Below are 144,179 nucleotides of genomic sequence, written 5' to 3' on the forward strand. Positions count from 1 at the left end.
ATATACTTAAAATTTTTTAAAAGATATTCCAGAGAAACAAGAAAAAAAGAAGGTAATTTGAGAAAAATTAGTAAAAGCGAATAGTTGTTTTGCTTCTCATATTCTCATGCAAAATATGTCCTTAGTGAACAACATTACTTCCCTTTGGAAAAATAGAATAAAGCATATTACCTCCAATGCCTTCCAATCTCTCCCTCCAAGTGATCACTGAAACTTATGTCTACGTATGTAGATGACGTGTTAAATGATCTCACTTTGAAAAACACTGATGTGGACCATCTAAAGGACCACTGGCCTCTAAAGATCCACCTAGACCATCATGAAATCAGACATTTCTCTGCTTGAGATTCATTCTCTGGAGATCTTTGCGGTGGGTAGGCAGGTTCCTTTTTGGTGTCTAATTTGGGGGGAAGCACTAAATATACCGAACTTTTATTATTCCATCATGTTGCCTCTAGAACTTAGAGTACAGTCATTGCCCAACCACGAAGTAAGGCACAAGCAGGAGGGAAAATCAGACTGGGGAGAGGAGAGGAGATGGCTTGTACCTGAGTAGGGCAGGCCTGGGAACCAGAGTGAGGCTTCCTCGACATTCATACTCCAGCTCATTGAATCACTGGGGTGGGGAGAGGGAAGGAAGGAATAGAGAATGGTAATCAATGCTCAAAGGAACAGGAAGATGGCAAAAATCAATTATGCCAGAGACAGATTATATATATGTTTTACAGATTGACGTTGATCAAGATATCAAATAAAAAGTACCTGAGACAGGCTGTAACTAGGGGTGGAGCAGAGAGGGGAGTGGGACAGATATGAGGGGAAAACATGAGACACAGGAAGACTTAAGAAACGATTTCATTAATACCCTTTTCAAGTTGTTTTCTTTTGTAAAATGACTTTTGCTTTCTGCATGCCCTCACATGAAAAGTCTCCCTGTCACCCCTTCCATTCGTTTTGCACATATCACCTCATACACAGCTCGAGATCTTGGTAAATGAAAGCAAATATTCCTATTACTTCTTTAGTTGGTCATGTCTCTTCTCCAGTGGTACTAAAGAAGAAAAAAAACATAATGAACCCACTTTCTTAAGCCGCAGACTACAAAAGAAGTACTCCTTTGAGGTTCCATTTAGGTTTGATGCATTTGAAGAGAGTCATACACAGTCTGAAGAAACAGACACAAGTGTATCACGGAGAAGACAGCGAAACGAAGAACAGCTCTCAGAACGAGCCTGTGATGCCAGCTCCCATCACGAGCTAAGTACCGCCACTGCGGGGCAGACGACAAACATCTAATTAATGCAAATACACAACTGCTAATTGAACAGGCAGCCAATTATGTCAAAGGGAAGAAATTAAACAGCAGTGACAATAGGAAGAAAACTACTCAGGAGATTATTTGAGAAATGTGATCATATTCATGAGCATCTTTCGCTTGAATGTACTTGGTTAAGGCATCCTCACAGAAAACAGCTCTCGTCCTGGGAGACAGTAAAAGGAAGTCCTTCCAGTGGGAGGAAAAGGATGGTATTCATCCAGAAGACCAGCTAATTAATGAGATCCCGGTCTGTCCATCATACTTGTCTTAAGTAGTGCTCTGACTCAATTAATCTGATCTGACTGTATGCTTGGATCAAAGTTAAAATAGAAAATAAATAAGTAACTGACCAGGACTTGCCCAATCTGCCTAACCTAATATGGCTCATAGAATCGTCAGCCAGTAAGCTAGAACTGGGTCCAGGAGTGATCAAATTTGAATTTCTTTTACTGACACCAGATTAAATTTTTGTCTGAGATGTTTTAAAGTGAAATCTCCATTTCACTTGAATCATTCTGAATAAAAATCCTATATGGAAAGCACATGGAGAAGATCATGCCCTGATTAGGACAGTCACTGCACTCAAAATGACTTCAGGGGCTGGCTCCTGCAGCAAAGGTGGTCTCTTCTCTCCTGCAATCTGTGCCCCTCTTTCTCCCTCACAATTCTTCTATTGGGAAGCTATCCACAGCTCATGCCATTTGGCCCCAAGTAAGTTATTCCAGAATTCCCTACACACAGTACGAAGCCCCCTGAATAGCCACAGGAGGTTTACACTTACTTATTTAGGCTGCACCTTTTCTTTGTCTTTTCTAGCATCACTTGGAAGTGGCCAGAGTCAATCCTGTTTTCTCTGGGAGCACTGCAACAAACCCTTCTGTACAGCCCTCCAGTGCCCTTTGGCTGCCTTCGTAAATGCTAATTTGTAGCTGTTAATGTTCAGAGGAAGAGGAAAAATGGAAAGCTAACATAAATCAATAGTTAGAAGCATAGATTACTAATTAGGAAAACTTTGGAAGGGACCTCAGAAGTCATAAGATCAGATCTCACATCCAGTAATTAATCCTCTTTAAAACATTTTTGGAGTTTTTTCAACTTCTGTTTTAAAATCATTCAGTGGCAGAAAGATCACTATCTCCCAAAGCAATCTGTTTTGCCATTTTCCAACCCTATTTAGAAAGTTCTTTCTTAAAGGAAGGTGAATGCTACCACCCTATAACGCCTACCCATGTGCAAGGTAATTGTCTTATTTATAAGTCAACCCTTCACATAGTTAAAGAGTGCTATTTCTTTCCATAACCTTCTTTTTTTCAAGCAAATCTTCCTCAGTTCTTCTCTATATATTTCGATACTTAGTCCAATCCACAAGGCCACTGAGAGCACTAGACGAGTGAAAGTCCAACCCCATACCTGGACGACAGTAAGCATCTGTGCAATGGTTCCAACAATGAAATCAGTAGTACGCAAAGCTCTCTGGGTTTTGTTTTCTCATCTATACTTCATGAAAAATTAGAAATTCTGTTTGGAAAACCATCTGACCTATATAAGTCAATACCCTACTTCAAACTTGTTGACAGAAATCAATATAGCCTCTTTCAGTAGGCTAGTGATCAGATCCAAAGTTTTGCAGTGTACTTCGTGGGGGCAGAGCCTGAGCACTCCAGTTTGTTTGTATATTTTCATGTGAAATAAATCACCCCATCATTTTGTTTGCCTTTTGAGCAGCAACAGCAAGTGGCTGGTTCATTTAAATGCCCTACATTGTTTTCACTTGAACTATTGTTAAACCAGGCCTTTTCTATAATTTTTTAAAAAATATCTTATTGACAATGCTTCAGTTATGAGCTATGGAAATATTTACTCCTGATTAAAATGTAGATTTCCTTTACCTTCTATTTCTGTCATTAAAAATAATAAAATATCATGTATTATAGCTCAAAGAGTTCTTTTTTATTCAGAAGAAAGTAAACCACTGAGAAATAAAATATATTCTGTACTAACAGGAAATGCTTTCGTGAAAATGATTCCTAGAGGAATAATATTGGTTAATGTTTCCATTTAAACCAAAAAGGTGCTTAGAAACACTTTAAACTCACGTTACAAAAGAGAACTGTTTCAGAGCAATTGTTATTTATCACACATATCAAAAACTATTTAAATACCAAAAATAAAAACAAATTTTCTCTAAAGAACTCCAATTACTGCTTGCCAGTGCCATATATGCAAGGCTCTTTCATCTCATGGGTTTGCATGTGTAACGATCTTCCAAAGAGTGTCACTCCATTTGCTAGTCATCAGCTTAATTTATTAAAATAATCAGCTTAATATATTTAAATATTCAAAATTTTTCTGTGTCAAGAAACGTGATTCTTTTTTTTTAAGTTTTTTTTAAGATTTTATTTATTTATTTTTAGCAAGTGAAGGGAGGGAGATAGAAAGAGAGAGAGAGAAACCTCAATGTGCAGTTGCTGGGGGTTATGGCCTGCAACCCAGGCATGTACCCTGACTGGGAATCAAACCTTTGACACTTTGGTTCGCAGCCCACCACGCTCAAGAAACGTGATTCTTTTAAAGCATTGAGTTAATTTTTTATTACATTTGGAAAAAACAATATACTATAAATGGGAAGAAGTTAAAATTTGGTGTTAACCTCAAGAGGGAATACTGCCCATGTAAGAATACTGACTATCAAGTGCACAGTTTGCCGTGGAACAGAGAACTCCACTCTTCAGAGACCTGAAATGTGACTAACAGGCCGGTAGGTTTGCCTAATATTTTCGTTGTGAGTTTTATTTACGACTGTCTGAGGCCTGTGGCTGTTTATATGCCAAACAGAATATATGGAAGAACAGATGGTCACATGTGATTATTAATTCCACTGTTTATAAGTTATCAGAGACTAAGCAAATTATTGAATTAATCAGAAAAAAAAAAAGAAAAATGCATTCCTGTACCTGTAAAGGCGTAGGTGCACAGGAAACTTACACTGGTGACTTGAACTCTAGCTCACCCTTGCTTAACCAAGACAATGCATCTATCAATCAAATCAACACACAGCCATGAAGACATTTGTCTGTGGGTTTGACCCACCCTCTGCTATTTGCATCTCTGAGGTGAAGGATGATATTAACATTCGTATCCAAAAGACAGAATTTTACCCTGAAATATATATATGCCATTTCATGACATTTCACCTTTTTGTGACCTTTACACAATAGTTTTCATAATGTCAGCCTCTAGATTGTGCAAAAGCTTCACCAAGGCAATATTTTGTATTTATGTATACCCCTCTTTCCCCAAAAAGAATTAAATGTGACATGTTATGATGGATAAAGCAGTATAGCAATATTAAAATAAAATTAAAAACACCTACAGAAGATGAGACCCTAGGGCATAATGAAAAGCAGACCAAGGAGTAAAGTTAGTTCAAGAAATTAGTGCTACATAATCTTAACTGTTCCTGAGAAGAGTAAAACAATTATTTATAAGCATCACAGTTGCATGAAGTATTTTTATTGCTCCGAAAAATAACTGCTGTGCTTAATTCCTTCGCCAGAAGGTAGTTGCTGCCCTGAGGTCGCTCACTGGGAGAACACGGAGCAGGGTGACACAAGGACTGGGGACTGACATTCTCAGTGTGCGGGGCAATGCAGTTAGTTCACCGGGCTGCTCCTGTCGGAAGGCCCTCAGGGTCAGCCTACGATGGCCAACCCAAGGGAGATTTAATCAGCGCAATTCTCAGAAAGAGACGGGGTTGAAAATGCCATGTAGCATTTTATAAGATCATGGCTTTCTGATGTTGACCTGTGATACTTGCTACAATTTGATATTATACCTATAAATTGTTAAAATGCCTAAAACAAAGGAAAAAAATGAAGAAAGCCTTTGATAGTACTTTCATTAAATAAATTACTCAACCATTAACTTACATGAAAAAAAATTTCTCATGAAGTGTTTTCTTCACATTCTCTTAGATTAAAATATACGTTAGATTGGAGCACAGGATCCAAAGAAATATTTGGCTTAAGTAATATCTGAGAATGTCAAGAACCTATATTGCTAAGCACCATTTATGACCCTACTTACAGATGCTATAGTGCTAGGTGCAATGTTAAAGTTCTTTCATTTGGGGGGTGGTCTTTTTTTACTGTTGTTCAACTACAGTTGTCCCCATTTCCCCACATAACTCTCCCCTGCCCTACTCACCCCCATTTCTCACGTTCAATCCCCTCCCCCATTGTCTTTGTCCCTGGGTCCTTCCAGTTCTTTCCTCCATTACCCCCCTTCCCCCACCCTTCTGGTCACTGTCAGCTTGTTCTTTATTCCCATGTCTCCAGTTATATTTTGCTCATTTGTTTTGTTGATTAGTTCTTTCATTTTTAAGGAGAAGTAATCATTGAAGTAAAAAATAAAGTCAAAAAATAAAAATAAAACAAACATCAGAAAATTTTTGAAATAAAAAAACCAAACAAATATAAAAAAGTCCAAATATATAAGCAATCACAATAAACAGAAATGGCTTAAGCCCCAGAAACATGTGAGGTGCTGGGTAGAACTATGCAGTATTTGAACACCATTCTGTAAAGTACGGGGGATGCTTAACTCGTTTGACCTCAGTGGGTACAAAGTCTTCACCATAATTTTCCAGAGCATGAATCCATCTATGGCTTTGTTTTTTCTTTATTTTAACGAGGTAAAAATAAAGATTTTTGAGAAAAAAAAACATACTCTACTTTCTTCATTATATCTAGGCAAACTAAATTCAAAAAAGTTTTTGCAAAGCAAAGGAAACCATCGACAAAACAAAAAGACAACCTACTAACTGGAAGAAGATAGTTGCCAATAATACATCTGATAAAGGGTTAATATCCAAAATTGATAAAGGACTCACACAACTCAACACCCCCAAAACCAACAATCCAATTAATAAATGAGCAGAGGACCTCAACAGACACTTCTTCAAAGAGGACATACAGATGGCCAAAAGACATATGAAAAGATGCTCAATGTCACCAATCATCTGAGAAATGCAAATTAAACCACAATGAGATATAACCTCACACCTGTCAGAATGGCTGTCATCAAAAATCATCTGAGAAATGCAAATGAAAATCACAATAACTTCACACCTGTCAGAATGGCTATCACCAATAAATCAACAAACCAGCAAGGATGTGGAGAAAAGGGAGCATTCATTCACTGTTGGTGGGAATGCAGACTGGTGCAGCCCTTATGGGAAACAGTACGGTGTTTCCTCAAAAAATTAAAAATGGAACTGGCTTATGACCCAGTGATTCCACTTCTGGGTGTAGAGCCAAAGAAATCCAAAATGCTAGTTCCAAAGAATATCTGTGCCCCTGTGTTCACTGCAGTGTCACTTACCACCGCCAAGATAAGGAAGCAGCCCAGGTGTCCATCAATAAACTAGCAGATAAAAAAGGGGTGGTACCCATGTACAATAAAATATTGCTGAGTCATAGAAAAGAATGAAATCTTAGTATTTGTGACAGTACTGATGGATGAAGAGGGTATTATGCTAAGTGAAATAAGTCAGTCAGAGAAAGACAAGTAGCATATGACTTCACGTACACGTGGAATCTAATGAACAACATCAGTGAACACACAAAACCGAAACAGTGTCAAAGGCACAGAGAACAGACTGATGGCTGCCAGAGGAGAAGAAGCTTTGTTGGGAGACTGGGTGAAAAGGTGAACGGATTAAGAAGTACGAATTGATACTTACAGAATAGTCATGGGGATATAAAGTACAGAATAGAGGATATAGTAAATATTATTGTAATGGCTAGGTATGGGGCCAGGTGGGTACTGAAAATATCAGGGGAGGAATACTCTGTAAATTATATAACTGTCTAACCACTATGCTGTAGACCTGAAACTAATACAAAGTAATACTGAATGTAAACTATAATTGAAAAATACAATTTAAAAGCTACATTATATTCAGTGAGTTCTGAGTTGTCTCTCACTAGGCATCGATGGAAGCCTTGCAGGTGTGACGATGGCAACTGGCTGTTTTGCACTGTTCTGGGTCCAGCTCTCTGTTCTTCACTGTCCAGCTTCTTCTGACTTTCTCCTTTGCAATCCGTGCTGTTCTGATGCTGTGCCAGATCATTTAATACTGATTGCTCTTAGCTCAGGTTTTAAATGACAGCGATCTTATTAGCTGAACACTAAGCAGAATTTCCTTTAGTTATATTGGAATAATAATGTCGGATGCAATTACAGTACAGGAATTCCTCCTGTCTTTTATTTGAGTGGTTCTACATTTTCTCTGTGTCTCAGACGATTCTTGCAGCTGTCTCTGGATTTTGCTCTTGGGTTTCTGTCTGTCTTTTGGGCCCAATGGTAACTTCCAGAATGTATCTGAGCCTAAAGCATTTCCCACATTGGACAGATGCTTGGATATCCAATCATATCCTCTAGCTATGGGAGCCCAGAGCTTACCTATCCAATGCCTTCCATAATGTGTGCTACCCACATGTTTCATGTCAGCACTAAATTAATACCAAGGAATCAAAGATAAACAAACAAAAACAATTAAAGGGATATCTTTAGAAGGTGATAAAAAGATGCTGAGTAGAAGGCAAATAATATATACATTTGTACCACATTCTAAATTATCTCACATGAGAGAAAATAGCTAATTTTAAACCAAAGCATGTCTTTAAATGTTTTGTGTTAGAGTTTTAAATGAAAGTTTTATTAAATTAAACACTTGGCCCAAGTATGTAAATATACAGCTAGAAACACTGAACACTGTCATATGAATCAGCTCTTAAAGTCTCTCCTTCAAATTTCTACTTGAGAATTCTACTTTTAAAATGTAAAATCCCAATTCACATATTTGGAGCCAAGGATTCCATTTGTGAGGAGTTCATTATTTTTACTGCTTCTTCTACTTCATGTACCCTTTTTATGTTTCTTGTCTTTAAAAAAATTAATAATACTCGGTATAATTCTGTCTAAAGGTAGGAAAAAGGGATGATAAACTTCAAATCAGCCCAGTCCATTCATTTTCACTAGCCACTTGGCTACGGATTAAGATTACCTGGCTCACATAAGGCATGGAGACTACCTGAATGTATAATTCTTTGAGGAGGTGTACATGTTTATTACCAAGAAAAATGGAAAGTTTGTAGTATGTCCGCTTCGGGTTGGCTTTCAGCTAAGTAGGTAAGAATCACTGCTCTAAGGCCGATGATCAGAAATCACAGCACAGCTGTCCTGAAGTCTAACAGATCCACCATGGGCTGCCTTCCCTGTCACACAATTTTAATCTGTAGATCATCACTCCAGAGCTCCCATCTTCCCGTTAGCACTGTCCTCCGAAGCCCAGCGGTACAGAAACTACTAATGACACTGTCCTAGGAGGAGCAAATACAAAAACATAAGTTCCTTAAATGACATAAGAATGTATTTTAATACCACAAATGATGACAAAATAAAGACTATTTTTTATTCCTAAAACTAGAACTTGTATAATTGGTAGTGTGCCAACTGCTTTGCTTCAACTGTAAGCAATCGGAAACGTGACTCTGATTGGCTTGAACACAAATAGGTCCTCATGCCCAACCGGAAGTCAAGAAATTGAGCAGAATTCAGGGCTAACTTATCTGCTAGCCACAACTTCAGTCCTCTTTTCTCTGTCATTTCGCGTGTGGGCTTTATTCTCAGGCTGGTAGGAAGATGGTCCCACTGGTCTGGATCCCGTATCCACACAGAACAGGAACCGAAGGAAGAAAGAGCATCACTTCCTGTCGTTCTTTATTCAGAGTGAATGGGGACAGACTCATAGACGGAGAGCAGGATGGCAGGTAGTCGGGGGAGGGGAGTTACAGGGTGGAAGGATGGAGCAAAAAGGAACAAGGACTCAGGGACATGGACAGCAGTGTGGTGATTGCTGGGGGAGGCGTGTATAAGGGCACTAAATGGTAATGAAAAAATAATACAACAAAGATTTTTTTAATTAAAAAAATAAAATCTGGATTCCCCAAAGGGGGGTAGCGGAAACACTACTCAGAAACCCCCAGAAACTCTTCGTGTATCCCAGGGGCCCACGTTATATCACATACTGTTTCCTAATTTCTGTCACCAGGGAAATGCTTGACTTTGCTCCACTCTGGGGTCCTGAACCAAGGATGAGAGTGTTTTCTGACAGCATTTTACCTGTCTCAGCCACACTATGAGTGCGGCCTGACATCAGGACAAATCTGTAAAAACAGCAAACTCAGCCCAGTCTAGTCCCTTCTTCCAAGCTTCCACTCCCCTCATATCTGCCTGCTTTTTTCACCTCCATAGTCTTCAGGTAGTTGTGTTTGGTGGTGGTATGATTCAAACTGTATCCCCCAAAATCTGTGTATTGAAATCCTAACTCCAGTACCTTCAAATGTGAGCTTATTTAGAAATAGGTCTTTGCATATGTAATTAGTTAAGATGAGGTCCTTCTGAAATAGGGTGGCCCATTAATCCAATGTGACTGTATCCTTATAAAAAGGGGAAATTTGGACCCCCACCCACACACACACACTCATGGGGAGAATGCCCTGTGAAGATGAGTGCGGAGGCCAGTGATGCTTCCACAGACCGAGGCATGCCAAAGGTTGCCAGCAAACCACCAGAAACCAGGCGAGAGGCCTGAGCAGCTTCCCCTTCCATCCTGCAGCAAACTAATAATGCGTGTGGTGTACCCAGAGTTGATACGGGGTGGCTCTTTAGAAGGTTACTCTACCAAACCAGGAGTGAAACTCTTCCCTGCCTTAAAATAAGTTCACATTTCTTTTATGTCTTTAGTTTTCTTACCTATAAAATAGGGATAGTAGTAATATCTACTTCTTACCCTTGTGGGGAAAATTAAATGATCTGACATATGCAAAGCCCTTAGAGAACAGCCCAGGGAACAGGTATGCTGTCAACAGTTATTAGCTATTCTTGACCTTCACTCATTGAACTATATGCCAGACCCCATAGCACTCTAGGTACATTATCAAACAAAATAGATACAAATGTTTACCTGTACGTAGTTCACATTGTAGTGACAGATGCAGACAATAAAACAAATAAGACAATTATGTAATATATTGGCCAGGATTAAGTCCCATGAAGGAAAATAAAGCAAAAAATGAGCAAAGGCAGGGCTGAGATTGAGTGTGGCGAATCTCGGTGGGTGGTCCAGGAAGGCATCGGTGCAGGAGGCACAGAGGGAGCCGTGTGCACACCTGGGAGAGAGCCCTCCAGGCAGACAACATGGCGGGGGGGCGGGGGGGGGCGGTGCCAGTGTCCTGACACAGGAGCCTGCCAGGAATCCTCGAGGCCCAAGAAGACCCGTGTGGCCGGGGCAGAGGGAGGCAGAGGGCAGTAGGAGATGAGGTCAGACACCAAGAGGGCCAGGTTGTGTAGGCCCTTGAAGGGCTTGGGCCTTCGCCCTGAGAGACATGGCACATCCCTGGAGGCTTTGAGCACAGGAGTGCCATAATCCATGTGTTTCCCCAGGATCCCCCCACTCTCAGAGCATGAGAGTGGACAGGAGAGAGGTAGGGGCGGGGGGTGGGGAGGGAAGGACAGAAATGGGGAGACCAGATAGGAGGCTCTTTCTGAAGTTCAGTCTAGAGATCACCAACCAGGCTCTAACCGGGCTTCCTCTATGGGGGAGATAAAACACGGACTGTAGATATTTTGACAGGAGAGGTGACAGATTTTCCAGATAGACTAAACACGATGTCTGAAAGGAAGAAAGGAGTTACTATAAGAATGACACTGACGTTTGGAACCTGAGCAACCAGAAGCACGAGTCCCTTACCTGAACTGGGAAAGGCTTTGGGAGAAATGGATTAAGGAAGGAAAGAATGAAGTCATTGTCATGGTTGTTCCTCCTCTTCCCCTTATTATCCTGCCGTTATTATCATTTTTTTAACATTACTCTATTTCTTTTTTTTTATTTTAATCATTATTCAAGTACAGTTTTCTCCCTTTTACTCCCATTCCAGCCCACCCACCCAACCCTCCCCACATTATTATCATTTTAATGAGAGGTAGCTTCATCAGTCCTTATTATTAGTTCCATCTCCTGTCAGGTTTCATTTTCTTTTTTTTCTTCCTAGCAGGTAATAAGCTAATGCACAGCACACCCTCCTGTTTGGACAGCACATCACGTCCAGCTGTCCTTTTCCCACTGCCGTGAGTGTTTAGCACGACCTCCTTCCTGTCCTGGGAACATAACCTTGACTCTCTCGCCCCTCCACTACTGCAGTCGCACCTCCCTTCTCAGCCCTTCCAACAGTATCTCCATAAAAGGAAACACCTCTGTCTTCTTTTGGAAATTTCATTTTTCTTTGATTGTCCTCATTTTAGCCATTTTTCTTCCACTTACTCCAATTTCCAATGACGCCTTCCACCAATTCTTTCCCATAATGACACTGTCTCCTCTCATGTCCATGGGCCCACAGGGCCTCCTCAACACCAAAACGCATCTCCCGGCCGATCCTTCCAGCGCGCCCCTCCCCTCCGACCTGCCGCTGAAACTCTGTGCCGCTCAGACTCATCTGCCGTCTCTGGGTCTGAGTCTGTTCCTGTGAAAAATAAAGGAATAAACTAGATGACAAATAAGAAAAGACAGTTTGCTGTTTTGAATTGCAAACAAAATTAATACTTTTAAAAAAAATTCTACGCACAAAGGTCATTTCAATTCTTTTATTGAGGAAAACTTACAGGTGACTCTGAAATAGACCAGACAATCCGATCACTGAAGACAAGGGAAGTTATTCCCAAACATTCTTTATTAGCCCTGAAACGATTTTGCCCATCAGAGGAAAAACAAAATTTTCATTCAAAAAGGATTTTCCCTTAGTGAAAATTACATAACTGGGCTTCATAGACATTAAGGAAATTCACACACAAATATACAATTAGTTAGAAATATTTCATTTTTCAAATTAAATTTTACACAACACATTACGGCTATAAAGGGGTGGCTTTAATACAACAGTTACCTCCGGTTCTTTTTATCAAGGGAGCTGGACTTCATATCAGTCCATCTTGGCTTACAAATCTAACTTTGTAGAACTGCAGGAGAAATGAGCCTTGTCTAGCCTTCCCTGCCGAGTCAAATGCCATCTCCCCCGAGGCCCGCAGTCATAAGGCACCTTTCCCTCCTCTGAACGCCAGCGGGTCTCGCCTTGCATCCTTCTTATTCCCATCCTTCCTAAAGGGTGGGATCTGTCCCAGACTCCCTCATAGCTATCAGTAAATATTTATGAAATATTTATTTCATAATAAGGATTGCATAATAAGCAAATAAGGATTGCAGTTTAATAAGAACAGCATGGGCTTTGACTCAGACAAACCTAGATGCGTAACTCATTTCCTCTACTTAGTCACCATGTTATCCTACCCAGTTGCTTTCACCTCTCTGGGCCTTAGTTGCCTCGTCTATACAATGGAGATAACAAGGCCTCTCTCTCTCACAGAGGGTACTGCGAAGATTAAAAGGAGTAAGATGGTAAAGCACCTAGCCCGTAAGAGGCACCCAGTAAAAGTCACTTCCCCCTCCCCTACCTAGCATGGCACCCACAGGTCAATCCTACGTGGCACTAAATGGAACACGGGGCTGTTCCTGGACTATGAGCTTTCGAAGGCAAAGTCTCATTCGTCTCTGAGTTTCCAGCAGGACCTAGGGAGAGGCAGTGGGCTGCACATTCTGGAGGCACAGCGTGAGTGCTGTGTATTGTTACTGCACTACACTGAGTTTGGACCAGGATGGCTGCCCAGCTGTGGAGCAACGACCTATGGATCTGGGCTCTGGGCGCGCCATCGGTAATACAGGGTGAGGCGCAATAGATTTACAGTTGTTCGTATGGAAAATAATACAATAATTCATAAATAGTAAAACAAGAATAAGCTTGTTCCACGTGCTCACACCATAAACCGACTTTCGCCCCACCTGTGTAGCTCCTCTTGTGAGCTATGGCTCAGGCCACTTTGGCCTTGAGACAGCCCACCAGGTTTTCAAGCAGGTCGTACAAAATACAAGTACTCTCCTAAATTCTTTGGCAGCTGATCAGAATGCTGTTCCATTTCTCATGGTAACAACCGCTGCAGAAACAGCAACCTTACTCTGCGATAGGGAAACCGAATTCACTAGAGTTCGCTGGCAGAACAAGCTGCGTTGAAGAAGCAGTGAATCCAAAAAACCTCCACCTCATCCTTGAGCAGCAAGGAACCCTTAAGCAAGCTATCTGTGTTCGCTGAACCTCCATTCAAACAAATAGAGAGGCGGTAACTCTACTTTGGATGTTACATGGGGTCGTGGGTGGGGGGGCTCAGGAAGGTGATGCCTTGGAACAGACTTTGAATCAGGATGCAAAATCGACGTCTAGAAAGCCACCGATTTTGGTCACATTGAGGTCTTAATTTGTCATAGCCCAGGCTTCTACCCATATGTCCTTCTTTGGCAATTGACCAGCTCTCGTTTTATTATTTCAGTGGAAAATTTGTGTGTGCGTGTGTTTGTGTGTGTGGGTGGGTGGGTGCGGGTCTGTGTGCATGCACACATACAAGTGATGAAATCTACATGACGCCCTATCTTTTTTCCTACGCACCTCTCGACAAGGCAGCAAGAAATTGCAGCAGTGAATTCGCAACACAAGGAATACGGCATCTGGAAAGCCAGGGGCGGGTCTGCTTGCCAGCGGCCAGGCCTGCATGCATTCCCTCTCTGTCTGATGCTACAACTACAGTGCATGGCCCAACTGCCTGTGGCTGTTTCTCCTGTGTCGGTCACAGCTTCCTTTGTAAAATACTTCAAAGACGAGACAGCTCAACCAAAGCATAGGAGAAAGTCGGCCCCAGACTAAAAGAGGCGGGTTGGGGGAAAAGCCAGCAGCCAGTCTCTTCAAGTGGAATCTCTGTTTCTAGGCTCTTGAACTCCCATCGCTCCGTGCTTCCACAGGAAATTGGGAGAGAGGGGAGGCAGACGGGCCACCTACACACTGCAAATGGAAGAATGCACCTTTCCAAATTTCTGAAAGAAGTCCTCTTGTGCCCGGGCCAAGGCGTCCTCATCAATGTACACGGCCGGCCTTTTGGCCATGACGAAGTACTGCACCTTCCTCAGCTTCCAGCCCATCACGTAGTGGAGCCAGCCGCACACGGCCGCCGTGGACCTGCCGACCCCCGCGTTGCAGTGGACGTACACGGTGTGTCCATTCTCGAGCAGCGCGTGCAGGAGGCAGACCGCCTGGGGCAGCATCTGTACCCGGCCTGGGACAGAGAAAGCACAGCACAGTCACATGAGTAGTGGAACCCCGATATCGCCACTAATTACCATCACTCCAGCACCCTGGGGAGTCACAGCGCCGAGTCGAGCAAGGCAGGGATGATATGACCGGTTCCAGTCCCCTGTCTCGAAGGGAGAGGCGAGACGATACCAACTCCTGCTAATGACAGAGTGGGAAGGGCCCTCAGAGGCAATGGGTCCGCTCTGAACTGCCGCTGATTTGGCTGCTCCTGTGAGGGACTTCTGTGCCCAGTTTCCCTTCAAAGAAAAGTTCGCTGTAGCCTGTCGTCAGATGATCCGTGCATACAGATTAGACAGAGGTTTAGAGGATTTCACAGGGAGCCCAACGGGTCCTGTCAGCTCCGTTTCCTGTCATCCAAAAGGACCTTCTAGGTAAATGTACAACAGAATTAGTGGGTCTTGATGAAAGAAGTCAGTCTCATCCATTCAACGCATGATGCCAGTTCTCCTTTGTCTAATGGAATGACTAACTTGTTAATTGATACACTGTTCATTTATTCCCTCATGAGGCAGTGGGTATTACAACTGATTCAGTTTCTCCTTTACTGGGCAGTCATGATTATAGTTATTGCAGCTTCATGATTAGTTTTTCAATTATGAGATGATTCAAGTATCCCCTTGTCACACAGAGAGAGGATACGCAGGCTCTGCTGAGGCCTGTTGTAAGAGACCCCGGTGTAAGAGATCCCCCCTAAAATCATCAAACTCCTGGATGCCTGCAGTTTCTGCTGCCTGTAGGTTCTCAGTCAAAGATGTTTAGTGGATTTGGGGGAGGGTTGGAGAACGGTCTGTGTAAATTACTTCAAAAAGGGATGAAACAGGGAAGCCACACAGAGTCCTGGACTAAAACCCTGTGCCTGTGATTTGACAATCTCGAGCCACTCCCTGTCCTCAACCACACAGATACAACGTGTAGTACCCCCAGCTGAGGCCCGTGGCCTTCGCGCTGCCGGCCCACTGGAGGACTGGAGAGTCCCTCCCTCGGATGATTTCACTGGGCCCAGAATCCTCCCAGGAGAACCACTCAGGCAAGTTTAGGCTTCCCTCTTCAGCTGTCCTCTTTCACGATGCAAGGGCCCCAAAGGGGCCAACATCACACACTGTGACCCGGAGTCAGCACCTGAGGACAGGAGTCACCACGGACCTGCTTGTGGCGGGAGCACCCTCTCAGTTCCCACTCCATCCTGCAGTACAAAGTCTACATGGAACCAGGACAATATTCTAATTTTGCTGCTGGTGCTCTGCTGATTGCTGTTACGACAGGGTCTCAAGAGCAGTGTAGAGACGTCTGTAACTGGGACTCCTTTAGGCAGGGCCCACTTCACAGTCCCTGGGGCCCCAGCTCTCTTAGTGCAGCCTGTCTGGCCCCCAAGGGCATCTGAATTGGAGACACATGAGCTGTAACTCGTTGGGTAATTTCTCCGAGTCCACACTGAGCCACAACTCTGACCGGCTGACACCTCTGTGCTTGGTTGGGAGGTGCTCCCAGGTTAGATCTGGGTGGGCCTGCCATACGGTCAGTCATTTCTGGCAGTCTCCCCGAGGCAGGCAGATGTCACTGGAGATGTAAGGAGGTGAGAACACTGTACATGCCAGAGAGATGTCTCACTGTGAGCCTCAGGAGAGGACGGTGTAGTTGATCCACTGTTTGAACTGGGTGACAAGGGGAAGCAGACATACCTCCAAGGTATGTCTGTGCAGCCTGCTGATAGGGTGAGGCTGGCTCAAGTTCAGGGCTTCTGTTGCACTGAAGGGGTGTTAGAGGTTTACCCCAAGCAATAGTGCAGGGAAAGGAACTCCCAGTGATGGGTCCAGGAGGCCTGGGTTCTCCCTGCCCCTCCCTAATGCACCACTTGACAAGGTCCCCATTTACAGCAACCTCTCAGCTACCATGCACACCGCCAGGAAATAGACATATGTTTAATGTGGGTTTTTATTAAAGGCCAAATATAGAAAGAGAGCATAGTGACTGCTAGCAGGAGGAGCTGCTGAAGCCGGATTCCCAGCCCCTGGTGCTCGGCCCCTGCACCATCAGGGTGGCTGGCCTGCCCGAGCCAGGGATGGCATGGACCTGTCAGGTCCCTGCCCGACAGTCTCTCTGGCTGGAGGTCCCCCGAGGAAGCGTCTGTGCCAAACAGCCAAACGATGCGATCTCGCCCCTTTTCCTTCGTATCTATGGAAGATTCTCCCAGATGCACACAAAGAGTCTAGAAGGTAAAACTGTTGACAATGGATATGTGTTACTTTGAGGTTCTATGATCTGAGACACGTGACCCTGGAGGTTGAAAGTCAGCGACTGCATGGGAGCTCCGTAAGGCTCCCAGTTTTAACACGGGTCTCACACACCAGTGGCCTTCTCCCCAAATCACTCAGCCATCCCACTTAAGCACTGTCAAGCAAATACTCAGATGGAATAAAGAAGAATTTGTTAGTAAATTCTTCTTAGTAAAGAAGAATTTAGTAAATTCTTAGTAAAAAAGAGCACCAGACAAGTAGTAGGTCCAGGATGCCCACCCATCTCGGCCTGGCCTCCCCCGGAGACCTCATTCATCGTGACCTCCAGGGACGGCACATCACCTGCTCGGATGACAGCTCCTTCTGCCTTTCACCAGCCACGTGCTGCTGTAAGCAGTGAGCACGCAGGAGCTCCTCTACGACCACCTCCTGCCAACAAGGAGCTCGGTTCTATTATTATCCCCCAGTATGCCTGAGGAAACTGAGGCTCAGAGGTTTTCCCAAGGTTATTATTCCCTCATGACCGCTCAAACCCAGCCAGCCAGATGCCACGGCCTCCGGTCTTAACCTCTGTGCTGCTGTCCTTCCCTCGCCTGCCTGATGAGTGGTGCTGGCCGGCCCCCCTGCCATCAACCTGATCTCTCCATCAGCCCCTGCTCCCTACGTGCCTGGTCATCTGCTGCTTTCAGCCCTGTGGGAGGGCCACATCCGGCCTGGGGCTACACGCCTCTGCCCCTGGCCTAGAGGGCCATGTATGCCCACCGAGCCCGCGTCCCTCTGCTTCCAGACCGCTCCGGAGAGCCTTGGCTGATCACATGTAACCCACCGAGGGATAGAAGGGTCCCCAGGGTATCCTCAGGGCTCGCACAGGAAAGCCAGCGTCTACCAGAGCCCCTGGTATTTGTTTTGTGCATTTTGGCTCCACATAGAATTTAATTTGGTAAAGAGTCTTTATGCTTAAAAACAATTATCCCGAAACGCAAGAGAGAAATGCATATTTTTAACGTATAACAGTCCAAATTTTAAATGTTGGCAACTAAGTTGAAAATCTGAAACCCTGTGCCGGCCAACAAAACACTCCACTGACTGTGATTCTTCCTTTGGAACTCACAGCAGGCCCTGGCCCTCAACAGATGCCCAAAGGCGTGAATTGAAACAATAGAAAATGAAGCCCAATAATGCCAATTTGCCCTGGGACACGACTAGACCCCTCCGATCTAACTTCCGGCCCCGCCTCCTCTAGGCTCCTCCAGCTCCGTGGTGACTGAGCGCCTCCTGGAAGCACGCGATGAACACGCAAAGGTGGCGAGAAGGGGCGTGAGGGGGAGCTGGGGCGGCCTGAGACAGGAGGGCCTGACACAAGTGGGGGGCCCTGAAGACACCCACGGTTTAGCTGGGGCTGGCCCCGAATGAAATCATTCCTGGCACAACGTTCAGCCTTTCCAGCACACACACACATATGCACACACATGTCTTTCCTTTCTTAATCCAGGGGCAGATCTTTGCCAAATATATTATTATTCTATCTCAGTATATCTTCTTCTTCACCTTTGCATTATAATGTAGATAAGGTTCCTATTAGCTATGACATCCTTTGGTAGAAACCTAAGGACTTGGGACTAATAACACAGTCCCAACTTTGTGATTTTCAAAGCACATTCACATCCATCATCTTTTTCCGCTGTTATAATCCTGAAAGGCAGAGATTATTATCCCCATTTTCCAAGTGCAGGAACTAGTCGGCCCAGTATCACACAGCCACACGGCAGTGACAAGGCTCACGCCTCCGTGCTGTGGCTCCGAGGTCAGTGTGCTTGCCTCACGGCAGAGCTGGATCCGGGGTGCTGAGTCAGAGAAAAGAACTCGGGCAGAGAAAACAAAGGGGGTGGCTGGGGACGGGGCGGCCCACCAGCTCCTCTGTCATCCCAGCACTGCCCTGATGGCACCAGAGCTCCATGAGGGTCCTTCCCACGTTCAGGACAACCAAATCTTGGTGAGCACATTGGTTTTTCTCAGGTGAATGTGATTTGGGAAGCTTTTCTTTCTTAGGTGAAAGACACAAACCAAAATATTTTTAAAAAAGGAAAAAAGAAAAACCTAACTAAGCCCTTAGCCTATGACAAAATGTACAAACTGATGATCAATGGCCCCAGGATCGAAACAGGTACGTGACAGCCCGTGGGGACCGTGGCTCCTCACCAGCTGTCTTCTTTCTCAGACATTCGCTGACAGCATTGTGCGGCTCAAAACTCTTGCAGATGGACTCTTCTCTAGCGTTCTAAAAATATCCGGCAGAATTAATCTATATGTTTACTGTGCTGATATTGTGAGCCGCAGGGATGGATGTGCTGGTCAAAAATTCCTCGGGGACTCCAGAATGGCCATTAACCCTTTGCCGAGCCCGCTGCGTGCAGGCTGAGCTAGAGAGACCCTCCGTGTACAGCTGGGGTTTGGTCTTTGCCAGTGGGAGCTTTCATTCTGCTGTCATTTCATGCAGTCGGGGGGGGGGGGGGGAAGGGGGCGGGGCTCCACTGTCGTGACCAGGACCCCCGTTATCAAGGAACGATCTTATTTGTCTCTGTTTTCCCAGCAGCGCCCATGTCAGAGCACAATTCTCTCTTCACAAAGACAGGACCCCTCTCCGCAAAAGGCTTTGACACGACTCCAGGGGGTGTTGGGAATGAGCAGGCAAATTCCCGGTTCGCCAGCACGGGCTGGAGTGGGACACATGCCAAGTGTGTCTCGGCGTCGCTGAGCCTCGTCTCACACCGTATCCCGAAGGGGCAACAGGGCTAATAACCCAGAATCGAGGAAGCAGAAATCCAGGCACCCTCTGGAAGCTACAGGCACTCTCCCTAACCAGTTCCTCTGTTTTGAAACCAGAGAAACTAGCTGGACAGGACAAATATGACCTAGATTCGACCAATGCTGTCCTGTGCCAATGAAGTTTTCTTTTTTTTTTTCCTCCCTTGGAAAACAGACAAAGCCTGTGTGGCTAAATCAAGCTCCTCTGGATCAGCGTTACCAAGGGAAGTACCCAAACTGCCCTTAAGGAACACAAGTGATACCTCATCCCCAGCAACAGTGCAGCTCCCACACAGACCCACCAAGGGGTCCAGCCCGGCCAGGAGGACCACCTGAGTTCATGAAGAGCCCATGTGGCCCAGGTCCAGGCACCTGTGCTTTCCCGGGCCTTCTGTCCCGCCCAATGCCTTGATTATATTGACTCCAGGGAGACCCAGCTACCTCCCTGGCAACTCACGACTTTGCCTAATTCCAGCAAGAGATGAAAATGACAGGTTGGGAGTGCAGCGGTCTGTAGAATGCACATGAGGAGTTCACGGGAACATGTGTCTTGGAGCTACGTTCTGAGTCAGCCCGTCTGCCGTGAAATCCAGGCGGGGTCTCTCTGGTTTACCCTGGCCAGGTTACTGAATTTTCTGTGCCTCAGCCTCCTCCGCGGCAAAACGGAGATGACAGCACCTGTCCAGACGCCTGTTGTGAGGATTAAGTAAGTTAATGCGTGCAACTGCTTAGAGCAGTGTCTGATAGATACATAATGTACTTTTGGGGGAAGAGGGGTGATGATAGAAACGTTTCCTCCCTAGGCATCACAGTCTTTCTTCTTGTCCCCAAAACAGTGTTGACCAAACTCCCTTAGGCTGTGCCATTTTCATAGCTCTCTGCTGCCCCCTGCTGACAACTAGTTCATATTACCAGTGTAACTTGGTTTTCTTGGCTCTAAACAGCTCCATTCCTTTTCTACAAGAACCCTCTTCTCCGATACAACCAGGCTGAAATATAGACCGTTCCTCTAACATCCCGTGCCTCTGAGCCTTGGCCTCTGCTTTGTTACACCTGGCAACGACCTGTCATGCCCACCTCAAATGCAAAGACATTCGTGCCGCTTGTCTGTTCTCCATACAAAGTGGTCCTCTCCGGCTGTAACTCTCCCAGAGCACGGATGCATCCTCCCCTCACGCTCTTTTCTGTACTGTAGGTAGTTCAGAACCTGTCCGTTTCCCCCTACCATTAGATCAAAACTATGGCCCATTTGTCTGTTTCCCGGGCAGCACCCCAGTCACACCCTAATTCTCCCCTCACGACGACAGGCTCAGCTGGTACATGGGCAATGAATGCAGCCGCACTGTCACCGCCCTTCCCTGCACTGCATTCTCCGCCTCACTGCCTCTCACTTGAATGTGGCACTACCCTCCTGACTGCATCCCCGGACCCACTCCGGGCCCACCCCAATTCATCCTCTGTCTAGAGGAGAAGAAAAGGGTTATTTTGGCATCTCTCAGCCCCCAGCTCTTCCCGCTGCGTCTCGTCACTTTAGGGTAAAGTCTGATGTCCTTATTGTGCCCGAGTCCCTGCTGCAGGACTCACTTCCCGATCCTCTGATCCGCAGCCACCAGGCCTGTTCTCAGTGCCTACGAGCCTCTGTGCTCTCCTGCCATAGGGATTCCTCGAAAGCTGCTCCCTCTGCCTGCACGCCTCACCACCGGCCCCACCTGGCTCTTCAGATCGTAGTCCAAACACCGCTTCCCCGGAACACATTCCCTGACCCCCTCCTGGATCTGTGGTCTGTGCACGCTCTCCCACTGATATCTATGCAACTTTCTCATGAAACCCTGCCCAGTGGGTAACTTCTATTTGTGGTCGTTTAATGTTTGTCGTGCCTATGGGACGATAAGCTCCGTGAGAATAGGAGTTGGCCTGCCTCTCTTCTCCACTGTGTTCCTGGCCACCAGCATAACGCCACATACACAGTAGGTGCACAATAAATACATGTTTCGTGAATCAATAAATCAAAGGACTCATGCTAAACAGAAACTTAGCTCAGTTGTCAAAAGGCATGTATTAGACCTAAACCCTTTTTTTAAAGTCCATTTCTATCACTCATGTTTAGGTCAATCAATTATAGACAGAAAAGCAGGCAGGCAGGAAGGCAGGTGAGGGCCCCTCTGAAACACCTCTCACAGGGAGCCAGAGGGAGTCTGGTGCTCACCTGTGGTGCTCATGTCCGGCGTGGGCATCCAGATGTAGGCCAAGCCTTCCTCCTTGTACAGCTTCATCATAGTGTCTGGAGACATGGGCTCCGGGTAGCGGTTACAGCCCGAGGAGTTCTGTACAATGTCCCACTCGGTCTGGAAGTTCATTACAGCGGTGACACCCAGCTCGTGCTTCAGCTTGATGGTCACGTGTTCCACTTGCCGAGGGCAGCTACCCAGCCAGAGGTTTGGTAGAATTCTAACGAGAACATATGGATTCAACTGTTACTAATGCCGTTATGACTTGAGATTGGAGGAGCTGCATAAAACCTAGTACTAAAATGCAAATAGGCTTTAAGTCTGGCAAAGGAACAGATATAAGAATATGAGAACCACTGCTGTGATTGAAAGAAATAAATACCGGTAATGTAGTTTTGGGGGAAACAAATAATTCGATTAGCTAGAATGCCAGAAAACAGGCATTAGCAAACCAAATCTAGTAATATACAGGGTCCAGCAGAAGTAAGGCCTGTTTGAGCGTGGTTGGTAGGGTAACAATATGGATGTAATAATTTATAGTTTTAATTTGAACGTTTCACCCACAATGTCACATACTGTGTTTGAGTGTGACACTAGTATGTTATAGAATTACATGCTTATGATTTTGTAATGAAAAAGGGGCATTATTTGTGCTGGACCCTCTATAAAAATAAGTCCACCGAATTTACTTACTCCTTGAATATGTACATGGTTCAACATCAGGAAACCCATCAATGTATTTCAAATACCAACGAATGAATGAAAGCCCAACTCCTATAATTAGACTAACAAATTCTGGAAACCACTGGCTAAAATTCAGCAATCATGCTTATTTAAAACTCTATATAAAATTTCAAATAGTATGAGACCATTTAAACATGCTGAATACCAGAAATAAACAACAATCTTCTTTTAAATAAAATCAAAGATTACTCCCATTAGTACCCAATATTGTTCTATATGTTTCATCTAATGCTACAAGGTAAGTAGAAGGAGTTAAAACTACCTTTAAAAAAGGGAAAACATTATCGTTAGTTTTTGAAGTATGGTTATCTAAATATCCTAATTCAGGGGGCAAATCTGGAGAACCAGTCCCTAAGAGATTCAAAAACTATGCAAAGTATTAAAAGTATTGACATTAAGATATCTGGATGAGGGAAAATATAGAAAAATCAAGCAGCTTTGGCTCTGTAGTAGCAATAGTCAGATAGAAATGAAGCAGGGTAGGGGGAGGTGGAGGGAATCTCACTCAAAAATAATAAACAATTAAAGAATATCCAGGAATACACTTAACCAGGAAGCACTACAAAATTCTATTGGAGGACATTAAACACACAATAACCAATAAATAGAAGGATACGTGTGACATTGTGATTTATAATACCAAGTATATATTTGGTCTTCTTCCCCTAAACACACAACACCTAAAACTCTAGAAATTTCCCTTTCCCAAGTGTTGAATTACAAAGGTATCTTTTGTTATATTAATGAGGTGACTTTTGGAGAGCACCTAAGGATGGGGGTTGATTGCCAGGAGACCCAACCACGTGATTAGGGGGTTGGAACTTTCAGTCCCGCCCCCTGACCTCCAGGAGGGGAGCAGGAATGAAGGTTGAATCAATCACCAGAGGCTAATGATTTAACCACTCCTGCCTGTGTAGCAAAGCCTCCATAGGAGCCTACAAGGAGGGCCTTCCGAGAGCCTGCGGGTTGGGGAACACATGAGACTGGGACGAGTGGCTGCCTGGGAAGGGCGTGGAAGCCCTGTGCCCTTTCCCCATACCTTGTCCCATGCGTCTCTTCTATCTCGTTGCTCCTGAGTTATAACATATCCTTTTATAATGAACTGGTGAGCTGCTAAGTAAATTGTTTCTCTGAGTTCGGAGAGCCACTCCGGAAAATGAATAGAACTCAAGGAAGGAGGGGGTCTTGGGAACCTCCAACCTGTAGCCAGTCAACCAGAAGCACCAGGGACAACCTGGGCCTGTGACTGGCATCTGAAGCTGAGCAGGAGGGAGGGGCGGTCTCATGGGGCCAAACCCCTGCCCTGTGGAACCTGCTGCTGTCTCCAGGTGGACAGTGCCAGACCTGAGTTGAACTGTGGGACACGAAGGGGTATCTGGAGAACTGCCTGGATGTATGAGGAAGCCCTTACCCCCCACCCATTGGACCTGGGTCCCAGAACCCAAAAGATATGCCAGCTCTTTATCTGGAAGACTTAAAATTATAAAATGCACGTATCGTAAAAATGTAAATATTTTCTAAAATATTACATAAATTTAATGTGCATTATTATAACCTATTGTATATGGGGCATATTGTCTTGTTCACTGAGTATTTTACATGTAGACATTCTCCCCAGACCTACAGGGTAAACTCTCTGTTCCAAGCTACTTGAATCATGTCACCCACAACTTACCAGGTTCATTACAGGACACGCAGACAATAGCTACCAGATGATGATGGGTGACAGCACTGATGCTCAGCAGTGTTCCCAGTATCTCCCTCCAAGCATGGAGGACTGACCTTCCTCCCCACCTTGATGTGAGACATGGCCATGTGACTTGCTTTTGTCAATAAAAGGGGAGCTGAAGTGACATGTGTCATACTGCCATAGGGACATATTTAAGGCCTTATACATGCTTCTCCACTGTCTGTCTTTCCCTGCGGCAATGACCATGAAAGCACATGTGGATGCTGAGCTGCTAGCCGACTAAAGGAACCTGAATGTTAAGCTCCCTCAGGCAGGACAGCTGCCCTGGAGACCTCACGCTTGATCTGCGGAGCCGACTTTGGCATTGTTTGTTACCACCGAGTAGCCTGACTTGTTCTGACTGATACAAACTCTAAATCATTCATTGTTTGAAGCTTATAAAATATGCAGGAAAGAAACTGAGCAGAGGGAGTCCACTTTTATTTAACTGCTTTCATTTTAAGTTTAATCATTCTCAACTGGGAACAGTTTGGCTTCCTAGAGGATATTTGGCAATGACTGTGGAGCTGGTTTTGATTGTCACACTGGATGGAGCTACTGGCCTCTGTTAGGCTGAGACCAGGGCTGCTGGTGAGCCTTCTACAATGTACAGGACAGGCTCCCACAACAGAGAATTATCCAGTCCAACATGTCAATAATGCCAAGGTTAGGAAGCTGTGCTTTAGGACAATAAAAGTGAAATCGAACTTCTTACTACGTGTAGCAAGAAAAGGAGCATGGAGCAGGAGTAAGCCCAACATGTCTGACATGGTCTGTGGTTCATTGGTTATGTGATTCTGAATATAGTATATGATCACATGTCATTTTAAAATACGAGTGTATGTATGTAAAAATGAGGAATCTAGAGAGTAAATGAAGCCATAATATTAGAGAGCTGACAAGCACAATAACATTTTTAGTGTGGCAAAATAGAAGGGGCACTAACCACAAGCCAGAAGAACGGGTTCAAATGGAAATTCTAACGCAGTGTTTTTAGAATCACTCAGTAATAACTGTCTGACATTAGGCCAGTTTATCATCTCTGAGCTTTTGGTTGGCTCATCTTTAAAACAGGTATAAAATAAAATAGACTTGTTGACAGTATCTTTGTAAGGAGTAAAAGAAAGTAAATAAGTTATCTGAATAGGACATTAGTGAGTGCACAATAAACATACATGGACTTTATGTCTAGTTATTGTAATGGACTTACTGTAATAATTTATTTTGTATAGTAATGGCCATTCCAATAATTTTGCATTGCTCAGTGTATCCTTTATTTAAATGTTGCAGAGAATAGAATATTCTATTCTATAGGATGAATAAAATATTCATCCTATATTTTACATAAAATCCAGCTTGTTGTTAACGTAACAAGCAAACTGACTGAACCTCAAATGTGGGCGTTGTCATTCCATCCTCAATGAATATCTTACTAGGTCAAGCATTGTCTTTCTAACGCTTGCATCCTCTTTACCCTCCAGGAGAAAATAAACCAATTTTTCATTGTTGCTTGGGTTCTCAATTTAATGGGTTGTTAGGAAACTCCTTGTGGATTATTGTGGGAAAATAAAGGAAACAGAATTTAAAATAACGAGGGAAGTGTGAAACCTAGGGAAGACTTAGTGGTACTACAAAGAGGGATGAAGGATCCAAAGGCTTTTTCACTTCAAATCCTGACCCTAAAAATTTCTCAGCTATCCCATTGGGCCCAGTGGATTGAGAGAAAGACCATTACCAGGGCCACTTTTCGGGTGCCCTAGAGCTGCACTTGACTAGGACATTGCTATCTGACAGAAACTTCATTCCCCCTGGGTCATTGCCTCTTCCCTCTGGCTGTTAACTGAGAATAGAAACCTACCTCTAACTATATGTTCCATCCTCCCTTAAAAAGTCCTCCTCCAAACACCCACTGGATGCCTAGTAACTAAGAGCGCTGGGCTGCCATACTTATGCTTCGGGGTTTAATTCAGCATATTAAAGCACACTCAGCTGGAAGAGGGATATGGACCCCTGAGGCGCACAACCAAGAACTGTAGCCTCTGGAATAACAATGGATTGTTGTTGGCAAAATCTTGAGGTGGACTGGTAAAATATTAAAACCAATATTCATGACAGGCAAGCTGAATTCCAAATGTTATCCAGAGTCCATTTGAATATTGTATCCTTCGGTGAGTAGCACTGAGTATTTAGCTAGTAAATAAATGCCAAAATAAAATGGCCAGCATGCAAGATTTGCCATAAAGACCAAAGAATAATTCACAGAGATATGCAAAGGGAAAAGTGGGGCATCTGAGCCTACAAGATAAGAAATCGGAATCTCAAACCAGAGTTAGTATATAACCACATTGTGTTGCTTAAAAAAAGAGGTATTATTCTATCATCTCAGTCATCCATGATCTTCAAATGTATTTAAACTCACTGGGAACTTGGGAAATTAAGAAAAAGCCAAAGATGAACGGAACCAAACTTGGTGCCTTAACATATATATTTCCCACATCTATTTTCTAATAGAAGTAAACCCTTGAAATACACACCCATATGCTCTCACACACATATAAACACCAGTTTCTGTATCATACTATTTCCAGCTTTTTGGTAACATAAAATCTTCCATAATCTTCCTAAGAACATTAATTCTTCCTCTAGAAATGCCAGAAGTCAGAGTCCATATTTAAGAAATGAGTATAAAACAATTCCTGATTTTTAAAGGAAGTTGTTCTGAACCTAGGAGATAGATAACTGAAGATAAGTTCTGAAAATGAGCACTATATTGAAAGATAGAGAATTAAAGTTATAAAATAAGTTTACTAGCCTTTGCTGGTGTAGCTCAGTGGATTGAGCATAGGCTAGGAACCAAAGGGTCACCAGTTCGATTCCCAGTCAGGGCACATGCCTGGGTTGCAGGCCAGGTCCCCAGAGGGGGCCAGGTGAGAGGCAACCACACAGTGATGTTTCTCTCCCTCTCTTTTTCCCTCCCTTCCCTTCTGTCTAAAAATAAATAAATAAAATCTTTAAAAATAAATAAATAAATAAATTTACCGAACCATTATATGGAACATAAAGACAAAACACTGGGCTTGTTAGAAACACACAAATCAATGTATTCTGCTTAATCAGACAGTTAAAGTGGCCTTTACACTCATGTATTTCAGTTTGTTGTCTCTCACAGCAGGTGATATATTTCTAGTTATAGAATGCACTAGAAGTAACAAGATGCATGATTTACTTTCCAAATAGTAATTAAACTCCTGCTTAACCATTCAAAAGAGAATAACTTGACATCATCAAAAATCAATTTTTACTCATTCCATCTTAGTTTAAATCTGCTTTTCGAGTTCATGATACTTTAAACAATTTTACAAATCAGATTTTTTAAAGGTGAAAAAGAAACTTGCTGAAATGTGGGATTTAGGGAATAAAAGTCTTCTGTAAAGATTTAATGTAAGTCACCCTGGCTGGTGTAGCTCAGTGGATTGAGTGCCAGCCTGCAAATCAGAGATCCGCTAGTTCGATTCCCAGTCAGGGCACATGCCTGGGTTTCAGGCCAGGTCCCCAGTGGGGGGCATGCAGGAGGCAACCACACATTGATGTTTTTCTTGCTTTCTTTCTCCCTCCTTTCCCCTCTGTCTATAAGTAAATAAAATCTTAAAAAAAAGTTTTTTAAAAGATTTAACGCAAGACATACAAAACATCTAAGATATCATAATGGAATAAAATATATAGCTTATATTGTCAATTACATTGTAAATCTTCCAGAGAATTATTTTTATAAATAACCCACTATCGATGTTGAGTTACATCAGAGCTTTCTGGCAACTTCACTACAGATTATTTGGAAAGTCAAAGAGAAACCACTGTACCAAATGGGCACTGACACCCGGCCAACCCAGAAGACGAGCTCCCAAACCCGGCTTTGCTTCAAGTCGCATCCAGCGCTTTTATAAAAACTTCCATTTCCAGGATCTATGCCACGGATACTCATAAAATGGCCCTGGAGTGAGGTGTGAGATGCTGTGAATTATTTTCCCTTAGAAATTAACCCGATTATGTGTACTACCAGCTTAGCAGAACCCAATAAACATGTAGGAGGAACTTAGTATACAGATCTTAATACCTCTTAGTAGGAGTAAAACATATGGGAACAAGAGGACGTGGACTTGCTCAGCCCCACACACGTACATCTAGAAGTCAGTCTTTACCTTTTTCCCAAAATAGCTCCAAGAGCGCAGATGATTCCTAGACAGAGTGAGGAATGGGAATTGTCTGCTACGAAAGAGCAGTTCTGAGAACGTGTGTCCATGTGTTTCATGTGTAGTTTCTTCTTAAAAAGTCCAAATTAAGCCCTGGCTGGTGTAGCTCAGTGGATTGAGCTCGGGCTGGGAACCAAAGTGTCCCAGGTTCGATTCCCAGCCAGGGTACATGCCTGGGTTGCAGGCCATAACCCCCAGCAACCCCACATTGATGTTTCTCTCTCTCTCTCCCCCTCCCTTCCTTCCCTCTCTAAAAATAAATAAATAAAATCTTTTAAAAAAAAGTCCAAATTAAACTTACTTCTGAGTCATGGCAAATATTTAATGTAGTTATAACCATTTATAATGTACTTTTATAGAAAAAAATTAACCTGGGTTTTGACTATTGCCACTCTGATTCAATAAGATTGGATTTAGATAAAAATCTGTCCTCATAATACTACAACGTAGCCAACAACCAGGAAAAAGAAATGCATGGCTGACGTCTCTGGAACCATACCGTCTTGGACTGCAAATCAAAATCGATTTCATTCATTGGAGCGAATCTGGGTTTGTGGTTCCAGGTAATCACATCACAATAGTACACCATTTGCTCCGCCTGTCAGGCCAGGCCAGGCCAGTGGTACAATGGCCACTGAGGCATATGAATCAGAGCCAGCTTGCTACACCTCGGTTATCAGTCAAAGGGGGCCTCACTGGCAATAACGAGTACGTCAGGCAGAATATGCACCCACACTCTACGGGGAGAAAAGGAAACACACAGGGTACTGGCAGGAGGAGGGGCATGAAGAAGACAAGAGATGTCAGGAAGTGAGACCCACAGCACAAGTTCTACCAGTCAGAGAAATGGCAGAATAACCTTTTCCTGAAGATGAAAATTAGCATTATTTGTTGACCACAGGGAAACCACAGTAATGATGAACATAGTTTTTTGTTTATTTCTATGTTCATACTGTATGAACACAGATTTTTGTGTATTTCTTACCAAACCAAGAAACTACAATTACTAAACTGCAGTGCACTCTTCCTGGCAACACAAACCCAGCGCCACTTTGAAGATGGAGAAAGTGGGCTGAGCAGAGGCTCCTCATCAAACCCAGCTAAGGAGTTAGGAGTAAAAAAGAAACAGCACACTTCCTAAGATGAATAATTGTGCTACATTTGCCTTATTTAATATTTTATGGACAATTTGATGTGAAATTAAAATGTGATCTGGCTTTTAAATAATGGGCAGAGAAAAAAAGTCTATCCATCTTATAATTTAGATCTCATTAGTGAAAAAGCAAGAGAAACATTAAAAGCTACCCCCAGAAACCTCCAAGCTTCATTAGCACATATAACTCCTTCTGCGGAAAATCTGTCCTCTGGCGTTAAGTTTTAGGTAATTAATGCCAAACTTCTAACCCAAAAGGGTGCTTGTTATATGCTCTAGCTAAGGCTGAATAACTTCTCAAAGACAAATGCCAATTTAGAGAGCGATACTAATTAACTTCTTTATTAAAAACATCATTTTATTACAGTTTGTTTATGGGTCATAGACTATTGCGTATATAGAGCACACACTAATTTCTATAAATACCGTCACTTTCTTAGATTTTTATAGATGTGCTATGTAACCATGTAAAGTGACTATTTTTGACATGTTCTGTATTACAAAATGCAATATAACTAAAATAATTATAAAGGTCTGTCATGAGTTGAATTGTGTTTGCTCAAAATCTCTATGTTGATTCCTAAGCCCTAGCACCTCAGAAGGTGACCTCCTTCAGAGAGGGGGTCTCTACAGAGGTCATCAAGTGAAGGTACAGCCATTAGGGTGGCCTCCAACCCAATACGACTTCGTCCGTGTCAGAAGGGGCAATCTGGGTGCAGGCGTGTAGGGAAGGAAGACGATGTGAAGAGGAAGGAAGACACCGACCATCTACAAAGCAAGAGAGAGGCCGGGGGCGGACCCTTCCCTCGCAGCCCTCAGAGTGAATCACCCCGACAGATAAATGGGTCTCCAACTTGAGCCTCTGGAACTATGACCCATCCCTTTCTGTTGTTTAGGCCACCTGGTCTGTGACACTTTGTCATGGCGATCCCAGGAGATGAATGCAAGGTCTAAACATTCAGATTTAAAATATATGCATCCAATCATCTAGACTCTTCAAATATCCACACAATCAGGTGTACTTAAAGGAGAGCATTTTAAAAGATTTTCACCTTTCATGCTGGTGTTTGGAATCCCACAAACAGGACTCACATTGGACTGTGGTGCCTAAATTGCTCTCTTACACTCAGTACTACCCCCCTCCTTCCTTCTCGCGTGTCCCTCAGTCCCTCACCTGAGCACCCCCTACGCTGTGGAGGAGACCATTGGGTCCCAGCCGGACTACCTGGCTTCCTTCAGTCTGATGACTCAGCTCCGCAGTGTTCTGAGATGTCTAGTTTTGGTAAATACAGCAGGATGTCGGGCCCCTTTGCTTGGTATTCACAGAAAGGACCTCAATGGAGGATTGCCTGGGATGTATGAGAGCACTGTCTCTCGGTCTCATTAATTTCTAAGATTCTTAGCTCCGGAGGATGTGGCCGTCTCGATTTTGTGTGCTTGTTGCCCTGAAATGCAGCTGTGCTGCCACACCGACAGATCACAGTGATAAGTAAGGCAGCCAGCACACTCCCCTCCTTCCAGTCAGTCACGGGAGCACAGAGACCCAGACGAACACCAGGACAGCAGCCCCACTGGTTTCCTCGACACGAGCTTCACCACAAAGCTCCAGTGAAATATCCTCTTGACGTGTCAGTTTTGTTTCCAATGCTGAGCACTCCTTGAAGGGATACAACGTCATGTCTAATATTTTCCTAATAAACTTAAAAGGGTTTGTTTAAAATTAAACCCTTGCATAATGAATTGGGAACTGTGAAGATCAAGGAGGAGATAAAAAATTAAAGATGTGAAATTTCTGTATTTGTTTTAAAGTCATTCTCTGTATTCGACAAATACATAGTGATGCCTGCTTCGTGCCAGGCACTCACTCAGCAGTCCATGGCGAGGGAGACAGCCAAGGTGTGCCTCCACCTCAACCTGCAGTCTGTGAGGGAGACAGGCAATAGGCAAATACAAAATGTGTAAAATGCATAAAATTTAACTGTAATGTGCTCCCAAGGACATAAACAGGGAGTTAAAATAGAGAACCACCGGTGAGCTAGACTGCAGATAAAACAATCAGGAAGGTCGTTTCCGAAAAGGTGACGTTAAAGCTGAAACCTGACTTAGGAACATGAGTGAGACATACCAGGTTTTTGGTGAGAAGGGCGAGTGAGACTTTAGAAGCTGAGAGAAACCCAGAGACGTGGGGTGAGGTGAGCAAGGAAGGGCTGTGGCGTAGACAGACTGAGAAGACCACGCGAGGCCTTACTGAGGCGCTGGGAAATCTGCGTAATGATATAAAACCGATGAAGGAGGGACATGGACTTACTCTAGCATTTTTTAAAGGCTGCCATGTTTAAATAGGTAAATCTCAAATGACCCTAATCATCATGAGATTGCATTCAGTTTATATGGTGCTCTTCTCTTACATGTAGCATATGATATATGCTCTTATAATCATGGGAAAGAGGGAAGACCTTGTGGATGCTGATGGCTTGGGATACAGTTACTGACGTGGACAGAAGCGGGCCAACCCAAATGTACCGTATTTTTCGGACTGTAAGACTCACTTTCCCCCCCACCCCAAATTTGGAAGGAATAACGGTTGTTAATGCTGCTGTTGAGTTCTGTTTACATTTACATTAGGGAAATGTTGTGTTATTTATGTTATTAAATATTTTATCACATTTTTTGCTTCAAAATTTTTTCCTATTTTTCTCTTAAAACCTAGGTGCGTCTTATGGGCTGAAAAATACAGTACTTTAGGGGTGGAGCCAATGGAAACCGCACATTAATTAAATGAAAGGGTTGAGGGAAAGACTGAAAAAATGACTACAAATTTACTAATACGATATTATAGTCTACAATTTCTTAACCAGGTCTGCCCCCAATGAAGCTTGTATCTCTAGGTTTCTTTGCTATACATTTTTACATTACAGATTAACTAACATTTTACGGTATTTGCTAGCCATCATACTAATGGCATCCATATGCTTAAAGTCTTGATGATATCAAACTATTCAAACTTCCTTTCACTTTCCATTCAAATCTCCATTTATATTATGCAAATATTAATAAGGCAGAGGTTTTTTTTATTAATTTAAGGACTTTGTACACAAGATATGTTGCCCATCATTTAGATATAAATCCTATCAGGGAAATATCTATTATAGACAAAGTAATACACAATGGAAGTAGTTTATTTATTTAGTCAACTCACTAAAGAGATTTTTTAAAATTTATTCTTTCAACTTGTGGGTCTATTTCAGCTCCAAAACAAAAATAAATTTAGAAAAAAAGACAGTTGGAAAGTGAAAAAATCATGATTTTTCTTCTATTTTATGTTAATTTTCTTCATCATTTCATTTACTAAAATACAAGCAATTTCTGGTGTGAAAGAGTATTTTATTAAATGCTTTTAGCCACAGTAGCTGTTTTCATTGCAATTTTATTGACAAAAAATCATTTTAGATAGGCCTGTGGTTGTTACACATTTAACGCAGTCCTTCTCAGATATCAATGTGCAGATAAATCATCCGCGGGTGGTGTGAAGATGCACATAGAGTCATTCAGGAGACCTGGACTGGGGCCTGAGATTCTGCATTTTCACAAGCTCCCCTCTAATACCAATGCTGCCAGCCCTCAGAATACACTTTAGTAGCAAGAAGTACTCTAGTAATGACATTTCATCTAAATATGATTATGGTATTATACATTATAATAGTTCCATACAATTCATAATGCTCTGGGGCAATGAGAAGTAAACAAGGTAAGATCTCCTGCTGGAGCAAAGAAAAAGGCAAGTGTTTGATCTCTATTTTTGATGCTAATATGAGAGGCCCAATGTTAACCATGCAGGGAGGCTAGCTATTTTTTTTAATTCTATGAATTACAAAAATCTTTAAAACCTCTTTAGCCCTCTTTCTTGATTTCCCATCTACAGAAAGCCAAATGGCGGTGTTTACAAAATGACCTTCCTTGGTTCTAAAACATTCCTCTTTTCCCCTTGTTTACAGTGCTCATTAGCCTCCTAATAGGAACCTGCATTTCCCTCTAGTGTTATATTTTAAAATATGCATTTGAGACTTTACATAGGAATGCTGAAAACTGGGAAAGACACACACAAGACTTGAAATATATGAGACACCAAGGAATGTAAACGGTTGAGAACTCTGATGCAATCCACCAGTGTTGCATTCAGGGGAGTCAAAAATTAAATGAGGTTCTAGAAAGACAGAAAATGAACACCTTCTCTCCCCTCTGAGATGTGAGTAGTTAGTGTGGTAGGGACAACAAGAGGTACATAACTGAAAATACTACAATATTGGGACCTACAAAATCCCTGCGAAGTTCTGCTTCTCTCATTTAACATGGAGTCAGGGCACATAGAGTGTATTTTATGTTGTCCAGAAAGAAGTCATGATTGCCAATAAACCCTCCTAAGGATGTGCTGCTCAAAGACGCCTCTGTTTTCTTCGGGTTACCACAGACCTGGAGACCCCACAGACATGGGAAAGCAGGACAGGTTCCGCGAAACGTGATCTACTTATGTTATTTCTAACTAGGAAAGGTCTTAAATAAATAGTCGGACATGCATTCAATACAATTCACAAAGAAAATTAAGTCCAATCATATCAAAACTATGACTGCCCTGTTTAAATACGCAAACCTCAAATAACCCTAATAATCATCATGAGACTGCATTCAGTTATATGGAGCTCGTATATGCAGTTAATTCATTCTGCCAAGACCTTGGCAATAGTTTTATTTAAGACCACCTATTCCACGGAGCATGCTTAGCTTCTATTCATTGAAATGTTTAACTGCTACAAACTGGTCTTAAATTTTTACAGCTATCGCTGGTCCTTCTGTGTTTCCTCGTCTGGGATGTTGTCATCTCCGTCTAGCACAGCACGAGACGCAAGCACTGCAAGCACTTGGGTATTTTCAAGATTTTTCAGGAAAGTTATTCTGCATTCATAACTGGTCTGAAGTGTGTAAAGAAATGTTCAGATGTCAAACTTCTGAAACTTAGCATATATCTAAACCATCTGTCCCTTAAATAACATCCATAGTCCCCTGTTAAGAAAATCCAGTCCAGTTGGACTTCCGGCAAGATGGAGGAATAGGTGGACGCACCGTACCTCCTCGTACAACCAAGATTAGAAAACCAATAATTTACAACAATAATTTACTATCAGAATAACACCCAGATCCGGCAGAGGATTTATCTGAATGGAAGTCGGGCAGCCAAGAAGTTGAAGTAGACGCGTTCATCCGGACTGGTAGGAGCAAATGAGCCGGTGGGCGCGGGGCTGGCTCGGTCGGCGGCGCGCGGAGGTCGGGGGAAGGTTTGGCTCGAAATCGGCACAAAAGCCATTGGGCGCACAAGAAGGCAGCGGTGATCCCTGAGTACGCAAGCTGCGGCTGGCAGACCCAGAGGGGCAGCGATTGTGGACCAGGGCAGAACTCACGGCCCAGAAGCCCAGACAAGGGTCTGAGTCCAGGGGAACGGAACTACCGCCATTGTTTTCTCCCGCCCCGCTCCCGCTCCCGCCCCACCCCCACATATAACGTCACAATCTAGCGACTGGGGTGCCCAGCCCCGGTGAGCACCTAAGGCTCCGCCCCCCACCGTAACAAGAGCAGCCAGACCGGAAAAAAAAAAAGGAGAGACAGGGGAAAAAAAAAAAAACCATGTTTTCAACAGAGCAGATCAGTCCCCCAGGACTCATCCTTTTGAGCGACCAAGAATTAGCCAATCTATCAGATGCGCAGTTCAAAACACTGGTGATCAGAAAGCTCACGGAACTGGTTGATTTTGGACGAAATTTAGATGAAAGAATGCAGATTACCATAAAACAGATGCAGGAAGACACGCGGAGGAGAGCCAATAGTGAAAGGAAAGATTATCAGTCTCAAAACAATACAGTGGACCAGAAGGAAGATAGAATCAACCAAGAAGGAAAGCATGATGAAATAAGAATTCAAAAAATTGAGGAAAAGATTAAGAGCATCCAAGACACCTTTAAACGTTCCAATATCCGAATTATAGGGGTACCAGAATCGGAAGGGGAAAAGCAACAGATTGAGCATGTATTTGAACAAATAATAAAGGAGAACTTCCCCAATCTGGCAAAGGGAACAGTCTTCCAAGAAATCCAAGAAGCTCAGAGAGCCCCAAAGAAGTTGGACCCAAGAAGAAACACACCAAGGCACATCATAATTACATTAGCCAAGGTAAAAACGAAGGAGAGAATCCTAGAAGCAGCAAGAGGTAAGGGGACAGTCACCTACAAAGGAGTTCCCATCAGACTGTCAGCTGATTTCTCCAAAGAGACCTTACAGGCAAGAAGGGGCTGGAAAGAAATATTCCAAGTCATGAAAGACAAGGACCTACATCCCAGATTGCTCTATCCAGCAAAGCTCTCATTTAGAATGGAAGGGCAGATAAAGTGCTTCTCAGATAAGGTCAAGTTAAAGGAGTTCATCATCACCAAGCCCTTATTTTATGAAATGCTAAAGGGACTTATCTAAGAAAAGAAGATAAAGAAAAGACATGTATAGTAAAAGGACAGCAAACTCACAATTATTAACAACCACACCTAAAGCAAAACCAAAAGAAACTAAGTAAACAATTAGAACAGGAACAGAACCACAGAAATGGAGGGCACATGGAGGGTTAGCAGCAGGGGGTGGGAGGAGGAGAGAGGGGGAAAAGGTATAGAGAATAAGTAGCATAGAATGTAGGTTGAAAATAGATAGGGGGAGGGCAAGAATAGTACGGGAAATGTAGAAACTAAAGAACTCATAAGTATGACACATGGACATGAACTAAAGGGGGAAATGTGGGTGGGAGGGGGGTACAGGGTGGAGGGGAGAGAAGGGGGAAAATGGGACAACTGTAATAACATAATCAATAAAATATATTTAAAAAAAAAACAAAAAAACAAAAAAAAAAGAAAATCCAGTCCAGCTGCCAAAGACCCAACACCTCTCAAGTCCCATCTGACACACTTACATTTTACAGAGACAGTTGGATGTACACTTTCTATCTGTTTCCCAAATTATATTACTAGGTGATAGTGTTATCCTACTGTTCACACTGGTCATTTCCATTGCCCTAATACTCCCAGTTTACTCTTCCTGTGCTTCTGTGTCTTCTACAAGCCTTTTTAGTGTGAGCATTTCTCAGAGTTCCAACCTGTGGTGTCTCTTGCATTTATATACTCTTAAGTTTCTCACTAATTAATATACATGGCCATCTATAACTGTCATCTACATGCTGGTAAGTTACAAATCTATTGCCTCCAGTGCAGGCCTCAATGTTCTACTGGAATTTTCCACTCAATGCCCTGCAAGCATCACCTGAACCCCTCTTCACCACCTTCCTCTTGGCTCCCTACCCACAAACCCGATTCTCCTCTATGGTTCTTGATCTCCATGAATTGTGCTACAAGCCACCTAGCCGCCTAAGCCAAGAAACTTGTCTTCGTTCTTTCCTCTTCTCCTTCCCTATAGTCATGAACCTAGTCACATAAATCAATCTCCTAAACACCTGTAGGATCTGTCCTCTTTCTCCTGTTATCATTGCTCTCCCTCAGATTCTCAACACTTGAGAACTGAATTACACCACCAGCCTAAGTGACCTTAGGCTATCTTTCCACCACGTAGCTAGAGTGATCTTTCTAAAACACAGACCTTATCATGGGGCTCCACCACCTAAAATATGGAGGTGACTACCCATCACTTTCATATGCAGCCTCAAGTTCTTTGCCTGACCCTTCAGAATCTGACCCCTACATATGTCTCTAACCCAACAACCCCATATGAACCCCACCCTCCAACTTAGGGGAGCTTTTTTTAAGTCTCCTGAAGCGCCATGCACTCTCCATTCCTGGACTCTTATCCTGCAGTTCTTCCTCTTGGAAAGCATTTTCACTGCTCATCTACCTGATCAAGCCCAGTCAATCTCCCCTGATGCCCCACGGCTCACTTAGCTCCTAAGTATGCATGTTCCTAGAGCGTGTACAGATGATCGCATACCTTTGTCTCACTCTGGCCTCTCTCGCTCTGAATGTTGGCTTTCCTGAGAGTTGCCTCCTCTCTACTCTGAGCTCCTTGAGGGGAAGAACGATGTCTTATTCAACATCATATTCCCAGAAACTGACATCACATCCAGCATATAGTTAGCACTTAAAAGCAAATAGGTGATTAAATGAATAAATGAATGAGTGAATGAACAACTACAGGCTGTGACTTTTGCAAAACTGCTGTGAAATTTTTTCAACTGTTATCCCAAGGATGTGTGTGTTAAATTACTGGCTGAAATGAATTCAAAATACCAATTTTCTCTGCCGACAAATATGAAAGCTGTTTTCAGCCATAATATAAATTATGTAATTCAACATGTTTCCTTTTTTGTCTTAACTGCCAGAAAGCTTAAAGATAAATTTGGTGTTCGGTAGTAGCAATTAGACCATCTCAAGTCCCTGGTCATTTCTATCACATTTGCTCTCACAGGTGGTCTATTTCTCTCCTAAATTCTTCTATGATACCTGATATTTTCCTAAATTATCCTATTATAAATGATTATAATATTTGTAAGTAGGTGGGGGATGGTGCCAAAACCTAGTCCTCCAGAATACTTGTTTCTTCCCCGCTAGGTCCCAGGCATGAACCAGCCACAACAAAGGTAGAGTCTGGGCTCTGTGTGAGCCACACAGACTTGCAGCAACCTATCCGAACCCCTGAGCATTTTGGTCAGTCTGGCTCTGCAGCTACACATGTCAATTTGATCGCCCCACTCACATAAAACTGATTGAATATTATAGCCGCTAGTACAATTCATCTGCAATAATAAAGTTCCACTCATGCTTGGAATATGGTCACATTTTTACTAATTATAAACCAGGGGCCATAGCCATAAGTTTCATTTCCTGACATGTAGTATTTTCAATGTTAGCTGTCACGGCAAGTGGACGTATTTAGCAGACAATAACAAATGTGATTCAAGAGCAGTGATTCGCAATCTTGGCTACACAGTAGAGTCTCCTGGAGGTATCTTTGGAAATACTTATGCCAGATCCTCAATCAAAACAGAATTCTGAGGCTGTGGGATGGGGCCCAGCATCATCTTTTCAAGCACCCCGAGTGATCTAACGTGCATGGAGGCCTGGAGGTCACTGATGTGGGGCCTGACAGAGGGGTCAGGGCTGGAGATTAAGATTTGTCATCTTTCTCTGGACAGGGAATTGCCTGATAATACTACCTCATAATAAAGTGAAAATAATTCTACCTTTTAAAAATCAAACTGTTTATTTATCCCCATTAAATGAAACTGGTTATAAAACTTGAATTAAAAGGGGGAAATTAGAAGTGATGACTCATTTTTAAAAGGATTGTCTGTCTTTATAAAGGATTCATTTAAGCATTTCTTCAAGTCCCAGGTAGTGATTTAATTGATTTGTAGACTTATCTCAGTTACTAATTACTCTTGTGACCTTTGCAAAGTCACCCGAATCTCTCTAGACTTCACTTCTCATGTGTAAACGGAGAGAACTGGATTAAAGAAGCACTTTCTCAACTCACACTGTTTCACAGAGGCGACCCAGTGTTGTGACCTCAGGTGGATGGATGGGTGCCCGAGGGCACAGTCTCTGGAGCTGGGCTGCCTGGGTTTGAGGCCTGGATCCACGCGTCACCTTACCTTGGGCAGGTTAAATAACCTGACTGTAACGTGGCATTAACAACACTGTATACCACACAGCGTTGTGAGATTAAGTGAAGTTATATAAAAGTAACTAGAATATTTCCAAGCACATAATAAAAACTATTATACTAGCATTAGTTATTATTCCTATTACTAATACCATACTCTTGAAAAAAGTCAGGACCTTGAGTGTGCTAATGCGCTGGTGAACCTCTCAGAAGGGGCCACATCAGGTGGCATTTCAAAAATATACTGACCCAGTTAACCCATGGCTGCAGGAGAGCACGCACTGGGGACAACCAAACAACATGACCGCCATGTCCCTTTAAGCTCTAGTATGGTACAGGTCATCTCAATGTCTTAGAGACTCAGACAACTATGTGCACGGGCCAAATCCAGCTTACCACCTGCTTTTGCAAATAAAGTCTTCATGAGAGACTGCCATGCTCATTTGGTTACGTGTGGTCCATATCTGCTTCCACATTACAGCAAAAGGGTGACGAGCTACAACTGGGAAAGCATGTGGCCCACAAAGCCTAAAACACACACTTTCCAACCCCTCATAGAACAAGCCTGCCCATCCCTGCTTTAGATGTGTGATGTACGAGGAAGCCTAGTACAGAGCTCTTCCCCAGAGTAACTTGATCATCAAAGACAAATTTTGTTTCATGAGTGGGCATTTCTATTCCAACAACCCAGATGGCTGGAGGGACACAGGAAATCGTCATCAGTGTGGGCTGCAAAGAGAGACTGGCTGTGGGGACGGGAGGTTTTCAATAACATGGGCTGAAAGGATGAACGGTGAGCATCGCAGGGGGAGAGCCGTTGACGGGAAAAACAGAAAGCAAATGGGAAAACAAAGTGACCTGAAAGCCTTGACCCTCGTTCAAGACGCTGATGTGGAATGGACGCTCTCTCCAATCACCTCCTGAAAAGCCTACTTGCCCTCCCAAAAATGTGAGGTCCCCTTTACAATTACTACTATTAATCAAATATAACACTTGAAATTTTGTTTTGTTATGACATTTGATTCTCACAGGATAGGTATTATTATCCTAATTTCATAGATGAATTAACCAAGGCATGCGGAGTTTAACCAACTTCCCCATAATCAATGGTTGACTGAGCTTGTAGACAAGCCTAGTTTTATCCATCTCAGATTTTCCATTATGCCTTTATGGCAGTTTTGCAGTTCCAGAACTTCTCCTAAATGCAGAGAAATGCTACATGAAATTTGGAGCAGGATTTCTTATGCACTGTGCAAGGTAACTGTTTATCGTTGGGCAAAGCTTTACTATTTCTACCCAACTAATCATCTAGCGCTGTCTACAAGTTTAGCTCTTGGGTGGCGGAGGGGGGTAGACAGGCGAGGTGATGTGAGAAATCCGCCTGTGTCCTGCACAGATAGCAACACTGATGGAATTTATCTCACCGAGAGAGATAAAGAAGGAAATTCATTCAATATGAATAGAAACACAGGAAGCTACTGAAGAACAGACAAAAATGCACTATTTGAAATGGCAGCTGCAAACCTTATCTCTTATATTCCATTGCGACAAAGACTAGTCTAATCAGCTTTTCTTAGCCAAATGTGAATTGGAAGAAACATAATTTAGTGTTTAGAAAATATGCCTAATTTACCACCAAAGCTACACACTTTGTCTTTGAAGTAAGGAATCCTACGTCAGCTTTTTAAAATGATGGTGATTAAGTAGACTACAATATACATCCAATGTTCTTTTCCTTTCATTATTCGTGGCACCCTGATGAGACGTAATTACGCTTTGGCGAGTTTTCCCGTTAGATGTGATTGGGAGCACTTATCTGAGACTCTCAGCAGGGAGCTGACTTGACAACTCAAAGAGAACACCTGTCTCTGTCCATGTGAAGGAGGCTTCCCTTTGCCTCTGCTGAGCAATGTGCAGCGTCTCTGCACCAGAACTATTGAGGGATGCATTAATGGACTGCCTTCTCCACTCAGCCAACAGAATTAGGCATCAAATGGTGCACCTTTATATTCAAATAAGGTCATGAATATTAAAAAACACAAAAGAGAAGAAGGGCAGCAGGAGTGCTTAGCTACACTGACGGCCACTCGTGCCAACACACCTGCAATAAGGATGTCCCTCAGCTGCTCAGGTGCTTTAAAAAAAATCTCATAATTTGGGGATTCTGTTATCTTTTTTGAATAGGTCAAAGGGAATCTCCAGAAAATAGTGGGTATGTTTGATTGTTTCCCGCACACACTGTGTGTGTGAAAATTCTATCCACCTGCTTCTCACTGATATTAAAAGTAGGCGGCTGGCATGACACTTAGGACTCACAAAAGGATGGTCCTGTGGCTTTATTGAAACACTAAATAATTTCATTTTCTGCCTTTAGGATCTAGGAAGCTTCAAATATGCTTGCCAGGGGCTTTATTTATTCCTTTTATACTGCTATTACTTTGGCTTTCCACCATGTTTTAACAAACATCAAAAAGCACTTTCACAAATACAGCCATTTGGGCTCATTGCATTCTCGAGATGAACATCAACAAGGAAAATCAGTACAGTGCCAGAGATCTAAAATGCGATTTAGGTGGAGCTATTGAAAATCAGTTGGTGGACTTCAAAGAAATTTGTCTTTCTTTGTCTATCCTTTACCATCCCTCTTTGTTTGATTTTACTAATTTTCTGGTAGGCTCTGTTCAAGGGAAATGCTGTAACAGGTTACTTTGGTCGTTTATCTTTGTAACACATTATAATTTTTGTGCCCTATCAACTTTTAAAAGTATTTGCGAGGCATGAACTTTTAAAATCTTTCTACTAAAACATAATATACATTAAAAATACAATAAATGTGCTCATCCGTGAATATTTTACAAGCTGGACACATCCATATAGCCGGAAACCAAATATCCAGAAACAGAACTTCTCCCCCTCCTCCTTTCTCGTCATTGCAAGGACAACCACTATCTGGACTTACGACACACAGGTTCATTCTGCCTGTTTCGGAGGTCCCCGAATTTCTGTTATCCTGCTTAATCTACAAGCAGAAACAGAGGCATGGATACATGGTGCGATTTGTATAATGCCATGTAAGTCTTGAAGAACAAAGTCTAGACATTTCAACTAATATGATTCCCACAGCATTGCCTGTTATCTCTGAAAGTCTTCCTAATAACCAGTGAAAAGAGAAATCCATAAGATAAGCCTGCGTTTTTTTGCATATTAAAGTAATTTCTGACAGCTTTAATCCTAAGAATTAAAGGATGCTCCCCCTGAAAGTCTTTGTTCAAACTATGCCTTTGATAACTGTTTCCGCTGATCTCTCAGAGCTCCTCGTCTAGGGAGGAGATTAAATTCAGGAAGAGGCAGTAAGAGATACAGGACAATCTTCCAGCTGGTTTCTTTCCACTCAAGCCATAGCACTCAACTGTAGCTGATACTGTATTAGTCAGCATTCTCCGTAAAAACAGAACTAATAGGATGTGTATATAGATTTTTTAAAAAGACTTACTTTATAGTGGCTCATGGAATGATGGAGGCTGGCAAATCCAAACTCCTCAGGGTAGGCTGGCAGGCTAAAGATCCACAGGGGAGCCAATATGCAGTTCAAGTCCAAAGGCCAGCTACTGGCAAAATTTCATCTTCCTCAAGGGGGTTCAGTCTTTCTCTGTTGAGGCCTTCAAGTGATTGGATGAGGCCCACCCATGTTATCGAGGTAATATCCTTTACCAAAGACTACCGATCTAAATACAAATCTCATCTTAAAAAAATACCTTCGCAGAAACACCTAGAATAATGACTGGTCAAACACAGGTTGACACATGAGATTGACAATCACGGATATGTATCACACGCTGCCTCTAGAGGCCCTCCTACTCTTATCTTGTTTAATTTATATATTACTAATAAAATGTGCAGGTATTAATGCCCCATCATTCCAAATGGACAGTAAGCTTCAGGGGGTCAGGGAGGTTTTCCTGAACTTCTTTAGTCCTCTACTGTCCTGAACTCAGAACTAACTATATTTGCAGATCAAGCAGTGGATTTTTAAAGTGTCGATTTTACCATTTTCTGCATAGGCCATGCAATTCTAATAGTGTATAAAAGCACAGACGGCTGAAAATTATTTCAGGACCACAAAGCAGAAACTAAAATAATAATAATTTAACTTTCTATGCTACTGAAACTCTTCTTGATTGCATGAAATACAAAACAGGTTTTGATTTGCCATACTTGAAGTCCAACAGCAATTCGAAGATTCCTTCAGAGTTTTACAAAGTCTGCCAAGTTTATTACAATGTGACCTAGATTCTAACTTCTTTGTTTCCCCAGCAACTGAAGGTAGAAGTCTCTTACTGCCCATAATTGCATGACTTCACTTCCTGGTTAAAGTTTAAGAACAAAGCAAAGCGAAATATTTGGCTTATAGTTTGATAACTGCCTACTGAGTTGCAGATATTAAAACCAACTTCTGCTTAGTTCGAATCCTGTAAGCCAACAGGATTTTTTTAAGGTTCCTGAAGTCTGGGACACTTTTCCTGTTTCCAGAATCCCTTACTCTGCTTGTATAAGAGTTTCTTGGCACTATCCAAGGTTATACAGATTGTTTGGTTTATTCAGTTTGGTTGTGTGCATGTGTGTGTGTGTACATGTGCATACATACAAGCAAAAACACACCTACACACTGTGTGGACACTGGAGCCAATCTAGAATTTTGAAAATTCCAGGAACCTGGTAATCCCAGCAGCAATATTTTACTGTGAAAGGAAAGCAGGATTGGCCTCCACCGATAGGTGTTTCAGGGCCTGAACGTGTATTATTATACCGCATACACACTGTCCAAAGTAGCTAGAAGAGTGCAAAATGGCCATTAAGTCTGTAAAAGCTACTCATGTATAGCTTCTGTGATGAAGGAAAAGCCAACCAAAAGGCCTCTTCAGTAATTCTGGACTATGTGCTCAGCACCCCGGGAATTCAATTAGGTTGTAAGGGTACGAAAGGTAAATAAAATGAGCTTCCTAAAAATCAAAAACTCACAAAACAGGGACAATAATGCTCAAATAATATTTGAGAGGTTAAAGTCACAATTTATTTTCAAATTGACAAAACAGAATGACTTCAATAATAATAATAATTTAAGATCTAAGGACCTAAATTCAAAAGAAATATGGAACTTGATGAGGATGTTTCTTGTTAGGCTCTAGATCCCCCTAAAGCAGATCATTAGGGGGTTGACATGGGTAAACCTCTTTGGGCTGGTATTTCTATTGAAATATTTTTTTATGGCTGATATTTATTTTTTTCCCTTTTTTAAATTTTTGTATTGTTGTTCAATTACAGTTGTCCCCATTTTCCCCCTACTACTCTCCCCTGCCCCACCCACCTCCCACATTCAATCCCCCACATTGTCTTTGTCCATGGGTCCTTTACACATGTTCCTGACTTGACTCTTCTGATAAAGCTAAAAAACAAAAAAAAAACTACTAAAAAAAAGTGAAGAGAAAAAAACTGGGCATTCACTAATTCGAAAATTATTTTTAAGTTACAAATACATAAATTTATGACATTAAAATTAACTACAATGTCATAAAACAGGAATGAGCTTAGTCCTTAGTGTTTTTAAGAGTTTCTATCACTGGATATTTTTAGGTTTTTGACCCCAAAATGCCATATGAGGGTTCAACTAAGATCTATTTTTTCTGCAATATTGGGAAAGGAAATGTTCAGAGCAAATACAGAAATCTACTAACATCAAAAAGGTAGGAAAGTTATCAGTTAAAGGGTTAAATTTCAAAAGTCTATGTTGATAAAAAATGGATACACAGAAAATTCAGTAAATTCTGCTGCAGAAATCTCAGAAAGTGTGACTAACTTGGTCATGTTCATGTGGCCAAGTGTACTTCCAAAGAAGCATATACAGTAAATGTAGGGGTCCTCTTCCCCACCCCCTAATTTTTATTTTTAATAATTAGTATTTATTTCATTATTTTTTTACAATGAAACAACTTAATACTTGGACAACAACCCTCAACCTCAGTCCTGCATTTAAATCCCAGTTCTGCAGCCCACTGGGACACTGGCCTGGTTAATGGATTTGACTTGTCTGCAGCTTACTTTCAGATCGTAAAAAGGGGCCATTAACACCTGTACTGCAGTGTTGGAAGAATAATGTGAATTAGTGCAAGTAGTGACCAAGGAGCTAGTAGACGCCCAACAAAATTTTATTCACTTTCTTACAAGTTGGCATTTTCTACAGTTTTCAAGCTACTTGTGGCCTAAGAAAAATACATAAGCAATAGAAAAGTAATTAAATATCAGCATCTTATAGTTCTATTTGTGATAAAAATTTTGAACATCTAAAAGTAAGTGCATTTCCAGAAAAAAAAAATGGCAGCTTAGACACAGGCTTGAAAAACCTGCCTCACAAAACTGAACACACACACACAAAATCAAAATAGTGAAGAATGTTGCACCAAGTGTGCAACTAACAGAAGAGCCCAACCCTACACTACTGACCTCGAAATACGGTCAAATAGAAAACCATTTGGCTTTTCGGCCGGAACCGCCATCTTCCAGTAATTTGCCAAAATGACTAACACAAAGGGAAAGAGGAGAGGTACCCGTTACATGTTCTCTAGGCCTTTTAGAAAACATGGAGTTGTTCCTTTGCTACATACATGCGGATCTACAAGAAAGGTGATATTGTAGATATCAAGGGAATGGGCACTGTTCAGAAAGGAATGCCCCACAAATGTTACCATGGCAAAACTGGAAGAGTCTACAATGTCACCCAGCATGCAGTGGGCATTGTTGTAAACAAACAAGTTAAGGGCAAGATTCTTGCCAAGAGAATTAATGTACGAATTGAGCATATTAAGCACTTAAAGAGTCGAGGTAGCTTCCTAAAATGTGTGAAGGAAAATGATCAGAAAAAGAAGGAAGCCAAAGAGAAAGGTACCTGGGTTCAGCTGAAGCGTCAGCCTGCTCCACCCAGAGAAGCACACTTTGTGAGAACTAATGGGAAGGAGCCTGAGCTGTTGGAACCCATTCCCTATGAATTCATGGCATGATAAGTGTGGAAAAAATAAAAGACTTCTATACTGATAAAAAAAAAAAAGAAAAGAAAACCATTTGAACCAATGGAAAAAATCAGTGCACTAGTTTATGTCATGTGATCACAGCAACAGTCAACTCAGGTAAGTTTTGTGGTTATATTTACCTTACAGATGTTTCACCGTCTGTAATGTACCCAGGCAGTTAAGTAATGTACCCAGAATCCTACTGCTAGGAAGTGATAAAGCTGGGACTAAAACCTTGGCAGCCCAACTCAGAGTCCATGCTTTTAATGACTACATTATGTAAGCTGAAATTAATATAAAAACACATTTAAAAAACCCACCCACACAAAATAGGCACACACGTACTCTGGATTCTTATCAGGCTGACCAGACCCTGGTTTAAGGCAAAAAGACCAAAAGACTATCTGCACCCCTACTGATTGGTGGTGATGAGCCTTCTGAGAGCCTGTAGTCTTGGGCAGGATTAGCTCAACACATTAGCTAGACTGGGTCCTACAAAGTGGGCATGGCTGAGATATATAACAATGAAAGGGCACAAAGCAAAATCAGCAACCAGAAAAAGGTGAATGAGAGAAGTCCAGATGAAACCCACCACAAGCCTCCAAGAGTCCCTTCCCAGTGAAACTGCACACGGTGTGTTTAATTCCTCCAGCAACAAGTTGTGACAACACACGGAAAGGGTTGTCTACCAGGGTGGCTCATCAGACACACTTTTTGTCTGAAGGCTGGCACACAGCCACCCTCTGCCTAGCATGTACTAAAGTTCAAGACTCCCAGAAGGAAGGCCAGTGGTAATCATAAACACATTATTTGCACAGTTTAGGCAGAGTGAACAACCATTATCATTTTGGGATAGTTTTATATCAGCGCAGGGGACCATTTCCTGGCCAAATTTCCAGATAATAGCAAAAAGCCCAGCCTTGCAAACAGACTTGTCTAACAATAGGCAATATAGGCCTGTTCTACTAATTTTTTTCTGAACAGTGAGTATGAAACACTCAACCACCTTGATCTAAGATGACCCTATAATATCCTATAGCTCTATGTTTCTAACTTTTTATCATTTAGATTTATTCACCTTTCTCTACTCCCACTTGCCCACCAAAAAGTATACTCATCACAATTGGTTACTTTTGAAGAACATTCGCTCTGATTGCCAACCTCACATGGTCAGACTCAGGCCCTCTAGACAACCAAAGAGGGGAGAGACTTTGTGCCTGAGGGTGGCCGAGCCAGGGCTTTGTAGTAATCCAGCTGTAATCTCCTCCTCCCCGCCCCTTGGCACCGCACAAGACCAGCCTGTGAGCTGCAAAAGGTTTGAATAAGTTCCTAAGTGGCAAATAATAACCAGCCATTATAGGTTATGACAGTCATTGTCTAATGTACACATGTAAACATGAGACCTGTGCAGGCATTGTGTTAAAACCCGTGAATGAATATGAGCTCAGTTCAGACATATATCCTGCACTGAAGTTTATAGTCTTCTTATAGGAAAATTAAAATGCCTCATTAAATAACTTTCTTCAACAGTAAGACATAATCAATTACATAAGCCAAGGGTAGGCACCAAGCTGTGAATACAACAGTGAACGAAACAGACAAGGTCTCTGCCTTCATTGCCAGAGAAAAACAGAATCCGTGAGAGAAGGAGCTTGATCAATATCCAGAGATGTCAGCATGATGCCAACATCATGGAAAACAGCTGATACTGTCACAGTGCTGTAGCTGTAGAAACCGTATGAAGCTGGATGGGATAATTTCCTGATGCATTGTAACTATGCTGTTATTCACAGAATGCCGTGCATAGAATTTGAAGTCTAAAAAATTCCTGCTCTACAAAGCTCTTGAATGTTCATTCCCTTAAAGCTCAGCAGCAGGCATTGTACCCAATCTTTTAGATAAACATGGACCCTGGCCAAGTAGCTCAGTTTATTAGGGTGTTGTTCCAATATACCAAGGTTACAGGTTCAATCCTCCATTAGGACACATACAAGAATCAACCAATGAATACATAAATAATTGGAACAACAAATTGATGTCTCTCTCTCCCTCTCTATCTATCTGTCTATCCCTGTCTCCCCCCTTCCTCTCTCTTTCAAATCAATAAGTTTTCAAAAATGAACCCAATTCCATGTTGTTCTTCTAAAGGTATTTTTTAGGAAATGCTAGAAATTTTTTTCAGTATCCACTCATAAAATGAGGTAGATGCATTTTAGAGAAATTCTATAATAGGTTTAGAATCAACAATAAATTTGAAGAATGAGAAATTACAATAAGCAAAAAAAATGCCCCATCATTTTTTATTTGAGAAATTTGATCTTTCTGATTCTTTTTCCTAGACACACATTGTAATTTTTCACAGAAGCTGTGCTTCCTGACAGGGTTTATTTCCATCATTAGATTACATTTAGTTTTTCTTTCTGACCTGCTTTTTCTCATTTACATCCTTCCTTATTCCCTTTCTTCTTTTGCTCCTTCTCCTTCTATGCAAGTTTCTCTTCAGCACTTCATCCGTAACTGGTATCTCACATCCCTGACATAAGTGGCTGTGTGGTCAGTTGGGGTCTGAGGCTGCTACAGGACAGGTTTTCACTATAACTTTAGGAACATGGAGCAGCCTATTAAGATTTCCAAGTTCATTTTAAAGGTCGATTTCTTGCTGTAATCAAAACGGTCATTTCACTCCTAAAACAGAAGATTTACAATCTCTGCTGCCAGAGTCCACTGAGCTCAGAAGTACAGGCCCTCAGGTGATGCGTCTTGTCTGCCTGCCCTCCGACTCTGTCCTAAACTGAGGGCCAAATCCCACCAGCCTAGGAGACGGTAAGACCTTATTGGCTCCCTCCACTCTCTGGAATACAATTTATTTCCTTATTTGTTCTCAGTACACTCGCTACCTTTATGAGCATTCTATATTTACTATTTTGATTTCCCAAAAAAGCTTTCTGCATTAGCAAGAGAGCAGCCCAAGACAAACAACTTCAAATAAGTTGAATCAGTTGAGTACACAAGACGAGATACTTCACACAAAAGGTGCATGTTAAATACTGCCTGCATCGACCCAAGCATGCAGTCCTATCTTACCCTCTCTTTATTTTGCATTGTATTTACAGACCTGTTCCATTAAATGACGGATCTGTTCTGCACTCTGTAGCATTTTTTAAATTTATGGGCCCATTTTTAATGAAGATCCACAGTTTGGATTTACCATTTACAACAGAGTACATGTCTTTTGCTTTTAAACTAATTATTTCTCCTTATTACAATTGCTAGAATGCTGAGATAGTTTCCGAGAATTAGTTGCTTCTTACTTTTGGTCCTAAGAGCAGACACCCTGGCAGGTGCCTTTCCTTTTATTTTCATTTAAAGTACAACCACAGGGTCTTATTTCAGTCTTATTGTTAATGGCACAGGTTCACTGAATTGCAGATGAAAGTTATCCAAAGAACTTGTATCCATAACTCACAGAGAGAGACAACTGGGTGGTGACTGCCCGAGGGAGGGGGGTGGGGGATGGGTGGAGGCGGGCAAAGGAGGGGAAGAACGGGGACATCTGTATCAGAGTCAGCAATAAAAATAAAAGGAAAAACTTTCCATTCATAATTAAGCAATAAAAAAATCTACTCTGGGATAACACATACCTTGTAAGACAATCTTAAAAACCTAAATATGTAGGAAAATCTATTTTGCCTTGTATAAGGAAAATATAATTAAAGGAATGAGAAGCCACAGCAGTTTTCTTAATTCAAAATCCAAAACGGCTTCCGTTTTTAATGAAATAAATGCCAACTCAACCTCGCCAATGGATTTGAAGCCCTCATATAATTTTTAAATCTCTACTTTCCTATTGTGCCTAGAACTATTTGTTTCTAGGCTTAGATACACTTCCCTCTACAAGTCCCAGAATGTTGGGTGTGGGAGACAGTTTTTCCTACCGCTCTTCTATGTTCTCCAGCTGGGGCTCTGTACGTTAGCCAGACAAAACAGGAATTAACAGGTGAAAAAGCCTACAAACCTATTTATATCGATATATATTGATTTAACATAAGTTTTACATGGCATGGAAGCCTTCCCAAGGACATGGGCACCGGACACAGTGAAACCTGAGGGTTTTTACAGCAGGTTTGATGGGAGTGGAAAAGCAGTGAGAAGACAAGATAGGACAACAGCACGGGCACTAGGAAGAGTACACTGGGAGAAACCGACCAAGACCTGTGTGTGCATTTGGGCTCCTCTCGGTCTTGGAGGAAAGGATGCTGCCGCCCTCCCAGCACAGTAGGGGCGCCTCTCAGGTGAAGGGCTGTTACCTGCGTTAGGGGAAGGTCAGACAGTCCTTCCTCTGCATGTTGTTCCTCACATTCCTCCAACGTAAAATATTCAGTGCCCCACGGTGCCATATTTTGAGGTAAGTTCTGCAACCCATCACTGTAAAGTTGGATATGCTTGAAGATTAAAAACCATGACAGGCCTTAACTCAAGAGTCCCAAAAGAAATGTACTGAAATATCAGTCACTTGACTTAACAAACTAAAAAGGTTAATATAGGTCATTTCCTAGACTTATTATGTCTTGGATCAAAAATCTACTGTAAAATGTTAAAGTATATGTCAATCCACAAGACTCTAAAGCCGACCAACTAGATCTGTGTGTGGTGGGTAAAATTATTAGCCACCGAGGCTCCCCACACACAGCAGGGCAGGCCTCACACCACAAGGGGGAACCGGGGTGCAGGAGAGGGCAGTCATGTAAACCACTCTCTGAATCGTGTGCTCTGGACTGTGCCAGGCAGCGATCCTGTACCCAACCCTCTAGGAAACTTTATTTTTAATAACGGTAAGTGCCTAAAGCCCAATTTTAAAGACAGTATTGTACTTTACCCAGAGGCTTTTTCTGTAGTTCAAAGATATAATTATTTCATTAGGATAAGAATATAAGAATGCTAGGTAAATAAAACTTTTATAAACTTCTTTACTTCATAAAATTTTTAAGTACCACGGTCTCTCTATTACAAAAAAGTTCCTAAAAATTAAATTACTAAAATTTGCTAAGCAAAGTCACATTTTAAATGTAGAGAAATTTCAACAGGAATTCAATACCTTAATTCACTCAAGGCCACTGAAGGAAAATAAGGTGAAAACTCACAGCGAAGTAAAATATAATTTGATTGGAATTAAGATTATCATAGTAACCCATATTTTACTTGTCTCTACAGTGGTACCATTAGCTTCTGAAGCAGAGACTCTAGGTCATGTTTATCTAGTTTCTGGCAAAAAGTAGGCACTCAAAAGAGTTGAATAAAGGAATGAATCAATGGATGGCATGAACACAGACCAAACTCACCTTATTATCACATTAAGAACAGAAAGTACAAAGTATTTTAAATATTTGTTTAGATATGGACTTCAATCTCACATCATGGTCAGTTTGTAAATATCCAGCAGTAAAGACAGGGGGGAGGCCATTAAGGTGGGAAAAGAGGAGAGGGAAAGCCAGAGGGACAGTAAAAGGCCGGCAGGGAACAGAGGCACAATGAAAAACACAGTGTAAAACAAAGGGGGTGGGGGTCACAGGGAGAAGCAGTCTGGAAACACAGAAAAGGGTAGAAAAACAAAAAAATGGCAGAGAATGAGGGCAAAACCCGATAAAGGTGCATTTGTTGATAAAATGCTATGTGCACAATTGTGCAATCTGTAGTTCATGAATTTCAGGGTTTCAACTTTTCATTACTCATCTCTGAAGTGTGAATTAGCTGGTTAATTACAGTTTGCAGTTTTGGGTTTTTTCCTCTTATTCTTAAATTTGTCCTTGTCATAGTGGCAGTGGCCAGCACGGAAACATTCCCCTTGTGTTATGAATTCAGGCAGGGGACACATCCTGCCCCTTAGCTCTTCCCTGGGAGTGTCTACACGCCTACATTCTTTCACAAAGTGAAGAGCACTTTTTGTGATATAAATAAATACCATATAATTTCATTATTACTTAAGTTGAGAAATGTCAACAATACCTAGCACAGTGCCAGCCAGATGGTGTATAATCAAAATGATTCATATTTCTAAATTTTTTTTTGTTTTTTTCTTCTTTTTTATCTTTGTTGTTGTATTACAGTTGTCCCAATTTTCCCCCATTTCTCTCCCCTGTCCCACTCGCCCCCCTGCTCCCGCAGACAATGCCCACTTAGCTAGAGAAGAATATTAATCAATCTTATACAAAGGATATTTTGAAATGTGGTGTGCTAATGTTCAAATTTATTTCCATATTCAATTAACTACATGTACTTCCTGCTTCTGTGATAGGATACTGATCATCTGTTTCACTCTGCCTTGACTAATTTAAACATCCTGAATTAAAGGATAGCTCTTGAAACCACATCAACTGTAAAAGGCTATTATTCTGGCTGAGTACAATTGATTGACACATTGCTGATCTCTCTCTGAACGATTCTTTCACTTTTGCTGCATTCCTGGTCTTTGTTTGCTTTGAAAAGATCTGAAATAATAAAAACGTATCATCTATAAGCAATGATACACACAAGAAGCCCTATTGCTACACCTCTGGTAACATACGAAACAAGAGGTTGTTGGGAGTGAAATTTCAAGGGACAGAGCATGCTTCAGAAGGAAAGAGGATTAAAAAAATAATCCACATGCTATCACAGAATGGTGGAACAAAAACTGGCCAAGTCCAGAAAATAAGTCTATGTTCTGCCCTGGCTGGTGTAGCTCAGTGGATTGAGCTCAGGCTGCGAACCCAAGTGTTGCAGGTTCAATTCCCAGTCAGGGCACATGCCTGGGTTGCAGGCCACAGCCCCCAGCAACCGCACATTGATGTTTCTCTCTCTCCTTCTCTCTCTCCCTCCCTTTCCTCTCTAAAAATAAATAAATAAAAATCTTTTAAAAATGGTACAATTGCAATAGCATAATCAATAAAATATACTTTAAAAAAAGTCTATGTTCTTTCATCTTCCCACCTTCTCCTGTCTTTCCTCCTCTTTTCTTCCTTTCTAACGTTTCTAGGTTATGGCTAAGAACCAACTGTAATCATACAAGTAGCTTTATAGATATAGATATATTTCATTGTGAACAGCAAAATGGTTCCTGATCATTTATATAAACCTATTATTTTGATAACAAATTGATGGTGCTTCTCATCAGTTTGTCATTTTGAGAAACTTAATTTTCAGTCTTGATTGATCATTAATTTTAGCTTTAGGCTTTTCTTCCCTCCTAAAACTAGACAAAACCGTCAGAAATAAACTATTAAATCCTTGAGGAAGTTACCATTTAAACAAATTCTCTGGGGACTTCCAACTTAGTATAAATATGTCCCTTTGAGCTTTAGGACTTTATATATTGTTTCCACAAATTTAGCATGAGGAGTCACATCTGGTCCAATTAAGCTGCAGTAGCAGTGGGAAAACAATGTAATGTGGTTCACTCTGAAAGATCCTCTCATAAAATGCCTTCCTCTAACACCAACACACCTATTCACGATGATAAATGCAGTAAACAAGTCTGAGGCCAGCACATACCAATCGAAAAGCCAGCAACTAAATTAAGAAGATTAACAGTAATTGTCTCAGAAAAGCAAAACAGCCAAACAGGGGAGTCTTATGGAAGAAAAGGGTGTTTGGACAAGATCTGTAATCCAGGGAAAGGAGAAGTGAGACAAGCAATCAATACAATAATTCAAGATTACAAGGTGGGAAGAACAACCAGGCAAGATAAACGACAAGGTAAAAGCCTGAATAAATGTCACTTGAAAAAATGGCACAAAAGTGCTAGGAGACAGAAAAAGGTTTCTGGTCTTTCTTATAACTAATTCAACTTCTCCAGACTTCTATGGGCTAACAAACTTGAAAATCCGATTGGTGAAAATAAGTAGGATTCTTTTTGTCATTTATTTGTGTCCGCGTGTGTGTGTTGATCGGAAGTCGATGGTAGAACGCTCTGGTGAAAGAAAGTGGAGTCCTGGCTTACAGGGAGAAAACAGAGGAACCTGGAGAACTGGGAACAGCAGCTCTGGTCCTTGTCAGCTGTTCCGACCTCAGGGCAGTATCTTGGTAGCTTTGCTTCCCACTTCGCTCTTCCCTAACACGGAGAAATTCTGCGCACGATTCCTTTTCTCTCACAGTCAGAACTAGCTGAGAGCCATAAAGCAATATTATGGTGTAACTTGCCCAACATAATCATTATACATCTAAAATGCACTCCTTGCTTTCATTAGCCTTGATCCCAGAGCCCCGGGCCAGCACGCTGTCAAACACATGGTGGGGCCTGTGGGTGGAAGACAATCATTTTATTGTAAAGAGGAGCAGCTGTATGAGTAGATGTTGGCCACAGGTGTGTATGCCTGCGTGTGTTTCTGTGTGTATGTTTCTGCGTGTGTGTGTTGACATACCCAGTAGTTTTCCAGAGTAATGTTTATACATGCTAATCAATTCAGTTAATATTTTCATCTCTGCTGACTTATTTATCAGGACCAAAAGTCTATATAACATTCAAGGACAAAAATTAAAAGGACTTGGGAGAAAGAAGGATGAGAAAGGCATGTTGTGACTTATCAAAGCATGAAAATAAAGATCTCTCTTTTCCAAAACAATTCTGTAGACAGAATAGTCGAAATAGGGCCTTTATGATATAGAAATAGCCAACAGCAAAATCGATTCTCATATACAGCAAGGAACATACGTATTTTGACTACTGTTTCTTAGTCAATCCTCCCCCTTGGGTCTCATAACTATTCCAGTTTGTTCAGCCAAAACTGAGACTATGATCAAAGCAACAGTTCTTGTAAGTCAACTTAAACAGCCACAATGATTGACAAAGAGATATAAATATACCAACCCTCTAAAAACAGGATAGAAGCATTCCCCAGTTCACTCACTGACTCTAATACACTGAACAGATCCCGTGGTCTTCCCAAAGTGTACCTTCCACCACAGTAACCAAACAACACAGTGACTAGAAAAACACCCTCTATAATTCCTAATCTACCAAGACTCTGTTTTACTGTGTTACTTAGACTTCTTTACGAGCTGACTGAAGTGAGACACAAAACTGAAGAAAAGTGTATCATAGTTTTTTCCATTCATTTACTGATGGGCACTTAGGTTGCTTCCAGCACTTGGCTATTATAAATTGTGCTGCTATGAATATTGGGGTACATAGGTTATTCTGAATTGGTGTTTCAAGATTCTTAGGGTATAATCCCAGCAGTGGAACTGCAGGGTCAAAAGGCAGTTTCATTTTTAGTTTTTTGAGGAAACTCCATAGTGTTTTCCAGTGGCTGCACCAGTCTTCATTCCCACCAACAATGTACTAGGATTCCCTTTTCTTCACAACTTCACCAGCACTTACTGTTTATTGATTTGTTTATGATGGCCATTCTGACCAGTGTGCAGTGGTTTCTCATTGTGGTTTTAATTTGCATCTCTCTGATGGCAAAAGCTATGGTGCATTTATACAATGAAATACTAGGCAACAGAAAGAAAGAAGGAGCTCCTATCTTTCATGACAGCATGGATGGAACTGGAGAGCATTATGCTAAGTGAAATAAGCCAAGCAGTGAAAGAGAAATACCATATGATCTCACCTGTAAGTGGAACCTAATCAACAAAACAAACAAGCAAGCAAAATATATCCAGAGACACTGAAATAAAGAACAAACTGACAGTAACCAGAGGGGTGGGGGATAACGGTAGAAAGAAGGGGAAGGATCGTCAAGGAACATGCATGAAGCGCCCACGGACAAAGTTAATGGGTGGGTAGGATCGAGGATGGGAGGTGGGGTTGGGTGGGGCAGGGGAAAGTGGTGGTGGGAAAGTGGTGGCAGGAAGATGGAGACAACTGTATTTGAGCGACAATAAAAAAATAAAAATAAAAAATTTTTAAATTTTTCAAAAACCGAAGAAAGAGGCTATCTCAGCTAGTCAAAAAATTCTATCTTCTTTATTTATTTAATAGGAGAGAATAATTCTTCTTTGGTTGCCATGGCCATTGTAATATTGGAATTGAAAGTCTTATAAAAATTAAAATTTATGAGTCAGTATATTTATGCTCCATTAGTTACCAATCTATATATCTCATTCAGGCCTTAAAGTCCTTTCTCTTCATCTAATGGCTTTGCTTCCTATTTCATTGAGGCATCAATCAAAAATTGAACTTCCACACACTCTCACTACTACACAGACCTACCTGTATCCATGCCCAAAACTCTGCCCTCCGCCCCTGACTAAGGATGATCTGTTTTCTCCTGGATTCAGTTTGCCCTTGCTTACACAAAGATTTTGCTCCCGCACCTCTCCCCTTTCTCTTGTTAAGCATTAATTTGTCTCAACTGCATAGAATAATTTTCATTAATATCAAAACATTCTATAATAGCGGCCATCTTATAAATTACCTTCCACCACCTCATATTTCCTCATTTGCTGCTCTCTTTTGTAGTTATAATAATCCACCTTTTTATAGTAAATTACCATATTTTACCCACTTAATGACTTAGAAATCTAATTTGCCTAATGTACGATACAGTATTTCCTTTCTTACTTCCGTTCTTGTAGACACAACCTGAGATCCGACCACCAGGCCCTCTCCTTCGGTCGAGCTTCTCTCTCAGTCAGCAGTGACCAAGATACTTTAATCATAATTTAAATAACAATGCTATTGATAACACACAGGGCAGCACAGAACTCAGCTACTTTATATCTGTACTGATTCCACAACAGCACTATCAGCAAAAATTGTTTTCTCCACGAACTTTGGCAGATACATTTTAAATGACTCTCAAGAAATAAGAATTAAAGGCTATGTTTGCATTAGCCCATATTACTGTTAGAATACTAACATCTATCACTAATATTTTGATATGATATTGAAAATAAATCATCTCCATATAACTACATATAAAGTATGTCCATTTATTTTATTTAATATAGTTAAATGTTTCATATAATGATATATATTTTAATCATAAGAAAAAGAGGCCCTGCCCAGTGTGGCTCAGTTGATTGGAGCATCACCCCATGGACTAAAGCGTTGCCAGTTCAATTCCCCGTCAGGGCACCTACTCAGGTTGCAGGTTCTATCCCCGGTCAGGGTATGTACGAGATGACAACAAATGGATGTTTCTCACATCAATAATTTTCTCTCTCTCACTCTCTCTCCCTCCCTCCCTCCCTCCTTCCCTTTCTCCTTTACTCTCTCTCTGGAAGTGATGAAAAAAATGTCCTCAGGTTAAAATTTAAAAAAAAAAAGAAAAAGAGAATACCCATCAATTAACTTGATCTTATAAAATATGAACAGCTGTATTTATACAGGGAAAGAAACTCGTCAAGGAATCTCACACACCCAGTTAATAATACTCAGTAAAAAGCACTGCCCAATCAGAACTCAGTTGAAGGATCGCACTGTTTTCCTTTCCTACACAAGCATGAACAATTATAATCTTCGTTTTAATATTTAGAAAAATCTCAAATCATTCGGTCAGATGTAATCACCAACTGAAAGTGGATTCTTCCTTTGGCCAGTAGCACCATGACTGTGAGCTAGAGAGGCAGAAAACTTAACGAGGTGCTGTTGCACACGGAATTTTATGGCTATTCTCTGCTCTAAAAGAGCTTTCTTGTCAGAATTTCATTATAAATATGAGCAACATAAAAATATCATTATATGAGAAGTACACACTTATTAAAGAGTATTTGCACCCTGGCTATAAAATATGTATTTCCAAACACAGCTTTTTTAAAGTTGAACTGAACGTTAAGTCCTGGGCTGCAAAAAACTGAGGGGAAGCGCCATCTAGAGGCAGCACTAGCTTGCAGGCATGTGGTCCCTGGACCGGAAACCAGAGAAGCCGATAGGAAGTACAGCTGCTCAAAAGCCAATACATAACATATTGGCAAAATATTTCATAGGCTTTAGGTTTTTAAATTAGCTTTAATCTTTGATTATTTCCAGCATGGCCTTGAGTAGTTCAACCGGCTCACTTGGCAAATCGGGAAACTGAAATCTAGAACTATTACAGGGCTGCCCCAAGGTTACACAGCAGTAAATGGCAACGCTGGGCTGGCACCCAAGCTCCTCAATCACTCTCCAGAATGATTGATTTCATTCATTTTGGAGAATGTGCTGAATACAACAGTGTTTTAAAATGAGAGAAATTATTGCTTGAGTGTTTAAAACATTTTTTTAGTGTTAAAAACTGTTTACCTTTTCTTTTTAAGCCAAAGGGACTGCAAAGTATAAGCATGCTTTTATAATACATTTTCCAAACTGTCATAATTTTAAACAGCATAAAATGTGATGTTTATAAAGTCTAATTTGTTTCTTGAAATGAGTTTAACTTGCAATAAGTCTTTTCAAGATACAGAAATTACGGTCCCTTTTCACTAAAGTCTCATTAAATTAGTTATCTGTGTCTTTAAGGCAAACATTCATCCTTTTGCATAAAGAAGAATCTATTGAAGAGGGTGATGTAGTTTGGTACCAACTACAAACTTTCCCTCCCCAGCCTGAATATGGAAGTGAACTTTTTTTTCATTCTTTCTTTTATTGATTTTTTTTAAAAAATTTTAGGGTTATTCTATTAGAGTTGTCCCAATTTTTTCCACTTTAGTTTTCTAAATCTTATAATAGTCTGGTGGAATCTTACAATCTAAATGAGAGAAATAAAGAACACACTTAATATTTACTGAGCTACTATGACCAGGTGTTGTGTTAGGCACTTTGATATTTTATTTCACTTTTTTGCAGATGAATTGATTTCGCACATCTAGTTTGGCTGCAGTAACCCCTTTAAAACAAGAACAGATAAATGTTTTTTAAAAGCATACAGATAAAATCACAAGAACAGGAAGAAAAATTGCTGAATAATCTAGCAGACAATAAGAAACTAAATTGTAAAGCTAGTAGTAAAAAAAAGCTGGGAACAGACTGGAATTACACTACGGAATCCCCACCGGGCTCGGATGCTGGTCTCACCTCCTACTTCCGGCTGTGGGTGAGCGGATGGGAGAATTGGCTGGGAGTCTGTGCAAGCAGCAGCCAGGCCCACGGAGTCACTTCCCCACCCTCCTCCCCGGGAAACTCCCTCTCCAGTCCCGACAAAGACTAGAGGTTTATGTTCTGGGGGAGGTTAAACAAGCCTCTGGACTGGGGGACATGTGGAATTAAATGAGCTCCTAGAATATAAAGAACAATATTAGAAATAAAAAACTAAATAGCACATCTGAGTGATAAAGTAGATTGAGAAAAATCTGTCAAAAAAAAAAGAGAAAAACAAAAATAGAGACATGCAAGATACAAAACACACAGGCTGGAGTTCCAATATCTGAAAAATAAGGGTTCCAAAAAGAAAGGGGAGGAAATCATCAAAGAAATAATTCAAGAAATTTGCTTCTTGAATTAAATTCTTCCTACGTCTCCTTTAATTTAAAAAATAGTAATAAAAAAAAAGGAAACTCACTTTCAGACAAATACCTGACTTTGCAGAGTTAAAAAGTCTACTCACTGAGACCTTAGAAAGATGGATAAAACCAGAACCACATCTAGACACACCGTCATGAAATTTCCTCATACCAGAAAGAAAAGATTCTACAGGCTTGGGGACTTGGGGGACAAATCAAACATAAAGGATCGGGAGCTATAATGGCTTCCACATCTCAATGGCACCCCTGACAGCTATACAGTCTTCAAAGGTGTGGACATCTGTGGCCAGTTTAGGGGTGTTAAATAGCATTTACATGGGTGTACGAACAAACAAGCGAAACACTGATCTTCTCAAAATTGTGGGGTAACTAAATTGGGAGGATTGAACAATAGAAAAAATGTAACTGAGATTTTGGGGGGGAGGAGGGGAAAAAAGAGGTAAATCTTCATATTTCCTTGTGTGAAATGAATAGATAATACCTAAAACTAAAACCAAGAAGTACTCATATAGTCATATTATACCTGTTGTACAGGCTAATTATTAAAAATACCTCTTTTCATTCTCAATATTTTACCCTTTGCAACAGCGTGGTTGGACCTGGAGAACATTATGCTAAGTGAAATAAACCACTCAGAGAAAGACAAATCCCATATAATTTTACTTATCTGTAGAATCTAATGAACAAACTGAACTAACAAGCAAAATAAGAGACGGACTGATAGAGAGCAGGCAGGCAGCTTTGGGGTGAGGAGAGGGTGGAGGGATCGAACAAAAACAGAAAAATACTCAAGGAGAGGATAATGTGAAGAATGCAGGGGAATGGGGGTTGGAAGGTCAATGGTAATGGAAAAAATACAATGAAAATAAACTATTAAAAATACCTTTTCTTACTCTCAAGATCATCCTCATTGGACAAAACTATTTGGTCACCTTAATATTGCCTCTCCAGCCTCTGTGCACTTGCCCTTGTTAGTCTCCTTATCTTGATTTTCCTCTTCCAAAAGTCCTTCCGGAGCAAAGAACCCTGCACATTTCTGCACAAGTTCTATTCATAAAAATGTCCTTGAACTAAAACCTTTTCCCCCTATACCTCAAACACTCACATACAATGTCACTGTAACAATGATCTCAGTCTATTGCAGCTGTTTACACGATTGTCTTCCCCGAGAACATGAGTTCCTGAGAGCGGGGATCACTGTCTCCCCGCCTCTCGTTGCTGAGCACTGAACATGGGCTACACGATGTAACCCACACAATAAAACCACACACAAAAAAACCCCACAGATGTAATTCTGTCCCCGTGTTCTGACTAAAGGGTGCAAGTGTGGGACTGCAAACTCTTAGGTGAGTTTGGGTGTCTCTGTCAACATGGGCACTCAACCGCAGATAACCTATTCTCTGGGGTGTGTGTGTGTGTGTGTGTGTGTGTGTGTTTCAGCACCTAAGGTAAGTTCGCACATTATTTTAGCTTTATACGTGATCAAATGAAAATGGCAAGCAGATAACAATGACATGTTTTCAGTTCAATAATAACACATACGAATGTCTTCTCAGCTCTTTTGAACTGAATTCGCAGTGTTATCTTGCCCAGTTTCAAGTGAGGATGAATTGTGACCAGGATTTCTAAGGGGAGTTAGATGGAAATGACTGGAAGTACTCGAAAATCTCCCCCTTTTTTACTCTAAATTACTGTATTTATTGGACTAATCACAGAAGTTCTCAAACATTTATGCCCATTAGAATCACACGAACAGACTGGAAAATAAAGATTCCTGGACTCCTTAGTGAGGCCCACAAATTTGAATTTTTTTAAAAAAATCCATCATTCAATTGATTTTTATTTTTTAAAATAAATTATACCACCCAATTGATTTTTCAGTTGGGGACTCTGAACTGTCCCCAGGGGCTCCTTCAAAGCAAAGAGAGGGCACCAGGTCCACTGTACACAATTGCTGTTTATCACCGAGTCCACAGTTATCTCTGCTGTAGAGACAAATAAATACAGGAACAAATAGTACCGTTAACTCCAAAACCATGATGAGTCTGAGATTCTGTCCCACATACATGCATGTGTGTGTGTATTATTATTACATATACATCTATGACATAGACTTATACATATATGCTATTTAGTGTATATTAAATGCTATATTCTACATTGCATATTATATATTATGATTATGTATATTTACACTTGGTATATAATATATTCATAATATATAATACACATAGACACATACTTACATATTTATTGTATATTAAATATATAATTACATCCTCAAGGAGAATAATAACAGGTTGAATTACCTAATAAATCAGTGGGATAAAGACTTGATATAAAACTAAGTTGCTTTAAAGAAAATAAAGAAATGTAACTTTTTTTGCATAGTTGAAAACATGAACTATGATCCAAACCTCACATACAGCTATGATACTGACTGTGAAGCTGAAGAAATACCTTCCTTAAAAACATCTACTTTAGGCACAGAGGCTGTCAAAGTGACAGGCGTGCCCCACACAGGTCCTCCTCTTTCCATCCGGGGCGGGGTGGCACAGCGCCCAGGCTGACTGTTTCCTGTCTGTACAGGGGGGCACGACCCATTGTCCACAGGCACCCCCTTACACCAACACTCTGACAGGTAAGAGGCTGCTAATGGCAATGCCAGCCACGTTTAACACTCCACCTACTCTTTTATACAATGAACATGAACAACTCGGTATAACCAGCTATTTGAAAAACTAACAACACAAAAGAAAAAGATCAAATGAACAGAAAACTACTGACAAGGTAGATCCAGTAAGAGATGAGAACTTTTAGATCATTTTCAATGCTATTCTAAGACAGATTAAATAATATATTCATTCATAAGCTGAAACAAACTAATATGCAAGAAGAGAATAAGAGAATAAGTCAGAGTCCATACAAATTATGAATTTAATTATAAAATTAAAAAAAAATAGTTGAGTTGGAAAAAAGTGTAAAGTAATAAAAGCAGATGGTGAAATTTTTTTAGAAGTCCAGAATATTATATAAATCCATAAACTCTAACATTCATCTCAGGAGTGTCTTTATTGACAGAATAAAGACAATAAAAGGGAGAAATAATCAAATAGAAGAAAAGCCCTAGACCCTAAGACATGACTTTTCAGATAAAATGATTCAGCAAATGTAGTTCAAGATAAATAAAAAATAACTCATAAACACATCCTCATTAGATGTCCACACATCTCAAAGGGTGCTCCTTCCCAATCTTTCCTCTGCATCCCCTTCTCCTTGATCTCTGAATGTTGTGGCCCCAAGAGCCTCTATTCTCACTTCTTTTCTATATTACACTCTGTTGCTAAATGATCTTATCTTCTCTCATCACTTTGAATGTCACCTATTTTCTCTCTCCATTTCCAGCCTCTCCCCAAAGCTTCACACATCAAATTGATTTCCTTTCTGCAATCTAACATACATTTCAAAAGGTAATAGCTGAAACAGAATTTTTATCTCAAACCCTATTCTAAATTACTCATCTCCTAGTCTTCTCCATCTCAGTAAACAGCAACACCATTAATCCAGTTGCTCAGACCACAAAACTATGAGTCGTTCTTAACTACTTGATTACTCATGATCTGCATCCTATCCATCTGCAAGAACAAGATCTAGCATGAATTTATTAAAAAGATGCATCCAGGAAGATTATTGATTTCCTAACACTATGATGAAGTTGAATTCTCTCTCTCTCCTATCCATCACTCTGTTAGTATTAATTCTCTCTCTCATTCAAAGCAATATAATGTTCAAGAACATGAGAATGCATCCCTTTGTCTATAATACAAACACTACATGTTCTACACTAAGTAACATATACATAGTATTCTATATGTTGGATATTGGTTTGAAAATTGAAATCATCAAAATGTGAAATACTCATTTATATTTACTAAATTAAATGTAAATTCTATAAACCTGGAAATGTAGAAGTAACTAAAAACAGGAGTTCATTGGTGAAAATAGATGTGGAGAAATATAGAAGAGCAATACATTTTGGATCTTACGCAGTAGAAAACCAAGAGGCACTGCCAAAAATTTATGGGTCGAGAAACAGAATGTTTATGAACTTAAGTAACAAAAGAAATTTTTTTAAATGAGTCTGGTAGGGACGGGGAATGGGACAAAAGAACAAGTATATGAGAGCTAAGTTTTTCTCACATCATAGAGAGAATCAATAGCTATTTTTAAATTGGTGCACTAGCAAATACAGTACATGCACATTATTTAAGACTTGAATTTAACCTCCAGAGAAACCAATGGTAAATGGGTGAATATAGCTGTTTCCGATGAGTGGGGATATAGGAAAATGCAGTAAGCCTTCCTTTTCATTTAGCATCCCTTGTGTTTGAATGTTTAATAAGGCATATATTGCTGCTATAATAATTAAATAAACAAATATATAAAAGTGAATGTGTTAATATATAATAGAGCAAATGATCACATCCAATCTAGTTTTATGTCTAGATTTCCACCCATGTTTATCTGAATAAGATTTTATAAGGAGACACCCATTTTTGTTTCATCAGAAGCATAAAAGATATAAATACTGATCTAGGATATTTTCTCCCAGTTTTTATTTTTAATCAACTCAGTGCAAAACTTGTTTAACTACTGTCTGGTCAAAAAATGTGGATGCCAGGGTATGAACTTAATGAAAAAACTCATTAAAAGGATCCTTCACGTCTAGAACTGTAAAAGGTCACACAGTGATTCATGGTAACTTGTCCCCTCAAAGACCTGCAGGACTGTGGACCCCTCTGAAGGGAGACACGGCAGTTTTAAATGCAGTAAATATCCCCATTGTCCTAATGCTACCCCTTGTCCTATTTCTATGTTTATAAACATGGCACTATTTTTACCTTGAGTAATGCATGGCTTGGTGACCTGCAATATTAAAATAGAAGTCTGTTGTGTGCTTCATCTCATTGGTGTGCCCAGTGGCCTCGATCCAGTGTCCTATTGGGAGACAATAAACACCATCCACCAAGTTGTTTTCATTATAAGTGCAGCAGCGGTCATGGTGAGGCCCATTGCCTGGAACAAGAAGAAATGAGAAACAGAGCAATTAAATAAAAGTTTTCCTTAAACAGCCGCAAAGTCACTGGCACACAATTAATAGTAAGATGAAAATAAATATAAAACTGCATAATCTACACACTTCAATATTTTTTAAAAAATAGATGAGAGTGAGGGGGAAAACAGTGGAAATTTGTAAAATGTTAGTTATGAATGTCATAGAGTTCTGAGTTCTTTTGAGCATGTGGACATTTCCAAAAGCATATTAACTCTTCAGAATTTTGTGGTACTTCTCAGTACCTTAAGAGTTTCTTGTAGATTATTTTACAGCCTGATAAACTGCTGAAAATGTTTCTTAAAGCAATCACCATTCCTGTCTTACATACTTTTAATTTTCTGGTGTATAAATTCATGGTTAAAATCACCAATAGGTCTTCCAGTCAGGATGGCAGTGTAGGTAAGCACGTCTCATCTCCTCACACTACCACATCAAAATTACAACTAAACTAAAGAACATCTATCATTCAGAACCACTGGAAATTGAGCTGAGTGGAAGTCCTACAACTACAGAATTAAAGAAGAAACCACATGGAGACTGGTAGGAGGGTTGGACACTCAGAACAGTCTGGTTACACACCCACACACGGTGGATAAATTCAGGAGGAATATCTCAAAAGCAAGGGGTCCCAGCTCCACATCAGCCCCTACAGCCTTGGGTTCCAGTGCCAGGAAAACAAGTCTCTATAACTTCTGGCTGTAAAACCAGCAGGGATTGAGGCTGTGGAAGACAGAAACTGCTGGAGTCTGAAGCAGCTCCGCTTGAAGGGCCAATGCACAGACTTACTCAACTCACTCCCGCTGAGCTCCAATGCCAGTGCACCAGATTGAAAGGCATAAGAAATACATGGGGAGGAATGGAATTGTCTGGCATCAGAGCAAGAGTTGGGGGGGGGGGGCAGCTTTCTCCCAGACAGAAATGCTGGCAATGACTACTATTCCTTTTCTAAGCCCTCCCCGCACAGACCCAGCAGGTGGGGGCCATATATGAGACTCCATCGACCTGGCTACACTGTTTGCTCCACCCTGGTGATTCCTTGTGGCCCTGCCCCACCCAACTATCAGGTCCACACAAGCTGTTTCCAGTGGCTTTTCCATCTGAATGACTTGCCTTGGCCCATGCTTCCAATTCTCCTAAATTCTCTCAAATAGGCAGGATCTGGCTTCAGCAAGCCCCATTACTCTTCCTCAGTTATCCCAGGCCCAGCACTACAGCAGCCAGCCTTGGTTCACAGCTTGGCCTCCCCGGGCACCTCCAAGCCCAGCACAAAGTAGCAGCTGTCTGCAGATTGCTTTCTAGCTAATGCTTTGTGACCCCAAATAGAACACAAGCAGTGGCTGACCTTAGACATGCCAAAAGCAATCAAGGCTCAACTACAAGAGGAGCATGCACACAGTCCATACAGTGAGCATACCTTAAGTGTCCAGCTTGGGTGATAGGGGAGGCTGTGGCACTGGGCCTTCAGGACACCTATTATATTAAGCCACTCTATCAAGCCTGGGAGATGTAATAGCTCTACCTAATATATAAAAAACACAGGGAGGCTGCCAAAACACAGGGAGGCTGCCAGACAAAGGAACACAGCCCAAATGAAAGAGCAGATCAAAACTCTAGAGAAAGAACTAAAGAAAATGAAGAAAAGCAATCTATCAAATGTAGAGTTCAAAATACTGGTTATAAGGATTCTCAAGGAACTTAGTGAGGACTTCAACAGCATAAAAAAGATCCAGTCAGAAATTAAGAGTACACTAATTGAAATAAATAGCAATTTACAAGGTATCAACAGTAGAGTGGATGAAGCCAATAATCAAATCAGCAATTTGGAACATAAGGAAGCAAAAAAAAAACGACCAATCAGAACAGCGAGGAAAAAAATGAATTAAAAAAAACTGAGGATAGTGTGATGAGCCTCTGGGACAACTTCAAGCATACCAACATTCACATCATAGGGGGGCCAGAAGGATAAGAGGAAAAACAAAAAATTGGAAACCTATCTGAAAAAATAATGAAAGAAAACTTCCCTAATTTGGTGAAGGAAGTAGACATACTGTCCAGGAAGCACAGACAGTACCAAACAAAATGGACCCAAAGAGCCCCACTCCAAGACACATCATAATTAAATGTCAAAGGTTGAATACAAAGAGAGAATCTTAAAAACATACAAGGGAGCCTCCATAAGATAGCTGATTTCTCAAAAGAAACTTTATAGGCTAGAAGGGATTGGCAAGAAATATTCATAGTGATGAAAAACAAGGACCTACAACCAAGAACACTCTTCCCAGTAAAATATCATTTAGAATCTAAGGACAGATAAAGAGCTACCCAGACAAGAAAAAGCTAACAAAGTTCATCATCACCATGCCAGTAGTAAGTAAATAAAGGGTCTTCTTTAAGCAAAAGAAGAAAAAGATAAAAAATATGAACAGAAAATGGCAATAAATACATATCTATCAACAACTGAAACTAAAAATAAAATAAACAAGCAGAACAGAAACAGAATCATAGATACAGAGAACATTTTAATGGTAGCCATATGGGTGGGGTTGAGTAAAAAGGTGAAGGGATTAAGAAGTACAAATTGATAGTGGGGTTATAAAGTGCAGCACAGAGAAGAGAGCAGACAAAGAACCAGTATGCAGGACCCATGGCCGTGGACAAGGATGTGAGGATTGCCTGAGGGAGTGGAAGGGCTGGCTGGAGGGGGACAAAGGAGGAAATTTTGGGACAACTGTTAATAGCATAAACAATCAAATACAATTGTTTTAAAGTAAAAGGTAAATTAACTAAAAATAAATAAAGTAAAATCAGCTATAAAGTATTTCTCTTTCAGGTCAAAAATAAACACATTTAAAAAATGAATATATTATTAAATAATAAAAAAATGATCACATCCAGTGTAGTTGGTTGTGTAAATCAGTAGTTAGTATCATTTTCAGATGGGGAAACTAAGAATCACAGAGATTAACTAGTTTGTCCAAGGTCACAGAACTAGTAAATGCAGAGCTGGTGGTAACCTAACCTAATACCCCTAGTCCCCGCCTTTCCAAAATCTGATACCTTCGCACTTGCCTTTCTCACAAAAATCTCACAAACCATCCTCTTTCCAGGAGTGGAGCAAAAGTGGCAGAAATGGAAGAATATGTCCCTGAAAACACTATCTGCCCAGTATCAACTACACTTTACTTCTATGAAACATAAATCATACATTACTTTCATTAGCAATTCTCATGTCACGGCCTCATTTCAAACTATTGTTTTTAGATTACCCAATTTCCATCATTGTCATTAATAAAAAAATAAGCAAAATAAAAATAGGCATGTCACATCTGTTATGAATGTAAAATTTTGACTCATTTTTCCCTTGCTCTGTCTTGTGAAATATATAATCTAAAGTTATTTGGCATAAAATCTCAAAACAAAAATCCTTAAGTCATTGGACAATTCTTTAAGGATAAAATCCCCCTCCATCAGACAGAAGGTACAGGATGGCGTCCTTTATAAATCATCACTTACCTTCCTGGATCAGACCCCTCCTTTGCTCTTCATAGCTACACAACACTATACCAGCTGCTGTATCAACCTTGATATTTAATACATGAAAACTGAACTATACTAGCAACCCCACTTCTAGAAATATATCTAAAGGAAATGTTAACAGGAGTAAAGGAGGACACATACAGAAATATATGTATGCGACAATACTACTTTACTAGCAAATACTGTAACCTACTTAAGTTTATTTATGCATTCTCCCACAAATAGGTGAGTGCCAACTATATGACAAGCGCTGTGATAATTCGTGTTAAGGATTTAGGTATGTACCATAAAAGCAATTAAACAATTGAAATACTTTAAGCAGGCCAGTGACATGACCAAATTTGTACTTTGTAAAGATCTCTCTGGTCACAGAGTAAAAGATTAATTCAAGAGCAATGAGGTGGAAGCAGAAAATCCATGGGAGGAGATCATGAAAGCCTAAAGGCAGAAAGGGAAAGGAGTGGGAAGACTCAGAGGAAAAAGCCATACAACTTGGTGATTCATTAGATGTAGGAGGCGAAGAAGAAAGGGAATCAATATGCTTCTAGCGAGCATAACTCAATATATAGTGGTTTCATTCACTGAGATGTGAAATCTGGAAATCGTTGGAAGGGAAGCTCATTAGTCTGGCTGGGCATGCTGGGCTCAGACTGCTCTTTGGATACCCAAAAGGGGATGTCAAATAGACAGTCTGAGTTACTGATTTGACGCTCAGGCTAACGATCTGGACTAGGAAAATAAATTTATGACTCATCTGAATGGAAATGGCAATTGGAACAAGGATATAGATGAATCACAAAGAAACACAATGTTGCTGAGAAGAAAAGCATTCTAGAACCAAGTCAAATGGCTTCCCAACCTTTAACGACTGGATGGAGAAGGGTAAGCTTACAAAGGATGCACAGCAAGAGAAGCTGGAGCATGATTAAAGGTGTAAACACAGACTGAAGGCCAGATGATGCATGTCTGATGGTGAACAGTAGTTATATGTGGAGAGTGGAATTGAGATGGGACACAATTTTACTCTAAACTATTCTGAATTTATTGGATTTGTTACAAAAAGCAGGTATTACTTTTTAGTTTAGTAGAAGAATAATATCTATGTCTCCCACTGTTCAATACAATAGACATAACGATTTATTTTTTCATTATTTTATTGTTGTTCAATTACAGTTGTCTGTATTTTCTCCCCACACCTCCCCCTCAAAACCCTCCAAACCGACCTCCCTCCCTTGCTTCCACCCTCCCCCTTGGTTTTGTCCATGTGTCCTTTATAGTAGTTCCTGAAAACCCTTCTCCCCACTGTCCCCTCCCCCTCCCTTCTGGCTATTGTTAGATTATTCTTATTTTCAATGACTCTTGTTATATTTCATTTGCTTTTTTCTTTTGTTCATTATGTTCCAGTTAAAGGCAAGATCATATGGTATTCGTTCTTTATCGCCTGACTTATTTCACTTAGCATAATGCTCTTTAGCAAATGAGTGGATCAAAAAAACCTATGGTACATTTACACAATGGAATTCTATGCAGCAGAGAGAAAGAAGGAATTTATACCCTTTGCAACAGCATGGATGGAACTAGACTTACAACAATTTAAATGATACAACTTAAGTAAATGTAATTATTGAGGACCTCAAATATATATAAATTATAATGTTCAAGAAAAATCATTAATGGAACATCAACTTCCTAAGAACTCTTCAACCTTAGACTTGATTTCTTTAGTGATTTATTTTTATACACACATTTTAGGTAACTTTGAAAGGGATCTTTCATATATAGTAACCTGGGTCATGCAAATTGTTTCTATAGTAAGTGTTTTTACAGGGTTAGTCATTGTCTTTTGAATTTAGCTTTTAAAAATAGCAAAAGTGAAAATAAAATAAATCTTGTTTTTGAGGATTTTTGTATCAGTGAGCGTGGAGAGCAAGACCAATAAAATGGCAATGAGCTTGACTGGTCCAGTCAAGACAGCATAAACCAGGGGTGTCAAACTCATTTTCACCGGGGGTGACATCAGCCTCACGGTTGCCTTCAAAGGGCCGAATGTAATTTCAACTCCTTAACAGTTAAGGAGTAGTTGCATTTATACAGTCCTAAAATTATTTTCGCCCTTTTAAGGTAACCTCGAGGCTGATGTGGCCCCTGGTGAAAATGAGTTTGACACCCCTGGCATGAAGTATATAAAACAAACTGGAGTCACTCGTGTCAACCAAGATGGCTGCCAGTCAGCCATGACCCTTGGGTTCAAGAGGCAAACTGCCTAAGTCAGAGCAGGCACATCTGGCAAGGAGACAGACCTAAAATATCTGCACATGTGGTCAGAACAGCCCTGCCTGCAAAGCAGGACCGCCCACAGATAGACTCCTGGACAGATTCCCCACCTGGCATCAGGGGTGCAAGACATTTATCAAGAGACCCAGAAGGGTGAGGTCCACCACTTTCAAGGTATAACTGAGGCAGGCTCCAGACCACTGCAGAGACAGCCGAGCTCCACACCCGAGCGCTGCTCCACACCACGCTGATCCCCCTTGGCATTGGCTGCTGGAGGCTCTGCCTTGCTGGACTGAGGACTTCGTCTGCCCTGCTGCTCACCTGGCTCTGGAGGGCCTTCCTTGCAGGACACTGATGACTCCCGTGCCCACCGTGCTGTCTCCTGGCCCTGCAGACTCTGGGACTCGGGTTCGTTATTCCCCACCGATGACTCTGTTTGTATTATGTTTCTCTTAGACTGTTAGAGTGCAGGTAGAAGATTAATGTATGCTGATGTTCTACTTTGAGTGAACCTGCATTCAATAAAAGCTGAGTGAATAGCACAGTTATTGTGTGTGACTCTTCTCTATTCCTTGGTACCGGGCTGCTCAGCAGGCAGCCAGCCGAGCAGGTGCCCAGCTGACTTATAAGAAGGACTGTATCATGGACATAGGCTGGTGACAGTGACTATGCAATAAATGTACTTTTCCCTACTCTTCCTGCTAACTACAACTAAAATCACTGGGCATCACACAGGGTGGGAAAAAGCAGGTTTACAGCTTTCAGTACACAAAACAGAGTTTATTCTTGCATTATTTATTATTGTATTATTTTCCATATGAACAACTATAAACCTAATTTTGCCCCACACTGCATATAAACATCAATGAAGGAGACTCCGGGAGGGAAGGAGAAGGTAGACTACCCAGGAATTTTGGAAACAAGGAACTGCACAGCAGAGTTCCTTGAGATGTTTGTTTTTTTGTTTGTTTATGTGCTTTGCCTTATATATCCCAGACCTGGATCTGAAGAAGCCAGCCACCAAGTAACACCAACAAGGACAGACAAAAGAAAACCCAGCAGTCAGCAGAAGCAAAAGGAAAGAGTGTAGCAAGGCAGAAAGCTTTTAGACAATAACTGCTCTACCCTAGCCAAACGCCACTTAAAAAAAACTGTGACCCCACATACAAGGAAAGGTCACGTGGGGAACCTAGACTTGCGCCCTCACCAGGCTGTAATGAACACCTGCTCCCTAGGGGGGTGTCAAAGAAGATGCGACTTTCAGCAACCCCCTGGCAGTGCCGTGGAGGCCATGTGGGGAGATGGAATTCCACCTCCACAAAGAAACAAGATGCGCTCCCTTCCCACGGATGGGGGGTCACGGGAGGCCCACTAGAAAGTCAGGACTTGCATTTTCCTGCCACGCCCCACCATTCATGGGAGCCACATGTGGAGAAGAAGTATTGCAGCCCCTGGGTCTCTCTCAGCCTGGGAGGCACCAGCGGGGGCCTAGCAGAGAGCTGGAACTCCCACCCCAGCGCAGTCAGGGGTCCAATCCCACCAGCTGGCAGCGGAGACTGGGAGGGGAGCCTGCATGACGAGGTGGCACCCCCACTTTCCTGCGGGTGCGAGGTCAGAGGAATCCAGTGAAAGCACTAGGTGTAAAGAAGCCCCAGAGTCTCATTAGATAATACTCAAAATGTCCAGGTGTCCACACAGTCACTCATTATATCATGAATCACAAAGATCTCAAACTAAATGTAAAAAAAAAAGCAATTTAGGTAAGTTAAAATAAAGTAGGTAAATGTGGTAAAAGGCTTGCTTTCTGGAACTCCAATTAAAGCCAGAAAAGTAAGAAACCTCAGAATGTAAAACAATCAGAACTAATGCATTATTTAAGTAGTTCTATAAGTTTCAAAGTTAAGGTTAAAATGATTTTTTATAAAATCAGAAGTTTTGAAATAATATTGGACAAGGAATATCTATTGAACAGTCTAGTTTACTTAAAATTAAAATTCTAATTATCGTTCAAGTGTGATTTTAATCAATCCTCTTTGGAGTTTAATTACTGTACAGTTTTATTTCTAGCACATGAACATAAAGTCTGAACCTAACACCTTAATCTCTAATTTTAGCTAATAGTTCATCCAAATTGGATCTCTCGCAGCCCCATCTGTTATTACCTCAGAAGTTATTGGTGCATAAAGTTGGGCAAATATGCTATAATTATTACAAACTCTTTGGCATTTTGATATTCTGTCGTAATGGCCAAAACAAGACAAAACAAAAATTATTTTTGTTCAACCAACTGCCTCTTTGGGAGGGGTGGACCCCACTCAGGTCAGACACTTTGAGAAACTGCAACACACAAACCTACAAAAATAGCTACATTTGGGGACAGTGATGGAGACCGGATGAGGACCTCATTTACTCTCGTCATCAATCAGACTGAAAACCATTCACGCACGCTGCAAATTCTATGAAATAACCAGCAAACGTCCTTCAGACGGATGTTGGGCAGCCAGGTGCAATGGGGGGGCCCTCTCCCAGGTGAGCACAAGGTGTGCAGAAAGGGAGAACAGCAGGAGTTACTCCTGGAGTTCAGCCTTGGACGCCCTCTCTGCCCGGCCTCCAGAGGGGGTCTTCTAGGTAAAACGCCCAGAGCAGCCTTGATCAATTTAGGCTACAATTTTAAGGAGACTTCATCAACACCTGCCAAACCGAACAGAGCAGAAAATGTTAGAAGGGAAAGCTTTTGTGATTCGGGAAAGACATGGGTGAAATGGAGGCTGAGACCAAGCTATGCTGAAGAAATATAATAGGAAAAATGTGTGGGAAAGTGAAATTCAATAGCTCTTTTCTTAAAGACTTACTAATAATTTAGTAAACAATTTAGTTCATAAACAGTAACTTAGTAAAACAGTTTAGTTTATAGACACTAGTAATCTCAGTGTTTATAAACTAAGTTGTTTTTGCCCAAATTTACATGTTGAAGCTCTAACTCCCAAAGTAACTGGACTTGGAGATAGGGCCTTCAGGTAATGAGATCACTACGGTTAAAGGAGACCATAGGGTGGGGCCTGTAAGGGCTGGTGTCCTTAAAAGAATGGGAGGACACACCAGAGATCTCCCTCCCCATGCAGGGACAGGGGAAAGGCCCTGTGAAGACACAGGGAGACCACAGCCATCAGCAAAGCCAGGAAAAGAGTCCTCACCAGAAACCAAATCTCCTGGCCCCTGATCTGGGACCCCCAGTCCAGAACTGTGAGAAAATGAATTCCTGTCATTGAAGCTACCCAGTCCATGGTATTTTGTTATAGCAGCTCAAGCAGACTAATACACTCATACATATGACACATTCTAGGGTTTAATCCAGTTAATAACCAAATATTATTGAGAGATTGTTCTGTGTGGTAAACTGAGACAGACAGATGAAATTTAAAACCTGATGCCAACAATGAATTGACTACTGTTGCTTAGACAAAGGTTACACAAATCAGTCAGTGGATTAAACAAAACTAAACTAAATGATGAATACAACTTTAAAACTATATGGCAAAACACCAATACATTAACAGATTATTCCAAGATTGCAAATAGGCCTCATCTTCAATGCCATTTTTAATGTGCAATGCTACATGGAGATGTATTTTCAGGAGCAATCGGCTCCCTTGGAGAGAAAACTGACAGATTGGTGGTGTGCATGCAATCGCAGACGACTGAAAATGGAGATGGCTCTATCTGTGTGAGTTCAAGTTACTGAGGCAGGGCTTGTAATAGACGGGAGGGGCCTCACGCTGTGATTGGCAACAGGATATGTTTTAGATACATAACAAAGAGCACAATGTGGACCGTGATTCAAAGCAGGAAATAGATAACAACAACAAATTTGTTTATTTCCCTGGGTAGAGTGATGACATAATATGAACTCACAGGAGATCTACATAACTTACAAATTCTAAAGCAAGCCCTGTAAAACAACTGGGTTCAGAGATTGGGAAAGCAGAGAACAGAATTACCACATCTCTAACCAGAATTTAAGCAGTCAGATATTTTTTTTAAAATAAAGAAGATTTACATTAATTAGTGATTCATGGGAAGCATCTCAAAGACTGAAGATTCTCTTTAAAAATATCCCAAACAATGGCGTTTCCAGGCAATTATGCTTCCATTTAAAACTGAATACACTAAAAGAGCTCTCCTATGATTTTTAGAGGAAATCTGAAACTTAGATTGTTCTTAATAGTCTTGACTCAAAGCGCCAAGACTGAATTATTAATAATTCACTCAGTGTGATAATTTAGAGTGAGGCCAAAGATTTGACCACCTGATTTGAAATGATCAAATCCTCTGGTAGCTAATTATGCCAGGGCCGAAGGGATTAAACAGGAAGACCAGCATACTAAAACGCTCCATCTCTGCATAATTGGGCATATTTGCTGGATACCACACTTACTTTCTGTGTCCCATGCAGAGATGTCTATTCATGTGTTCTGTAAATCTCATTTAATTGCTCTAATAATTTTAATGTTGATATTGTCACTTAATTTTTATAGTAGCGTCTAGACTTTTGTTACTGTTACATTGAAGAGTCATTTTTTTTCTCCCCACAGCACTCTCAGGATTGGCTAGAAATTTCATTGTGTTTCATCATCCAAGCACAAATCCAAGCCCCACTATAAAAACAGATGAAGTATCTATATTGGTATTAGATTCACTATATAAAGCAAATTCCTCTAACCAGACTCCACTACTTCGTTTGCCATACCCTGACTCTCAGGGCAAAAGCTCGCATGCCCCCGTCTCTGCGGACTTCCAGTCACTGATGCTGAGGTAGACGGCTGCACCTTCCCCGGGAGCCACGCCTCAGGAGTGTCCACCATTTCCCGTATTTTCCCGTGTATAATGCATTCTTAAGGTAATGCACACCCACAGTGTTGGCCCAAACTTTCAGGGAAAAATCTTCCATTTTACTTTTTTAATTCAATTTCTCATTTATTATTATTTAGAAACAAAACTGATTATCATATTCCAAGGTATTATTTTGCATAGAGATATTGTTATTGCTTTCTAGAGTTATACTTTTAACACATAAGCATAAATAAAAGAATTAAACACATTTATATAGATACAGAATTAGTATTACCCATGTATAATGTGCATTCTCATTTTTCCCTCAAAAATTTGGGCGAAAAAGTGCACATTATACACAGCAAAAGACAGTAGATCCAAACACAGAAAAATCATACTCATCCCAGGAAACTCTGCAGAACATCAAGGATTATTTTACACTTAGCTCCATCCTGCCCCTGACCACCCCAGCAGACATGCAGCTCAGCAGTTTTGCAGTAAGACCCTCAGCTGGCTACAGGGTTGGCCCTCTCAGCCCAGGTTGCAGCTGGATCCCCGGTCAGGGCACACACAAGACTCAACTAATGAGTGCATGATTAGGTGGAAAAGCAAACCGCTCTCTCTCTCCGCCCTTTCTCTCCCTCTCTCAAATCAATAGATAATTTTTTTAAAAAGTAAGTAAATGTTTTGGTGTGAAATGTCTCTTCTATTAAGATTTGTGGAAACGTGGGCTAAGCTGTTTAACATACTAGTCCTTTGAGCCGGTCGATTTGTGATGTCGAGTCCATCTGGGATGGCTGAGTGCTCTGGTTTCTTCCATGACGAAAGCATTTTATCGCCACCACAGGGACCCAGCTGACGTGAGGCCCATGCAGGCGCGGCTCCAGTCACCGGGAAGAAACCAGAAACGTCCAGCTGATGGAGAGGACAGAGTGGCTGAGTAAAATTTGTGAAGACAAATTTTTTTAAGGAATTGATAAGATAGATTATTTTAAACACTTTTAATGAGACATCATAGCCTATAACAATGATGAGGGTCCAATAAGGAGATTATCTTAAAATTTACCATAGCCATAAACTACATATGTATGAGATCTAAAGAATTTTGCTTCTCTGAGGATTATGTCTGGTTGCAAGCAACAGAGAAGCTCACAGTGATTTAACAGATACACGTCTCTCTCTCGCATAACAAAAGGTGCAAAGCCAGGTAGCCCAGAGCTGGTGACACACCAAATGTTTCCTAAACCTCGGCTTTGTTACCCTTCACACCTTGCCTTTGTTGTCATGTGAGGCCACCTCACACTCAGAGGGTACCCTCCAGGCATCCCATCTGGAGCCCTGGCCATGAGGAAGGGTGAAGGGCAGAGCCTCTGTTCCTTTTCATGAGAAAAGTGACAACTTTCCTGGGAGCCTCCCCCAAAAGATTTCTTACGTTCAGTTAGCCAGAACTAAGTGACAGACATCCTTAGACCAACGGCCAGCCGAGGAGACAGATCACCGTACTAGTTAGAGCAGTAACGATTCCCCCACCTCTACAAAAGCAAATCAGGATTCCGCCAGCCAGGCAAGTGGGGAGAAACAAAGGCTACTCAGGCCACGGGAGGCAACTGTGCTAGGTCTGAGCACGTCATCTTTCTGCAGCAAACCACTTTGGAAGCCAGGCCACATTTCTTCCGATAAAAGTACCCAATGTACTAAATTGTTCGTTGTCCATTATTTTTAAGAAAAGCAACCGTAAAACAAAAGGCATTTTAATGGACTTTCAGAAAGCTAAAAATTAGCCAGAGAGAGACAGAGGTCATTAGTCTAGCACTTGCTTGCTTTTGGCTTCTACAGCCTCCTTGCTGTAATGCGGCATCTCCTCTATTCTCAGCCACAAACCTCCGCGCATCCCTCCGTCTAGTTCTCCTGCAGCCTGTGCCCGGCTGTCCTGTCTTATAGCCTCATCTCCCCTCTAACTGGCCCTGTCCTCACTGCACAGCCTCACTTCCCCATCCGTTCTTCAGTGCACTACAATTTGGCATCTGCCCTCAACACTCCACGGGGATAAAAAAAAACCTTGAAATGAACTCATCTCCTACCTGTCAAGTTCGTTTTTTTTGTTTCCTGACCTGCCTGCAGCATTTAATGATAGTGACCACTCTCTGTTGAATCTGTCCTCTGCTGGTTCCATAATTCTCTTCTCCTGAAAGGCAGTATATTACAGCAGTGAAGTGCACTGGCTTGACACGCAGATGCAGACTCCAGACCAGGTTACACTATTTACTGCTTGCAAATAGTAGTGAGAAAGTCATCCGAGCAACACGTGCCTGTTTTCTCATTTGTGAGAAAGGGATTACAGTACCGCTCTCTACCTCATAGAACTATGAGTGAATCCACTTCGTTAATCCATTTAAACAGTTAAACACGAGACCTACTATGGTTAGTGTTCAATAACAGCTTACTGACTACTCTCAGCTACTGTTTTTCTCTTCTGTTCTTCCAGTCCTTTCAGTCCACGTGCAAATCTGTACCCCGACTTGCAAAACAAGTAAAGCACTAAAAAAGGTCAAACTGTTTTTAACAACAGCTTTGTTCAGACGTGCATGTTTCAAGACAAGAACACAGTAACAGTTACTTCACCTGGGCTCGTGTCTCAAAGAAATGATCACTGATTTTCCCAGTAACTCACCTACTTTACAAATTCTGACCAATCTCTGCCCCAAATCTGCTAACTTCTCCCTAAAATCAAAACTAATTGAAACTCCAAAATCTCTTCCCTCTGAATTGTTCTGAAGGCAAATTTCCCTAGTTGTCTATATTTATAAAATAACTTATTCATGCAAATACAAGATTTAATTCTTACTCATTTCTTCTTGCCAGTTTATTCCAATCTTTGGGACTAAGTAGTTTGAATACTGTTTCTCTCAAACAAAACAACAGCTCTCCCAGTTTTCTCTTATCAGCAAACTTGGTAAGTAAGCTTCCTAAATCACTAATAAAAAGATTTAGCAGGAAACCTGCCACTTGCATTCACCCTCACGTTCTTCCTGGCACATTAAAAGAGCACTTCAGGTTCAGTTGTTCAATTTGTAGTGAACCCACCTACCTCATCTACTAGCCAGCCAGCTGCTTTTTAATTTGTATGCAAATAAATCGGGAGATTTCTCTAAAATCCTTTACCAAAAGTAAAATATACTACTTCTCCATTTTCCCCCTTGTACAAGTGAGGGTTGATATTTGGCTAGTGAGGCTAAACTTCTAAGGCAATTTTTAAACCTAATCCAAAAATATGTAATGATGAAAAACTATCAGGGCTTTTTCTTTTTACTTTATGTGGGTCACAAGGCCCTTTAGAAACTGATGAGAAACTATGAATCCCATCTTCACACCCCCGCAAAAATTTTAATGCTCACATACACAGTGCACACATCTTATCATTATTCTGTGTATAAGAGGAGATGTGGTTCATAATTATGACAATAAAAGAAGGATATAAAACTTTCATTAATATACCAATTGAAATTTAGACATCTTTTTTTTTAACTTTTTCCTCTCTTTTGTCCCTTGAAAACAGCAAAGATTTATTTGGCACAAAACAATTAAAATTCTCTATCAAGTACTGGCCATTTAAAAATAAAGACTTCTCTATTTACGTCAGGTTTTATAAACACCTTTCCACCAGCCTCATTTTTCAAAGCAGCTACTTACTCTTGCGTAGGATGCAGGGGACTGTGGCAGTTTAAAAACTGCATCATTCAGTAGTCTCCTTCCAAGGGAAAACAAATAACGTTGCTAAACATGTTTGATTTTTCCCCCTCACTACAGGACAGTGCTATTCTAATAGACTGAGGCCATCCCTTATATGGAAACCTCAGGATCAACAGAACTTAGCAAGGAATCACTTACCAAGCTTTACAAGTGTACTCTTCCTATTTCTCGATTCGTGAAACTTATGCTCTAAGACATTCTGACACAAAGTAAACTGATATGGAACCGAGATAAAACACTTCCCAAACATATTCATAGTCATCAGAGGATTCGACATAACAGCTTTAAAATCTTTAAGATATAAGAGGTATCCCTAGTGTTATCCGTCAAAAATGTCCACACGCGTCTATGGCAAAAAATAATTGTTAGAGCATTCACAACAGAAAAAAAAGTCAATGGCAAGATTTTTGTAGATGATTTTAACTGATTTTAATTACCTACCATCAAGGTAATTTGCTCACATCTGAGTAAAATTAAGCTATTTAAGACTTCTTCCCAAAGGATGCAGAAATTCTGGCTAAACTGCTACGACTTAGGGAGACTGACCCCAAGAGTCATTTAAAAAGAGTCCTAATTCTGTTTTAAATTAATGATAACGCTTTCTCAAAATTGTTTTGGGACGTAGAGAGAGCAGGGGATAGCAAAAGGGAAAGGTGAGACTGAGAGAGAATGTTGATGATTAAATTCTTTTCTTTGAGACTGTATCTAAATTGTAAAATTATAGTAGAACACAATGAAATACTGCCACCCAGTGGAATTACAATATAAATAAAATCTTCAAATTGGAAATGATTGAAAGAACGCATATAACTTTTCTATTGGAATAACAGAGGATAATAATTTTCAAAATACTTTCCAAAATAGTACTCCCTAAAAACAGTCCAGTGGGACCAGTGTGAGTACACCTGTGCCTGACTCTGAGGCTCTCGTAGATTAAATGACTTGACCGGGTTGTGTGTTTTCTCAGCAGCAGAGCAAGTACCGGAGCCTGAGGCTGCTGGCTCCCCCTTCACCGCTGCTCACACCCGGGAGCCCCTCCTAAAGAACTTTGACGTCTCTACTCTAATCTGATCCACTGTATCTCTCGGAGCAAGAACCAGACTCAGAGATTATCAAGGCTTATCGAACACTTCCAGGGGTCTTGGGAATGTAGCTTGAAGCAGTAGTACCCTATTGTTATGAAAACTTTTAACACTTGTACTTTTCTTTTAAAAAATTGTGTAATATTTGTGTTCTATTCCATATCATATGTGTGTCTATTTTAATTACAAAATGTTCTTTCCCTCAAATGTCTTCTAGAAAAATTGTTGCTTTAAGACAATGGTGCATCTCTATCCTGTGCTACAAATTCACTTGCCCAGGACCCCACTGAAAAAGGGGAGATGAAGAGTTTGAGACACCTGGGAAGTACATTGCTCAAGTTCATTCATTTATAAACTATGTAATCAACTCCTGCTAAGTGCCAGGCATTGTTTGTGAGAGCCAGGGCATACTGTGATAACAAACTGCCTGAAATTATCAGTGGCATAGGAGAACAAAGGGCTCCTTCCACAGTGGCATCGTCTTCATTTGGGGACCATCAGACAAAGCCATGGCTATTTGGAACAGCAGAGAGGAACAGAGCAAGGCAAAGCAATGGGGAGCAGCAAACATCACCACCCATCATGGTCTACTGACCAAAGTTGGCCGCATGACAAAGTTACACTTCTTCAGCAAAGAAGAGCCCGCCCACGGGGAGAGGGGGTGGGTACGGGTACACAGCAGTAGTCTGCCACGCCCCAGCTTTTCCTCGTCTACCTAGAAAATACGGTTCTGAGTAACACAGAAGAAAGAGGTCAGATCTGTCAGCATGCGGGGTGGGGACTCAAGCAAGTTTACTTAAATATCAGAAGAAAGGTTGATCATAGAAGGCTAAAAGATTTGTAATACTTAGGCTTCAGATATGTGAGATAAAAATGAGTACATACCGGACAACACAGAAAGGCATTTGGAATGTTTGTATGTATGAATTATGACTCTAAGTGCCATCCTGGACACAGCGCTGCATCGGTACGAACTCATGGGAGCTGTGCGTGTCCAGTGAAGGATGCCCTGTCTTGTCAGAAGCAACAGGCAGGATTGCTCACTGAGCATGCACACTAACCTGTAGCCAGGTGGGTGGAGGCATCAGAGCCAGGGGTACACAAATTATACCTAGGTCAGCACATTCAGGTACCTAATTTATGTATGTAGAACCCACAACCAGCTGACGGGGGGCCACAGAGCCAGCACATGCACCAATCACATATGTGCCCAAAGTGTGTGAGTTCACTAAACTGTGTCCCATTTTTCATAGCTCAGTAACCCTTGCTCCAGCTGGAGGAGTGCATGGTGTCCCTCCGCTCTGTTACAGCTGGAAGGGTAAGTCTCTGACCAGAAGCTCTAACAAAAGCCTCTGTATTGAATCCAATCAATGTTGACGGCATAGGCATCTACCAGAGAAGAAGAAAGCAAGCTCACCTACACTGCCACTCATGGTCCAGGGCAGATACATCACAGGGATTAAGATGCTAATCCCGTTCCCTAATCTGAAGATATGCATGTATGCACGTGTGAGTGCTGTGGCTTAATCATAGCCCTTTGTTCAGACTTGAAGTGGCTACCTCTGACAGGGTTTCACAGTATCACATGAAAGCCGATGGAATAATGTAGCACGCTTCATCACAGATCTACGACTGCCACAGTTTTGACAGAAACCCAAGAAAAGGGCAGAGCATTAACAAAAAGCTACATTATATGTTGGGGAAAAATAAGAGTCTAGATGGCTAGCATTCAGATTGCTTTTAGGAAGTGGCAGGAGAAATGCAGGCAAAAGTCGACTGTCAGATTGTGAGGCACTTCTCATACTAAGAATTTCAGACTTATTCTATAGGATCTAGGGAATCACCAAATAGTTTAGTCACGTGACACATCCAATCTGTGTTTTAGGCAGGTAACTCTGGTAGCAGTGTGGAGGAAGGACAGAGTATGAGTTAGATCATGCAGAAGTCCACTGAGTGTCAAGGAACCAACAACCTACAGCAGAAGCAGCAGAATGAAAATAAAAAAGGTGATTTAGGGGCAGAAGTGAGGTAGGGAGAACAGAAGTATTTCCACAGCAGAATTCCTTACAGTGGTCTCTCAAATCAAAAAACATCAGCAGAAATTACAAAAGTCTCATTCCCTGGCCATTCCTGGAACTATTAAATCAAAATCTTTACGGATTTGGCCTAAGAAATGCTAGTCTCATACCCCAGAGGCTCACGATGCAGGCAGCCCAGCCTCAGATGTTCTTATGTTTCCATGGATTTGAGTGATTGAGCTGTGGTTGTTCATGAGTGGAGGTTCGGATATATTGCGTTTAAAGTACTTACCGGAAACAGGTCTCACAGACAACAGGAAGTATACATCTGGAGCCCAGGAAAGAGATTACAGCTAGAGCTGTATCATCGGATTCAAGGAGATCTTCCAAAGAAGCAATGGAGCTTGACATAAGAGGTGGCCTGAGGAAAGAAGCTCAAAGAGCACTTCCACTTAATGGTGGTGCACAGAAAGATGAACTTGGTAATATTAGGGTTGGCCAAGGAAGGATAAATCTATCAACAGCTAATTCCTTTAAGTGAACAATGACCCTTATTGTCTTACTTGTCTACAATAAAATGAAGCTCTATACTAAACCAATTCATGCATTTCAAAGTAAAGGCTTCAACGTCCAGTCCAATTAGGTGTGTCAGCTGCCTACCCTCTGTTTTCCTGTACAGGGAAATGTCTACACAGGGATTATCTGTATCAATGTCACCTGTCCACGGTTTTTAGAAGACATGGACTCTTACAACTCAATAACTGAGAAGCAAATAACCTGATTAAAAATGGGCACAGAATCCGAATACGCATTTCCTCAAGAAGACGCGAACACAGGTGTTATTTTCAAACACATGGCCAAAACGCATACGACAAAAATAGCCCACATCATCAGTCACTGGGAAACACCAGCCAAAACAAGACCCCATTTCACACCCCCTCGGATGGCTGAAATAAAAAGTACAGACAATAACAAGTGTTGTCGACAATGTGGAACACTGAGGCTCGCATACACTGTGGCTGGGAATGGAAAATGGTGCAGTCACTTTGTAAAAAAGCTTGGCAGTTCCTCAAAGGGTAAACAGACCATGTAGTTATCCTATGATTCAGCAACTCCACTTCTGGGTATATATTAAAAAGAAGTGAAAACAGCCTTGGCTGGCGTAGCTCAGTGGATTGAGCGTGGGCTGCAAACCAAAGTGTCACAGGTTCGATTCCCATTCAGGGTATGTGCCTGGGTTGCAGGCCACGGCCCCCAGCAACCGCACATTGATGTTTCTCTCTCTCTCTTTCTCCCTCCCTTCTCTCTCTAAAAATAAATAAAATCTTAAAAAAAAGAAGCGAAAACATATGTTCACACAAAACTTTTACACAAATGTGCATAACAGCATTATCAAAAAAAGGGAAAACAACCCACGTGTACATCAACTGATGAATGAACAAAAGGCAGGAGAGCTCTATAACGAAGCATGACTCCACAGCAGAAGTGCATCGAGTCCTGACATATGCTACAATCACACGTGAACCTTGAACATTTATACTAAGTAAAAAAAGTCAGTTACAGAGTGCCACATATTGTATGGTTCCATTTATAAAAAATATCCAGAATAGGCAAATCCAGAGACACAAAGTACATTAGTGTTTGCCAGGGAATGGGGGAAGGAGGTATGGAGAATGGTTAGTAATGAGCACAGGGTTTCTTTCTGGAGTGGTGAAAATGTTGCAGAATTAGTGCTGGTGACTACGCAACTTGTGAATAGAATAAAATCCACTAAATAGTATGTTTTAAAGCGGTGAATGTTATGGTATGTGAATTTCATCTCAATAAAACTATTTAAAAACCACATGAATTTCTAGGGTCTATCCTTAGGGATTCTGTTGGTCTGGGATTGACCCAAGAATCCATACATTTAAAAAAACTCTTGTTTTGATATATTTCACTTAGTGTAATACCCTCTAGATCCCTCGATGTTGTCACAAATAGTATTTTTTATGGGACACTGCCACGCCCTGTTCCAACCATGTTTTTTGACAACGTCTGAACATGGAAAGAGGGCATTCAAGGAATCCATCTTCCTGGAAGAGAGCGTGGCATACAAAGGGGGGCGGTAATTTTTCTGGGGATTGCTTTTAATAATTTCCTTGCTAATATTAATCATGGTCTTACTTTGTACCCTGATTCCCATAAGAACAGAACATGAGAAGAAAGAGGCCCGAAAAGAGTCAATGATTGATTTTGAGGGAAATTCTGAAGGGACAACTAGTTCTCCCTAGACTATTGAATCATGCCCAGATTGTTTTAAATAAAGTGTTTATAAACCTGAGTAAGAAATTATCCCCGATTGTTCCCATAAAAGAATTCATAAATCAATTACAATAGGTTGAATTATTGGCGGACTTTCCCATGCCTGTTCCTTACCCATAGATACAAAGAGTCTTTCTAGAAAACAAGAAAAAAAACTATATAGACCCTTACCCATAGCCCAGGGATACCCCTGGGTAGCATATTAGATAATTGGCAAATTATGGTATTCCCCGAAAGGAGCTAATGGTCTCCAGAGGGTTCCAGATCTCCCATTGCCTTATACAGGAGCATATAATGAGGGTGACATTAGAATGGTCAATTAGGATGAAGTTCAAGTGTTTTATAATAGTCTAAATTTCATGGAAAGGCTAGCTCGAAGCAGACCTCCCTGGTGTTTATTAACTAAGAAATAAAGAGTTTACTGTAGCTGAATTTCCTGTTTATCTCTCCTTATATATTTGTTTTGGAGATTAAAAGGTGGTGGGATTGTTAGATATCTGTATCTCAGGTTTATTGATTTGCATAATTCCAATGAAGTTGTATAAAATAATTTCTTGACCAGAAAATAAAATCCCCTCTAATGAAATAGCCCCTGAATGTCTAAAAGTTGTTGAAGTAACAGCCCCGCCTTTACCTTGAATAGGAATATATATCAAGTAGAATTAGACAGGCAAAGAAATAAGAAAAGCTGGTTAACTATAATAAATTAAGCACGTAGAAACAGTTACCAGGGAGTTAGAGTCCATGGTACATAGAGAAATATTTTAGACAGAAAAGATAAATAGGTAAGTTAGACATCACAAAGGCCTTATAATAAATTTCCTATAACCTCTGTTCAATTTAGCGTATCCTTTTGCCCATGACAAATTCTGAGAATTTTAATAAACAATAAGACATTCAAACTCTGTACGTACAGCTATTTCTAATTGTCTGATTTATGGCTCTCATGGTTAAAATAATCTTTGTTTAATATAACTGAATCTATGGGAATTTTTGTATTTTTCCTGGTTACCTTTGTATTAATTTTTTTCTGCTTTACCTAATCGCAAATGTCAATCACTGCTAAAAATGAAAGTATAAAAACCTGCTTGTACTTGCAATAAATGGAACAGAACATCACTGTCCTCTGAGGCGTGTTGTCGTCTGTCTCCCATCACCGACGCCTTACCCACCTTTCAGGAAACCCTGGACCTAGCTGCGGCTGGACCTCGGCAGGACACCCCTTCATTGTGAATAAAATGTGAGGTATTACCAAAAAATAATAAATATTAAAATCCAGTAACAAAATTTTCATTCAATACTATTAATACAAATATTTATTATTCCCATTTACAAAGAATGTTCATATACAAGGTCTTTCCAGAAAAAGTCCAGCCATTGTTAATATAACAAGAAGAGTTTGCGTGCAATATTGATGTAACCCGGCAGCCAAGGAGAGTGGGCTGGAATGCACATGTGTGAACATTGACTTCACTGTACTGGTCAGTGGGGGCGGTAGACACCACTGAGTGAGCATGTGTACTGTGTGGCCATCACATTCAAAACGACTGAGCGAGTAGAGCAATGAATCTGCATCAAATTTTTGGTTAAGCTTGAACATTCCTCCATGGAAACTATTTGGATGATTCAGAAGGCTGCAGCGATGGGCAACTGGTGATTGGCAGCTTCATCACAATAATGCATCCCCTCATGCATCATATCTCATGAAGAGTTTTTTGGCAAAACATCAAATCACCCAGGGAATTCAGCCCCCCTACAGCCCAGATGTGGCACCCTAGAACTTCCGGCTTTTCCCAAAAGTATAATCCCCTTTGAAAGGGAAGAGATTTCAGACCATCAGTGAGATTCGGGAAGGTACGACGGGACAGCTGACGATGACTGGGAGAACTGTGTGAGTTCCCGAGGTGCCTACTTTGAAGGGGACCGAGGCATCCTTGTCCTGTGTACAATGTTTCTTGCATCTCATATCTTCTTCAGTAAATGTCTCTATTTTTCATATTACATGGCTGGATTCCTTCAGGACAGACCTCATATATCAATTCATTTCTTCCTCACAATTATTCAGAACTAGTAAATGTTAAAAGATAAACTTTTAACCAGTGTCTTTTTATAAAACATTCAGAATTTATACAACCTCAGAATTCAGTTGATGATATTTAGAACAGCTCTGAATCTAACATCATGGAAAGTATAGTGTAACCCCAGAGTTTTCTGTGTAAGGGAGTCCAAATTACTCCAGTTCTGGAACTGGTCTGTACGACTACTGCCGCACTCATCAAATAGGTAGATTTTCAGTGACTTCAGTCAGTGAAGAAGGTAATAAATATATTGGTAATCTACAGTAGAAGACATGAATGCCAGTGTTATATTTACTGTTCCCAAAGGTACAAACAATTCAAAAAAATTTACAAATATAACATCCAGAAGAGATGGCAAACGAGATCAAATGACAATAAAAATTCTCTTTGCTCACGGGAACAGTTAGATCCTACTGCAACTAAACTGAAGAGGAAAATGATTTTAGAGTAACCTTCCTCTGACCCCCTGTGATTTAGCTAGCTAAAAGTCAGGATAAGGCTCTCTGTTAACCTGACGTTAGGACTTAACACTCAGAAATACGAAGGTCGCGGAGCTGATGACGGTCAGTGTCTCACCCCAGTGTGCGCTGGCTCTCCCACAGACCTCAGCGGGCTGGACACGGCCCAGGACACCACCATCAGGGCAGAAAACTGAGACCATTTTCCAGGTAACAAGATTCAAATTTTTGATGGTGCTGGAACTACAGAACATTTTAAGGTGCTTACTGTAACAGAAGCCCTGGCACCAGTGCCGGTGCCGAGACCAAGAGCCACCTCTCGCACCTGGGGGAGGCCCAGCAGGTCCGACCTGCCCTGCCCTGCCCTGCCCTGCCCTGCCCACTGACCCGCTTCTCTGCCAGAAGGCTGGCATTGCCACAGACTTCCCTCACCTCATTAAGTGACCCATTCTCTGGCTTTCCACAAATCCAGTTGATATATCTTTTCCTCATTCATTCTCAAATCCCAAACATCCGCAAACATTATCTTCACACACAGAAACATATTTAATGAGGTATAAAATCCCTACCATATGGGTTTATATTTCCCTAAACACCATAGACTGTGTTACACTGGTTCATACTAATGCCTCATCCAGCTTGTTATTTTATCTCCATTGAAGCACCAAGGCACATTTGTAAGGTTGTACTTGCTCTATCACCTTTTGCGGGAAAAAAAGAGTTTCATAACTTTCCTCCCTTCCCACCGTATGACTATGCAATAACATTTTAATTTTCCCTAAAATTGGAACCTCATTCTGCTTCCAGGGGACATGAACGAGTCATCTAAAAGGAGCGAAATTTTCATTTCAGCTCCCATTAACTTTCTGGCAAAGGGCTGGGATCAGGTTCTGGGGGAGATGCAATGAGAATCTGCAACAGTACCTACTCCTGGATTATTTTAATCTAGCACGACCTGTTTGCATAGGTGGTAGGTTGTGGTTGGATCCAAGAGAGAGAAAATAATGCTCTTCATTTTTATTTGTATGCCTTTCTTGATGATGTTCTCAAAACTTTGTTATTTTGACAGAAACAACACATTAAATGAACGTTATGATGAAAAAAGTAGGAAGGGGGTTGAGAGAATGTCAAGAGAGAAGACCAGCTGGAACTGAGTCTCATCTCACCTCTTCAGTGATTCCTCTGACGGTTCATTCGAGTGCAGCATGCACAGTTGTGCTCTTGAAACACTCTCACTTCGTTAATAGGTTAACCGAAGGACCAAGGTCATATACAGAAGACCTGTCTTCTATTCAGTTTCCCTGATTAAAACTGACGCACTGGACTCACAAACTTTGGCTGGAATGTGGATGAAACCCCTTAGGCAGCAGGTGCCCACCCAACTCTGCTCTGACATAGTCTTCACCATGATGTAGTAATGGGTAACGCAAGCAGTTCTATGGAGGCTGCAGTGCAACCTGAATACAGGAGTAATATTGCTGTAGTTGAGGGCCAGTGTAGGAAGCAGCCCAATTACATAAAACTGCTGCTTCCGTGAACACAGTTTTTAAGATAAATAAAGTCCATCTTAGTAAAAATGAAAACGTACAGATACCTTTCTGCTACCAAAAACTGTTGTGTATCTTGAAATTATAACTACTACTTTGTTCTAGACACTTCATAAACTAGTCCACACAACAACTCTAGTGTGGTTGTTTACCACCCCTTTCCAGAAAGGAAGCAACAAACTCACTGGGTTAAGTAATTTATGTAAGGTTGCACAAGTCTGTCGCAGAATTTGGTCTAATCTGGTGTTGTCCTACTCCAAACATTTGTCCTCTCCACAGTACTATGGTGTCCCTGCACACTGCCTACAGAACATACGCCTTTTATCTAGAATAGTGAGGTGGTTACAGGGCAAATTTTTCCACACAAAGACAACTGATAGCCTCTTCTAATAATGTTAGAATGTTAAGAACAATTTAATAAATTTTTTCAATTTTTTCAAGATGTATTATCTATTGCAGGTTAAACTGTGTACCCCTCCCCCCTCAAAAAAATTTACATTTTAAACACCTAGGCCAGAGTTCTTCAGCATGTTACTTTATTTGGAGAGAGATCTTCACAGCAGTAATCAGGTCACAGTGAAGCCATTGGTTGCACCCCACTCCAGTACGACTGGTGTTCTTACACAAAGAAAACATCAGACAGAGAGACACATAGAGGGAAGATGACGGGAAACACCTACAGACAAGACGGCCCTCTGTAGGCCAAGGAGAGAAGACTAGAACAGATGCTTCCCTCACAGACCTCAGGAGGAACTGCTTAGATTCTGGGCTTCTAAGGCACCAGAACTAGGAGACAATAAATTTCTGTTGTTTAAGCTATCCATTCTTAGTATTCTGTTATGATAGCCCTAGCAAACTATACATTATCTTAAAGATAGAAAGTTCTATGTTGATTTGTTTAATCTTCTTAAATGTTAATAATAGATTATTTAGGAATGCAACATTGCCACGTGTCAATTTTATTTTAATGTAATTATTGATGCACAAGAGGTGATATGAAATTAAAACAAATTCCAGTTTGTGCAGAAGGAATAAAAGAGTGGAACAAAAAATAGTGGAACACCGAAGTTATGGCCATTAAAATAAAAAACCATAAAGCCTAATCCTGTTGGGAAGGCACAGAAATTTAATGGCAGATAACAATTACAGAGTTAAGAATCTTCAGAATTAAAGACTATCAACAAAAATAATTTCATTTTAACAAGACATACATTAGACTCTATGTGTGTCTCTGTTACATACCTATATAAACATGTATGCATATGCATGTGTACATAAAAAATATGAGGCATTGTTATTTTGCAAAATTTTTAAGAATATGCTGGAAAAATCAGGCATTGTTATTTTGCAAAATTTTTAAGAATATGCTGAAAAAATAGCTATAAACTTTTAAAAATCAGAGACTGCTTCTACTGTCAATAAAAGCAAAAACTAGAAAAGTGGAGAAATATATGAAACAACTGTTTATACACATTGAGCTAACACTTGTATAGGCCTGTAATCCCTGAGAAAAGAAAAATAAACAAAATGAACAATGTGAATGCTTTGGTTTTCTGCCTGTAGGGAATTTCTGAACCATGACACAGGAAAGTGATCCCAAACAGAGCCCAGTGGTCTTGCGATTAAGGAAACAGAAATCCAAATTTGGGAAGAACAAAGTGGCTAGAATTTGGAGAACCACATCCCAGAGAGGACAAAGCGTGCAGAGAAAGAGGTCCGTAAATCTGCATGAAGGTCTCCTGGACTCTGGCTGCACCCAATCTGTGAGTGCAGGTGATGGCATCTCACAGCGCTATGCAAAGAAAAATGCCAAGAAAAAAACCAGTGCTCACACAGCACTGGGACACATATGAGTTTCCACCACAGTGAGGAGATCTTATACAATACATGGCGTATTCAGTAGTGAACCTAGAAAGAGCATGGCTTAGTAGGTCTCTTTCAGGGCTACGGTAGGCCTACAGTAAAAGATACTATAGGCCTGCCCTTCTAAACCTTCAAGGTAAACCTCAAGAGGAACAAGCAAATCCACAAGTAACTGCTGGGGGAAAAAATCCAAACTCTCTGATACAATGTAAAACTAAAGTGTCCAGCATCCAAACAAAAATCAGTAGACACAAAAGTCAATTTCTTTCCTAGGTATGATCAATGAACAATTGAAATTTAAAACTAAAATTAAAAATATATACCACTTAAAATAGGATTTAAAAACCCTTATGCATATATTTAACCAAACATGTACTGAATCTGCATGTAAAAAACTACAAAACCCTGATGAAAAAATAAAAATAAAAGACCTAATTAAATAGAAATATATTCCATGTTCATGGGTTAAAAGAGTCAATATTTATAAGTTGTAAATTCTTCTGAATTTAATCTATAGTCAATGAAATTCCAATCAAAATCATAGCAAGCTATTTTGTAGATATCAACAAGCTGATTCTAAAATGTATATGAAAAGGCAAAGAACCAAGAAGAGCCAATATAATACTGAAGAACAAAACTGGAGAACTGATCACATCCCACTATTTCAAAATCAGTACAAAACCATAGTAATCAACACAGTGTGATATTGGTGAAAAAATAGAAACATAAATCAGTGGCACTAAATAGAGAGCTCAGAAATAGACCCATGCACTGTAAGCACAATTGACTCATTTTTGATACAGAGAAAGAATAGTATTTTTGATCAATGGTATTGGAACAATCGGATATCTGTATTTAAAAAAGCATAAAAATAAACGACACAGACCTTACACCATGTATAAAAAATTAACACAAAATTAATTATGGGCCTCAATATAAAATATAAAACTATAAAACTTCTAGAGTGGTAAACATAATACAATATACAGATGATGTATTATAGAACTTTACATCTGAAACCTATTTAATTTTATCAATGTTGCCCCAATAAATTCAATAAAAAGAAAAATTTCTAGAACATAGCATAGGAGAAAATTTAAGTGGCCTTGAAGTTGGGGATAATTTTTTTACTCAAATCCAAAAGCACAATCTATGAAAGGAAAATTAATAAGCTGAACTTTATTAAAAGGTTTCTATCTGGAAAGACACTGCTAAGAGAATAAAAAGACATGTCACAGACTGGGAGAACATATTTGCAAATCACATATCTGTCAAGAATTTGTATCCAAAATATACAAAGAACCCTTCAAAGTCAGCAATAAGAAAACAAATCACCCCATTTAAAAATGGAAAAAAGATCTGAGTAGGTAAGCATATGAAAAGATGCTCAACATTATCGGTCATTAGGGAATTGCAAATTAAAACAATGAGATAGCACGTTACATCCTATTAAAACAGTTAATATCCAAAAATTAAGCAATACCAATTATTGACGAGACTATGGAGCAACAGGAACTCTCATTCATAGCTGGCAGAAATGGATTAAAGAATGCTATGGCACCCTGAAAGATGTGTCTACACAAAAACTTGCACATCAATGTTCATAGCAGCTTCATTCATAATCATCAAAACCTGGAAGCAACCAAGATGTTCTTCAATAGGTAAATGAGTAAACAAACTGTGGTGCATCCATAAATAGAATATTACTCAGCAATAAAAACAAATGAGCTAACAAACCACACACACGCACAAAACCCTCAGATACATCCTGGTGAAATAAGGTAAGGGAAAGTTTCAATTTCAAAAGAAGAAAAAAAAACATTGCCTACAAAGAAATGGGCTTATTTTGACATCAGAATTATCAACTACCATGGGTGCTAGAAAGTTACAAAGGCAAAGCCATCCAGGGGAAATTATTTTGAGACTAGACCATTCTACCAAATGATGAATCAAGGATGAAGGCAAAACAAAGACATTCTCAGGCATTTAAGAACTCAGATATTTTATCTTTCATTTACTGTTTCTTGAAAATTATATGAGGATACAATCCAACAAAATGACTCAGATATTCAAGAAAGAGGAAGATGTGGAATCCAAAACAATGCAACTAACATAGGAGTTCAGCTGTGCTCAGAAGGCTATAGATCAGTGAAAATTAGAAGAGGAATTCCCCATTCTTTAAGAAAAAAATGTTTTCAAAAAGTAAACAATTTGTATTCATCAAATAGTTCAATCAAGCTGGGAAATTCTGAGGAATGGTGTGCTTCTTCTGTTTAAATAGGTATTGTCTAATTTTAATAAAATACATTATTTATATGGTCACTCAGAAAAAGCTAAATTCAGAAAAGTTAAAGTTGCTACATCAAAACATAGCAATACAAGCAAATTATTCAAAGTTTGGAAGGAACACCAGAAAAGCTAAAATAGAAAATGAGGAGGACTGGGAAGGCCTTTGTTTTTTACCATTTTAATTTTTATTAATAGTATCAGGTTATTTTATTATAAAAAGTACATATTAGTAATAGTAGTACACTGTAAAGAAGGGCAAAAACCCAAAGAGGGTGACTTTCAGTTCTGGCATGGAGGCACAATAGGACATTAAGTGCCACCAGACCATGTAACCCAGTGGGATACGAAAAGAGGCAGAGGGATAATACTTAGCACATCACAGAATACTCATCTCCTGTACTGATTCTTTGTTTCCTCATCACTCTGGACTAAATGGCCTATCTTTGTCATATAAACTTCTACAGAGACCTTCATTTCCCCGGCTTTCGACAACTACTGAGTGCCACACACTCCAGCCCTTCACCAGACACATTTCATTTAAAGAAAGGGCTGTCTACAGTCTTACCACTGGCAGGAGTCTACACTGGTATAACCTTTTCAGGGTAGACTTTGGCAGTCCTGCTGGAAATGTAAACTAGGGCTACACTTTGACCTAACGATTTCATTTCCCAGAATCTACCCCACCCAAATTGTCAACGAGGCTCTTAACTGTTTATAACAGAGGAAAACAAAAAACCAATCTAAGTTAAATGCACATTGGTACATGCAGAATATTTTGGTGCCATTTAAAAAATGAGATACATCTACATCGAGTGACACTCACAGGTGGTGTATATCCACACACACGTATTGGGCAATGAGTGGGCCTAAGATGTTTGGACAAAACAGTTTTTCACCTTGTGCATTTGATTTTATTCTTATATGAAGCATTATTGTTTTTACATTTAAAAAAATCAGAGCATGGCTTAACTGTCATATATTCGGGATTTTTATAAATCCAAAGAGAAAAACTCAACGTCTTTATATCAGTTCACTCAGATCTAATGGGGAGGAAATTGCAACGCAACTGGCACGTTGCAGTCTATGATTAGCGAAAAGGCAGGCTTCACTGGCGGGGTCATTTTTTAGTGAAATAAGGCAAGAAAATGAGGGCACAAAAAACAATTAAGGCAGAGCTGAAGGGTGAACCCACGAGCGGCGGGGCTGGCCGGGCAGTCCAGGGACCCGGCGCAGGGAAGGACACCGGGGGTGAAGCAGACCGTGGGAGTCCCGGGCGGAGAGAACCGGCCCGCGACACTGGCACGACCTGGGTAATGAACTGGAAATCAACGGGGTGCTGGGTGTGGGGGAAGGAGTCGGAGGCTCCCAGACCTAAGGAGCGGAGGGCGGGGCAGGGCACGGCGACAGCCTAGGGACTCGGTCGGGAGCCGGAGTCGCGGCTAGTGACGCGAGTTTGGCGAGCGCAGAGCAGCTGTCAACGCCCAGAAGGGGTGCTGCAGGGGACTCTGCGCGCGCCCGCGGCCCGGCCGGGGTCCCCGCGCCGCTGCCGGGGCGGGCCGCCGCTGCCCGTACCTTCCCACGAGAGCTCTCCTCCCGGCTCCCGCTTCAGGAACTTGTACCAGAACGTGTCCACGCGGCCCGGCTCCGCCCCGTCCTGCGCCGCCGCCTCCTCCGGCGCCAGCTCCACCTCCCCCAGCCACAGGCCGGGCTCCTGCAGCGCCAGCGCCCCCGCGCCCGCCGCCGCGCCCGCCGGCCTCAGGCGCACCGCCCCGGGCGGCTCCCAGCGCCCCAGCTCCGGCCGCGACCCCACGACCAGAAGCTCGGGCCGGGCCCCGGCCACCGCGGGCGGCACCACTACCCCGAACCGGAACCGCATGGCGACGGGCGGCGGGGCTCCCGGTGTCTCCGGGTGGCGGACGCGGCTGCAGCGCCAGGCGGCCGCGGCGATTGGGCGGCGGCGCTCGGGGCCCGGACGAGAGAGGCCCGGGCGCCGGCGGGGACACGTGCGGGGCTGCCCCTTTTTTGGGCTGCATCACGCGGCCCAGGCGCCCGGGCCTCGCCCAGGTCAGGACCTGAGGCCGCGGAAAAGGGTCAGTGGGAGCCACCACCCGCCTGACCCATAGAATCGGGCTGGCCCCTGTCCAGCCGCCTCTTGCTACCCCGGCTCCAGGCGGGCTGGGGACTTGCAGAAATAAAAAGGAAATAAAATGGGGTTCGGAAAGGGAGGAAAACCTCATGAGCCCTGCGGTTTTGCAGTCATCTTTCCAAATGACAGATTACTGTATGAGGTTCCTAAACAAAAAGGGAATGGCATGTAGAAAGCAGCCTCTGTGACAGTGAAGTTGGAGAAGGATCCCAGACCTGGTATCTGGAGAGCCCGGGGCCTTAAACAGGTCATCCACTCTCTCTCCCTGGGCCTCAGGCTCTTCATCTGTAAAATGAGGGCAAAGACCCTGCCAATCCCAAAGCTTCTCTCATTGGTGGAAGAGGCATGCATCACTAAGGACCCAGAGCTGTTGCAAAAACACAATATTTTTTTTCGCCTTACCTAGTCCAAATCGATGCCTGAAATAAAACATGATCACTTTCCTTTTTCAAAAAAAAATTGTAGTATTTTAGTATGTGTAAAATGGATTGCTTTACTTTCCCAAGTACAACAAAAACTCATTCTGTGGTTATAAATGCATGGCATTCATAACTTTTAAATGGCATAAAAATAGAACCTTTGTTGAAGATTGTCTTCCAGTAACAGCACTATTTCTTCAACTTAAAAACAATTTTATGTCAAGAAACACAGGGTTACAGCTATTCTGTCAAAAGAAAACTATTCACAGGAGAGGCGGAGCTTTATTTTTGGCACTGCTATAAGATAACCAAGTGTCCCATTTACTTATTTGTTCCTTTTTGATTCTTTAATAAAACTGTTCTGTCCTTACATTTGTGTATTCACAAACACTTAACAACCTCTTATTTGAAAACTTGTTCATGGTGAAAGCCAAAATGTCACGCATTCAGAATATCATAAGTAAAACAGAAAGTACAAAAATGTAAACCATACAAACTCAGCACTCTCTGTAGAACAATTAGTTAATGAATAGTACGCTTTGCTCTTAAATATTGATATTCCACTCGGTGTTTGCTTGGTTGCTAAGCTGAAGGATAAACACAAAGAAAAATGTGAAGACAGCAAGGCGGGCCAAACATGGCTGATTCATTAGCAAAGCAGACGTTAAATCACGGTGGCATGTGAGTCCATTTATTCAAATTGACCTTACAGAATATTCTTAGACTAATTTTAGGAAATTAAGAGTCAACTGGCCATGCAAGAACACTAGGAGCTGGCAGTTTAGGACTTTCTTGTTGAAAATCTGCTGCCTCTGTTATGTACTTTCCAGATGGCATTATTCCCATCACCTCTTCCAAAATGAATACTGTCCTTTGTCACCCTAAATAAAGAAGTAAACTGAGGCAAGCTCAAAATTGTCAAAAATAGGATATTTTTTTCACGAGTAGCAGAGGAATTGCAATGCAGGAAATGCAAACTATCGCAAGCTATAGGCCAGTCTATCAAGGATGTGGAATGGGCTGTATTTATGGGCAAGGAGTGTAAAGAGGGGAGAGTTCAGTTAGATAGAGTGTATTAAAATAAAAAACAAAAACCAGCTTTGAAAATTTCCCGAGCAGACAAATAGAGTCCAGTCATACAAACAAAACTCAATTCAGCTTCTTTTGCAAGGTCAGCCAATCTGGGTCATTTCTTGTTTATGTCTCAAGAAACCATAAGCAAAATTTCTCAAGATTAATATGAGGTAACCACTGACCAACTCCCTTTTGTTTCAGAAAAGTCCAGTGTTATCGGTTTACTGTAAATCATGAATTTACGGGAAATCAGTCTCTCAGTCCTTATGTTTCGTGTCCTTGCGATTTTCTACTTTATATCTTCCAGTTCCAGTTTAGGTTAAAATTCTTTCACACCATTCCATAGATAAAACATCAGCAACAAAAGAAAAAAAAAACCCAATGTATTTGTTCAACAGACATTATTCCTCCTCTTGCGTTATAAAGAGGTCGAGTAATTTTAACAGTTGGAACTACCCCTAAACAAAATCGGTAACATGGATTTATATGTGGTACAAATGTGATAGCTGCATTGTACAGCCCGTAAAACATGACTAGAAAGAAGAGCAAGACCAAAATACAGATTAAAGGACATATGGCGAAGCTTCAATCATACTGTGACTGTAAATCATTTGAATTTGTTAACCATGAAAATGATAACAGCCAATGAGCCCTTATGATGTGCCAAGCATGTGGTTTTCTTTTTTTTTAATATTTTATTTATTTATTTTTTAGAGACAGGAAGGGAGGGAGAAAGAGAGAGAGAGAAACATCAATGTGTGGTTGCCTCTCATGTGGTCCCCACTGGGGAACCTGGCCCACAACCCAGGCATGTGCCCTGACTGGGAATCGAACCTGCGATGCTTTAGTTCGCAGCTCGCACTCGATCCACTGAGCCACACCAGCCAGGGCACATGTGGTTTTCATACTCATATTATTTTATATAATTCTCTCCCCAATTCTTTGTGGTAACTACTATCGTTATCTCCCTTTTATGTGAAGACACAGTCCAGTAAATAGGCCACAACAAGGAAGGGACAGAGTCAGTGCTAAAAGTCATTCATTCAGCCTATAGTTAAAATTTATGCAATACGTAAAATTGCATTATATGTAATGTGCATGACTTGGTTTCTGATAAGGAAGATCATTACAGAATGCACTTAAATCCCAGCATATTTAAATGAGTTATTCTTCATTAGGTCCTAATAAATAATGAACTTCCTGTAATTATTTCCCGTAACGAACTTCATCCTTAGAAATGATGGCACAGAATCATAAGCAGCAATCTAAATTGATCAGTGAGTCTATAAAGACACAAATGTCTGGTATTTAGAGTGGATTTGAATCAGGTTCTAGAAAATGGTCATTTGATGCCTTTCTATGCCTTTCTCGTTGGTAATGAAAACACAGATTTAAGAAACCAAGGTGAAGAATTTTTCTAGTTATTAGGGTATGTTATGGCTGGCTCTTTTTCCTACTTGTGTTGCCCACGTGACTTTTTTTTTTACATTTCAAAGAATCATGATATTTAGTAAAAAGGACTGTTTATGAAATGGATTTGAGGTCAGATTCTTGGTTTGGTAATATGAGGACAAGCTTACTTGAAAGCAAGAATCAACTCAATAGAATAACATAATTCTGGTAATACTTTTTAAACACCAAACCCACTTCTTTCACTGAATTTCTTTTGTATGGTGCTCTCTTATAATAACTACAATGTTTCTTGAAGAATGGGTGATAAATTCAAATTTAGAGTTTCAGGATCCAATTCAAATGCTAATTCTTTCCAAGGCCCCTCGGGGAAAGGTTTTACTTAGCTCTGTTGTGGTTGATGTTTGCTGAAGCAATCTTTGACTCCTCAGCTGGTTGTCAGAAATTTGTCCTTACAATACTGTGTATGTGTACACGTCCTCACTGATGTGAGCCACATTTCATCCAGATACTTAGGGACCCTTATAATTCTTCATTTATTACTTACCAGAACGTATCTAGGAGTTTAATGTATCACATATACTATTTCAAGTTTTGAACCTTAAAAAATAAAAGCAAAAGCAAACAAACAAAATCTTCCAGAGAGAATCTGACGACAGCTTAGCAACTTTGGTACATTGTGGCTGACTTTTCTGGGTTGGAAAATTGTAGGCTAGGCTATTTGAAATCCCTTTGAGAATCTGGAGCAATGGGAGGAATTGAGCTGTACCAAGGCTTTATCCAAAAATCCCACATTTCTCAACTATGTAAACAATGTGCGTTACATCCTTTTCGATGCATATAAAAATCTCCCATCTCCAGGGGGTTCCAGTGAGTCAGTCCACTTCCCACCCCATCCTGACAGAGAGAAGTACTGAGTCTCCAGTGTCTCACCAACAGCCAGTTTTGTCATGTGTTTTTTTTTGTGATTTCTACAATATTAAAATGTTAATTTTTAAAAGTGCTCCAAGTATAGGGGACTTCCTGTCAAGATGGAGGCATAGGTTGACATGCTCTGCCTCCTTGTGTAACCACAAGAAGGATCACAACTAACCTCAAAACAACACCTAGAACTGCCAGAAAAATTGAACTGTATGGAAGTCCAACAACCAAGGAGTTAAAGAAGCCATATACATCCAGACGGGTTGGAGGGGCGGAGACGGGGAGCCAGGGCAAGAGAGAATACAGTGTGGCCATGGCAAGGTGGTGAGCGCAAGGCAGTGGCAGTGGTGGCTGGCAGAGTGGGTGGTCCCGCATTCAAGTGTGGCAGATAAAAATCAGGAGGGACACCTTGGTCGCGAGCAGTCCCAGCCCTAGACCAGACTGCACAGCCCAGGGTTCCACCCCCAGGAAAATAAAGCCTTGTAACTTATAAAAACCACCGGGGTTTGGGGCAGCAGAACAAACTGTAGGTCTCTCAGGAGAGTCCATTTAAATGTCCTGCATAGTCCTAGAACATATGCAAACCTGCTCACTCTGGGAACCACCACCAGGGCAACAGCTAGAAGGGCACCGGTCACATGCAGGAAGTGGGAGAAATTACTGGCAATGGGGCAAGTGCAGAGCAAGCCTCCAGCAGCCAGGCAGTGGCACTGTAGCCTCTCTGACCCCTCCCCCCACACAGAGCCACAGAGCAGTGAAGCAGGTTACCCTGCTCTGACAAATAAATACCTAAGGCTCCACCCCATATAACTTAACAAGTTGTATGGGGTTGCTAGGACAGAGGGCCAAAGCAGCTCTATCCAATGCACAGAAACAAACACAGGGAGGCAGTCAAACTGAGAAGACAAAGAAATATGGCTTAAATGAAAGAACAGAACAAAACCCCAGAAAGAGAACTAAACGAAACAAAGATACCCAACCCATCAGATGCTGAGTTCAGTAGACCAATGATAAGGATGCTCAGAGAACTCATTGAGTATGGCAAAAGCATAAGGAGAGAAATGAAAGCTACACTAAGTAAAATAAATAAAAATTAGCAGGGAACCAACAGTGAAGGGAAGGAAGGCAGGATTCAAATCAATGATTTGGAACATAAGGAGGGAATAAACATTCAACCAGAACAGAATGAAGAAACAAGAATTCAAAAAAATTAGGAGAGTATAAGAAGATTCTGGGACATCTCCAAAAAAGCCAATATGCCAGAAGAAGAAGAGAAAAAAGAAGAAACTGAAAACTTATTTGAAAAAATAATGAAAGAAAACTTCCATAATTTGTGAAGGAAATAAACCTATAAGTCCAGGAAGCACAGAGAATCTCAAACAAGTTGAACGCAAAAAGGACTACACCAAGACACATCACAATTAAAATGCCAAAAGTTAAAGATAAAGAGAGAATCTTAAAAGCAGCAAGAGAAAAGCAGACAGTTACCTGCAAAGAAGTTCCCATAAGACTGTCAGCTGATTTCTCAAAAGAAACTTTGCAGGTTAGAAGAGACTGGCAAGAAGTATTCAAAGTAATGAAAAGCAAGGACCTACAACCTAGATCACTCTACCTAGCAAAGCTGTAATTTAGAGTGGAAGGGCAGATAAAATGTTTCCCAGACAAGGTAAAGCTAAAGAAGTTCATCGTCAATCCATTATTACATGAAATGTTAAAGGGACTTATTTAAGAAAAAGAAGATCAAAATGACTATAAGCTGACAACTGTCAACAACTGAATCCGAAAAAAACAAAAACAAACTGAGCAAACAACCAGAACAGGAACTGAATCATATGTGTGGAAATCATTAGGAGGGTTATCAGCTGGGAGGGACAGAAGGAAAATGGGGGGGAAGGTACAAGTAATAAGCATAATTGGTAGGCACAAAATAGACAAAAGAGATGCAAAGAATAGCGTAGGAAATGGAGAAGCCAAAGAACTTACATGCATGACCCATGGACATGAACTAAGGTGGGAAGGGAATACTGGACGGGGAGGGGGGCGTGCAGAGTGGAGAGGGACAAAGGGGAGAAACAAATGGGACAACTGTAATGGCATAATCAATAAAATATAGTTAAAAAAGAACAGTAGAGGAAATGGAGAAGACAAAGAACTTATATGCATGGCCCTTGGACATGAAGTAAGGAGGGAAGGGAATGCTAGGGGGAATGGGGGTACCAGGCAGAGGGGGGTAAAGGGGAAAAAATTGTGACAACTGTGAGAGCATAATCAATAAGTTATACTTGTTAAAAAATGTCGTAAGTATAAAACTACCCTGAGGCATATGCCTTTTCAGAAGCATTGACCTGTGCCCTCCCTCACATATCCCAGCGCACTGTCAGCCTTTTAACGTTCACACACGCCTGCTCCCACGGTCCAGCTGAGAACCTCTACTCAGCGGGTCCATTGAGCCTGGGCTCTGTCAGTCACTGACCTCAGCTGACTTCTCCTAGGGAATGGAGAGGGCCAAGCTGGGTGGCCGGACCTCAGGGTTAGAGACGCCAGCTCAGAGCTTCCTTCAGATGTAAAAAGATCCTCCTAGGTCTGGGGTAACGTGAATGGCAGGCTAGTTAACATCTTTCTCAGAACGGTTAGAGGGCTTGATAACTCAACCCCTCGGAGAAAAGGAGTGGTGGCTGGAAGAGATGATTTGAGACTCCCAGGGGAACTTGCAAAGAGTTTGATGAAAGGAAAAGAGGTTAGCTGAAAGCAGAGCTGGCCCGTGTATACTTAAGTGGAGAGCGAAGACTGAGGTGGGGCAGAGGCCAGAAGGCGGGAGAGGAGGAGGCAAGCCTGACAGGTGCTTTTAAAGAATCTGAACCCTCCGTCATTTGCCTTTTGCTCGTTTTCCCTAACTATTGAATGTGGTTCTATTAAAAGTATTTTCAACATAAACTGTTTAGGGTGCTTAGTTCTGAGATGGGGAGCGGAAGGTGGAAGGTTGGTTGGAAAACTTTCTTTTATTTCATCATCTGTACAAAGAAGAGGCTCCCAGGAAGGAAGGTGCGGAGTAGCGGTGACTGGAAAGGAGAAGCTGCAGCGAAGTCCCGTGGACCTTCAACAGGAGAGAAAGGGCAAATCAGAGCTGGGCAAAGCCTGCACACCTGCCCCAGATTGCGAGTTCTCACTAGGAGCTCAGGGATTCCCTGGAAATGCAGAAATACTCTCAGAAGGAGAGGTGCACTTGTAGTTTAATCAGTGAAACCAGCCACTTATTATTCGAAGATGTGTACTTGCTCAAGCATGCACTACAAATGTCGTCAAGGTATAATTTCCCAAAATGACTCTCATGTAAATTAATGAGAAACCCAGCAGGATGGTGAAGATGCATGAAAAAGAATTCGAGATGCAATGTGTAGAGACACTGAAAGGCTAGTAGATTACTAGGTTAGGTGCAAAATTGATGAATTTCCTACTGGGCCATAAAACTGTAACCGTAAAACTACTGGCATTTCTCTTCAGCCAGACATAAATCACTTGCATGTGTAACCGATGAACACCTACAAGATTTAATATGTAGCTTTGAGGATAAGGCCCTAATCAATAGTAAAATTGTTAAATAAGGCAAGTCATAAGTAATCTTTTGATTTAGTTCTGTGGTCATTTATTAAACAATAATAATTAAATGATACAGTCATCATGGCTACGGAATTGGATGGGCCAAGGAGAGTGATTACCAGGGAAAACACAGTGTCTCAGGGATGCCACACCAGTTGTTCCATCAGGCCACACATGAAGCCCATCCCACCTCTAGCCTTGGCATTCAGGAGAGCCTACCCCTTCCCTGGGACCACTGTTCTTTAGCAGGGAGAGCAATCTCACAGACGCTGAGGCGATTCTCCAACGGGCCTGGTGCACACTGCTCCAGCCCATAGGACGTGCAGTCACTCTTGCACTGTAGTTCTAAGTTTTGGATACTTTTTAAACAATGTATAAACACAACAAAACCTTACCATTTGTTCAACACCTGTCTACCATGGCCTAGGCATTGTACAAGTTTCCTTACCTTCTTTAATTCTCTCCCTATTCCCATTACACAGTTAAGATCTCCTTTGTACAGAAGAAGGACCTGAGTTTTTGAAACATTAATTGATTTGCCTAAGGCCATACAGCTAATAAATGCAGAGCCAAGATGTGTACCCAGGAGTGTCTGACCCAACAGCCTCTCCAGCCAGGGACTCAGCATGTGATGGTGCAGCTCAGCACTGCATGGGAGCACTGGGCTGAAGGGGCTCCGCTTGCAAAGCCTTTTACTCTGAGTGCCTTTTTCTTCCCGTAAAATCTGTGCTCCTTGGTAAGCCTAGTGAGACAAGGAAAAATCTATACAAAGCCATGCAGGTAGAGAATGCCCAGGGATGACGTATTTCACTACTCCACGTCCCACAAAGGCATTATATGAGCTAAAGCCTGACTCCAAATGCATTTTTTAAAAAATTAATAACTGTCAGACACAGTTTGGCAAATCTCAGTATTTTTACTCATTGGGACAGGTCTGTAACAAAATAACTGCTGTTAGCAGATCATATATATGTGTATACATACATACATATATACATATGTGCATGTAGACATGTAGATATAGATATACATATGTGTACACCTATAGATATGAATATGCCAATACATATCTATATACACAAATACAAATGCATCTATTAATAGACTTAGAACAGTAGCCTGGACTTTGCAACATTCTCCAGGACGGTAGTGACTGCCTTCGGGGGTCGGCCATGGGCAGGATCCCGCGCTCTCGGCTAAGACCTAGTTCTGCAGGAACTTGAGCAGAAACACCACAGCCGTCGTGCAGCTCAGGAAACTGAATGATGAGTGACACAGGAAACAAAAATTATAATGCTTCCTGCCTTGAAGGAAGGCCAGAGAAGGGTATAATGAGTGAAACAGGTTTCTGACCCTGACAACACGTTGCACTTTCATTTCAGCTAGAAATAAGACCAAATGGGGTGAGATGTTACGCTCTCTATGCTGCATCACACACTCACACACACAGGCTTGCAGCATTTACGAAGTCACCTCGTGGGGAAGAGAGGGATGAGGAGCGGGAGGAGTTGCATCCGTGGAGGCATCGTAGCAATAGGAACTGTTGTTCCCTCTGAGGGAAGTGACCACCGAGACACAGCACCATTCGTCTGTGATCTTAGGAACCTCTAGTATTCTCTGTGCCAGACGGCACAGAGTAGCAGACCATGCCTGGCAGGCATATGTGTACTTTTATTTAAATAGTTGCTGAAAAATAAGAATTGGATAATTTCACATTAATATACAAATATTTGTCCTCTCTTAAAAATCCAGATTTGGTTTGAGCGCGGGCTGCAAACCAAAGTGTCGCAGGTTCGATTCCGAGTCAGGGTACATGCCTGGGTTGCAGGCCATGACCTCCAGCAACCGCACATTGATGTTTCTCTCTCTCTCTCTCTCTCTCTCTCTCTCCCCCTCCCTCCCTTCCCTCTCTATAAATAAATAAATAAATAAAATATTTAAAAAATATGTTTTAAAAAATCCAGATTTGGCAAGAAGGGGCCACAACCTTCAAAGTTACAGTAGGCTGAAGCTGGAGGCTGCCTTCCCTTTGGATGACCTTGAGCTCCTGACACTCCAGTCTCTACCACCAAATTGTCTCCCTGAAACTGAGGCCAAGTGGCTGTTTATCCTGACACTCCAAGAGATTTTGTTTGTTTGTTAGTTTTTCATGAAAGCATTAAAAGAAAACAGCAAGGATGTGGAGGTCCTGGAACCCTAATGTATTGTTGCTGAGAATGTGGACTAGTACAGCACTTTGAAAAACAATTGGACAGTTCCTCAAAAGGGTTAAACATAGAGTTACTATCTGACCCAGCAGTTCCACTTCTCCATGAGAATTTAAAACATGCGTCTTTATGAAAACTTATACTCGAACATTCAAAGCAGCATTATAATACCAAAAATCGGAAACAACCCAAGTGTCTGTCCACCTGATGACTGGATCGATAAAATGCGGTGTGTCCATGCAGTGGAACTGTATTCCCCCGGAAAAAGGAATGAGGTACCGATCCCTGCTGCAACGTGGCTGAACCTTGCAAACGTGCGAAGTGAAAGAAGCCAGTCACAAAAGAACTCATATTATTTGATTCCATTTGTATAAAGTGTCCAGAACAGGCAAATCTATGAAGACAAAAAGTAGACTCGTGTTTGCCTCAGGTTGGAGGGGAAAGGGAAAATGGGGGGGCAAGGGGAATGACTGGTGAAAGGCATGGGGTTTGGGGGTGGGGTGTTGGAGATGACCTAACAGTGGTTGTGATGGTCGTGTAAATCTGTGACTATACTAACAGCCATTGTCACATGCATTCTGAATGGAAAACAGGTGTACAGTACATAAATCACGTATCAAAAAGTGGTTTCAAAACAAAGCATGTGAACTGTTACACCAGCTTGTGTGAGCCCTTTAAGTCATTTGAGTTTGAAACCCCTGCTTTTCAAAGGAAAATGCAAATAAAACTGGATTCCTAAGAATCTAGAAGAGAATTTGCTCCTTTTTATACTAGGGTTCTGATTTGCACTTGGCCATTTTAGTTTTTAATTGACCTTTTCAATTTTTTTCAAATCTTTCCAAAAAAAGGCAATTAATTCACATCTGACAACAAATAGACAAATTCTTCTGAAGTACTCGGCATTGGGTTAGGAAACTTGGAACTCACCGATTATGAGATCCTTGCCCACAGGAGTCTACAGAGCAGTTGCTGGAGATAAATACACATGAAAAGTCAGGTTACAGCCCTGACTGGCATAGCTCAGTGGATTGAGCACAGGCTGCGAACCAAAGTGTTGCAGGTTCGATTCCCAGACAGGCCACATACCTAGGTTGCAAGCCATGGCCCCCAGCAACCGCACATTAATGTTTCTCTCTCTCTCTCCCTCCTTCCCTCCCTTCCCTCTCTAAAACTAAATAAATAAAATCTTAAAAAAAAAAAAAGAAAAGTCAGGTTACAGCACAGGAAAGGACTTTTATTTTTTAAATTTAACAATACTAAATTCCTTGTTACAGAGCAATGGCTGACAACTAGAGATAAGGGCCATAAAGGGCAGAAGAGGACTGAGCACCCGACCCAGACAGACTGGGTCTGATGTTGGGTCATGAAAGACTTGCAGCTGGAACTTGAAATAGATAAACACACAGAGACAGAGGGGACGGGACACTGGCGTTCCACGTCGGGGCACTGCATGGACAAAGCCGGCGCAGGGCATTTCAGATAGCACATTTCAGATAGAGGAATTTTAGAGTGATGAAGGATAAGGGTCCCAGAAACCGGTTTTCTAACGGTAATTATACCACAACCATGTTTTGCTTTACGTAATTAAGTAAAGTTTTAGACTAGGCACTTTAGCTTAATTTCACATGTCACAGTTTGGAGTAAATCTATGAAGAAGGAAAATGTCATGGGTCTTTAATCAACTTATTAAAATCAAACTTAAAAGCAAGAGGTGAACTATTTCATACACCTTACTTCAGTATGAGGACGTGAGTTCAGTCATGTATTTCACAACAGCAGAAATCAGTACATTGCAAATTGTTATAATCAGTTCAGTAGTGAGTAGCTGAGTGCACCACATAAATTTATTAAAAAAACAATATTAATCATGGCGAAGCTAATGCGCATTTAATAACCTCACTCAATTATCTAAACTTCTTGAAGTACAAGTTAACATGAGATTGCTTTTTCAAGCAAATGTTTTTGATATGAAAAACATTCTTTTTAGAAAATGTAACTTATTATCGTTTTGGGGAAAAGGTTGTTTTTTTTCCAGAATCTTTAATTTTCGATAAATGTCCCACTCTGACATAGTCACTATAGGGCCACTAAGTTCATCGAAAAAAATGATGTGGTTTAATTAAATTTGAATGTCTCAGGTGGAATAGCAATTGGTTCTATTATTAAATTTAGAAATTCCTGCCCATAATAAATGAAAACATAATTTATTTTACCAGATTAATACCTTTAATATTCAGTCAGTTCAACATAGTGAGTTTTCCATTTTACCCTAAGTTAGAAAAATTAAAAAAAAAACTGTTGTATTTGGAACTGCAGGTTTTTAAGGGCCAGAGGATCTCTGTGTTGTAGCCTCTGTTTGTTGCACAAGGAAACTGCTATTTTTATAAGACCATATTTTTAAGATTCTCATCTTTTTCCATCTATAAATCTAGATTCCTATAACACGAAGAATTATCAGACATATTTTTCCTTGTTTCTGTGGTTTCCATCCTCAATCATTTTCCTGAAGGACTAACTGTATGGAAACCTCAAATGTCAATATATCCACTGGAATATATATGACTCATGACCAATAAGAGTGATTTGCCTCCAGAAAATAAATGTCAGTGATATTTTGATTTTATGAACAATATACCAGAGAGTTTTTCGGGCTATCTTCTGCTACTCTTTGAAGGTAACGGTCCCATATATTATCAGCATTTTAAATTTCACTCTCCCTGCCTTGGAATTTTCCAAGGAGTTGCATGGTCTGTAATGCATTCAAGAGCAATCTTAACTACCTTATATGTTGTTTTACCTTTCAGGTAGACAGTCACCCCCCCTCCCCCCCTCCACACACACACACACACCTCAACAAGGACCTACTGATCCTAATGCTACTCTTTACCTCTCTAGCCAGGGGGCAGCTGAACACACATACCCCTTGACTTGAGAGGAATCCCTCCTCCCAACTTCCAGGCTATGAAACAAACCCCATTGTGTTCTCTTTCTCTACACTCCCTTCAAGTAGCCTTTTGGGAAAGGCTGAAACAGTAGGTGTATCAGTTAGGACTAGGTTACACCTTGGGAACCAACGTTGCCCAAATATCCATGACTTATAACCCCCACGGTTTATAGCTCACTCATATCGCATGTCCATATTGAGTTGGCTGTGTCTCTGCTCCATATCATGTTCACTGAGTGACCTAGATGAGTAGAAGCCTTTATCTGAAATTTTGTGGGAGAAAGGAAATCAGACAATGTAGCCCTAATTTTCCTGCAAAATAATATATCTTTACACATTCACACAAACACGATTTAGAGCTTATAAATGGATTCACCACATTTTCAGGATGTGAGATCAACCTGCAAAATCAACATTAATTTAACCAAAGCAATGCAAGACTTACATACTGAAAATGATAAAATGTTATTAAAAGAAATTAAACTATATAAATGGAAAGATGTCCTATATTCAAGGATTAGAAGATCTAGTATGGTTAAGATGGCAATAGTGCCCAAAGTGATTGACAGATTTAATCCAATCTCTATCACATCTCTAACTGCCTATTTTGCAGAAATGGGCAAGCTGATTCTAAAATTTATATGAAAATGTAAGGTGTCCAAAAGAACCAAAATAATCTTGAAAAGTAAAAAAGAGATAGGGCACACGCTTTCCGATTTCAAAACTTAATACAAAGCTGCTGAAAGACAGTGTGGTGCAGGCACAGGGACACACAGCTAGACCAAGGAGTGAAATAGAACTGAAAGTCCAGAAATCGTCTCATGTATCTATTGACTCTCATGCCTTTGGTTGCATCACTAGGCCTGTGATATGCAAGCCCTTTCCATGTATCTTAGGACAAAACAACTCTGCTTCATCTACATGGCAATCATGGTCAGTCCCACAAAGCCCTTGGATATAGCTTTGCAAGAAACTTGTTATTAACCAATGTCACCTCAATTTTTTAAAAAAGAAAAAAATATGAAATTGTAGTCTTTCCACCCAAGATAAACATTTGCTTCAACAGTATATAATTTACACTCTGTTGATTCATTGTTTTTCTTGTACCCAAGAAGTTTTCAAATTTGAGAATGGATCGTACTGTGATCTTATTGAAGATGTTTTGGATGGTAAACTCAACACATAGAGCAATAACCAAGCTCATGTTTCTAATGAAGCAGCAACAGTACAATGTTCCCACTGGATCTCCATTTAATTCACCAGTTCAGCCCCTTCAAAAACCAGTGGATCATGATAGACTGATGGCAGACTACATCACAGTCTTCCCAAAATTATGACTTTTCTGCTCTTGAGCACAATAGAGTCCATAGGAACCTCAGTCGTCTGGACAGTTCTCAGAACATCACACCAAGCCACTGTGTTTGATAGCATGATAATTGGAACTGAGTTTCAAGAAGTTGCAAAACTCTAGATGTCCTGGTAAGGCGCATACATACCAGAGGCTTACAAAAAATCCTTTCACTGATTAGGGGCTGGGAACACTAACACTAAGAGTATTTAAAGATTCAGTAGCTGGGGATGCTAAGCATATCTCCTTGAGAGTGAAGGACAAGTTAGTGCACCTTTCAGTTCCTAAAACTAAGGAAGAAGCACGGGCATTAGACAGCTTCTGTGGATTTTGTAGAACATGTACTCCACTTGGGAATATTGCCTCAAACCCCTGCACTGAACAACTTGAAAGACTACCAGCTGGGATTGGATCCAGAACAAAAAAGGGGCTTGTAGCAGCTCCAGCCTGTGGTACAAATGACAATGATTTTGGGAACATACGTCCCAGCTGATCTCATCAAGCTAGAGATGCTTGAGGTAGGTAGTGATGCTGTGCGGAGCCTCTGCAAACCCTGACACATCTCTCCAATAAACGCCGACGGGAAATGATGCTTAAATATCTCAGTCTCTTTGCCTTACATACAAGAGCTATGGTGCATGTGTTTTACTGGGTCCCTTGAGTCTCCCAAATGGGATTCGGCTCTAGTTATCCACAGCGGTAACTGGCCTGAAAATGCACCTATATTCTTTGCTTCCTTCTTTATCTATTTCCCCAGATCTACTCATATTTTTCTCCCTCTTCCAAATAAACTATTTGATTGAACCATACTTGCCATTTTTTGTGGGTCAAAAATGATTCATTATTAGTAGTTTCATGTTTCAACTTAATACTTGAGCTTGAATCCTTCATTTAAGATTCCTCTTTGGGGCACGGATGCTAAGAAGATAAGTTTCACCTACTTTTTGAGTTTTATATAAATTAAACCTTACTGCATGTATTCTTTTGTAATATGTCTTTTGCTCAACATTATGTTTTTGAACACATACATATGGTAGCATGTAACTATATAAGGGTCAATTATTTTTTTATAGCATGTTTCATCTTTTGAGTGTCCTATAAATGTTACTGTTAATAGACACATGAGTTATTTTCACCAGGTCCTATTATAAACAGTAGAGCTATTAACAGCCTAGTTAATAAATGTATATATTGATGTACATTTGTATAACTTTTCTAGGGTATATGAGGTCTGTCCAGAAGATGTCCAGCCATGTAATATGAAAAATAGAGACATTTATTGAGAAAGATACAAGATTCAAGAAACACTGTACATGGGACAATGATGGCTCAGTCCCCTTCAAAGAAGGCACTTTGGAACCTCGTACAGTTCTCCCAGTTGCCATCAGCTGCCCCATCGTACTTTCCTGAATCTCATCAACAGTCTGAAATCTCTTCCTTTTCAAAGGCAATTTTAGTTTGGGGAAAAGCCAGAAGTCACAGGGTGCCAAATCTGGGCTGTAGGAGGGCTGAGTCACCTGGGTGATTTGATGTTTCATCAAAAAACTCTGCAGGAGGAGGTGGGGTTGGGTGGGTGGGTAGGGATGGGAGTAACAGATAGAAAATTATACTGCAACAACAGTTAAAATAAAAAATATTTTTAAAAAACTCTGCATGAGACATGAAGAGTGAGAGGGTGTGTTGTCATGATGAAGCTGCCAATCACCAGTTGCCCATAGCTGTGGCCTTCTGAGTCACTCAAATAATTTCTGTGGAGGGATGCTGAAGCTTAACGCAAAATTTGATGTAGATCCTCTGCTGTATTCTCAGTCATTTGGTATGCAACAGCCACACAGTACACATGCTCACTCAATGGTATCTACCACCCCCACTGACTAGTTCAGTGAAGTCATCATTGTTCACACATGCACATTCCAGTCCTCTCTCCTTGGCTACCAGGTTACACCAATGTCCTGCAAACCATTCTCGTTATATTAACAATGGCTGGACTTTTCCCGGACAGGCCTCATATACCCAGAAGTAGAATTGCTGAACACACAATATGTTCAATTCTATTTGTTTTTTAAAGAAATTTAAAATAGGAAACAATAACCTTTCCCAGGGGAACAACCCAGCGTGTACGACTTCTTACTCTCTACTTCCCACACAGCACAACTGTGAGAATTTTGATCTGTGCAGTTCTGGGTAGGAAAGAAGTCAGAGACACGTTTTTCCTTTTAGAGTATCTCCTGTATTTAAGTGTCTCTCTAAGCATTCTCTTATCTGCAACAGATAAACGAGCCAATTCCTTTAGTCATTTCTTCACAGGGGCTGTTTCCCATGCCTCTAGTTCTCTTGAACCTCCGCGGAACTGCCTCCAAATTTTTCAATTCCAGGGTGACTATGTAATTTATTGTTCAAAGCAGGTCAATTCTGAGGATAAAAAGAGGTGTTAAAATCCTTATGTTTTCGTTGGTTTATACGAGATGTAAACTAGATCCCTGCCGGCAAACCAGAATGTGCCATTACCTTTTTCGTGTCGTATTCTATGTGTGCATTCTGAACACATCAAGGAACGCTCCGGGGGACTACCTTGAAGTACGTATTATGGGAGGGGGCTGGCTACATGTTCCCACTCATAGTCCCGGTCTCAGAGACTTCATTACGAATTTGCTATGCATAACTAACAGCACATAATGATATTCCTGAACAGGAAGGGGGAAACATCGGTCTCTTAGTGGCAATGAGGTAATATTAACAGATTTGCACTGTGCCCTTTAGGGAAATTGTGACTGCTGTTTGAGCTTCAATTTAGCAATAGACACAAATCTCAATGGTAATTTCGTATTCAAAGGAGATTTAGCTGATAACTAGATTTAGCTCGTTGCTAAGTAACCATGGGGAAAAGGCAAAATAGGAAAAATTTTCCTAACTTCCTTTGTATTTATTGCCTTCAGAAAACAATTCTCTTTTCCATAGAACGTGTTGGACAATTTATGCTTGGAAAACTGAAAGTGTGAAATTTTTCTACAAGCAGAAATATGCAGGACAAAATTATTTTAAACGTAAAGAAATTTCACAGGGTTAGTATTTGTTTATAGGAAACAGTCTATAATACATCTCATTGTTTAAATAAGCAAAATGCCTGGATAAAAAAGCAAAGATTTTTGGGGAAAAGTCTAACTGCCTCAGAAATACTTTGATTTTCTCAAATAGTTGGTAATAATAATAGAAGAGCCCATTTAATAGTGGTGTCACTGAGTTTCAAACTTTGGTTATATTATGTAATAAAACCCCCTTAAATTTGATAACTAGAAATTATAATTTTATTTACTGGTTAACCTACTGAAGTTCAAGTGGTTAATTCTTTCTATGTTCCAAGTCAGTAAGCAGTTGAACCGATATTTGAACTCAAGACTATTTGATTCAAAAGCCCTTATACTTTTGAATAAAATAGAGAAAAAAACCCTCATGGACACTGACAATGGTGTAGTGATTACTGGGAGGAGAGAGTTATGGGGAGGTGAAGGAGGGTGTAGGGGGAATAAACAGTGATGGAAGGAGACCTGACTTGGGGTGGTGAACACACAATACAGTGTACAGATGAAGTGTTGTGGAAGCGTGCACCTGAAACCTGTATAATTTTGTTAGCCAGTGTCACCCAATAAGTTCAATGAAAAGAAAGAAAGAAAAGACTTCAATTTTATTTGCTACCTCATAAAAATACTACAGTTTAAAATACTATAGTTTAAATGACATTAAATGAATCAAGACAGCAAATACAGCACTGAGATTTGGGAATATTAGGTTATCAAAACAATTCAAAAGGATGTGAGAGATTTGGGGGCCCACTTTAAAAAATAGAAGCTATATTTTCCTTGAAAATATATGACTAAACTGAAATTTTTTTAATTATTAATATTTCAGCACCCAAGAAGTTGACTTAATCTAAGAAGTAGAAAAAAATAAACACTATTTAAAAATAAATATCACATTTCACATTTTTGGGAAGTCAATTTAAACAATATTAATTTAGAAAAAAATATGTATCAGTTAGTATGATAATGTGGATGATCAAGTAGGAGGAATTTAACTCCCAAACCCACAGAAATAAGGTTTTTTTTTTCCTGGTTGCCTCTCCAACCCAGTAATTGCTGTAAAATGAAGTTCATTTTGGTGGATGAATATCTAGCTCATTTTGCATGAGTTTGATATTATTCTGAAGCAGAAAACTTGAAATCATTGAAATAATGCTCCGGTGAACCTAACCTTTTCAAGATACATTGAAAGTAAACATTTTACAAATTCTTTGTCATCATTCTTCTCATTGCCCATCATGCATAGGAATTTTTTTCTTTTCCATTTTTTCATTTCTGTTTAATTTTCATAAGCTAATCACCATTTTCTCTGATCTTCATATTCTCTGTCCTACCTTCGTTAAAAATCTTTCTGAGTTTTGAACTCCTACAAATTCTTGTGAAATGGTTGAACCATGTTAGCTATTTTTCTTCCTTTACAGCATATTAAAAATATTTCTTTACTGGGGAAAAAAAGGTAATGCTATAAAGATCCATATTTGTTGAAATTTAGCTTTGCTCAAAATAAATACAAAATTAATTACTGTGGTATAAAGAAAAATTTTTTCCATAGTGATTTCATATATAAGTTCCCAAATGTAATACAAGCCACATCTTTTGGGGACAATATTAAAAACATCAAGAAAAATTTCCTAGTGACTCTTGATATGATTCTGTTATTGCTAGCAAAGTTAAAGATAAATAGGAAACCGGACAATATGACTTGGTATCAAAATCAAGAATGACAGATTTCTGAGAAACTTATATCACTTTTAAAAAGAGATGCCAGGCAGCATTTTTTTTTATTTCTGAAAACTGCAACATAATAAAGTAAACTTAATTGTATAGTTCTGCAAGAGGAATATTATTTCAATGCCTGGTCAGTGAAGATTTGATTTGGAATGACTGTTTAATTTAGTTACATTATAATATCATAAGGTCTGGGATTGACATATCTTGAGTAGAATTAATGAGGGTTTTTTCTTTTTGACAGTAAAATGGCAAAACAGTGCTCTGCTTAGTATGTGTGTGTGGTGATCAATAATAATAGAAGAAAAGTAAACCAAAGATAACAAACCACGATCTTTCATGTACTTTGGCTGTGTGAGAGTGAGCGTGTGTGTGTGTGTAAGGGCACAAATAGGCCTGAGGATAGAGGGGAGACATCACTCCAGTTGCAGGAGAAAGCAGAGATGAACAGCCCCAGGTCAGAAGGATGTGGTTAGGTAGGGTGGCTACTAGATCGCCCCAGAGGAAAAGATGACAAGAGGGTATTTCATGTTTGAACTAAAAGGTTGTTAAGTGTGGGTTTAAAAGTATTCACTAAGCACCCACCAGGTACAGATCACCAATCAATATTCATCAGATATGCAGAGGTTTTAATCACAGTTACCACCTATAATTAGTCCAAACCCTGCTTCTGTTTCTCAGGTGTTCACAGAAAAAGGAAAGGACCCCTCGAGATCGGGGCTCAGCCAACTGGTCCACCTGCCTGTTTCTGTGCATAAAGTCTGTTGGAATGCGGGTGGTTCCCTTGTCTGTGTAGCATCTGTGGCTGCTTCCAACTGCCACAGCAGAGCTGAGCAGGTGCGACAGAAACCCAGGGCCCTCCAAGGCTGAGACCCTGACATCTTACCCTTTGGGACAAAGTTCGCTTATCACTACTTTAGACCAGGGCTTCTCAACCTCCGCACCTCTGACATTTTGAGCCACTTCATTCTTTATTTTGTGGGGTTGTCCTGTGCATTGTAGCATGTTTACCAGCACCAGAGGCCTCTGCCCACTAGATACCAGTTATACTCCTGTAGTTGTGTGGACCAGTGCATCTCCAGTTGTCACCAAAGGTCCCCTGGGGGAATGACACAAATTGCTCTTTCATGCCAACCTACATAGCAGCATATGAAGAAGTGAACTTGAACAAATTTTTATTGAATGTATACAGATAATCATAAAGAAACTTCTATGAGCTCTCGCCTCTACCTCTACCCAACAAAACACATGCAGACTGGTACACTCTGCCCTCCCTCTCTCATATGGGGTGTCAGCCCTGCTCTACAGGCCAGCTCCCCCTCTCTGCAGACCTCACCTCCTCTCGTCTACCCAAGGTCATCACTGCAACCAGTCCCCCCCACCCCGTCTCCATGGCATCACCAGTTTTCTTGCTTTACTGGGCCTCTTGTGCTACCATTTCTCTTATCTCACAATAACTTAAACCTCTTTCTTCCTTACATCTCCTCTTTATCATTCACATCCCTTTGATACCATTTACGGCATATCTTCTGAAGAGACCTGCAGATTCAAGACTTACGATGAATCCCGAACGAGTAAACTGAGAAATCTGTACCTAGATCTGGAACCATGAAAACAAAGAGCACCAAGGAGTTCATCTGAGAAGCAGACAGAGAACAAAGAAGGTGATCCACAAAGGAAAGGTAACTGGACCGACAGCTGGCGTCTTGCAGAAAAAGGAAAGCCAGAAGATGGCTGAGAATCACCGAAGTCCTTTGGGCAGGACTCCTGACCACGAGGCCTCTTGCTGGAGAAGTCTCGGCTCTCGTGCTGTTGATGCAGCTGCGACATCTTTAAAACAGGGACGGTGACAGCAGCACTGGTCCTGCTTACCTCACTGGGCAGTGAATAGACAGTAATTCCCTTCTCAGTGTCGTAAGGCTGATTTTGTTCTTTGTTCATCTTGAATTCCTAACCACAAAATCACTTTTGGCTTCATGATAAGTGTGTATGACATTACATAAATGTGGTCATATAGTTGCTCATCGTTTTTTTGTTATCACTTTGATCGTTTAGTATCAAACCAAAAATTCATTGAATAAACCAAAATGTCATAGCTAGTAAATTATACTGTTCTTTGTACAATCTGTAAATTGTGAACAATTTTATTTTTTACTTAAACATATAAGTGGTAAAATCTTTGGATTTATTACTACTAAACCAGTGGTTGTTTGTAATCAATATCTGTGACAATTCTAGACGAGCAAACAGGCTGATGACACATAGCTGAATACGTTTTAGAAAATAAAATTAATTAGCAACTGTCAGTTGTCAGAAGCTAGCAATGTGGTTGTAGTGTAAACTGCTTGATAAGTCTAAAAATCTTTGATGCTCAACAGCTATCTGTACCTCTAAGTAAATATTTAAATAAGTACTTACTTTTATATTACATATGCAGGAAGATAAAATTTTTTCCATTTTCCTCAAACTTTTTCATTTAATGGCATGCACGCACACACACACACTCATTCCATGCCAGACTAGAATATTCAAAGAAGAATCTCAGATGCCAGCAGAGCAGAGAAAGGAGTCAGATTATGCTATGAAAAGCAGTCTACTAGTAAGAAAAAGGTTCATCTGTCTCATGAATGTCTCTTGTCAAGAACGGAAGGAAGTGAAGCATCCCCCGAACTAGATTCCATCGAAGGGGCAACTCACTGGGAACAGGGCTGGGGCAGCCTCAGCATCTGAGTTGCTAACAGTTGATCAAGGTCAACATCCTTGTAGATAGAAGGCAGTGCTTTTGAAAAAGATGAGGAAAGCCTTGTCCACGCTCAACTGTGGAGACCGTCCAGGAGAGGTTAAGTGGAAGACAATTAGGCCAATCACTGTGGAGTTTAAAAGAAGTTTAGATTTTTTTGAAATTATATTTTATTGATTATGCTATTATAGTTGTCCTAGTTTTTTCCCCTTCACCCCCTCCACCCAGCATCCCCTTTCCCTTAGACAATACCCCCTCCCCGCATTGTTTAGGTCCACAGGTCATATGTAAAGTTCTGTGGCTACTCCATTTCCTATAATTCCCATGGCTATTCTGTACCCGCCTGTCTGTACTTCTCCATCCCCTCACCTCTTCACCCATTCCCCCACAGCCCCCTCCCATCTGGCGACCATCAAAACGTTCTCTGTGTCCATGATTCTGTCTCTGTTCTTCTTGTTTGCTGAGTTGGTTTTTTTACGTTCAGTTGTTGGATATGTATTTACTGCCATTTTATCATTCATAGTTTTGATCTTCGTTTTCTTAGACAAATCCCTTTAACATTTCATATAATAATAACTTGGTGATGATGAATCCCTTTAGGTTTTGTTTGTTATCATTGTTGTTGTTGTTTTTGTCTGGGAAGCTCTTTATCTGCCCTTTGATCCTAGATGATCCTAGGTAGAGTAATCTTGGCTGTAGGCCCCTGTTTTTCATGACTTTGAATACTCCTTTCCAGCCCCTTCTTGCCTGCAAAGTATCTTTTGAGAACTCAGCTGATAGCCTTATGAGCACTCCTTTGCAGGTAACTTTCTCCTTTTCTCTTGCTGCTTTTAAGATTCCCTCTTTATCTTTAACCTTTGGCATTTTAATTATGACGTGTCTTGGAGTGGGCCTCTTTGCATCCATCTTGTTTGGGACTCTCTGTGCTTCCCAGATTCGAGTGTCTACTTCCTTCACCAAATTAAAGACGTTTTCCTTCATTATTTTTTCAAATGATTTCCAATTTCTTGCTCTTTCTCTTCTCCTTCGAGAGTAGTTTGTTTGCCATTGCTTCGGGGCATATCAAATTGCTCGAGATGGCTGGTGAATGAGTGGGAGTAGGCCACTTTTTCAAGAGGCTTGACATGAAGATCCAAGAGGCATGATGGGATAGAGGCAAGTGAGGACAGAAGTGAAGAGAGGGCCGTGAAGCATACTGGGAAATTTCTGTTAGCTTAAGACATAGAAAATAATTCTTTTTATCCCACATGCTGAGAGAAAGCTAGGATGGAGGCAGAATTGAAATGTGCAGAGCAATAAGTACTGATTGATGGAGCGTATTTCCTCTAAGGGGTAGGAGAGAAAGATGGACCCCTGAGAACTGGTGCAAGAGGTTAACTTTGTAATCAGGTAGGAATTAACTATTTTAAAAAAGAAAAAGGACTAAAGATGAAGACACATGCAGAGTAATCTGGAATAACTGTGGGCGGAAAACTGCTGGGCTGTCTGGCTGAGGCCTCTGCTCTCCTTGACATTAGAGGCAAGTCTCCCGGTTGAGAAGCTGGGAACACAGAGTGGCCGGGAAGCTCTGCATCCCCTTTGGTGTTTTGTCTAGAAAACACTTTGGGGGCATTCGGTCTGATCAGCACCTTGACGGCACCCAATGAGAACAATGAGCTAAAAGTCCCCGCACAACCTGTGGTAACAGGAGTTCCTAGGGCCCCACCTGATACCCACCTCCCTAAGGTGGCACCTGCCACTCTGAGAAAGCCCTGATTAAAAGTGAAAGCAGAGTTGAATCGTGGTAGCACGTGGCAAGGTAAAAACAATAAAAAGATACTATTTTCAGGATGCGACTTTAGGAGGCATTTCATTAACGTAAGACTTGCCTTGCTTTTGAGTTCTCAGCTTCTGCGTCTCTTATAATGAATTTGCTTTTAGTATCAAAGATCCCAAGTTTGACAAAAATGTACCATTTACAGTTTGTCCTTATGCAAGTATCATTTCCACTCCCAGCTTTCCAGAAGCGTTTGATTGAGTGGGAAAGAAGGGAGGAGATGTGAGCGTCAACACGAAGAGAATGGCAAACAAGCCAGGTCTGTTTCTGTGTCCCGCTCGTTACCGGGTGGCTCTCATTGCTGAACCGTTTACTGCCGCTGGTTATGAGTTATTGAAAGTGCTTACGAGTTGTGCTGTTGTAATTAGTTTTGTATATTTTTAATTTTGCGCATGGGCACCTTTTTAATGCAGAAGAAAGCAAAGATGAATGAGGAAGTTAGTGGCAGACCCACTCTGCAGAACATAAAGGAGATTAATGCTCAGAATATTTCTGTCTGTAACATGACAACCTTGATGGTCAAGTTAACAGAAGACAAAATGAAGCACACGTGAAAATTTCAAAACCCTATTTGGGTTACTGATACTGAACTCTGTGAATTTTATATATTAAACGTTTTAAACTGAGATACAGGTTATGCCATAAAATTCACCCTTTTTAAGTATAAAGTTCACTACTTTTTAGTACATTCACAAAACAGTTTCACCACCCCAAAAATAAACTCCATACCCATAATTAGGTACTCCTCAGGTTCCTTTTTCCTCAGCCCTTGGAAACCACTCATCAACTTTTCCTTCTCTGTGGAGTTGCCTATTCTGAACGTTTCATATAAATAGAATAACACAAAATGTGGCCTTTTGCGTCTGGCTTCCTTCATGTAGCACAAAGTTTCACTGTCATACAATGCATGGGTACTTCATTCTTTTTCGTGGCAAATAGTATTTCATTGTATGGATCTACCAAATCCTGTTTATCCATTGACAAGCAAAGGTGATGTCCGATTGGGTGAGGGCGGGTCCCAAAACCAATGACTAGTATCTTTACATGAAGAGGAGAGGACCTGCCGACAGGGGCACTGGGAAAAAGACCATGTGATGCAGAGGCAGGGACTGGGGTGATGCAGCTACAAACCCAAGGGTTGTCTGAAGGCACCAGAAGCTATGAAGAAGCAGGAAAACATTCTCCCCTAGAGGCTTCGGAGGGAGCATGCCCTTTCTCACCCCTGCATTTCAAACTCCTATACCACAGAACTTTGAGAGAATAATTCCTATTGTTTTAAGCCACTCACCTTGCAGCAAGTTGATAGGAAAGCGCTTGGGAAAAATACAACAGCTTAATTTATAACAATCTGGTTCAGATTCATACCAACTTAATACCAAGCATATATAAGAACTGTGCTCCTATATATCTCCTTCCCCTTCACCTCCCATTGTGTTGTTATTTTATATAAATTATACCTTTATGCACTGTATGCCAGTGAACACATATTTCTAATGATTGTTTTATACAGTTATCTTTTAGGAGGAAAAAGGAGTTACCAGTTAGAGTTCCACTTATGCTGTTGTTTGTATTTACCTTTGTAGTTACTCTTACTAGAACTCTTTATTTCTTCTTGTGGATTTGATTTACTGTCTACATTCTTTCTGAAAGATTCATTCTTCCTCAAATGTTTCTGTGTGTGTGTTGGGCATGACTTCATTGCAGCCTTCCTGCATAAAGCCTCAAGGTCAACAGGGTTTACAGCCTTCTCAGGTCTGTCCTAGCATGCAGACAACCCTGCGTATGCACATATACTTACAGATTCCAATAATATGCCAGAGCTTTACCAAGTTCCCCTATGGACATAGCATTCCTCAGCTTTTCCTTTTAAATTTTTCATTTGACTATTTTTTGCCCTGGCCACTGTCGCTGCCTCCCATGGCTGCAAAGTTAAACAATCACTACTGATTAATTTCAGTAAATGTCCCTGGATAAAGGCAGCTGACATCAAGTCTGAATCAGGTCAAACAAAGACATGCATGACAAGCGGAGTTTGCCAGAAAGCTGCCAGGTAGTTTAAATAATTACATTTCTCTGAGAACAGGACTTGGAATTGCTTCCAAACCCATCCCAACTCTCCGGTCACTGCACAGCTGCTGGATTTCACCATGATCGAAAGCTGTTGGTTTTCTAGATTTCCATGGGGCTTGGGGAAGGGAGACAGGATCAGGGGAAATTAAAAATGCCCTAAAGTGAAAATTGGACAGGTATGTACAGAAATATGAAACTAGACCACCTTCTTACACCACACACAAGAATAAATTCAAAATCTCTCAAAGACTTGGATGTTAGACCTGAAACCATAAAAGTCATAGAAGAAAACAGAGGCAGCACATTCTCAGACATTGCTCATAGCCATATCTTATCAGATATATCTCCCCTGGCAAGGGAAACAAATGAAAAAATAAACAAATTGAACTGTATCAAACTAAAAAGGTTTGCACAGCAAAGGAAAACATCAATGAAATAAAAAGACAACCCACAGAATGGAAGAACATATTCACTGATAAACCTGATAAGGGGTTAATATCCCAAATTTATAAAGCACTTACAAAACTCAATACCAAAAACCTCAAACAACCCAATTAAAAAATGGACAAAGGATCTGAATAGACACTTCCCCAAAGAGGACATACAGATGGCCAATAGACATATGAAAAGATGTTCAATGTCACAAATCATAGGAGAAATGCAAATTAAGACCACAGTGAGATAGCATCTCTCACCTGTCAGAATGGGGCCATAATCAGTAAATCAACAAACAACAAGTGCTGGCGAGGATGTGGAGAAAGGGGAACCCTAGCGCACTGTTGGTGGGACTGCAGGTTGGTACAGCCACTGTGGGAAACAGTATGGAGATACCTCAAAAATTTAGAAGTGTATCTACATTTTGACCCAGCAGTCCCACTTCTGGGAATATAGCTGAAGGAACTCAGAACACTAATTTGAAAGAACATAAACATTCCTATGTGCAATTCAGCGTTATTTACAACTGCCAAGATATGGAAGCAGCCCAAGTGCCCCTCAATAGAAGGGTGGATAAAACAACTAGGGGACATTTACACAGTGGAATACTACTCGGCCATAAAGAAGAAGGAAATTTTACCCTTCGCAATAGCATGGGTGGACTTGGAGAACATTATGCTAAGTGACATAAGCAGCAGAGAAAGACAAATACCGTATGACTTCACTCATATGTAGAATCTAATGAACAGACTGAACTAACAAGGAAAATAGACACAGAGTCCTAGACAGAGAGCAGGCTGACAGCTAAGGAGAGAGAGGTTGGAGGGGTAGAGGGATTGAGCAAAAAGTTGAAAAGGACCCAGGGACATGGACAACAATGTGATGATTGCTGTGGGGAGGGCATATAATGAATAAATGGTAATAGAAAAAATACAATAAAGATTAAATCACAAAAAAATGTCCTAAAGCTTCCTGTTCTTATTGAGATTCAGCCATTTTCTTGAATAAATGTTCCCTGGTTTTCTGGTTAATTTCCTGAGTTATAAAAATGTTAATTTTGACTATATTTGCCAGTATTTTCATTACTTTTGTAGAAAAAATGTTATTTGAGGTTCTCACTCTAACATACTCAATGTCACCCCATACACTGAAATTTTAAATAATGAAACAAATGTATCTGTGCTTTTTACTCTAATACATGTTACTTAGAGGTTTTATCAATTTGTGAATGACAAGGTCTCTTGCTTTCCTCCCCTTTTTCCTGATGCTCTTCATTGTAGTATTTCGTTGCCCATGTACACCTTTACTGGAGAGAGAAAAAAGAAAAACAAAGGTTATAAAGCTCAAACTGACCTTTCACTTCTCTTGAGGTGCTATGATTAAAAAAATTCATGAAGATTGAGCTGAGTCTAATGGCTAAATCAGAGATTTGAAATAACTGGAGATATAATTTTTCATGTTATTTGTGTCCTCTGTCATCATATATTTTAAAAAAGTATTACAGAGTGCAATATCTACTAAGTGCAATATCTACTAAGATGCAGTCTAGTAAAAAAACGTTAATTCCACTTAACCTTGTTTTCAGGTAATACCCGGGGTGCAGAAGAAAACTGATTAAGGACGCAATCAGACAAAGGCAGGAAATGGTTCGCACACAAGTCTGATTTGGACTGTTCAATAAGTTGGTGTCACAAGAAAAGACTGTGCTAGTTTCAGGCACACTTATAATACATAACAACCAGATGTAATATGTGGGCTTGGATTAGGTACTTCGTTGAACAAATCATCTGTAAAGGACATTTTGCAGAATAATTAGAAAAAAAATTGAATATGTCCGGGGCAGTAGGTGAAATAAAAATTTGCTGAAACAGAAAATAGAGGTTATTGATTGGAAAAAAGCAACTCACAAAACAGTATTTACAGTATAGTATCATTTGGGCCAAAAAAAGTTTATAAAAACACCTGGAAATATAAAAACTCAAGTATTAAATGTGAGTGCTATTGAGTGATAAAAATTTGATTCTAATATTTTATCTATTTCCTACTTTAACATGTGCTACCTTTTTAACATCTTAAAACACTTACTTCTTAACAACAGCATTTTATCTCATGGTTCTGCATGAAGAACATTTTTGATGATGCCACTTTCAAAACTCTCCATCAATATACTTAGATTATTCATGATGTATGTTCTCTGCAGCACATCAGTGAGACTGGCTATACAAATTCCTTATCCCCTTTGGTAACATAATCTGTATGAATTTTAAAGCAGTTTTCCAAAAACATCAGGCACTTTTGTTACTAACTAAAGAATTCACTTAATTTGCAAGCAGCTTCACTCACCTGTGCCCACCTCACAAAATGTGTCATTTGAATCCTGTCTCTCAGGGCTGCTATCCCACTGACCAAAGATTCACAGGGCTCTTCTCCAGCTGACAGACACACAGCTCTTCTCAATGGAGGCCTCGCTAAAGTTCCCTATTTATTTTCTGGGGAGTCACTACAGAATTGAGTTGGATCCCAGTTTCCTATTTGTGAGGTGAGGATAAATGTTCTATTTCTGCAGTCCAAAAAACTTGACGCCATGCCTCCCTCTTTTTCTCTTACGCTTTGCTGATTCACTGCTAACCCCTGGCTTACATCACTCTCTCTTGTGCCTGGATTACTTACCCCAATCATCTGCAATCAGGTTTGCTTGCTTCTGTCCCTCGCTCTGCTACAACCTCCACTCAGTACAGAGCATGGAGTAAGTCAAGCAAAGCCGTGTAATGACTCCCCGTTGTACTGAAAGTAAAAGCCAAAGTCTCACAAAAACTTCCAAGGCTCTGCATGACCGGGTCTTCCATCAGCTCCCTCATCATCTCTCACCGTTTTCTCCATCACTCCTTTCCAGCCACACTGGCTTTCTTGCTACTTCTTGAAAATACTGGGCATGCTCTTGTCTGAGGGCACATGTACTTGCCTCTCTCTGCCCCCTGCCTGGAACCCTCTTCCCCTAGACTGCCACTTGGCTAACGACTTCAAGTCTTTGTCCATATGTTGTCTTCTTAAGGAGGCTTTCTCTGGTCACTTTTAAAAACGGCAAGCTGCCACTCATCCCCTGCCTCCTGATGCCTCTTTCTCCTAGTTTTTATTTTCCACATCGTTTCCTTCTCACGGCTTATCTTTTACCAGAAACAAAGCACGTTTCATAATGATAAAAGGATCAATTCTTTTTATCGTTACGAAGGAATATACACCTATATGTGTGCTTCTAAATATCTGAAGCAAAAACGAACAGAACTAAGACCAGAAATAAATGCACAATTACAGCTGGAGATTTAAGCACCCCTCTCAATCACCGACAGAGCAAGTGCAAGAAAAGCCAGTGGGGATGTATAAGGTGTGAGCGATGTCTGGAAATGATACAGCCCCAGATGCAGACTCCACATTCCGTCCAAGGGTACACAGGTTCTTCATCAAGGCTGCCTCATGCTGGCCCCTAAAATAAAAGTCATGAGAGACTTCAAAAAGTTGAAATCATACAGAGTATATCCTTTGAACACAATGGAATTAAAAATCAGTAACAACTACTATCTATAAAATTCTCCCAATTTGAAAATTTAATAACCTCTTTCTAAATACATAAGAGAAGGAATCAGAGGGGAAATCAGATACTATTTGGAATGGAATGATAATGAAATACAACATATCAAAATCTGTACAACTGAGGCAATGATTAGAGGGAAATGGACATCTTTAAGTGCATATATTATCAAAGAAAAAGTTTGAAATCAATGTTCTAAGTTTCCACAGTAAGAAGCTGGTAAACAAAGAACAAATAAACACAAGGCAGAAACAAAGGAAGCAATAAAGCCAAGAGGCACAACATCCAACAGCGTGTAACAGACAAACAAGAAGAAAATTAACAAAGCCAAAGTTGACTCTTTGAAAAAAAAATGCACAAACCACTATCAAAAGTAGTACAGAGAAACAGAAAAAGGATACACACAGTACTACTGTCAGCAATAAAGCTGGGCCTTGACTGCAGATCCTGTGCACATTAAAAGGATAATGAGTCACTTTCCCACCACAAGGCTCCTCTCCTCCCTGCCATCGTTGCACAGAATGATGCGCCCCACCCTTCCAGCAGCCAAAGCCGCTACTGAAAAACAGAGCGTGCAGGAACACTGGAAATCTCCAGCTTATCAACACACAACTTCAAAGCCTCCCAATTTAGCAATGTTATATCTTCAGGGCTATTACCCCAATTTTAAACTGAATGTATTTTCTGTTCTGTATGGCTCAGTCCCTACACTGAGTTACATTCAAGGCAGCATGGGTCAGGAGCCAAAACGGTTTCAGAACAAGAATTCCAAGCTTGATTTTTCTTTCCCCCAAAACATCGAAGGGTTCCACATCGTAAGTGACATTGTCCACAGTGTGCAGAACAACATTCTGTCCCCGCCCCAGTCCTCTCCTACCATTCAGACACACTGGACCCTACGTTTTCCTACACTTTCCCCCACTCCCCAGCTCTGGTATCTTTTCTCCGAGCCTTGTATCCTTTACTTTATACCACTCCAGCAAACATCCGGGAGGAGAAGTCTCACCGCCACTTCTGCATCGCGCAGGACCACTGTGGAAAAGCTACAGGGACTGGGAACTTCCCTTCAGCCCAAAAGAGTTCAACAGAGAGGCCTTTCAAGAATGTGATTCTTTTATTCTGACTCGATTTGTCTCAAGAAATTCCTATGTAAATTTTCTGGAGAACAAAATTCATTACATTTTTACTCTCTTTTCAATTTGAAAAAAAGAGAAAAAAACAGAAGATCAGTTTTAGTTGGCCCTAGATTTTAATATTCAGGGATTTTAGTCACAGTTATCTGAAGAAGGGAGGAAGAACGATCAAATTTGGAAATTGCCCAGGCATTTGTGGACATGATTTTAAATCATGGTTTTAAATGGGCATGGTTTTCCCACTCCTTATATATATTCACACTCATTTGCAAGATGACTTTACCTTTCTGCCTGTTGAAAGGTAGAGTCTATTTCTCCAACCCCTGAGTCAGGGATGGGCCCTGTAACTGCTTGGGAAAATGGTGTATTAGCAAATGGGGCAGGTGGATTGGAAAGGGCTTGCACTTTGGGGCATACTCTCTTGCTGTTCTTCCTACTGCCATTTAAATAGCCCAGGCTAGCCTTGTGGATGATCAGAAAACGGCCTAATCATGCCCATCACCACAGCCAACAGCCTGCCAACTCTCCAGTGTGCCAGTCAGCCTGTCTTGGATTATCTAACCTCTAGTTGACCCATCTGCTGACCACAGACGTGTGAGCCAGTCAGGCAGAGACGGATCAAGTCAGGCCAGGCCAGAAAAGTCCTGCCAACTAATCATGAGTCCATTCAATTTGGGTCAAGCCACAGAGTTCTGGAGTGGCATGTTGTTATGCAGCAAAAGCTAACTGAAACAGCATTAAACATTATTCAATCATGTTTGCTATTAGTTAACAGACACCTACTGAATGCCTTCTGTGTGTTGGGCCCTCTTGTAGGCACAGGATCCAAAGCCCAACAAGACATGGTTTGCACCTAGAGGGGCCCCGGACCTAACAACAGCGTACAGACACCAGTAAATAGACAACGGCAGTGCAGTGTGATGAATAACGAGAAAAGGTGTGATCAAAACTGGGAATATAAACAAGCCTGCCTCATTGGCTTGGAATGGTCCCGGGAAAACAGGTGACATCAGAATTGGACGGTCACCAACGAACTGACGTTAGCGAGGCAAACAGGTCGGGGAGGGAACTCTGGGCCAAGGGAGAAGACCACGTGCAGGCTCCGAGCGGTAAGAGGACCAGGAAGCGTTCTTCTGCCTGAAGGCGGATGGAGAGGTGAGGATGAAGGCACGAGGTTCGAAGAGTCTGTTTGGGAAGCAGCCCTAACTGTCGTAGAAATACCACAAAATGAAGGAAATAAGAAATAACCGACGTGGAAAACCACAACAAACGTGTTCGAGTATGAATCATCACAGTTATTTCCCGTCCTCCCGCGCGCTCTGACTTGGAGCCGGCTGCAGAGCGATGGGAGGGCAAGTCTCCGCTCCCCTGCTCGTGTTTGCTCGCACTGTTTACACGACCAGTCCCGTTCTGTGAGGTCCTTTTCATTATACTTATTCTTGTTCCGGTTGGAACACCCTGTTTGGCATGTATACCCCCAATGATACAACAGGGACAGTTGGTTATTTGCAAAGCAATGTAACATTTTTTCACATTGATTTCAACCAACAGTTTTCCAAAGTCAGCTCCATAGAACAAACACAGTGGAAAATTATCGGTTTAAAATACAGGTATACCCCACTTTTCAAAGGTTCACATTACCCCACTTCACTCTCATATTAGGAAAGGCCTATAGCAGTACCTGTTTCTGCTAATGAATAGAATCTGAAGATTTTCGCTTTTGCATAAACGGTGTCCAGCACTGGCTTTGCAGCTGGCGGTTATGCAGGCATCCGGTTACGTACCCAGAGCAGAGACTGTGGGCCTCAGCACCAGGCCCCATGGTGTTGAGTTGTATCTGTGAGCATCTGTGCTTTATCTCTGTTTGTTCTGTACATTCCTTAGCGCGTGTGTCCTCAGGCATCAGAAAAACCGTAAGTAACGGAGCTCGTAAGGGTGTTATGCTTAGTACAAAACCGCACATAATTAGCATTTCCATTATTGTGAACAAAATTAAACATTGTGTGTGCATTGAACTTGCCTGCATAGAACATTCATACCATTTACATGCAGAAAACATCTTGAAAGCTGCCCAAGTTACTATCAATTCTGCTAGTAGCAAAACAGTCTCTTTTAGACGGCATCCAGGAGTACATAACATGGAAAGTCTCTTGTTTGGAGTGGATTGGTGCTTGTATACAAAGCATGGAGTTCCATTAAGTCACACTTAAGAGGAAATTAGTGTTTTTAGTAAGTGAAACTACACTGTGCATATATTATTTTCTTTTATGGTCTGTGTTTATCATATTATTCCTGCTTTTGCTATATGTTGGTCTTATTTTAAGTTTTATGCATTATTTGGTATGATTTGGTAGGTTATTTGGGGGGGTCTGGGAATGCTAATTTTTTTTCATATAAATTAATGGTAATTGCTTCTTTGCTTTACACCATTTCAGCTTGCGAAAGTTTTCAGAGGAACACTCTACTTTTGAATAGTGGGGGGGACCTGTAATTTCCTCTTTCCCAAGGTCATGGAAGTAAGCGTTAATTGCATTCAGGTAAAAGATTATTTGTGGTCACGTGTACTTAACTGTACTAAAGAACATATCTTTAAAGAGTTTAGGGAAGAGTTATGGGAAGAACCATTTTAAGTGAATCTCTGCCTAGAGCATCCCCAACTCTGGAACTTGTCCATTTGTCCATGCATGTGGCAGTTATCAGAGACAGAGTAGGAGGGGGAGAAGAATAAGGGAAGAGGAGGAGAAGGGAATGGGAAGGAGAAGTAGTAATTCCTGCGTAACTTTAGGCATGTCACAACCTTCCAGAACCAAGCCTACACAGTGCAGGCGTGAGCTCCATAAACGACTGTTGCACGAACACCCTAACAGACTAAGCTTGGATTTCTCCAAATTCAAAATAAAAAAGTAAATGACCATTGAAGTACCTACCAATCCCAAGATTCAAATGTTTTTCCCACAAGACAATACAAAAGAATACAAAATGTATACATTACTTCAATTTATTGTCTTATCTATCACATCATTGTATTTTCTCTTTAAAAGGAAAACAAAGTATAAAACTATAAAAAATAATCCTGAAAATTATATAAATTTTTCAAAGCATGATATTAAATATGGACCTTTAAATTGAGACGTGCCACAAGGAATCATAAGAAAACGTAAAGATGAAAAGTGAACATTGATACTGAAGCCAATTACTGCCACAGGTGTACAATTCAGTGACATTTAGTACATTCGCAATGCTGTGCAATCAACAGTATCTTGTTCCAGTATATTTGCATCACCAAAAGGAAACCAGTACCCATTAAGCAATCACTTCCCCAGCCCCTAGCAACCATTAATCTAATTTGTCTCCGTGGGTTTGCCTATTTTGGATATTTCATATAAATAGAATCATACAATATGTGGCCTTTTGTGTCTAGCTTCTTTCATTTAGTATTTTTTCAAGAAAAGCCATATCCTTTCGCATTTGAGAAGGAAACAATGTAAATCATGAAAAGATACATCTGAGGTAAACAAGTCAGTGCAATTACACTTCAGGATGCAATTCAAGTTTCCAGGACTGGCTGGTGCTTGAACACTGATCAAATGAACAATCCACCTGTAGCATCTTAAATGCAGCACAAAAATACTTAGGACTTACGTCCTTCAAATTATTAATTGTTCAAAGCATTTTATTTTCATAGGTCAGAGTTTTCATCACAAGCCTATTGGAATGTTGTAGGGAATCACTACTATTTCCCACTTCATTTCAAATTTCTTTCTAACACAGGTAACAATCTTTTAAAATTATGAATTGACATAAAGCCATCCAGCTGACGATTAAATATTCACTCGGTAATTCTGCTCTTGACCAGATGTAGTACTTATTGTTTTCCATTTCTATGGTTTGATTTCTTTTAACCAAAGAATATGGTTAAACCTGAAAGAATTTCAATTATTCAATACTATACATTTCTGAGCTGAGATACTTTAAAAGAAGTTGAAGAAGGTACTTAATCAAACATAAATTTATTAACCAAAGCTACTTATCACAGGCTGATTAGCAAAACAAGTTTTATAAAACTATGTACTTAGTTTAGGATTTTTGATCACCTGGTCAGAAAATTGAAGATATGTGATAAATAAGCAATAGTGACAATTGATATGGAAAGGAGGACTCCAATGAAAAAAGCATTTAGGAGGACAGCAAAGAACAGGATCTCCTTTTTTCAACTCCAATCTTTTGAGCAATAACAAGTTACTGCTTCTGTTCTTATATGAGACCACTGAATAATGAAATAATTAATGTCACTTTTTAATTGGACTGGGTATAGAAATCTAACTCTAGGCAGCTCACCTGCCAACGAATGAACCAACACATATCAACCTATTTACCTGTTTATGGATATTGTTGCAGAAAAAAAAATTCTAACAATTTATGTTAGAAAAAGGTAAAAAGTTAAACTTGATGAATTTGCTTTTACTGGGAAAGGATAATTTGACCTATTTGGTCAGTCTTAAGGAGTTCAACAGAAAGGCAGTTTTGTTACTTTCAAACACATACACTATTACCACCACTAGAACTAGCTATGGATTGAAGAATCACATCCTATCATAATATTTGCATGCAAATGGGCTAATAAATTACTTGGAAGGGTGCTCAAGATTTTATTGGTGTTAATGAAAAAGAAATGTATTTCCCTTGTTTTTTCAGTTTACTTTAGAAATGCTTTTCTTCACAGTAGAGACTTCAGTCCAGCAAGTCAAAAAGATAAAAAATATATAAAATAGAAATATCAATGAGTTTTTACCATAGTTCTATAAAGCATTTCATGAATCACCCCTGTAACCCATTTCTTTGCAGTTCATTAAATTAATGAAAAGTCACTCGCCACATAATACATTGCAACATCACTCTGGATACAAAATAACAGTTTTGAAATGTTCTGAGGTATTGATAAAAAAAAAAGCACCTCAATATTTATCTCCATTATATATCTCAAGATGTATTAAAACCTACTTGGCCAATTAATGGGGATTATACATGCAAATAAATATACATATAAACAATGAATTTATGAATTTTACTACTCACAGATGTAGTAAAATACTTATAAAAATTCAGCAAAGGACTGCAGTTTTTGCAAAGAATTTTCAGAACATACCATGTTTAATTCCTATTTTTCTTTTTAGTATGACCCAAAATTCTTTCCAAAATGCTTATTAGGAATCAAGCCTTCTAGGCAACATTTTCTGAGGCAGTTTTCTTCTATCTAAATCCCTTCCCTGTCTGTATTTGTAAAGTAGGAAAGTAAACCATGTTGGGACACAGTTCTTTCAAACACCTCCACACACTCAGCAGTAGCTAAACCTGGAGAACTGCAGCTTTTTCGTCCATAAAATGGAAACTTGAAAGGACATCTTTTGAACTTACTCTGATCTTGTAAATTGAAGAAAATAACTCCATACAAGGTGGCTGTAAGAGGCCATCCTTCCTCTTCCCTTACTTAGCAAGTTCATTCCTCTGGAGTCCGCCTCTGCTTACACATCTCAAATGTTTTTGTTTGAAATCAGATTTAGCTCAAATCCTAACGAAACCCATACTGAATTGTTTTACACACAATGAACAGGTCACTGATGAGCTGATTTTCTCTACAAGAATAACTCATGCTCTCTTCCTAGGCCTCACGAGCATGTCAAGTAAAATTACTTAGAACAGTATTTAGCTAACCAGCCAAACGCATTCTTTCCATCCAAGACTGGGCCCAGCTTATTGAAAAACTGAGGGCCAACTGTTTTCTTCCTACTGCAATTCTAAACGGCCACCACTGCAGGTCCCAGTCTTATCACCTGTCAACGTGGTGTGTCACATGTGGGACAAACACATCTTTTCCATGTTTGCATGGCTGTTCCTTAGAAAAATGTTAAGATTAGTAAGCCTCATGTCTTAAGTTGAAATGCAAAACTTAAATGTGTTTTGCTTCCAAATGCCAAACATTACATTCAAATCACCAGAGATAAAAATCTGTTATCAATATAGTAGTAAAACTACTCTGTCTCCACGGGATATGGAGGTTTTCCTGAAAACCCCATTATCTTCAACGTTACTAAGATCCCAACAACCAATGTTAAGCAACGGTGACTAATAGCAACAATATTGATGGAGTATGTAACACAGTGTCAAAGAGCAAAAAAGATTCTATGCTATTGATAAACAGCTCAACCTTCAAAATCTCTCATTAATAAGGTTGAGAGGATCCTACAAATAGTATTTGTCTACTTCTACTCTCTTTACTTATCCTAGAAATCTAATACATTCACATCACTCTGCAACCACCAAACAAGAGAATGGGAACTAGGCTAATGTAAGTGCTCATGAACTATAAATTGCACTACAATTTACCTTGAACAGAAGAAACAAGTAATAACATTACATTAAAATACTAGTAAATACTAGTTTTTAAAAAACGTCCAACCATGGTACCAATGTATTTTTGTCATATGGCTATATTAACACAATACATATCATTTAACTTAACCATGAATTAACTCACAACTTTGGGTTATACACGTATGTACATACACATGGTTACTCCAATAATAACACATCATTGAGGACAACAGCTGGCATGTCCTAGTCTTTCCTCTAATTCAGCAATTTTCAACCGGTGTGCCACAAGAATTTTTCAAACACGCAATACCTGACTATTTAAGCAGGAATACTGACCTCTTTTCCCTTAGATTGTCCAATTTTAAAAAAAATGACGACAGCCAGGTGTGAATGGATCAAAATTATACCTATCTTTTTGTCAGAGGGGCAAAAAATATATATTTTGGTGTGCTGTAGGATTTTACTAACTAGTTTCTATGTGCCATGAGGTGAAAAGGTTGAAAAGCACTGCTCTAAGTGCTCACACTTTACTGGGAATCATAATTACGAGAAGGCTTTGTTAAAACAGATTGCTGGCTCCCACCCCAGAGTTTCAGAGGGAGGGAGGAAAGGGGGAGGGAGGGAGGGAAAGGAGAACTAAAATAACAGGTCATTCTGGGAAAGGAGGCAGCAGAGAAAAGTTATTTCAGATTATTTCCCTCCATCCCGATACTTGCCATTTATCTTGCCGGTCAGCAAGCACTAACAAAATAACAAAGACTTCTCAAATGACAATTTACTTGGATGACATACAATCTTTTCATGCTTAAAAGGCTAGATAAATTGTTCCCATTACAAACTTTAGAAAAATAATATTGCCGTAAACTCTTTAGCCTTTCAATACCCCTAGGTGGGACTACTTTCAAGAAGACACTGAGGAAACACAGAGAGTTAACTAACGAATTTTCCATATTAAAAGAGAAGTTTAATGCTCACCAATAAAACATGGGTGAGTAATAATCAACAAGCAACTCCTATTAACATGCAGAAATCCACTCTATAGAAACAATATGAATGTGTTTGGAATTTGTCCAACAAGTATTAACGTTTTATTTAAATTAAAGTTTTGCTTTTTAAGTTACTGAGCCATATAAAGGGAAGTATTAATTTTATTAGAATTTGAACAAATGTTGCACAAAGAAAACATTTTTAACAAAATAGTATGGTGGCACAACAAACAAAAAAGAAAACAGCCAAAGGTGTGTAAAAGAAATATAAGGTGGAAAAAATGTTAAACATCTCATGATCCAGTACAGAAACAAGAAATCTAAACTTAAAACCCAAGGACTTTAAAAAGCACAACCATAAAACAAAAAGTTAATGTTTGTGCTATCCTAACCAGACACATTCTTCAGCAAAACTTTAAAAGGCAGAGCTGTAGTTTACAGTATTTGATATCTTATTTCTGACTTTTTCACAGAAATAGAGACTGGTTATGTCATTCAGTCGCAGTTGAAAGAGAATATATACGCACTGAGAAATAAGTATTCTTCTAATTAGAATGACAGGTGAGGCCAAACAACTGATTAGTCTTTAGTGCTATATTTTTCAACCGTAATAAGGCCTTGATTCAACCAAAACAAGTCCTAAACAGTTCAGAATTCTTTTCTAATGCCCAAGGAATGCCTCTGCCCAGCCGGATTGCCATATATGGGAATCAGGAACCTAGTAACAATGGAGCACTCTCAGGGACAAATGTAGGAAGAAAATACACAAAAGAGTTTTGGTATTTTATAACAAGGTAACTTGTCACCATTTCAGACTATCAAATGCCAGAAGTTACTTAAAGTATTTAAATACATGTCCCCATCTTTGCAATTTATTTCTAAATATTGATATATTCATTTTTTTAGTTGACCACATCAGGTTAATAATATTAATCAACTTGAAAACTATAATAAAATAGTTCAAGAATAGGTCTTTGAATATTTTCCTTTTATACCCTGATCTTTACACAAAGATGCAACTCCTACTCTTCTGACGGAGAGGTCTACAGAAAATTAACCTGGAACTCTTCTAAAGAGATTGTCAACCACAATAAGCTGCATTTCACGATTGTCATCTTACAGAGACACCATATTTCACATTTTTAAATATCTTACAATAACATAATTGTGATTTTTATAAACATCGAAAAGCAAAAATTTTAAATGCTTACTAAAAAAGTTAAGGCCTTTGCAGTCTGAATATCTGAAATTTATTTACACAGTATGCCCAATTCCAACTTAAAATGAGGTATATTTTCTTCTTTTCTTATATCAAGTACCTAGCAAATAATACCACGAAGAGCTTCAAATTAAAATAAATTCACAGGCTTTTTGCCAGTTTGCTCTGCTTTAACTGGTCATGTAACAACACGGCCATGTGTCTCTGGGTGTGGCGTCTCACACGCAAGTGGCATCTAACACAAGGACAGTGGCATAGGGACCACTCTCTGAATGAGAGCTGTAAAACCTAAGGTGAAAACTTCTTTGTAAACTGCTCTTAAAACATGGTAAATGGCATTACCAAACAGTCACGACTTTAAATGTGATGTGAGTTTGCATCGGAGATCATCTGCATGTCAACTGCATAAGGGAGCACTAGAAGACAAAATCTTTACAATGATCTTAATTAAGCAACTGAACTTTTAAATCTGAAAAATGTATGCGGCAAGAATGTGAATCAAAGTTTTGCTTTTTGAACGTGTGAGTTGTAGCCCACAGAAAACATGAGGAAATATGTTTGGTCAGGATCTTGTTAGTTTAAGAAGCAAAAAAAAAAAAAATTGAGAACCAAAATATGCACACCATTAAAAATACTAATTCTGAAAATCATGTAGCAAAAAATTAAGTCACCCTGTCCAAGTTCCAAAAATTTCACACACCTCAAACATTAAGGCAACTTTTCCCCCACTAAACAGTACTTTATAAAAATATATGTCACTTCAAAACACTATATACATAGTGAAAATAAATTTAGCTAGTTGTAATCTTTAATACATTAATAAAGCGTCACATATTACAAAGAAGTTATACTGGGTGCCTGCAGGCATGTGCAAGTGGAGCTGCAGTTTTTAAAGTACAGGTTTTAAAACGGAGCGGAGTGAACGTCCTTCCTTCGTGAGTTCCCGCGTCACACACATGCAGGGCAGTGGGATGGCTTCCTCCCGCTTCTCCACGACGTTGTAGCTGCACTTCTTCAAGTGGTCAGCCATGCTGAGGATGTCGGCGAATTTCCACTCGTTAACAGAACAAAATGCAGTACTGAATCGCCAAACCTAAAAGAAAATTCTACTTCAGATTTAAAAGAGTCAATTTACAAGGATCAAAACACACTTCCTGCTCTAAGGACACACATTTCTACGCTTAGAGAAATACACAATGCAAACTTTGAAATGGTTAGCCACAAACCATTCAGATACAAACCTGTTTATCAAATATTTATAGGACAAATCACTTCTATGACATGACTTCAATAAATGTAATATAATCAAAAATAATAGACAAAATAAGACCAATATTAAAAATCACATCCAACCTAGCTTAATAAGCAATTCTTAGAAAATTATAACCTCATGAATTCAGAAATACTTCCTAAAAATTATACATATTGTACACTATTGTTTCCTTCTACCCAATTGCTACACAGAGTTATCTGTAGTCTGGAGAGACAGCCAGTACAAGTATTATTCTTTATCCGGTTTTCTCCCACTCCTACTACGCTACATAGAGCACACTTATAAATACTAGAGAATACTGTGCCAAGGGACCCTAACTTTCCACTTTTCATATACCAAAGGTACTCAGTAATAATAAATACAGGTGCTTCAATTTGTTCAAAACGTTTCTGAGAATTTACATAAAAAGAACTTGGGTGAAATGAATTTTATTTTACTCCTTATCATTGTAAAATGCATGTCCGGGCAAGTATTCCCCCGCTATCCCTGTTTATGTGCCTGCTGGGAAAACTACAGGCTGCTTCCCCTTCTGGCCACTCAGCAGCTCCCAGCCCTGAAGCACTGTCGTTGCACTAGTCCAGCAATGACTGCTGCGGGCCCCTCACATCTTTACCATTCAAAGTATAAAGCCACCTGGGCGCGGGTAATAAGCATGAGCGGAGCAGGGCAGACCTAGCTAACAAGGATGACTGGGGCAAGACAAGGCCCAGGCAGGCCAGCTGAGCTCCCCACGGGAAATGTCCAGTCAGGGAGAGGACGCAGAGTGCACGGTAAAGCAGCAGTCCCTCTCGAGGGGGCAGTGGGCTTGAGGGAAGCCCTCAGCACTCAGTAGAGCTTCTCAGGAAATGCCGCCAATGACTTCTGGGGTGGCCAGATGTCTTCAAAATCCCGAGTCAGCAGGATGACTTTGCAGTGGGCATTAGAAGCTACCACTGTGTAGCGCAAGGAGTGCTTACTTGCTGTACTCCCGAGGGTTCATATCAAGCACCCAAACGGAGTCAGTTTTCAGGAGTCAGTGAAGGTCTAGGGAGTGGCTACCAACAGGCATTGCAGACTATAATGCCCCAGGCCCATGCAGCTGTGGGAGGAATCAGGAGCTTTCGTTAAGCTTCAGCAGAACTAGTTAGCTGAGAGATTCAATGGTGGCAGACTGCCTACCTACTTCCACACAGAGAGCCTGGTAAAACAAACTCAGGAAAAAATGGACGGCTCCCCCTTCCTGATGACGAGGTTTCTTAGTAACGGGCCAATTTCTCATTCAGATACTTACGTAGTGCCTGCTACACGGCAGGTGCAATGCTAGGCAATAGATACTCTGGTTCCCAGAGAGTCTTACTTCTCAAGGAACTTAGTCCAATGAAGGACAATGGCAATTTCCCAGTGAATTTCAAAGCGGCATTTTGAGTGCTTTCCCAGGGATATATAAAGTAGAGGTATTTATAATGGGGCACCAAAAGAACTCAGAGCAGTGAACCCCCCTGCACATTGCAGAGGGGGTTCTGAAGGGCCTCACTTGCAGAGGTTAAGAGCTGAAGAGTAAGCCAGACACAGCAAGCGTATGAAGATCACAAGCTTCAGAGGCAAGTTCCCTAGGTCTGAAGCCATAGAGACTTGGGCCAGTGACTGAAATCTCCCTAAACCTCAATTTCTTCTTCCATAAAATAGGGACAGTGGATTACAGACATTAAGGAAGGTAAAATGTGTGTTAGCCCACCGTCTAGCACAGTGTAAGTGCTCAAATGTAAGTGTTAGAGACAGCACACTCAAAGGCCTCGGGCAACCGTAAGTGAATGAACGTGGCTGGAGTATAAAGTGACAAGAGGAAACTGAACAGGTAAGGAAGGACAAGATTACAAAAGACCTTCAAGGTTTCATTAAGGAACCTGTCTATCCCAGGGCAATGGACATTTCAAGTTTTTAAACACTACAGTAAGAACTGTACTTAAGAAAACACTTGTCCTTCTAGTTCTTATGCAGAGATTGCATTGAAGAGGAGCACAACCGGAAACAGAAGCCCAGGTGGCGGGGGGGGCGGGGGGGGGGCTACTGCAGTAAGCCAGGAGAGACCAGCAGGTGGGACTGAGCCAGGGAAGTGGTAGTAGAAACAGTAACACAAACCCGAGAGGAATGAGGAAGGGAACGCAGCAGCACTCTGTGATTACCAGGATATGGAAATAGAGGGGGGGAGTGGAGTCAACCACAAGTGCCAAACTCCTAGTTTAGGCGATTTGGTAAAAGATAATGCCACTCTCTGAGATTAAGAGAGAGAAGCGGAATAGGTTGGACATGCTGAGTTTGATGAAGCTGTGAAATGACCGAGTGGAGATGTCCAGGACATGCTGGTACAATATATAATGGTCTGGACGGAGCTCAAGTGGCCAGGGTATAGACGTGTGAGTAATCTGTACTAAAGATGGCAGTTTAAACACCAAGCGCAGATGCGGTATTCTGCTGGAACAGAACCCCAGAAAACAGTTCATTCATAGGTCCGTAGCGGTGGGTAAAGACAAAGAGCCCAGGAACACATGCAGAATGTTCCATCCCAAACGGGAGAAAGACACCAAGTCATCTGGAAAATGAAAATGCACACAGATACACACGTTCACGCAACAAGTATGAAAAGTATGAAACTTTTGGCCACCAGAATTCCTTTTTGTAAAAAAGAATCATAAAACAATCAGTGTGCTCATTTACTAGTCAGAGCCTTAGGAGAGCAAAGAAGTAGAGGCAGAACTCTGAAAACTGGAGGGATGAGTGGAATAAGAGAAAAATAAAGGTGGTAAAATCAAAACAGCCAAAAATCTGAACCCATGCATGCAATGCGAAGTTTATCAAATTTTTCTCCACTTAATAAAATGCAAAGTTTCATATGGTAAATGTTCTGAAACGAAAATACCTACAATCAAAGATATTTGTAATACCTTCTAGTTTCTGTGGGACAGTGCCTCAGACAAAAGCTGGGCAAAAAGTAGGGTGTCACCGGAGGAAAACGGTGGAGCCGGGATTCGTTCCCAGGTCTGCCTACATCCCCAGCTCAGGTTTCCAATGCGCAACACCCCCTTTCACTGCACTAAACCCACAGTCCCTGCCAACGACAGCAAACCCTTCTGCCCCGTTCTCATACCTCTTCCACATACCACACACCTGCATCCACCATGTATGTCCACCTTCCCCAAAACTCCACTGGCCACCTCCCAGTACCAGTAGTTCCTACTTTTTCTCATCTCTCCCTATTTAAGTTCTATGAAACAACCAAGTCCTAAGAAAGAAACTGCCAAGAATGAAAAGAAAATGCCAGCTGTAAGCAGTAAAAAGCCTTCTTGCTTCTCCCATTGTCCCAGGGTGACAACATTTCAGATGGGGCCCAAAGGAGAAGGTGGTTAGCACAGCCACAAACCAACAGCATTGCTACAGAAGAATTAAATGGGCACGGAACTGCTCAACTAAAGGAAGAGCAGGGGCCTCTGCCATGTTAGATCAGAATCTCGTCATAGGGTGTCTGCAGGAAATATGTGATTATGACAATTCTAACTCTCCTAGATTTTCATTAATTACCATTACACCCAAAAAAGGTATGTTGTCATGTTGAGTTAAATTTTAAGGATGACCAATATTAAAAAATTACCTTTATTAATTCAGCAACATTAGTAAGTGCCTATTATATGTCAAATAAGGAGATAATACAGTTCAAATGAAACTCACCTTTTCTTTGATCTGCCATGACGACTTTCCTTCTGGAGACTTCCTTTTCCCCCACTGCAGGATGACCATCCCACGAGACTGCAGCAGGCTGCCGCACACGTCCCTCATCAGCTTGGACACACAGGAGAGCTGGCACAGACTGAAGCCATCGAGGAAGCCTGCGATGTGCTGCAGGACCTCGAAGGGAAGACTACTTAGATGGTCGCTACGTAATCCCAGCACACAGTTTCTGGCAGGCTCCACCAACACTGTCGATACACACGGCTGAACTCCGAAGGACCTCAAATGGCGGTCGTGTATGATCTTTGCTCCCTGTGTTGACGGGCAAAATCTACGCTGAGAATAGGTACAACCATAATATGCTAAAGGACACCTCTGCTCCATCCAGCCATTGAGTCCAGCATGAATGTCACCGTGCACATTCTTAAAATGCGAAGAAAATTCTCTTCTTCTAAATAACTGTCCACAGACAAATGTAAACATTGAACGTTGCTTGGGTTGGTACCTAGCGACACATTCCAATACCAAATCTAGCCCAAGTGTCTGAAAAGGACTTGGATTTGAAAGCTGTGGGTTGGCATGATCACAAGCTGAAGCTGAAGCTATTTCCCCAACCATTGTGTTTGTAGCTAATATTGCAGATGGAAGTGAGAAAGTCTGAGTTCCAAAGTCAATGTGACAAACATCAACCATGCGACTATCAGATATGCCCCTCCCACCTGGAGAATCTCCTAGACAAAACAGTAATGCTGCTGTGATGAGATCTATTCCTTGGAGACCCATTGGATCTTCTGCAACTTCCAAATCTGATGTATCTACTGCTTTATCTTCCCTTGGTTTAGACCAACATGCATTAGAAAGAAATTTGAATGAAGGAGGTTGGCTGAGAGGTAAGACATCCACATTCCTCAAGTCCCCCAAGTCTACTTTTCTCCAGTGCAATTCTCCTTCATCCTCATTGTCTGATATGAGGATATGCTGAACGGTGCCGTTAGGCAAAGCATTAGATGGTATTACTTCCTTAAGCTGTGCTGCTACTAAAGGTGAACCAGAAGATTTTGAAGTGCCATCTGATGCTACACATTCTCCATTTGTTAAGTTACTTTCTTCTGAATCGCCATGTAAATTCTGATTCTGGTCTATGACCTGTGTACATATATTTTCCAAAGGGAGGCCATTACAAAGAGCTGAAGTGCCATATGAACTAGTATTCAAGTCACATAATAAATCACTTGAACCGTTTTGTTCAGACTGGGCATCCTGACCTGGGTCATTATGGTCAATACCACCAACTGCTCCCATCTCATCCTCAGAAAGATGGTCTTGGTCTTTCAAGTTCCTGTTCTGTAAGCTTTCTCTGGCATTTTCCTCTTCATTCATTTCATTTGGAGAAGCACGAAGGCTCGAACTTAGCATGCCAATGTCTCTTGTGGCCGTGTTCAGGATATCTAAAGCAGCAGCCAAACTTCTGGTTGTTTCTACAGTAGCTTGATAAAGTGCACCATAAGATTCTTCATCAACGGACACCAAACCATTAGCATGTGGTATCTCTGGAAGAGTTGATTTAACTGATATTTGTTCTCTAGGTTCTGATACTTTATCAGTCGCTTTTGACATCATGGTGGCTACTTTGAGAGATTCTAAGAGCATCCTTTGGTCTTGAAGGGCCAAGGCCATATCTAATTGTGCCACTTCATCCACATCTCTGCTTAGATTTTCATACGACTTCCGATCCGCATAACTAACCGGCCATCGGTTCCACTCCATAGTGCAGCACACCACACTTGCAGGACACGTCTCTAGATGTTCAGCCACTTTGTTACGAGCCATTGTAAATGGACATCCAAAGTCACTATTTAAGCAAGGCACTCGTTCAAATGGACATAAAAGTCGATGCTCATCAGCTTTACAAGAATGGAAGACTGCCCCACAAACCAACGGACAACCAATCAGGTCACAGGAAATCCCAGGCTCTGGTCTGGTCATACACCGTCTACTGACACAGTTCACACAGTGCGAATGCTGCAGCCCCTCCTCCATAGTGGCCAGTCCAGTTCTGGTTGTTAAGATAGGAAAAAAGATAATAAGTTAGGCAAAAAATGGTCCATTTTAAAATTAGCTGATAATATAAATCAAATCATGAAGGTATATTGGCTTATTTTAGAATGAAATATATATAAAGTTTTTACAAATAATTTATCCACTAGAAACTTAAGCATTTCAAGTAATAATTCAGCACTTTAACTAAAATGTCATAAAAATTCATTTTATAAACCAGATAACAATATGTTTAAAGGGCCAAAAGTTACAAAACAAAATACTTAAATTCTAGTACAATGAGTAGTCAATAATACCAAAAAATGAGTATTTCAATATATATTTAACATTCAAATTTCAGAGACTGCTTTAACTTTTACCTTTTTAATTTCAACTAAACTGATTCTGATGTACCCCAAATTCAGAGACCTCATCATATTCCTAACAGAGAATAATCTGAATTTCAAAAAAATACTTAACTAAAACTTTATTAGATGTTTCCTTTTTATTCCCTCTATATATGAACTAAAAATTTCATCTATTGATCTCTCCTTCTACATATGTCTTAATAAATTCTACAACAAATCAATAAATAAGCCTTCATTAAAACACACAAAGAATTCACCCAGAAAATACAAGTTTTGGCTCCATGTCTATTGGCTATGGACAAATCACATACTTCTCAGGGCCACAGTTTCCATTCATTCATTAAAATAAACATCTACTTATTGTCTAACAACCACATACTAGACACTGTGCCTGGTGTGGCAATATCAAGATTAGTAAGACACAGTGCCTCCTACCGAGGAGGTATGTAGTAGGACGTCAAAGAAGGTAAAAATCATGTTACATTATTATGTGATCAGTACGACAGAAGTAAACTGTCAACACAAGATGATAATAATCAGTAATGGTAGGGACTAGAAAAGAATTCACAGGAATCTTGAGAGAAGAGAAGTCTTATGGCAGGGATGGGAGGAGTTTAGTAGGGAAGGGAGGCATTCAGTGCTGAAGTAACAGCATAAGAAAATGCAGAAAAGCAAGAACTGGCAAAACATGTTCAGGGAACCTCAGGTTTCCCAGAGCTGCTGGTTCACAAGGTGAAAATCAAGGGAGCTGTGAGAGATAAGGACGGACAGGAATAAGGCAAATCATGAAGACTATACTATATGCCACTCTAAGGAATTCAGACTTTAATTTGAAGTCACTGAGAATTTTAAACAAAGAAATAGTATCTAGAAATAACATGAGGGGATTACAGATACCCAATGGTCTTTCCTGCTTTTATCAAATTTTGTATAGAAATAAGAGAAAGCAGTGCTCACTTCGGCAGCACATATACTAAAAATAAGAGAAAGCATCAGCACAACATGTTGATTTAATTCCTGGGCCTTTTTGATGTCTCTTTTTTTCCCCTGTAACATTCAACTTTTTTATGGGCTTGTTCCTATTAGCTGTAAAAACTTGACTATTTTCATCTTTAAAAACCTAAATAATGAAGCAACATCCCCCAGAAGAAGAACAAAAAATTATCCACAAAACCCTTCTAATCTCCCCAACACTCTGCAGCCCTCTAATCTGGCTTCTGTGTTTCCCACCACTCATTAGAGCTGCGTGCCTCTGACGCTCAGCGCTACACCCAAAGGGCGTTCCTTTCCAGACCCCATCTTCCTTGGCCATTGTACCATTATGTAGACTAATTTCTCCTCTTAAACTATTATTTTTTCTTAGTTTTCTTGATGTCACAGTTCCTGGTTTCCCCCCTACCTCTTAAACTCTTCTAAAATAGTACTCTTTTCCAGGGATCCATGCCACTGCTTGCTCATTCTTCTCTACAGTCTCTTCCTGGGTGCTCTCAGTCTCTCAGAAACTTCACTGAGCACCAACATTCTGAAAACTCATCTATATCTTCTGCCCAGCCCCCTCTTCCACACTCAGATCTCTCTCCACAGCTAAGGACTCATACATCTCGCCTGCATAAGGCACAGGCAATTCACCCCAACATTTCCCAAGTTAAAGTACATTGTAGTACATAATAATTTTCTGAATAAGATGCTGATTATCGGCCTATTTAGCCTATTTTCTTCACTTCAGTGCATAAAAGATTGCTAGCTCTTTGAAATGTTTTTCCATAAACTCTACTTTGGTTCCAGGTGGCTAATGTAAACTAATTACTCCCCAAATTGCTATTTCTTTTTTTTTTAAGTCCAGGTCTGATTTTCTTCAAACTAAAAACAAAAACAAGAGTCTACCAATTATTGATAGACTCTTGTTAAGTAAGTAGAAAAATTATGAGTTGACATTATGGTGCTTAATGATGCCGGGGTGGGAAGGAAGCAAACATTTATCAACAAAACTGTATTTTTAAAACTTTTTAAAAATTAAAAATTATGAGTTAAATATGCTTTTTAAAATATTTTATTTATTGATTTTAGAGAATGAGAGGAAGGAAGAGAGAGTACAAATGAGAGAGAAAGAGAGAGAGACATTAACTTGTTGTTCCACTTATTTATACGTTCATTGGTTGTATGTGCCCCGACCCAGGATCAATCTCAAAACCCTGGCTATCGGGAGGATGCTCTAAACAACCGACCTAATCAGTCAGGGCTAAATATACTTTTGAATACTTAACCCTATAAATCGTATAGGTAATGACAGAACCTATAAATTAAAAAGACACATGCTAAAAGAGATATAATAGAAGAAATGACAGATTAACCATGAAAAACACTTGTAAATGAAGCAGAAAATTAAAAAGAAACTTTTTTAAGAGTTAAGACAAGCTTTTCTGAGTGATTAGATTGTGAAAACAGCTGTAGCTTTCTCATTTTGCAACC

The 144,179-nt window shown here is 40.7% G+C and overlaps 3 protein-coding genes across 5 annotated transcripts in view; 1 reads left to right on the plus strand and 2 right to left on the minus strand.

Annotated features, from left to right (window-relative positions):
* Positions 1-12,011: 12,011 nt before the first annotated feature.
* On the minus strand, positions 12,012-95,155 carry EPM2A (EPM2A glucan phosphatase, laforin). 3 transcript variants are annotated; one of them, XM_028510720.2, is made up of 4 exons: positions 94,675-95,129; positions 64,858-65,032; positions 21,877-22,118; positions 12,012-14,593 (listed from the first exon to the last, which is right to left on the minus strand). In XM_028510720.2, the coding sequence occupies exons 1-4, from the start codon at positions 94,976-94,978 to the stop codon at positions 14,316-14,318; spliced, it is 999 nt and encodes a 332-aa protein (XP_028366521.1). In that variant the 5' UTR covers positions 94,979-95,129; the 3' UTR covers positions 12,012-14,315. The 3 variants fall into 3 exon arrangements, with proteins under 3 accessions (XP_028366521.1, XP_035880742.1, XP_028366522.1); XM_036024849.1 differs by lacking the exon at positions 94,675-95,129 and adding an exon at positions 77,795-78,067; XM_028510721.2 differs by lacking the exon at positions 21,877-22,118 and having other exon boundaries at positions 14,395-14,593; positions 94,675-95,155.
* Positions 45,992-46,572, plus strand: LOC114495442 (60S ribosomal protein L21-like). The gene is given in 2 exon segments (XM_036024850.1): positions 45,992-46,119; positions 46,122-46,572. Coding segments are annotated over 2 exon segments (480 nt in total). The 5' UTR covers positions 45,992-46,043; the 3' UTR covers positions 46,526-46,572.
* Positions 95,156-132,552: 37,397 nt separating the features above from the next.
* The window catches only part of FBXO30 (F-box protein 30), a 17,303-nt gene continuing 5,676 nt past the window's right edge, over positions 132,553-144,179 (minus strand). Inside the window, exons 2-3 of the mRNA XM_028509656.2 lie at positions 139,306-141,361; positions 132,553-135,423 (exon numbers count right to left, since the gene is read on the minus strand). Coding sequence (XP_028365457.1) covers positions 135,220-135,423; positions 139,306-141,345 — 2,244 coding nt within the window. The 5' untranslated portion in view covers positions 141,346-141,361 and the 3' untranslated portion in view covers positions 132,553-135,219. The remainder of the gene's footprint in view (positions 135,424-139,305; positions 141,362-144,179) is intronic.

The sequence above is a fragment of the Phyllostomus discolor genome, chromosome 4 (genome assembly GCF_004126475.2).
Source record: "Phyllostomus discolor isolate MPI-MPIP mPhyDis1 chromosome 4, mPhyDis1.pri.v3, whole genome shotgun sequence".
Taxonomy (NCBI): Eukaryota; Metazoa; Chordata; class Mammalia; order Chiroptera; family Phyllostomidae; genus Phyllostomus; species Phyllostomus discolor.

Coding starts and splice junctions, on each gene's coding strand:
- EPM2A (XM_028510720.2), bottom strand. CDS start 94,978: ATGCGGTTCCGGTTCGGGGTAGTGGTGCCGCCCGCGGTGGCCGGGGCC. Junction 65,033..94,674: donor AGGAGAGCTCTCGTGGGAAG/GTACGGGCAGCG, acceptor TTCTTGTTCCAG/GCAATGGGCCTCACCATGAC. Junction 14,594..21,876: donor GCCGGACATGAGCACCACAG/GTGAGCACCAGA, acceptor TCTCTGTCCCAG/GCCGGGTACAGATGCTGCCC.